We start from the raw sequence: 144,179 nt of genomic DNA, 5'->3' as shown, positions 1-144,179 counted from the left end.
AAAATTCCTTGCAATATTCTGCACTCATACAGAAGAAGTTAAAGTTCATGGTCACAGAAGAAAGAGCCTGCAGGCATCAGGATATGGTAGACTAACTATTACTATAAATTGAAATGCAGCCTACTTCAAAATATTCTTTTCATGGTAATATGCAAGTATGGCAATATAAGTAAAGAAGAGCACACACCCTGATTGTTGTGTTTCCTGGATTTATGCAGGACTGGTGGCAGGATTTAAAAATACTGATAAACTGTAGAAAACCACTGCCATGAATAAAATCACCCAAATGAGCTTCAATTTGAGAAGCAGTTTAGAAATCAGTTGATTTCAGAGTCAAAACTCTACATAAAATTGATAAGATAATAAGTTCCACTGGACTGTAGCATTTTCTATTGCTTGCAAATGCTTTGAAGTTTTTAGATAAAGCTTGATCTGTAAGATCTTAAAACATAAGTAAGCCACAACATGAAGTTTGCATATTGAGAGCATTTCAAGTTAGATATGGGTAAAACAATTTTTACTGAACTTTTAATGGTGAGAAACTGATGAGTCAGTTCTATGGAATCTTCCACTTAGTATGTCTTCCCTAACAGTAATAAGTCATCATCTTGAAAAGATTAGTGGAATATTTCAAGAATTAGACATAACTGTGACATAACTACCACAGCCCCCTGTAATAATTTTTAGGAAAATTATTAAATTTATGGTAGTTTTCTAATAATTTAGATTTCAGAACAGAACACTTATTTTTGAATCTTCTTTGTTGCGTGGCTAAAAATTCTGCTTTTTACCCAGTTCTGTTTCAAAATAGGAAGGCTGAAACTTTCAGACTGCCTGCTCAGAGAGAGCCATGTGCTGCATTGTGTAGCTGACTGGTGTGTACATAAATAACAGGGCAGGATAAAGTGGATTTGTGAATGGACCTAATCGTGTGCACATGCACACCAAGAACAGTGGCCTTTTATACTGCTGTTTGTGCAACACAAGTCACGGATATGAGAAGCACAAATGTGCTTCTGCCTTTGGTCTGCTGAGTAGCTATGGCACAACAATTGGTCTCAAATTAAATGGCTTCAAAGACACAAAATAAGCATGTCATTCACCTGCCATCTCTTCCTTTATCACGCCTGACGCTGTCCTGCCGCTGTCTTCCACTGTTTGCAGCACTGCTGGTTTGTCCCTGGCTGCAGCAATACCCCTCTGAGATTTCTTTCAGCAAAACTGCTTTTATTTGGCAGCATCATGACATCTATCACAAGAGTCAAGAGCAAGTCCTTTTTGCTGCTTTGCCAGGATCTTGAAACTCACCTCCTTGTGCAGTGAGCAATTCTGCCCTGAGCTGATGCGATTCTTGACCTGTCTAAGAACACTGAGAATCAAACCACTGTCTCTTGGAAGAGGCAGATTTAGCAAAATAATCTCAAACTCATTGAATCACCATGGCAGCAGAAAGAGAGACAGAGTTCTACTGAGTGAGAAGATTTACAGATTGGAGGCAAGGACACAGAGAAAAAGACACTCTTTCCTCCTTTCCTCCATCAGTACTTCAGAAAGAAGTTCTAGAAAATAACTTGGGGATGGAAAGTTTTATCACTGTGGTTGGGGTGAGTGAGGGCCATTGAACAAAAGCCTGGAGGGAGCCCAAGGGAGGTTAATCAGTGTGTCTGTGCACACATGCAGGATGTGGCTGGAGAGTATTCATGTAGCAACTCATTGCCTGTGATCCCTGTCCCTGATGTTAGCTCAGGTATGTTGGAGAGCACCTAAAACATCTCAACGGGTTTGGCCCACTAATTATTCAGAGCAAGGTTTTGGCACCCTCATTAACACATTTAAATCAAGTGGCTACTGAGAAAATAAGCTGCACAGCAAAGTAAACAGTGAAAGTGTTTGGGCTGTTATCAGCTTTCCTCATATGCAATGAAGTATTAATTGATGGAAAAGCTACACTCTGGTAAACTTTAAAAACAGACTTGCTGTTCCCTTCATAAACAATCAAAAAGGAACATAATTACCCAGAAGTAAGGCAAGAAAAAAGATAAGGAATTGATGTGGTCCTCTCTCCTTAGCTGCTGCTCTCCTGTGAGATCTGGGATGGAGGGCTGGGGTCCAGCTGCCTGACCCTGGTATCAGGTCTGCACAGGAGCCACCACACAACCTGCATCTCATCCATCCCACTGCAAACCTGCTTCTTGCTGCACACCCAGAATCAGTATTCATGCATTCCTTCAAAATCCACAGGGAATAAGATAATAACCTAAAGAGAGGACTGGCAGTTCTGGTGCTTGAACTGATGCACAGGAAGGACAGAAATCATTCAGGGAGCACTGTTTCCCTCCTAATTTGCAATGAGATGTCAGTGAGGCTCGCAGTCCCCCAAACTCCCTGGAACACAAGAGGGTTTCAGCTCACTGCTGGGCTGGTTGTGTCAGGGAGCAGAAGGAGGGCACAGCTCACAGAGGAAGGAGCACATTGCAGTTTTGTGTGGCGAGCATTTCATTTTAATTGCTGGGGAACAATGCTACTCCACACCACCCACGGCTGGGGCCTGCGGCTTAGTGGCACAGCCTGTCCCTACACATGCAATATGGCTTGCTTGTTTTTTATTTTTTTTTAACATTGACTTTACAATGAGCAATTTAACAGTTTCCTTGCCTGTGTTGGAGTGACACTTGCACATTGCTTTCACTGTAGCTTTTTGTAATTTGAGGACTGTGTTTCTCTCACCCATGACTCTTGCCAGTTTGGGAAGGAAACTGCAGAGGAGTTTTTGATGCCCTGAGCTACTACCTGCAAGCAGCTGCCCACTCTGCCTCTTCAGACAGTCCAACACTAATGTGGGCTTAAAAAGCAGCCTTTATGCATTGGGACACATTTATAATAAATCTGTGCTATTTTTAAATAATCACAATGAAAACCAATGTCAAATTTTCCCTGGTGCTGGCATACAACTGAACCTTACATAGGGTTCCCCTTCTTGGAACAATTTTTTACTAATCTTGATTTGTTTAAACTGCTTTGGTGCATGATTTGATGGAATGTGTGGAGCAGAAGGAAACTTTGGATTGAATGCCAGATGCCTGCTTCATTCCTCTAACCTACAGTGTTATTAAAATATTACCAACTGGTTCTCAAGATCTATCCACTGCAACAACTTAAAAATAATTTGGATATCAGTTTTTTTGCTTACTGTTGTGTTGTGATTGTTGTCTCTGTTGTCACAAGTATGAATATCAGGTAATGGGTACCATTCATTTTTGTAGTTAGTAGTTTTCCTGGGGTGCTAGTGACAGGAGAAATGTATGCATTAAAACAAGCGTGATGGAAAGCAGCTCTCTTTATAATTTCAGCCCAGCTGCTGTATTGATGGATACAATCTTTACCACATGCTCCAGGTGGCTTCTAATGCCTGACTCCCTGCAGAAACCTCTATTTACACATCTTAAACCACTTATTGGATTTGAACAGGATTTTTCAGCCTGAGTGCAGTAACAGTGTTCACTTATGTAATATTTGTAAATCCTGGCTTTACATTTCACTCACCAGACTATCTTCAGAGGTATTCAACAGGGCCTTTATGTGCTCTGATTCTTGCTTTTTAGTGAGATCCCGTCAACATGTATGGCTACAAAACGCATTGCTAAATTTATTTTCCATCATTGTCAGGGGTGTACAATGAAGTGTAAATCAATTAATCAGCCCTTGCTGAATAGTGCTTTTCTTTGTCACTAGATTTCATATAAAATTCATCTGAAAGCTTTGTATTCAAAGTTCACAAAGGTTAACCTTTATTCAGGGCATGCATCTCCAAAGGCTCTAATCAACTTGTCTACTGTTGTTTAAAACTTCACTTACTACTGTACCAGTTGCTTTGAATTATTGTGTTTGAGACCTTTATTTGGTGCCTGAGTGACTGAACAGACACACTGAAGGCTGAGAAATAAAGGGCTTTTATAATTATGGATGGGTAGAGCACTTACTAAAGGATATATATTCCATCTTGTCTTATGCTTTACAACTGTCCACCACCCAGATATTTACTGTATGCTTTGTAGCTGTGCAATAAAACTTCCAGTGTTCTCATTCCCCCAGTAATTCTGTGCACAGCCCAGATCTTGTATAATGTTTAAGGGACTTAATAATAAGTTAGTGTACTAATTAGTGGAGACAACAGCAGACACCCATGATTTATAGCAAATGCCCAACAGATGATTACACTGCTGAACCACAAGTAAATCCTTTCAGCAGTGAGCCTTTACAATTAATTGCACATCAGTATACTTATTTTGCTCCTTTATATTAAAGAAAAAGGAAAAAGATGAAAATGTTCCCTTTGAAAGGTGGACCTTATGTTGGCTGCAGGTGTTTCTGCTGATAGAAGGCATTGGTATGCAGACACAGAACCATTTTCAGATAGGATAAACTTCTATTCCTGTCCTTCTTTGTTTAGTATGAAATATTATTCTCCACTTGAGTGATGTTTGCATTCCTTTCTAACACAGTTGGTTTGATTTGTGACCTGAATACAGTGACATACATACCAATGATCCATTACATGAACTAACATATTTGGGATTCTTGACGGTGGGAATGCAAGGGGACAGCAATCTGACTGCATGATTTTTTTGAATTTCAGTGTAAATTTCCCATCAGCACTCTTAACCTTTCTTCTATTAGTTTTTTTGGGGCTTTTTCCCCCCATAATTTTAGCTGTAATGTTCCAAATCTTATTTAAGGCAAACTGAAAGATAAGAAAATCTGAGGGAGGGGACAACACAAAGAATTTCAAAAGGTAAAAATAATGGAAAGTTTCTAACAGCTTACTTTTTGCAAAAAATAGATTTCCTCTTTAGAGAAATAGGTTTCTCCATTGATATAATAGAAAATTGAAGACTATCCACAGAAACCATTTTTCAAGAAGCACTACTATATTCACAAGGCTGCTAATGACATGCTGCATGGCTTCAGGGCAAATCAATTAATCTGAACATCAATATCTCCATCTGTGAAATGAATATAATAATTCTTCCCTTTTTCTTAATTAATTTGCCATATTTTCTCTCCTTACTTGCCAAGTGCCCATAACATTCATTGTGGAGGTCTAATTCTCAGGAGCCAGAGGGGCTGACCAGCAGAGAGGTCAAGAACTCAAGTTCTGGTCCAAAGTGCTCCTAGGTGGTCTTTGTTCTGTTTCTGTGGGGTCCAGGGGTGAGACTTCTTGCTGTGACATCCAGGGAGCCCACTCTGCCCCTGTGCTTTGGTCACTGGCCAGTGCTGCCCATCTTTGGATAGGAGTGTTTGTGGATGAGGCTGTACCTAGACTCAGCTCCCTTGGCACAGTGCAACGCTGAACAGATACCAAAATATTTATTCAGGATAAGTCTAAGGCTGCCAGAAGTACAGCAATAAACTGCCTTGGTCTCTCATGAGGTACTGACTAAAAACTCTCCAAAGTTGATGGGCAGTGCTGTCACTACAAATGGGGTCCACAGCACTTCAAAATGATTAGAGCCAATTTTCCTTGGGAGCCGTCTCTTCCAAGAGTTACCTATCAGTCACTCTGCTGGCACGTCGCAGTCACACTGCTATTACAGCCTAGTCACAGCCCCATTACATGACAGTTGCTTTAGAGCACAGAGCAATCCCATGGCACTTACTTTATATTGACAGTTGTACGATGCCACTGTCATATCACAGATATTTCCTTGTCATAACTTAGCGACACTGTAGTCACACGGCAGATACTTTCTAAGAGCATGCCGAGCCTTTTGCATGGAAAACTCTGATAATGGCAGTCACTGCTTGGTTATCTCTTACCTGTGGTTATGTCAAAAGCATTTCCTGGTGGTCATTTCCACTTGGAGCTTTGACTGTCACGCAAAGGACTGTGGAAAAGTTGGCATTGCTGACTACAGACCAAGTTCTGGTTCCTTAGAACCACTTCAATGTCAAATTACATTGGAGCTAATTATCTTTACAGACAGTTTTTATATTTGATAGATGCTGTTTAATCTTGCTGTTGAAACACTGTAGGCATTTCCTCTGAGTTTTGAATTGCTGCTCTTATTAAAGCTATATGAATAATTAACCATATAATTCTGTTTGCATGTTTTCACAAAAGAAAAGAACCATCTTTTTCCAAAGCATTCATCATATAATTTCTCTTTTCAATTTTTTTCACCATTGTGTTGCATGTATTTAATAAGCAGCATGTGAGTTGAGTATTAAGAGTATTCAAATGGCATAACCCTGCTCACTCATTGAGGATTCCAAGGAGAAGCCATCACTGCTGCTAATATTCCTTCAGGTTTTTTGAACAAAATGCTACAATAGAAACTGAAAGAGATTTTAAAAGACATTCCTCCATGTGTCTTTGAAAAATAATCTTTTCCAGCTATTATATGACAAGAATATTTAAAGAGGAAAAGAAGTAATATATGGTCTAGGTGAGAGAGTTTAAAATCTCCATTTCTGTCAATGGAGATTTTGCAGTATTGCCTTATATGAATATTGCAAAATCTTCTTTTCCCTAAATCTTCATCCCAACGTACCACCAAAGAAATTATGTCCTAATTCGATTAATCATCAAAATTAATGAGCTTGAAGTTATTTCACTCCAGTCCCTCCTCTAGTTGCATAAAACTTCCCAGCACAGAAGAAATAATAATAATAATAATAATAATAATAATAATAATAATAATAATAATAATAATAATAATAATACCCTCCTCCAAATTATTATCTTTGTCTGCCTTTGATACTGTAATGAATTATTGATTCCATGAGTAAGTGTCCAAGTATCCTATCCAAATAATCTTGGGACTCATTATTTGGAGACTGGCCTTTGTCTCATGTTCCCAGCCCTATGGCTGGACTTCATTACTAATCCTACACATTGCAAGAGTTCCTGCTTCCCTTCAAGCACTGAGCTGGATATAGCAGAACAATTTTTTCTTAGCTGTAAGCAATGTCTGCTGAAGACAATATTATCTTTATTTTTTAATTGTAAAATGTAAAGAAAAAATAATTTTTGGTATTTTAATTATTTTCTTATAAATCATAGCTTTCATTCTATTTAAATTTTGGGGGTTTTTTTTCTATTTTTTCCACCCTTGATTTCCCAAAAAGCTGTTTGCTTGCTTTAATTTATCTCAAAGATGTGTGTTGTTCCTCCTCAGGGGTTGTTTCCATATACTCAAAGAAACATCTCTACTACATCTATTACAGTAGATGCCATACCATGGCATGCCCATTCTGGAAGGGGGACTGGTTTTTGATACATGCTGATACATTGATTTGCTTTCCTGTATGTTGCATTTTGGCATTATCTTCTAATTCTTCATCTGATGTGTTTGAGATGTGCCTCTAAGTTCTTTTCCTATATGTCTTGTTTTCAAATGTTCTTCTTCACAAAATTAAAAACATGCTACAATTTGCATCAAAGTTTTATAAAATTCAAAGACAGAGACTTCCCTTGGAAATTCTATCACTAATATCAGTGGTGGCAATATTATAAATGATTTAAGTACATGGTGTTCCAATGCAAAATCACATTAAGCAAGAAGCCTGATGTTCTGATGATGATCTAACATTTACTCAAGTTGATACCCTTAACACTTACACTCATTTTTAGCACTGCATTTTTAAGTCTCTTGAAATAAAATTGAAAATTAAATAATTTTAGTGCAAAGACAAATTAGAAAAGAAGAAATAAGTATTAACATTTCAAGAAATAAGCGGGGGAAAATGAGAAAATTATCCCATAAAAAAGAGATGATATTAATACAAATGAAAAAGAAGCTAATCAAAAAGAGGAACCAGAACACCCACAAAGGAGTTTGAAAGCTCTCCTACATTTATTTTATTCTTATGAATAAGATAATATCTGATGACAAATGAACACCAAAAACCAAACCCTACTTGTACTGCTATATGAATAGAATCATAAGCAGCTGTATTATGTCAACCTGCCAAGTGAAGGCTTCTAGTCATTTCCCTCTTCAGAGCACATTACATTCTTACACCCCAGATGTACTCAGCATGGAGCAGATCTGCATCTGCAGCCGTTCAGTGGCCTCCAGCTTCAAGATTTCTCCCAGAAAGCAACATGCAACAGATGTACATGCAGTCTTGTCTGGAGGCTTTACATTGTGGGGCAGATTTTGCACCAAAATTCCTATGATTTTTAGGCATCAAGAACTCACCTCCAAAATTCAGACCTGAACCCATGAACTGCAACGTGGTCTATGCCAGTTTCCAAGAAATTGCTCGGGAAGTAGACAATCTTCAGAATACTCCATCCCTATATACAATTTTCCTAGCACCTCAAAACAAACATATATTTTTTCTCACTTTGGAGGAAAATTGGTTGAAAGCATCTGTTTTTCATGCCTCCACACTTTTTTAATTTAAAGAGCAAGCCCAGAAATATATAGCGGAACTAATATGGGCTACAGTCTTTTTACACTCATATGTACTATCTGTAACTGAAGCAATAAAACTTTCAAATACAAACGACCTTTTTTATGTCCACTTTTATTTGTCTACCATTCAAATAATAAAGAAAGTCTATAAAATAGTTCCACTCTGTAACTTGTGAAGTTAAATACAACTCACCAAAATAATGAAGGAGCAACGTTCTTTTAAATATAGATCCGGTTGTAGCTTAATTAAAGAAGTTAAATACATTCCATTGCTATGAGGCACTTCACAGCAATACACAATTTATTATCCGGAATTAGTCACTGGGTGAAAAAAAAAAATGTAGTTCAATGCTTGCTGTTTTGGATTAAGGTAGTAGAAATGTAGGATGCTACCAATTTATTTTGTTGGTTTTTTTAAAAATATGTTAGCAATTAGTTTCAAGAAGTTATCAGCAAAGACAAGGAGTGGATTCTTGGATTCTTTTTGTTCATGCAGATAATTTAATTGTACTCCTATATATTTCAAAATATAAAAATAAGATAAAAATTTTCAAGTAAGTATGCTTTAATTTTTAAAATACTTATGAGTAGGCTCATTTGTGCATTGAAAATACCTTGTATTTTGGGTTGTTATGAGCAGTATTCTGCTTGCCACTTGACTCGTGTGTGTAGTGTTTATTGTATATTACTCAGGTTAAAAGTCCATGTACAGGGCCAGTATAAATGTCATATAACCTACAGCAAGGGAATCCTGGGCTGGAGAGCTGGTCTGCCTCTCTGGTTGCACAGACACTAACTGGGTGACTGGCCAGCACACCAGGGAAATGTCTATACCAAGGGGCCTCAGACCTGCCATGGCTGAGGTCATTGCTCAGCCAAGCTCTGCCCAGGCCAGAGCACACATGCTGCAGGACTAGCTGGCCAAAAAAGATGATTTCACAGGTCATGTGCAATGCAGACCTCATTTAACTCATTTAATAAAAAAATTAGCTGTTCTGGAGTGGATACCACAGATCATGTTGATGGTTTCCTGAGTTTAAAAAAAAAATAATTCTGACTAAATCTGATCACACTTCCAGCAAAAAAAACCCCAATACTTGCTTTACACAGAAGGAGCATTAGAGGGTTTTGTCCAGAAAGTTAACTTAAAAATTGGAAATCATGCTCCATTTGTATTATAATGATACCACGACTATGCAGAAGGTTCCTTAGTTATGTCCACAAACTTGCCCAAAGAAGCCCAAAGTTTGAAGAAGATAATACACAATGATTTGTTATTTGATTTTTCATCAACTAGAGAACAGACATGGGGTGGATCAGAAAATTCCAGTGCGATTTTTTAAAATAGTTTTAAGTAAACTGGGAAATAGCAAGACATCTGGAGTTCAGAGGTACAAGTACAAGAGAGAATATGCCAAAAAACAAGTAGGAGTTACAATGCAAATTTAAAAGTCATGTTGGAACTCTGGGTACTAACAAACAATTGTGAGCCAAGAGGAAATAAAATGTTACTGAGGAACATGTGACAAGACAGAAAAAATGAAACCAGAAATGTTATGCAATAACTCAATGCAGAAATTATTTTGTGCCTGAAAAGGGCACTTCATGAACTATCACAGAATGCCACAAATACAGAATGGTTGAGGTTGGATGGTACTTCTGGAGGTGGTCATCTAATCTATCCTGCCAGCTCAGGTAGAAAGATAAGCTGCAGAATATGTGCACCTAAAAACCAAAAAGGAAAAAGGACAGAACCCTTATTGCACAGGAAATCATTACATGAAGATCTCACGAAATAACACAAGCGTGACAAATTACATGGCAAAAGTTCAAAATCAGTAATGACTGGTGCATAAAGATGATGTGTCATAATGGTTTTTGCCTAAAGAGAAGGGCTTCCTTTTGCCAACACGCACCTTCCAACTTCAGCAAAAAAGTCACTGCACTGCAGCAGTACGTGATTGGATTGCATAAAGGTCACGATCACCTGCTGAGCCAAATGGGAAATGCAGATGAGACACCAGTTTCCTTTGATGAGCCATCCAATAACGTCATTGAAGAAATAGGCACAAAATCCGTCATCATCAAAACTTTGGGGAATGAAAAAATGTGCGTTACAGTAATGCTGGCAGTGCTAGCAGATGGTATAAAATTGCCACCGTATGTGATCTTGAAGCGGAAAACAATGCTGAAGGACCAGCTGCCTACTGGAATAATTGTTAGGTGTCAAAACCAAGGATGGATGTCTACAGACTTAATGAAGGATTGGCTGAACATCGTTTGGAACAGGAGACCAGGTGTGCTGGTGCACAAAAGGAGACTGCTCGTCCTAGGTACACTCAGAGGGTACCGAACACCAGTGATGAAGAATATAATTGGAGGAAAGAATGCAGCCCTTGCATTCTACAGTAGCAATGTCACAAGTGTAGGTGCCTGATGTAGCAGAGAGCAAGCCCTTTGAAGAATGCTTGTAGCCTTTATGGCTCTTGGCATGGGATCCTGCTGTAACTCCTAGAGGGAAGGTGAAGTCCTAGTACAGCACAGCTTTGTCATTGGATCAAGACAGCGTGGGATCAGATAAATCCAGAAGTTGTCACTGAATTGTTTAGGAAAGACTGTATTTCAAATTCCATGAGAGTTGTCAATGATGATTTGAGTTCAAAGAGGAAGATGAGAGTGATGAAGACACTAAATGTGGGAAAGAATTTGAAGGTGGTGAAGAGAATGACAGTGATGGAAATGATTGTGGTAGATGGAAAATTAAAACTACAATAGTAATAACCATTAAAGATAAAAATATACTAAATTCGGGCAAATAATTAATGAAATTAATAATCTATCCTAGTTGTATGCTGGTTACAGATATGTAATAAACTTCTTTGTTTATAACCTTTTTATTTAGGGATGTCATTTTCAATTCAGCATCCTTGTCCCTGGGTAGTATGAGATATTGTCTATAACTTAAAAATGCTAGGGAAAACTTTTAATAGACAGTATTCTGAGAAAAGCAGTATTAGATGGAGAAATATGAGAACCTAACAAAAGCAATTTGTCTCCAAACTATTTACCAATCTGTTATGTAAATAGAACATTTGTCAAATTATTAAAAAAAAAAGCCAACAGCAAACAAACCACTTTTCAGCTAGTACTGCTATTGGACTGGATGATAAATTCCCCCATTTTTGGGGAAGACAAGGAGAAGGATTTTTGTGAATAAGGGTTCAAAGCCTTGTCCATTGTTTTTGTTTCAGTGTTGACATTCATCAAAACTCAAGGAAATAACCTGAGTATTGCTTTGGCGACCTGTAAAGTGTGACACAAAAAGACCATCCTGGTTCTCCTCACTCAAACCAAAACCAGTAGAGCTGCCAGTGCACACCTTCATCTCTGAAGATCTGAAGATCTGGAGAGTTCACAAATCAAGGTGCTTCAGAGACAGTTGAAGAGGGAAGTTGTCTCCAAGACTTTGATCCTTACTGAAGCCTTGCCAGAAGAGATCTGGCTCTTGCTTTTTCACTTTTTGCAAAGAGGCTGCTGTCTACATACAGCAGCTCTAGAAGGTTAGAGCTGAAAGCCATGAAATTCTGACCCTGGAAATCAATAGCCCATCAGATGCCAAAGCTGTGCTGTAGAACAGTTTAAAAAGTCAGAGTCCAACTTGAAACTCACCATGTGTCTGTGCTGGGAATGGCCTTGTGAGGCAGCCTCCTGCAGCAAAGGGCACCATCAGGTGCCTGTGCTGGAGACAGTGAGAGGCAGAGACACCAGCAACAAGGTCAGGAAGAGACAGGCGTGAGCCAACAAAATCTTTCCACTGACTTCAGTGGGGTTTGGACCAGGTCCCTTGCAAATACTTTCTAACTCAAAGGTCAGCAGTGGAAAATTTGAATGTTTAATATTAGTCTCTTTTTTATAACAAAATATTTTCAGCCTAAAAATTTCCAGGTGTGCAGCATTTTCATGTTATTATGTGGAGGAGATCAATGGTTTTTGCTGTGAAATACACTTGCATTATAACTGGTTCCCCAGTACATTTATTTCTTCAGATATATATTGCCTTATTTAGCCATTCCTATTAGCTTTCCATCTGTTTTTTTTTTTTTTTTCCTAAACATTGGTGCTGGATATAGAGAAGCCAAGAAAATTCAAGGCAAGGTCCAAAGCAGACCATTTTGTCTTTCTTTTTTAATGAAGACTGCAAACCAGCACTGATGATTTTAAAATTTATGTCTGCAGTTTATAAGCACATTGACCTCCCTGCCATTCTGTGATGGAGCCTTAGAAATCACACAATGCCTGTCACTATTTTTCAGATATTTAATAAATCTGGCTCAATGATTTTCTGACAATTCTCTACCAAAACTATTCAGGCAGTCTGCGACCCTCTTTGAAGAAAAAAAAAAAAAAAAAAAAAAAAAAAAAAGTCAAAACCACTGCTGTATGGATTCAATTTTGAGTCAATAAATTGTTGATTAATCTGGCTCATGGTGTGTATAAACTCAGGTTTAGCTCTATTGGTAATCATCTCCAGAGTGCCATACAGCTGCATGCTTTCATTTCACACCAAGGGAGCAAGGATTAAATCCCTAATGGAGAAGACATATAAACAGGTTTAGTCTCTGCAGCAAGCACAGTCCCCATGGCAGCATATTTTTGTATACAGCATGTGAACGTGTGGAGAAGAAGGAGAGACTAGTTAAAAAAAAGGGGGAAAAAAATGTAGGTGAAGGTTGTCAACAGAAGGGAGAGGGAGAAATCCAAGTGGAATGGACAGTAAGTTTAGCAGGGTGCATTGCTGTTTGCTAGGCACCTCCACCAGCCACACTCAGGTGGCATAGCATGAAATATCTCTCCTGCTCTGAGTGACAACATATGTAGGGTGACAGTCTGAGACTCTGAGCTGTTGTGTGCAGGCTGCTGATAGCTGTAAACTCCCAACAGCTCCATGAGCTCATTAGTATGCCTCCCTGACCATTAGGCCTTCTGCAAAATGTGGTTTTACCCAGACCCGTGCTTTCCATCATATAATCTTCACAAAGCTGTCCCAAGATCTCTAATGTAGCAGTGTTAAACAGAATGTATCTGTAAGGCTTTCTTTTTTCTCAGAGAATTTTAATCCCATTTATTGGTAACTAGCTTTTAAAATGACATTTTTCCTTGCTGCATTTAGCTCAGTCCAAGGGGAAAAAAAAAAAAAAAAAAAAAAAAAAAAAAGATGCCAGATGTCACGGGGCCAATAAGCAGGTGGGCCGAAGCTTCTGTACCAATTCAAACTGGCACTGCATCAAACCTGGTGGGTATAACCTTTAATTCAGTGCTTCCCTGGCACCAGATCTAGTGCCATCTGCTTAGCTTTGCTAAGCTGTGCTTGTTTCTGTGCAGGGACGATGCCAACAATGCAAACTGTCTCCTACATGTGCAGGGAATCATCGGTGCAACTAGTTTTTCAAGACCCATATGGTGGCATCTGCAAATGTACACTGTCAGCATTGCTACTTGTACCACCCTTCGTGTTTAAGAATGGAAGGAGAGAGCCCTGCTTTGCAATTCACATCAAGCTGAAAGGATATTTTTTCCCTCTGCACTCCTGCTTTTAAGGGCAACCCTGGGACAAAGGGAACATGTAGCTTTAAAAGAGGAAGCAGTGTAGAAATCAGGCTTGGGAACTGGGGAAAATCAAGAAACAGTTGGCAAAAAAAATTATTTTATAGAAACCCTCTTAAATCATTGCCTGAAAGCTTCCCAGTGCAAAGGAAAACAAAAGCACTGTATCTTGACTCTTGGGGCTATTAAGTGGGTTAGGTTCCAAGTCACCCCAAGACATGAACACTTCCACTTGTTGGGAATGGATGTCATCCTATCACCTCTTCTCCATGAGGTGGTACCATGAGAGGGACAGAGTAGGCAGAGTCTGGCTCCAGCACAGCTCCTTTGGTGCTCATTCCAGGCATTAAGAAGAATGGTAGTCAAACAGACTGGGGAATGAAATAAGCTTATGCACAAAGATGAGCAAACCAGAGCTATTAAAACTCATTTCAAGCTCTCCAATTTAAATTTCTCTTATTTAAGAGAGCAGCAAAGCTCCCCTCCAGCTGCAAGGATGGCAGGGGGTCTGTGGCCATGGCCAGCTGGTGCCTGCTCCTGTCCTGTTGTCTCCTCTCCTGCTGCCACACACCTCGAGAGCACAGGCTTTGCCAGACTTTGCAGAGCCAGCAGGTGTGTGTGTGGTTGGAGGGGAAGGGCAGAGAGGCACCATCCTCCTCACACCTCTGAGCATGGCTTGGCATTTTCCACCCCATGATTTGGCCACTCAGACATTGCCACTGGCTCTGATATGTTCCCACCTATCACTCATGTCAGTGAGCAAGTTCCTGACACGCTGCTCTGCCAGCCATCATCAGAACACCTCTCTGCAGTCAGGAAAAGTACGTGTTGACCACAAAGAGCAGCTCTCCTTACTGCAAAATGATTAACTGCTCTCACAGAAGGCCAGAAAAACTGGCACTGAGGGGTTTGAACAAAGACCCTCCCTTTGGATTGCAGATGCTGTGGTGGAGTGGTTAAATACAAATAGAAGACTTTTTTTTTTTTTTTTCAGTGGAATAATATTCCATTTTTGATTTCATGGAAATTTTCTAGCAGTCTTCAAAAAATGACATTGATATAGAACATAATTCAACCTGACAGTGGCTTTAAAGCAAATCCTTCTTCCCTTGCTCCATGTTCCTCTGATTCCCAAACAGTTCTGTAACAGTTTTAAGTAAGGAAAAGGTTGGCACTGCAGTTGGGGAAGTATGAAGCCTGCTACCATTTTCCTTTGAAACCTCAAGCAAGTCTCTATTCCTGCAACAATATGGGCTTCCCTCTCCTTCCCCCTAAGGGTCATTGCACTGCACTCCCACTGCATCAGCAGTATTTCCCTCTCTGGGTCAAATTCTGCTTGTACGTCAAAGATGAGGCAAAAATTATTCTTAATTTGCCTGAAAGTTATGAACCTTCAGTAATTCATTGCTTTGTTTCAAGATGTTTGGATTGAACATGCCACAAACTACGCCAGCATTACTTTTTTATTTTTATTTCTATCAGCTGGGTTGCCTTTCCTTTATTTAGTGCAAAATAACTGATCAGCACCAAACACAGCTGCAAGCCATGTCATTGGTAATGAATGAGGACTTTTTTGTTGCTGTTTTGAACTTGCAGATAGCTTTAAACTGTGACCTTTAAATCACACTAGTCCAAAACTGCCATTTTTTATTTTTACACTCCATATGTTCCTTTCCTTGACATTCTCTCCCCTGAAAAAGTTGTAATTAAAGATTATAACTAATAGAAATTGAAACTTCCTTTATGGAAGGACCAGTCTCTCTTAGGCAGAAAGACACAAGTAAAAGAAAGATTAATTTATTACTTTGATACATTAACAAAGAATTTATGCCACAGTAATCTGGCTCTGAGTGTAAGACAGTCAGAGAATTTCTTCCTCTAAAAATGTTCATGATGGTTGGTATACAACCTGCATGAAGTTTCTGAAGGTCTCATCATGCATACTTCTACAGACAGACAAGAAAAATTTGCACTTGTTGCAAGTTTGATTTGGATGCTGTTAGAGCATTGCAGAAAACAGTTAATGGCCCAAACCCACTGCTTGCACTGCTAAGCAGCATTTTTGTTTTTACAAGGAAAGATTACTTGCAAATACTCCCTCTTGTGATCAAAGCTAGAAAACAAACGGAATCATTTCCCACTGGTTCAAATCTTTCTGATTGACATTGTTCAGGTGATACAAATAGACTGCATGCAGGATTTTTAAGCTCTTCCATTATTTGATCTTGTAAAAGTGAGGGTAGGCTTTCAAAGACATTAAAAAGAGGCTCATTCATATCCTGATGAGGCATTGCATATGCTGAGCTTCTTTAATTTCATTACTCATGTGAAGAGGCCATATTTGAAAGGATGTATTTTCTTCTCCTTTCCCAGTTGATAAGACAATATTTTAAAATTGCACTGGTTGGTGAGTCTTCAAGGAAATAAAGGAGTGTTTAAAACAAAACATCAAAGATCATTTTGTTCATCTTAGTGTCTTTGTTGAGATAGAAAAATATATTTATTCTGTCATAAATATCTTCACCCTTGAATTTCACCCTTTGACCCAGAGTAGCCACTGGACATTATGAGATTCAAAATACCTGCCTCAGACTTTCCAGAAGAGTCATTAAAATGCATGCAAAGATCTAAAAACCAAAATGAAAATACATAACCCTTTAAAGAGCTCTTAAACTGCCTTTTTCTGCTTAGTCCAAATGAAATGCTGGTCTTAGAAAATTCCTTTTAATCCCATGGAATGACATCTGTGTTCCCACTCAGAAAGCTCAAGTTTGCAAAAATCCAATTGTATCTCTTAACTAATTTTTATTTTTCACAAAAATATTAATTAGGCCCCTAATTGTGCCTTGTGCAGATTTAAGTCTTAAGTTTAGTGTCATTGAGAGTTTGCATTAGTGATGCTCTTTGTTTACCTCACAGGTCACTAGAGGAGTGCCACCATTGGTTTTGTTCCAGTCACCTTGGAAGAGGAATGACACTTCACAAATGAAGTCATAGGAATGGTTTGATAATGAGAATCTTGTTTTGTTTTGATTTGATTTGTTTTGTTTTGATGATGAGAAAATGTTAGTTAAAGACAAAAATTTGCTAGGGAAATCAGAAATTAAATACCCAGACTTTGATCCATTTATGCAATTTCACCAAGCTCTAGTTGCCCTTTCCAGCTACCCAAGGTAAATTAAAAGGAACCATGATCACTCATGCTTTTCTAAGTGGAGACCAAAACTCTGAATGCACCTGGGTTTGCTTGTCTTTCTAAAAATTGCACTATGGAATGTACACTATTGTATATTGTATATTGTATATTGTACATTGTATATTGTATATTGTACATTGTACATTGTATATTGTGTACTGTGTATGTGCACTATTGCACAGTCAGTGGAGAGCCTCCATCCTGAGCCACAGCTGACCATGTCTTTGGAGGATCCCAGCTCCAAGTCACTCTCCTTTCCTTGCATTTCTTGCAGAGCTTTACCTGGCTTTTGTTCCATTGGGTTTGCTCCTGAATGTTTTTCTGTATGCTCTTACAAATGCCACCAATCAATAAAAAGCTTTTTCACACTGTTTTACTGCTACATATTCTATGCCACCTACATTCTCTATCTAAACCTATAAAATATCACTCATGCCTTGCCCAGTTTTCTTCCAGGGTCCTCAAGGCTCAGCAACAGAGTGCCACATTCTCCAGAGTAAGAAATGATCAATAGAATGTGCCTCCAGTATTTTTGTTCATCTCACTTGTTTGTGTCAAAACATTCATATCAAATTATTTATTTCCTTTCTGTAAGCAACAGCTAACCTTGCTTTGTGTTAGCTTCTAAATGAAAAATGCACAAATAACCAAGGAGAATAGAGCAGACAAGGCACAGCCCCTCAGCCCAAATTTTGCTAGAGCACCAGACTTGCATTTCACAGGAAACAATGCTCAGTGTTTTTCACACTCCACTTAATGCTGTTCTAGTGCATTTTCTTCAGGGGTGTTAACAAGCACACAGAAGAAATTACAGTTTCTGGGTTTTGGAAGTTCAGAGGACAGCAAGGCTGGCTCTCTGCAAGCAGGGCTGACCTTTCTAAAGCATTTTTTCTGGCATTCCAGGGTCTGAATAATCTGAGACACAGACATAAAGTGCATATAAATAAATTAATCACACAGAGGAACATGAAAATTCCCATGCAGGATATGCCTTTTGCAACAGGTTAACCCTTTCTGCTGAGAATTTATGGACAAAGATGTTGTGTTGATAGCTCCAGTCATCTGTGCTAACTCTGCCATAACTTCATCCATGTGGAGTGAGCTATGGCTTCAGCAATGTCTGGAATGTTCCCACATCTGCTTAATTTGTTTCAGAAATGCCAGCAGTGTCACAAAAATGTTCATCTACATAGGCTTGTACAGGGTCTCAAGCTCTAATAAATACTACTACTTATTAATCAGTGACATTATTTTTGTATATTTAAACCGATTAAACACAATGAACAACAACAGAGACAAGAAAAGTATAATCCCCACTGCCATTACATTCCCATTTAAACAGATGTTTCCTTTCCTTGTTTTATAGACTGGAAGGAGTAAATTAGTTGCAGAGTTTGACAACACATTTTTTACAGCAGCTTACAAACTATTTAAAATCACTAAGCAGGAGTATTAGCATTGCATTTTCTCTAAGGCTACTACGGTGGTGAAATAGGTTTAAAGGCACTTCCTAAAGCCTATGAATGATTCAAACCCACTTAATATGTAAAATCACATATACATGTCCTCTCTCAGATATTACATGCTATACCTAGCTGAGAAGGAATAGCCACCAGCATTTAAGTATAGTCTTTATTTTTATTGAGGAGAATTCCAGCTCTGAATGGCTCAACTTGCCACTGTAGAAACATATTATCTCTATTCACAAAGAATTTTTACTAGGATTGTAAATCAAAAGGCAAAAGGAAGATTGAGTCAATGAACAAGAATGTGAGAAAACCAGGAGAGGCTGTAGCATCCTAGAATGCTGAGATGCTTAACACTCTCAAGATTCAGAGATTCTCAAGACAGCCAGTATATATTGATCTTGTCAGAGCGTGTGATTATACTGTTATGTTGTTCCTGGTTGGTAAAAAACCATCCTGGGAACAAAATATTATTATATTATTTGCTGTAAGGAATTCCTGCAAAGAAAAAAAAAAAAAATTTTTGAGGTGAAGTTGCACTACCAAACTGTTATAGACAAACATTGAAAAGCATAGGCTGAAAAGCTGAACATATTTTTATAGAAGGTTGTCCTGGTTCTTGCCAGGACAGGGTTAATTTTTGCACAGGGGCATGGCTAGGACCTGGAGGTTATTTTATACCACCTAACTTTCTGGGGATGGCTAAGGGCTCCCTTCTGTGTAGGGGTAGGGTGGTGGTGGCTCCCTGTGGTGAGAATTTGCATATGAACCCCTCACATCTCTTAAACCCCTTTGTTATTAAATATAGTTGCTGTTACTGTTAGTTTTCTTACCTAATTGCTGTAAATTGTTCGTATATCAACCTGTGATTTTTACCTTTTGTGCCTCCAGTTCTCCTCTCCAGCCTCATGCAGGGGAAGGGGAGGAGTGAGGAAGGGAGGAGTAAAAAACTGGTGAGGGGTTTAGAGTGGTTTCAGTGGGAGAACACCATTCCTAAAACACATCAAAGGTAGATTCCCATACTGCCAAATGCACGTGCTTCAAAGAATAAACAAAACCTTGCATTAAATTCTTGGCCTCACAGGCAGCACATGTTGGGTTAGGTCATGCAGGAAACATTAAAGGTGTAGGCACGTGAGTAAATATCCAAAGGTCAGGTCAATGAGCAGAAGGAGTTTGCTCAGAGGTAAAGTACCAATTTCAGGTATGCATGAACAGGGGAAGATTTGGGCTGAGAAAACACTGAAATACAGTTCTTTTAGAGATGGCTGAAGTATAGTGGCAAATTAACACTTTCTTTTCCTGAGAGCTGTCTCATGACCTTTGGTGAAGGAAGAGAAAGGAAACTCTGTCCTGCTAGAGCTTCAAACCTCTGCTGCATGGGAGTAACACTTGCATGGTGCCATGGTGTAACATGGTGTGACAGCCTCCACACCCCTGAGATGCCAATATGCTCCTAGTTCCAAATCATCAGATGGAATCAAAGATTAATAACATTCAGTGTGCACCCATCCTGAAGCATGGAGATGAGATAACCCATGGCAGTGGAGATGGAGCAGACCAGATTATGGAATTGGAATCAATAATTCTTTGTTTTCTTAAATCAGAAGTTTGCTACAATGAACAAGTAATGCTTCTCTTAATGGCTTCTGTCTTTCTCAACTTTGCAGCTTCAGCTTAGTCTCAAAGAAAACACAGACAAGGAAAAAAATCTCTGAAGTGATGTAACAGCTTGTTCAATGCAAGGGGGAGAGACACTGTGGAATCAAGAGGACAACAATGTCTCAGAGAAGTCTCCAGAGGATGAGAAAACTCAAGTAGATAAAACCTGTTGGCAAGCACACTCTCTTATCTACTTCTGCAACTGAACTGCTTGACCCATTAGAGGAATTATGTTAAAACAGCCTTCTGGCCTAGCTACCTACCTGGCATTAACCCTATGACAATGTGGTATGAGGAAGATGCAGGAGACAAAATATCTGTTCTTCACAACAGAGGATTCATGTCAGAGACAGCACAACCATATGACTGAGCAGACGGAAAGTTTGGGGCACAAGATACATAAGCAAAACTTCAAAACCATTTAAGACAATCTGAAGTCTCTGGAGCAGAAACTCAGAAGACACATGCAAGAGAAGAAAAAGCAAAGCATATTTGAAGTCACAGCAAGAATACAAGGACAGAAAAGTACTGGCACAGCTAATGCAAACTGTTACATTGATATGTCTGTTTTGATCTATAATAACTCTGGATTTGAACTTTTTATACATTTAAAAGAAAGGCAAAGTACAAATAGCATTAAAATGGTTTAAATGAAAAAAAAAATAAAAAACACTTAGGAAATGAGAATTGAAATCTGACTAAGAAAACCAACAGTCCCACAGAAGAATAAATGTAGATGACATACATGCAATTTAAATTGCAATGCCCAAAGTGACTCTAGCAGTGCTGTCATGGGGTCTAAGAAATCTACAATGCAGCTAGGTGCTCTGTACATCTCCCACAGCTCTGCAGATTTTTATGCTAAGAGAAGGAACAATAAGAGAAAGTTGAAATACACTGTGGGTTTAGTTCCAAGAAAGGACCAATCACCTGTAAATGATTTGGAAAACAAAAAAACAAACAAACAAAAACCAAAATAAAAAAAAAAAATAAAACCAAACTCCCACAGCAATGATGATGACAAAACAGGAAAAGAAATTGAAAAGCAGTTAAGTGGTGCACTCTGAAATGTCTCCGCTGAATTATGATAAGTATGTATTAGCTGCAGTATGTTTATCTATGTCCACAAGAGAGGATTAGCTGCAAACATTCTTCTGAGATAAACCAGAACTATTTGGTGCTGGCACTGTTAAATTTTTGTGATATGCAGGTGTTTGAAGTATGTGTGCAGCTTCCTCATTGGTTTTGATCCAGGTATTTCACTGAGAGCATTTTTACACACTGGATGTGACGAGGTACATAGAACAATGGCAAACACTCTGTGCAAATAGCAAAAATAGCTTTATTCACATTGAAGCTAAAAATAGTTTTGTGTGCTAAATGCAATGAATGTAAATACTCCCTTTGTCAGAAAAACTTGGGGTCAGTGAGTTTCACCCACTTCCAGCTGGCAGGCATCCCCGCAGGCTGCTCAGTGCTCCTTACAAATGGACAGCTGCCCATTTCTGGTGCAAAGAGGGCATGGTGTGAGCAGGGATTTAGGGGCTCTGGGTAGAAGGGTGGGTGAAAACAGCCCTCCACAGTGCCTGGTATCTCTGCAATGCACCTGTGCTGCACCAGAGCTCTTCACCCAGCCCCCTGCAATTTCTGTCCTGCTCCAAATGGCTCCACACAAAGTCAAGGTCTGCAGTGTCTCACCTCCCACCTCTTCCTGTTCCCAAAGCCCTTCAGTTCAGCTATGCTCCAAGGGTCCAATTTTCCTAATCCTCTTGAGGTAACAGGCCTGGAAGATTTCTCCAGTGACTTTGAAAGTCACCTGCCTTTTCTCTGTTTGGTGTCTTTTCTGATGTCTTCTGCATCCTTATTGCCCTAAATGGACTAGCTATCATTTAGCAGTAATTTAGGTATTTATTTCAGAAGTGATGCTCTATGTGACACACAAAATCTAGGCACAATTCTGATGATGTTTACATGTAGTTTCCAGTGTGTTGGATGGTTTAATTTTTTTAAATCTTCACTTGTTAGTGTTCCAGTTTCTGAAACATTTTGTTCTAGGGTGCAATGAGACCTTGAAGTCTCCAACTATTTATCTACATGCACCCTTCTGCACTGCACCTGTCTTTCATCACAGGTGATTCCCACTGGAACCTTGAATTATCTATGAGATCACATTGGTATTTCATGGCTAGTAACTATAACATGTGTTTCATTCTTGTTTACTTAAAATCTCACATTTAACTTCTCATTGAGTCTTGCAACTTTCATATAAAGCCATCAAGTATATTTGGCACTAACCTTAAGATGAAAGAGGTGTATTTCCAAACATTAAAGATTACAAGTTACTGATAGGTTGCAATGGACTGTGGATCTACTCCTGTGTCTCCTGAGTTAATGGGATTTTTACTTCTGGTCACAGCTGGGACTCCATCTGGCTTTCATTAACTGTAATGCTAGAAGCATTAAAAATTCAGAACAATTTCCATTAAGTAATACACCTAAAGTGGACAAAGGTTTACCTGCACTAATTATAGGGCAAGAATATATATACACACATATATATCTATATATATACACATATATATCGATATATGTACATATATAGATATACAAATATATGTATATGTATATGTATATGTATATGTATATGTATATGTATATGTATATGTATATGTATATGTATATGTATATGTATATGTGTATGTATATCAACTTGAAGATAAATTTTTTACTTCATCTGCTTATAATTAAAAGAACAGATTTATTAGTGCTGCTAGAAGTTGAGAATAACTATGTTCTAATGGAACTTGTGGACTTGTATCTTCCTAGCTTTTATTCTGAGTTCTGTAAACAACAACAAAAAATTATTTCAAATGCCTCACATAACAATACAGCATTAAAATATTCTGCTATGCATCTTAAAATGACAGAACAGAACTAACTTGCCACAAAACTTAGTTAAACAAAACTAAAATATCAGTCCAGAAGTCTCTGTGGTCTTAATTCTGCAAACTATTTCAGCACGTCCTTTAGCCCTTCCATACTAAGCACAGCACTGTAGCACAGAACAAACTATTGCCAAGAATGTCAGTAATAGAACTGGATATCAGGGTTGAGATCCAACATACCAGAACATAAAAAAAAAAAATATCAGCAGATATGCACTCTGCTCAAGACTTTGGAACTACCAACCTGAACCATATTCTCATCTTCTTTTCCTCTGTAAGTCTGCAGGGCACTTGTCAAGTCTTACCAACAGCTGAGACTGAAAGTCACATTGTACAAAGTGATTTTTAGGTCTCTAAACAGTAAAAAAACCTACAACTTTTAAAAATAATTTTTTTTTTTTTTTTTTTTTTTTTATTCCTATATTTTACTCAAGGATTCATGTTCCATGAAATTTCAAGACTTCATTCTGAAATAAACAGGCAACTGTTCATTCTCAGTTCTACATTGATGTATAGTCTGGTCTGCTTATAACTACTGCTTTTAATCAGTTTTGTCATATTTTCAAATATACCTTCCACTTCCTGTTTTTTTATTCCCCTGCTGGACAACAACATGTTCCTTCTCAATTCTTTTTCCTATGAGGCAAACACACCAAGATGCTCTAATCTCTTCTCATAAAAGCAATCCATCATTCCTCCCAACAACCATTATTCCAGTTTGAATTTAGCTGTCTTAATATGGGTGCTCAGAAACTGCAAAAAGCTTCTCAGTATGCTCATAATAAGTCTTTAGGGTGAGACATGAGGTTCAGCTGATTTATCCAAGGGCAGAGCCTGCCACCTTCTTGGAGGCGTCTCTTGGATTTCTCAGACACATCCTGAAACCAATGAAGGTATCTTGCTCCCTCCCTGCCATTTCCTGCCATTGAGCTGATCAGAGAATTCCTCCTAGTTGGCCCTCTAAGTGACTGCCCTTGCACATTTTGCTATTGAATTACAGCTCTTTTCTGCTATTCCAGTCCTCCAGGTAACACAGATCTTCCTGCATTATGCTTCGATCTTCTTCATATTGACAAAACCTCCAATTTTGTCTCATTACCACACTGCCACTTTTTATGCCTTTGTCATTACTAAAGCTATTAAGGAAAGGTATGAGGAGGGGAAATTGTTACCAGAGGGAAAACCTGAACACATAATTTACTGTGCAGCAACTGCCCACATGCATCCAACTACCTGTAGTGAAAGAGAGGAGCTGTCTCCTATTTATCACAGCCTACTGAGGGGCAAGTGTCTTGAGAGAAATAGGCACTGTGCTTAACTGCAACTCACACTCTTGCCCATGATGGCCATGACAATTGATTAGCTATCCTTAATCAGTCCTTAATGATCCCTCAAGAGTCCACAGTACCTCCTTCCAGCCTGATGATCCCCTTCAAGCAAGAGCCACTGCATGATTATGTTGTCCTCATTCAGCTCTTTACCTTTTTTCTGAATTCCCTGCTAATCCCCATGCTCCCTGTTGCAATTAGTAAATTCCAGTGGAGCACTATGTGAGATGCCCTACTGAAGTCCAAGCAGATTTAACCTACCCTACTTCCTAGATAAGTCAGTCAGTGAAAGCAGACAAACTTGTAATTGCCCAGATCACAATTTTTCCTTTCTTAATATAGGCTTATACTTCCTGCACTGCATTCATGCTCTCCACCTTCCAATTTATAAAAATAACAGCTATCAAACTCTTATTGTTTCATGTGTCATTGAAAATTAAGCTCGTGTTTACTCCTGATGCATGATAAAATTAAAACTTTCCAGATTCTGATTTTATCTCAACTGTGGAGATTTCATATTCTCCTCTTTTTCCCTTGTGTACCATGATTATTATTGAATATTGAAATATTTGTTATTGCTGAACAATGATTCAATAACTAGCTATTATTGAATAATTATTCACCTTTGTCCTTGGCCAAAACTGGGAAAACCCCAAAAAATTTGGGTTTGATCCATAGCTGAATCTTAACCTCACCCCCTGCAAAGAAGGATGGCTTTTCTTTTCTGTTCTTTTGTTAGCTTTACTACCACTAGCTTTCTGCTGCTTCATAGAATCATAGAATACTGTCATCTGGTCCACACTTTCTTGGCAAAAGCATGGTTTAGACAACATGGCCCAGCATCCTGTCCAGCTGAATATCAGAAGTGTCCAAAGTTGGGGAACCCATCATTTCCTTAGGGAGATTACTCCAGTGGCTGAGTGCTCTCATGGTGAAATATTTCCCCTTTTGTGTCCATCTAGAATCTCTGCACAATTAGAATCATAGAATGGTTTGGGTTGGAAAGGACCTGAAATATCATCTCATTCCACTCCCCATGGGCAGGGACACCTTCCACCAGACCAGGTTGCTCAGAGCTCCATCCAGCCTGGCCTTGAACACTTCCAGGATGGAGCATCCACAGCTTCCCTGGGCAATCTCTTCCAGTGTCTCACCACCCTCACAGTAAATAATTTCTTCTAATATCCAAATTAAACTTACTCTCTTTCATTCCCCCTTGTCCTCTCGCTACATCCCCTTGAAAAGTCCTTTTACAGGTTTCTTATAGATCCCTTCAGGCACTGGAAGGCTGCAATAAGGTCTCCCCAGAGCCTTCTCTTCTCCAGGTTGAACAGACCCTGCTCTCTCAGGCTGTCTTGTTATAAGCCTTTTTTTGCTTTCAATGTATTTGTACCTGATGTATTTTCTACATTTTCTCCTTCAAATTTTTAGAGAGATTTTGCAGTTTTGACTTTAACATATCCCAGGGCTCATCCATATTCAAGACACTGAATTTTTAAATCCAGCACGCTCTGCTAATTGGGTTCTAATGTCTTAAACAGTAAATAAACCTTACTTAAGCACCTATTTTTATTTAGATTACATTCAATTCAAAAAGAAATCACTGCTGATCAGAATAGAATAATATTTTCTGAGACCATAATTTTGTAATGCTCTCACTACTCACACCAATTCATAAATTCTTGTTGGCCCAGCTATTTTGTGGCAATAGGGCAGCCACCATGTCCAGAAAGAACAGCACCAGGCAAACCTCTCATGCTAGGCTGGCTCCTTCAGCTGTGGCTGAAGTCTCTTTTAATGGCACAGCCCTACAGTTCCTGGCAACACTCCCTCTATTCAAGAAGCTCCTTGTCCATTCTGAATCTAAGTGTGCTGATTACCACTATTACTGCCATGTGGAAAATAAGGTGCTCATTAGCCATCTCAAAAACAAGTTTTTTCCAAATGTGTTATTTCGTGTGCTGTATTCTTTTTGAAAGTTTTTTATACCATTAGCATTTAAAGTCTTGCACTAACTTTTTTTAAAAATTTATTTTCTTTGAGCATTTTTCCATTCTCTCCTATGGATTGCCACACTCCAAGCTCAGGTTCTTTTTGATCAGGGTTCACATAAAACGTTTCAGGTTTCATGTTTTTGGGTGAGTAAGAAGTCCAGGAGTGCCAGTGTGGGGGGCATCAGGCACAGCATCACAGCTGGGCAAGGGAGGGGATTGTCCTGCTCTGCTCTGAGCTGGGGCACTCACCTCGAGTGCTGGGGTCAGTTTTGGTGACCACAACACAAAAATGACATGAAACTATTAGAGAGTGTCCAAAGGAAGGCAGTAAAGATGGTGAAGGGCCTTGAGGGGAAGCTGTGTGAGGAGTGGCTGAGGCTCGTTCAGCCTGGGGAAGGGAGTGAGAGGAGACCTCATTGCTGTCCTCAGCACCCTCACAGGGGAAGAGCAGGGGCAGGCACTGATCTCTTCACTCTCATGACCAGTGCCAGGACTTGAGGGAACAGCCTGAATTTGTGTCAGGGGAGGTTTAGGCTGGATATCAGGGAAAAGCTCTTCACCCAGAGGGTGGCTGGGCACTGGCTCCCCAGGGCAGTGGTCACAGCACCGAGCCTGACAAAGCTCCAGAAGTGTTTGCACAACACCTTCAGGCACCTGGTGAGATTCCTGGGGTGCTCTGCACTGAGCCACGAGTTGTACTTGATACTCCTTGTGGGTCCCTTTCCACTCAGGATATTCTGTGATTGTAGGTTTCCCTTTTCTCTGGATTGTCTGCTTTCACAATCTGTATCAAGAAAATGTATTTATCAATTTATGGTCAAATACTTATTTCTCATAAAAGGCACACATTTTCCTAGTCAGACAGACAATACACTGTATCCCTCCAGATACTTAATCTGCTTAAGTGCTCCTTTTCTTCTTAGTGTCCATTCTCCCACAACCTGCTATTTCCTTATCTATGAGTTCAAGAGACCTATATGCACATGAGAAGAGCTTTTATTTCTGAATTGTAGAAATGGCAGGAAGCTGTTGGGATTTTTTTTCCTAGTTGGTGTTGATCCATCAGCAAAATGGTTTTCTCATGTAACCATTCATCAAAGTATTTGCTGAATGACTTTTGGTTTTGAATAAATGACTGCAGTCCAATTTATTGTAAAACATCTCCACTTTTGATACTCATATCCATAGTCTGAAAAACAAATTCCTGTGATCAGAAGCTTTTTCTCCAAAGCCAGAATTTGTTTTCCTCAGATGAATTAGTTATTTGTCATTAGTATTGCCAGCAAACTAAATACATTAAAACAGCAGCTGAGCATACACAAGAAACAGAGCTTTAGTTAAAAAATTAAAATACTCAAAATATTTACAAAAGCATTTTCTCAGATCTGATTTTTTGTATTTATCTCTTTTTGATCCAGCTGACATCCAGGACACACTGACACTCAGAAAGAGTAATAAGAAAAAAACCATCAGTAGCTAAAAATCCCAAGCTTCTAGTCACTTCAGGAGGAATGGTATTTTGAAGAAAAAGGCTGGAGTTAGAAATTATATTCTGTTTATTTTCTCTAAATGAATTGGACACATTTATAATAAAATAATTCATTTTTTTATCTGTTAAATTAATTTGGGTAAATTAATTATAAATCAATTATCTGAGGTTTTTATGTCATGCAGGAAGTGTCATTTATATGCCAGTTGTATGCAAAGAGAGAAAAGGTTGCCCTCTTAATTTATTTTAATGCATGCAACAATGAAACAAGATTTAATTGAAACAAAAGACAAGAGGATGAAAAGAATTTTTTTCTTTTTTTTTCCCCCAGAAAAATCCAAAGCATTTGCATTCAAGGCCTTGAAGCATTTCCACATTATAAATTATATATTTATATGTAAATGGACTTCTGGCTTCTGTTCAGAATATTTGGCAAATTGAATGCTAGATTCTGCTGTCTTTATCTCCATTGAGTTGTGAACTATTCCCTGAATATTCCTATAGATTTCTAAAGCTTTGCATAACTTAAGCTGCCATATGTAAGCTACATGTGAAGAGTTTTATGACAAAATGTGTGCATCTGTGAGCTTTCTCCTCCCCATTTGAAAAAATAGTGTCTCATACCTGCAAAGCTGAAGCAGTTGAACCTTGGGATCAAAACAAAAGATTTGGACTCTTCTTTTAACGTTAGAAAAAATCTCTCCATTGGCATCTCCTCCCTTCCATGTTGGCATGAGTTCATGATAGCTTAAAATCAGTGGTTTTGAGGAAGAAATGGCAAAGGAGAATAAAAGAAAAATCCTGATGTACTTACAATAGTCCAGGGATTGACAAGAAATACCCTAACCACTGAGCAAAATTGTGATCCCTCATATGAAGGAGACACAAGTGCAGGAGGGAAGGAAACTAATTCAGAGCATCCCACAAGGTCTTTGTTTTGCTCAGAAATCCCAGACTGAATCCAAGAAACCTTTTCTGAAGAAATCACTTCATATCTTCACAACTTGAAGGTCAAATAATTGTCTCCTGGAAAAATGATTTTGTCAGTGCAGTTCCTGAGCAGTTCCTAACTGTGAGCTTTATTTCATGACCTTCCATAATGATCATACTACTGGAAGGACAACAGGTTTAAATGACTCAATTCTGACTCCACAAATTGACTTATCAAGTTAAAGGTGACTCACTAATAAGAGCTATAACTTCAATATCAAGCAAGTGTAGGAAGACATAGAGCAGAACACACTTTACCAGTATATATTATATCAGTAATATATTACTGAATCTTTTATTGTTAGTGGAAAAGAAGTCTGAGAAAATGACAATAATGTGTCATTATGAACAATAATGAACCTGGTTGCCATTTTGAAGAACTTACCTTTCCTAACTATTTCTTACCACAAATAATTAATAAAATATTTATTTTGGTGATAATTGGCATATATTTTCCTTATACTACTTCTCATTACATTTTGTGGTTGTTTGAAAAAAAAACCAAAACAAAACAAAGAGAAAAAGAAGGATTTTTCCTTTGTTTAGAAACTGCGGATCTCCACCTAGAGATCTCAAGTTTCAAAGGAAAAGCATTCCAGGGGAATGTTTGAACACAAACCCTCTACCCTGAGGCCTTTTTAAAGAAAACAATTCAGTGGTTTTCTCTGGAAGACATTTTAAGTACTGCAGCCAGAGACCTCATGCTGCCATTTGTCTGGGCTGGATTTTCTATCACTGCATTTGTCTCCACCACACTACTGATAAAATACCAAGAATATATTGTAGGATAGCATAGAAATATCCAAGTAAGTTTACACTGGAGTTAATTAAGCTTTATATCATCTATCATGTACAGGATAGAGTCCCACACTCTTTCTGGAGCCCGGGCCACTCAGTTTTTTTGTAGAGTCCATTGTGAGAGTCCATCCAAGCACCAAGTCCATAAGAGCAGAAGAGATGGAGGTACCAGGACATCATCTCCACCTAACAAGTCCTGATGTATGCCAAAAGTGGAAGTTTTCCACTCCAAAGAAAAGAGATCTCCAGAAAAATTGTTATATCACAATTTGTTGATATAGATACAAAAATCTGACACTAAATGATAGAGCTGATACTGCAACAATGACACAAGAAACAGGAAAAATGTTAGTTTGCTGTCACATAGAACTATTAAAAACAATATTTCACAAATACAAATCTGATAGAAAGTCTGTTGGTTTCCATATGTAGATTTCAGAACACTACTTCATAAAAAGCTTTGTTCCAAAAAGCTATAAAACAAGCATTCTTGGTTGGAGTCCCATAATATAATTTTACAGCAAAATTTAAGACAGTAGCTCTGCTTGTCAAAAGCTCCAAGGGAAAGGTAGATGGTATTGATTGCTTAAGATGAAAAATAAATTCTGATTTTAAACTAACACTTTCTATTTTGGAACATGCACTTGCATAAAAAAATGGGGTTTGTCTCATTTGAACAAAAAGCCTTTGCCTTGCAATAGGGAACAGGGGGTGGGCTGTGCCATGAAGCTCAGACACAGTAAATCTGGAGCCATATTTTAGTACTGGGCTACCCACGAGCTCAGAGACACAGCTGATCTCCTTCAATCTGGAGTCCCTCCTGGAGTGTTAGTAAATAACTAACTGTTCCACTCAGGCAGGTGCTGTTACAAGGCAGATCATAATTACATCTACTCTGCGGCTGCAAAAAGAAAAACACAGTGCCTTGAAACCTCAAAATTAGAATGACTTCAGGTTCAACCAACTCTCTTTAAAAAGTGAGCTGCAGCAAAACTAGAAAGCCCAATAAAATAAAGTATCACAGCCACCTAGTATAATTAAAGTGAGTCATCCAAAAGATTTAGTGGTTAACTGGTGTAATTCCCCCAGGATGGGAATGCGCTGCTACAAACACTGTGCCTCTCTCTGGAGTCCAAAAATAAATATTTCTGTTGCATTTTGGGGGTTACAATCTCCTGCAGGGCAGCAGGTCAGTGCCCTCTTCAGTGTGACACTAAACAGAGAAGGTGCAACAGTGTCAATGAGAGTTTTGCTATTGACTTAATTCCAAGTGTTTCGCCCACTCTTAAGTTTTAATAATGCTTATCTATCCTAAGAAATTTAAATGGCAAAACAACATCTGACATGCATGTAAATCTAGGAGCTTGGAAGTTCTCAAAAATTGGTTCCACACTCACTGAGATATGCTCAGCCTGCTAAGGGAATCTCCAATGTCAGTGCTTGATCCTGCCTTTCCCCAAGTCAAGGGCAATGTCTCTTCAAATTTCTGCAGGAGAATGTGGTAACAGGCACAAAAAATGAGTGAACTCTGCCTTTTTGTGCTATCCCTCATAAATCACCTTTGTTTGCATAAGGCCCAAGGCAAAGTCTATTGAAATCAGTATCAGCCTTTTTCTTTTGGATCAAGTCCATTATCTGTGTTTCTCCTGCTTCTTTTCCTTTTGGCTGAAATGTCACGTCTCACTTAAGCATGGAAGGGTGGCCAACAGAAGAGATGGAGCCAGCTACAGGAGTGTCATGAGAATACAAGAATGAGATATGTATATTCATAGAAAAATTCATTTTAAAACAGAGTAGTAGAGCGAAGACACATCAGTTGCTCTTGCACACTGATAATTTACACATTTTACACATTATTACTTTGCTGTTCTACAGCAAAAATGTAGTTACTATAGCAACTGGTTTGTCATATGACCAGGATTCTATTTTTAATATCACTCAAAGGTACATATTAACATGCATAATATAAGGACTACTTATGAGGGCTGAAAACATATATATTAACATTTTAAACCTTTAAAGAGAAAATCCTTGCTAATTTATTTTACTATCTGCAGTTTTTTATTAGGTTACCTATCTAAAGACTCACAAAGGCTGACAGAATAAAACTCATTACAGCTCCTAGTGAACTCATGCAGTTTTCTCCTTTGTGGCACAGGAGACCAGAGGTATCTACAAGGTTCAGAGCTCCTGAGAGTTCCAGGGCACTGCCAAGGTCCAGATGGATGTTTCCAAGAGCTTTGGCTCCTGTGTATCTTTATCACCAGCTATTGCCTTCTTTTTCTCCCTCTTTGTACCATGCTCCTGAGCAAGCTTATTTTTTGGATGACTTATGTTGAATGAATCAAGAAGACATCTTCAAGCATCAGTTTCTTTTCTCAGTCTAACATATAAATTGTTTCTGTGAAGGTGTCATCCATCTGCAACAGACCCAAATAAACCATCTCCCAGTGTCAGAGAGCTCCTGGAGTCCCTTGCACGAGGCAGCTGATATGACACCCTTCTTGTTGCTGTTAAACAGGATTTATCAAATCGTGGATTTTCAGTCCAGTGGTGAGAATGAGTGTAGAAGGGAAAAAATAATTTCAGAAAAGGGGTGGGAGTGGGTTGTGCACTTTTTCCACTTGTCTCATTTGACTTTGACAAATTTTTGGTGGTGGGGTGTGGGGAGGACTCTTACTGAATGTGAAACTCCCATTCTGAGACCAGAATAGCCACACAATCATTTACTGCAGCAGCCAGGGAATACACTCACAGCAGAGCTTCTCAGGTTGCACCACTTTACAGTGTGTTTTGGAGGCCAGTGCAAAGCACTCCTATTGCTCTACTGAGCCTTAAACTACTTAAGATTGTAACTGGTTAGGGAGGGGGAGGGCTCCCAATTCAAATTATTTCAACCTTTTTACTCCCTGTGGAGACTTAACATGCTGTCAAGCCCCCTCTGACTTCAGCTGACGGCAAACTTAGATGGTTTCTACTCCAATATAGAGTTTTAACCTCACAGATCCCTTAACACAGAGCTCCATCTATACCATGCCCTACAGCCTTCAGCAAAGTTGTCCACGTTGCAATTCTGAACTCTCAAAGGTAACCTTGAAGTGTAAGTCAGGTTCTCTCATGCTATGGGAGGCTTACAGGGATCAGTCTGCATGTCACTGACTTATGGGTAGCAGAGAGAGGCAACAGATGCAGAGCTGCCAGCAGTCAGGAAGGAGGGCTGGTGGTACTGCTCCTGCATGTCTGAGCCCAGAGACCCAGGTCAGTTCTCAACATCCTGCAGGAAAAAAGTGCATCTGTCTCTCAGCATGCTCGTGTCATCCATGGAGCCTTCAGTCTGGGCTGATGCTGCAGCTGACGCTCACTGCCTGGTGTGGCTGTGCTGCTGGCTGTCTGGTGTGGCTAAAATTATTCTCACATTGACCCAAACTTGAGAACCAAAGGAAAGTGTCTCTCTCCTGGTGTCATACTGCTGCAGCAAGAGATTTCTAGGGTGCCCACCAGTTTTTTCACATGAAAAGACATGCAAACAGCCTATGCAAAGAGCCCAAATTAAATTTATCTCCTTACCTGAATAAAAAGAAATGGTCCAAAAGCCAGCATCCCAAAAGGTTTGGGATCACAAGGGATCCTATTCAGTGACTAAATGGTTTTGACAAGTGAAAAAGACCTTGCATTAGATGGTGGCTCTGATATCTTGGCATGAGGAATTTGTATGCAATTATTTGTGCAGGAGGAGAGAATCATGAAGAATGCTTTATATACATCCCAGTAAATAAATCAAAACTGCTATCACATGAAGCTCTGTTTCCATTACTTTGCTATTATCATGGTATACAACAGAAAGCTTCATTATCTATTTACATCAACACTCTCACAGGCCAGAATGCTTTTTTGCTTTCTGCTGCCATTATGTTGTATTATGTGTGGCAATGCCATAGCAACCCAAGATAACACAAGTAGTGTAGGGCAACAGTGTAATATTTTCTGGCTTTTGTTTTGAATGAGACAGAACACAGCTACCCACTCCGTGCAAGCTGTACACAAATACCAAAGATTTAGCACAATAAGCAGCAATTAGCAAACCAACAGTACTTATTGCAAGCCAGCATTTGTCTCCCTTGCATTCTAAAGGATTAAAATCACTGAAGGGTACCACTACAGCATCTCAAAGGACCGAGCAACACACATAGCAGTGTAGTTCATAGGTTTGGTGTATGCCACCAACCACTGATACATGTTTGATCTTATTGAACATACATATGAGATGTCTGGGCATCCATGTTGCATCTGTCCCTTCTGAACTGGGTCAGGTCTTGAGTTAATAGGCTAAAGGCTGAGGATACCTTAGGATATATTTATTTGGCAACCACCACAGCAGTGCTATTTGTAGTAGAATTTGTTGAGAATAACTAATCAATATGTGCAGGCAGAGTGAAATGACATTTTTAGTCACCTGAGACAATGAGTTCAGAGTGCCTCTCTGAAACATGCACTGATTACCATGCCATGACCTTGTGTGAATAATGTATTTGGGCAATCAGGCACAGGAAAGTTTAGAGAGTACAATCAGCCAAAGTACCAAACTTCCCTTCTGCTTGTTTATCTTGTGCCCTGAACTCTCTCTGATACCCTGGGGATGATATAATCTGCCAGAGCTCAGCTTTGCAACATATTGGGATATTCACCATAGATTGTCCATTGCTAGTGGTTTGGATTTGTGTCTTCTATCTAAAAATTACATACAAGCCAGTTCTCACAGGCAATATGCACTCTTGTAGTAGTTAATTTGACTGCTTTTAGAGGGTTTTTTCCTGTGCTGAACAAACTTAGTTACATTAGATGGGGATCAGATGACAACCATTTTGCCAACTCTGACCTGTAGATGCTATGCACAGAAACTAGACATCTAAAAACATTTAAATATGCTTTTATAAGCACCAATAAACATGGTCTTACCTGCTAATGAACAAAGTTAAAACTAACATACCAGTAGAGTCAGTATTAAGCATTGTTAAGGTTGACTTAGGTAGCTGCTGAGATGATGTTCAGATGTTTGGGTGGAAGCAAGAAGCATATTTGGGCAAACAGGTAACAACTGAAACAGCTTCTTAACCCAAAATACAGAAGTATGCAAATGCCCTCAGGAATCTAACTTACATGGATGCCAAAGCTTTACTGTCCTCTCTGTGTAGGAGTGGAAGAGGATGAAAGAGAAAGAGATGTTCTTGGAGGCAGATGAGGCAGATTTGGTTAGTGCCAGAATTAGGATTGCAGTAAGCCTCAGTGGAAAAGCCCATCTGGAACAAAGGGGATTGTCTTGGATAGGCTTAAAGATAAGAAAAGACATAGTAAAGCCCCTAAGCAATCTGGAATAATTTGATATTCCTGTGTCCATGGAACAGAATATTGATATTTGCTGCAAGCATAAGTAAATGTATACATCTGACTAATATGACTTCTTTTTCCTTAACTGGTGTCATCTGTAAAATGTTCAAACTACTGGATAGTTTCTTGGGTTAAGAATGGAAATACACTGTCACAAAATTATTTCACAACCTTTTAAAAACTGCTCATTTTCATAGTGCAGATGAAGCACTGAGTTAATTAGCACTAGTCACTGGAGAGAGCAGTAACTCACCTAATTTTTTTTTTTGCTTTTGCTAAATGGATTGCAATTACTCCCCCAGTAATACTGTGATAACAAAGTTTAATACGTAGAAAAAGTATTAACAGCATCAACAATGCATCATGGGAGAGTAGTAACTAAAGGATAAACTGAGTTAAGCTTTTTTTTTCAAATCTGGAAAAAAAAATAATCCTAATAAAGACAGGTACTTACAACATGGTTTTCATGGTTTTTGTTCAACCCCATGGTTTTGTTGAACCCTGCAAAGATTAAAAACCAGAAATCTTAGATAAGCATGAAATACTTTTATAATTACATACATCTGCATTATTTTATACAGATGTTTACAATTGGGAAGGCAACATTAGAACAATCAAAGGTCTTTTCTATGTATAAGCAAGCAGGGCCACATGTTCAGGAAACTGAATAAAACTTATTTATTGTCCCTGCAGGTTTGAGGTTTGGGGATTTTTTCCCTGTTGTTTTGCATTTTAATTCTGGTATTTTACCTTAATACAGTTTGCTAGCAGAGGTTAAAATATCCTAGTTCCATTCCATCAAGTCTTAATAATACTGTTAAAGAATCAGGTATCAAACATTGCTGATGAAATCCCAGTAGTCATGGGAATGGCTAAATCATTCCATAGCAGTATGGACACTGCAAGTACAAGGCTGTACAAAATCCAGGGTTTTCATTACTGTCCCTAGAAAACAGTGAGCAGTGCCACTACTGTCGTCTGGATCAAGCAGGAAAATGAAAAGAGTCCTGCAGTTCACTCATCATTAAATTTTAAGATGTCATGAAAAGATAGGTTGCTCTATTTTAGCTCAAAGTGCAGAACAAGTCTCTCAAAAACCCTGCTGTAGGTAAAAGTTGAAGTCTGCAGGGTACAAAATTCTTTAGATTTGTAACTATTTTGCAATATATAGCATTTTGTTTCCAAAGGATTATGTTAGAGAGACATGCTGTAAAAATTCAGAGATGCTGCCAGCAATTAGGCATTTGGGTGAAATCCTCTCCATTAAACTTGTGTTTGCTTGCCAGTTCTTCATGTTCTGTCCTGAAAGACTGTTTTGTTTTTGTTTACACAGCTCCTATAGGCAGAATGAATAAACCTTTTTTCCCTACATTTTCCAGGTTTCACTGATACAGTATTGCCTTCTCCATTTAGAGGCTTTGGATGGGCATTTCAAAATATTTGATTTGACCAGAAATCAATTTTTATGTCACCTAAAAGAAAATATCTCTTTAGAAAGTATTTGGATATATCAGTCAGCTAAAATTACCAATGAAGTTTACATGTGGTTTAGAAAAAGAGATCTAGATGTAAACCTTAGTTAATCTAAGTCAGGATCAGTAGGACACCTGCCAAAAGGAAATTCCCTGTGGGAAAAAAAAAAACCTTACCCAAAAATATCCCTGATTTCCCATCTCCCTCCTTCCTTCTACCACTACCTTTTCACTGTAGGTGTTATGTCTGTTCTGCTGAGATGTTTATAATCTCCCCATTCAAAGCCCTCCTTTGGGGGTCTCAGGCTGAGCAAGGAAACAAGGAAATAGGAGCTCTCAAAGGAGAAGCAATTTTATTTGCTGCCTGAAATATTTTGGCAGAGACTCATTAAGCATGCATGGGAAGAGCTTAGGCAACTGCCTGAGATATTTGTGATAGCTCCTGCTTGAACTGTCCAAGTATGTGGTCGTCACTGAAGACAGCAGCCTAAAAGTCAATAATTTATCTTGCTTCTTGGAATAGAAGAGATTAAAATTGTACATTTTTGACACATGGAACACTTTTTCATTTGTCTTTGTCTAAAGTGAAAAGAAAAAAAGAGGAAATAGTTATGGGGTTTATTTCTAATTTTCAGAATAACTATTATCCTTTGGGGGGAATCTAATCACAGTGTGTCTAGAGTAAGGGGAGAAAGTTTCAGAAACTTATAAATTCCAAACAAATATTTTAAAAATACATTTATTTGTCTCTCAATCAATAGATATTAAAGCAACTGTAAAAAGAAATACTTACTAAAAGTAGAGATATAAATATAGCAGAGGAAATATAAACAATTATAAAAATCAGAACTCATATAGCCAATTTCAATTCAAGATTCTCAAAATATATTAAGGATTAAAAAGCTTAAGAGTTCAGTTGCAGCATGTTCTTACACTGAATATTCAGAAACTTTAAAATAAAGGTTCTACTATTTAGAATAATATGCACCATAAAAAGTAATGTGACGCTGCTGCAGAAATGTTAACACTTCCATTACCAGAAACTTGTAATTTAACATATTCTGCTAAAGAGTAAGATTTTATAGGCACCTGGAGCAATCACCAGAATTACCAGAAGAATCAGAACAGGTTTTTTCACATTAGGTTTTGCATTTCATATCACTTCTCATAGACACTGTCCACCACTCGACATTTTTAGACATTTTCAGCTCCTGTTTCAAAATGCTCTGAACTTCATTCTCTGCTGTGAAAATTTCTGCAAGATTGAGAAAAAATGAAAATAAGCTATTTCACATTTTCAAAGTTGAATCAATTTTATTTTGTAGCAGATTAAAATTAAATACTCTAAAGATAGTCCTTAGTTTGCCACAAACAACCTACATGACTATATTCAAGCCACTGAGTCTATTTTTCTGTCTTACTATAGATAGCAAAAGATACTTCTATACTTGCCAACTGCAATGCTTTGTGCATATACTTAGCTATCATCTCACAGTTCTTCTGAAATCTATGAAAACCTGGAAAGACACTGAATGCATAAATGCTAACTATCCATCTCCTTTTGCATCCATTTTCAGAATGCACACAATCCATATCCAAAAAACTTTAGGCTGGAAACAGGACATGCATGTAAGAAGCAGAAGCCTGCAAACATCAGGCAAACACTTGCTCAGTTTAAGACCAAAATAATTTTTTAATTTCCAAGTGTAATCTTTCATGCTGCTGTGTGTACCAGCAAGAGACATGAGTGAAACCCCTGTGCCCAGCAAAACAGTGTGAGGCTTCCCTCACACTGCAGTCATCCATCCATCCATCCATCCACCCACCCATCCATCCCCCATCCATCCATCCATCCATCCATCCATCCCCCATCCATCCATCCATCATCCATCCATCCATCCCCCATCCATCCATCCATCCGTCCATCCATCATCCATCCATCCATCCATCCATCCATCCATCCACCCATCCAGCCACCCCTTCCTACCAGCAGGGCCCAACCTGTGCAAGCTGCCTTCTTCCACACAAGGGATGTGCTCTGCTTTGAAGCAGTTCATCACCTGGATAAATAATGTGGCTGTTTGTTTTGACAGCTAAAAAAACTATCACTGTATCACTGACATGCCACTGAAGATGTCAGAAGCCAGGCCATTTCACTCTGCTGAAGTGCTTTTCCTTTTATTGCCAGGCCTATAACAAGATTATTGAAATGATTCTACAATAGTCAAGCTGGAGCTATAGATACTTGTTGAAAGTAAATAATAAAAGCATTTTATCAGAATTGCTGTCATTTTCCTGTTGAGGGATACATCTGCTTCATAAGTACATTTTTATGTGTGCCTGCCTTATGTGAACCTGCTCTAATTTAGTTACACTGATAGGTACAGTTGTAGCTTTCTTTCTAACAATATTAACAGATGAATAGGGCAGTCATTTTCAGACAGTGATTTGCCATGGCTACAGTCAAAGTGGATTGGATTGAGATTGCAGCCTAGCAAGAACTAGGATTTCATTATTATTATTATTGTTGCTGTTACTTGGCTGTTGTGTTGGCTTTTTTCTCTTTTTTCTTGTTTTTCTTTTTTTTTTTTTTTTTTTTTTTTTTTGTTTCTTTCTTTTTAAGCAGGCTACTTGTTTGGTATGCATTAATCTTAGACAAAAATCCATTGCAAGGAAAACTACATGGGGGTCAAAAATATTGTTCTGAGAAAACCAGTGGTAAAGTGCAGCCTACAGATAGGAAAAGTTACAGACAACATCACCTTTCTTAGTCCTGAATAATGTCCAGAAATGCAAATCCTGATCACTCAATGCAGCTGTCCCACAGACATGCAAACAGTCAGGGACATTCTTAGCAGGTGACAGCTAAGGAGACTAACTGCAAAGCAACTGGATGCAACATTGCATTCTGAGGAGAGGAATCTGTACCTCTGCTTGCTGCAGTTTTGAAAAGAAAGTGCTTTTGTACTCAGATCCAAACCTCTAAGCTATCCTCTTGATAAGTCTAGATGCTATTTTTCAAAATAGCAATCCACAAACTCTGCCCAAGCATCTAAATGTAACTAACCTCCTACCCAGAAGCACTTGTCCACCTTTGCTGCCAAGAATCAACTTGACCACTTTCACCCAGTTTTAACTGGCAATGGTCTGAAACACATGAAGTTCCACCCAGAAGTCAGAGACTTTACAGGGGAGAGATATCTGAACCAACATCCCCTTCCTAAAGAAGTGGGGCTCAAGGCCATAGGTTCATTCCCCTTTCTGCTTGACTTCCTGGCTGACACTGCCAAGGGTCCTGGGCACCATCCAGGATCTCTTACCTCCACTTTTCACATCCTTTAAACATTGAACCTGTGATCTGCAAATATGAAGATAACTCTAATTCCATGTTTATGTACTACAGGTTTTCAGACCTCTCCCTTCCAGGGGTGCAAGTAGGGAAATGCCTTTTCTTTGAACACTCACAAGGAAAGCCCCATGGAGCTTTTCTCCCAGTGCTTTCCCCACAGTAAGCTTGTCAGGAAAGATGTTTCACTGAAGTCTTCACCAACACACTTTATTCCATCATGCACTGTTGCACCAGACAGCAGCATCCACCTTGATCCATTTGCAGTGGTTAACAACTGAAGGCAATGAGTGATGAGGAGCAGCTCCAGGAGATCACCTGCATCTCCTCCTCAGTGAAGGAGTGGTGACAGTGACACCCCTGCCCCACCACCACACCCCTCCTGTGTGGTGAGGCACAAGGAGAAAGATGGGTATAAAGAAAACTTTAAACAAGAAAAACTTTAAAAAGAAAACTTGTGAAACAATTACTTCTTCCTGGGTTCAGAGGCTCTAAGGGCTAAATTTATTGGAAATTAAAATGAGCAAATAAACAGTAAGATAAAACAAACACTGAATTAACAGCTTTTCAGTGTACAATTTCCACTGCTATGAGTTTACAGTGAGTTTACAGACATCAGTGTTTAACTTAGCTTACTTCTGTCTAATTTTCTAGGTGCCTGTTCTTAGCTAGCAAAATCTGTGTAGTGGGGAATTCTGTTGAAGCCCTCTTTCCTTTAATTTGCAAGGAAAGAAGAACAAGAGCCCAGTCAGCCTCCAGAGACAGCAGATTCTGAACAATATTGCAACTTGGCAATAATGAAATCCTTTCATCCTCTTTAATGTTTGCACCTGACAGTTAAATTCAGAAACTCTCAATTACTGGAACCTAGAAATATCAAAGTGTGCTTCAACATTGATTGCCACCACTCCTCCAAGAATATCTACTGGAAGAAATGTGGGCAGAGGCTGCCCATCTCCTCCTCTGCTCCCGAGACATACAGGGCAGTAAAACCTTAGAGGGTGAAGGAAATTGCATCATTGTAAAGTCAGCTTGGTCTGTGTCAGAAATGCTTTTTAATAAACTTTTATTTTTCAATACCCTTCATTTTGCTTAGAAAAATACTGCTCTCCCTCACATTTATCTCCATCCTCTTCTCCTTTTAAATAATTTCAGAAGGAGAAGGTTAAGCAATCAACCCTGAGGGAGCACCTAAGCCAAAGGTTAACTTCAGGGGTATTTTCCTTAAATTTATTTCTATAAAATATGCAATGGAAACAAGCTATCTATTCCACAACAGAGAGGAAGGGCGAGCTGCAGCTGCATGAGCTCAGAGACCTGGCATGACACAGGCTCTAGAGGAAACCCCCCCACAAACCCCCCTCCAGAGCAGGGAGGAAGAAATGAGCTCCTCCCTGCTCCTGGGAGTCCTGCCTCTGCCTGACTTCACAGGAGCTGGCAGGAGCACTGATGGGAGCTTCCACAGAGCCAGAACTTCTCCCCAGGATATGAGATTCAGCACAGCGCTGTTAAGCACATCCTGAAAATCTGCCACGTCTCATGAAAAAAAAGAATTGGAGGTGGTTTCCCCTCCTCTGCAGAGAGGGAAGCTCCTCACACTGTTTGTATTACATCCAAATATCTTCTTCAAACAAAATATTTCCCTTGTGAAGCAGCGCAGCCAAAAACCTGGAGGAAACCTTGGTACAACTTTTCCTCTGAGATGACAGTCCTTACTGGGAAAAATAAGAGCATAATTCTGTGACTGGGGATGACATTGACATCAGCAATGTGGGGTGTTAGATTAAGACAGGGAAAATATAGTTGAAGTGCCATTTATTATTTCTAAAATAAAATCAGATCTCTTTGCTTGTTGTCCTTTTTTAAAGGACTGAAGACACGCTCAAATTTTTATGTATACAATGCATAGATAAATAGTTGATTTATACAAATGTACCATGTTTGTTAGGCACAACAAACATATTATATATGTTAGGCATTAAAAGCCTAACTAATTGTGGAAGTTTTTTTATTTTACCCAGAAAAGATAGTTAAAGATCCTTGAAGGTAAAGTATTTTTCTTCTCAGTAGTATAAAGATCAGCACAAGGAATCCTGGATAATACCAGAGGTTCCTGGGCAGCACAGTTGCATAGAAGGTCAGTTACCTTTCTTGTCCCATTGCATAATTTGCTACCACTTGTGTTGATAAAGATACACCCATCTTTATCTTCCTAGTTACTTCTCAAAGCTTTGCTGTTCTTGCACTTAAAAAGAAAATTTCAGTAAACAAATAAAGATAATTTGCTGTGCTTTAGAAACCCAGCTTAATTGGGCTCTCTGTTTACAGTTGTTGTACAGACAGCTGCTTGTTGTCCTTTTCTAACTAAAGTGATCACACTGAAAAGACAAATTTTGAAGCTTTCTACCCCTCTTCCAAGTCATCTGGCCTGTGAGCTGCAGAACCAGCAAAGTCTCTTGTCCCAAACATTACCTCCCAGCAACCCACACTCACATTCACATCCACCACAGATCTTCCCACAATACCTTCAGTTCCTCCTTCAAGTCCTCCCACTGGCTGGGTCTCATCCCCATCAGATGGACAAATCAGTAGTAGCTTGTGTGGTGGCTTTTTGTGGAGCAGGCACCAGCAGTGTTGAGGAAAGCACATCTGTTCCTGCACTGCTGCAGCTACACAGCACACAGCTGCTGGCCTCATGCTGCAGACACACTCTCAGTTGAGGAATTAATTCTGGCCATCCTCTTCTATCCACTTAGTAAATTTTCATTGATTTGGTACATTTGTATCTTTGAAGTTAGTTTTGGTAGAAAGTGGTAAATGGGCTCACAAAGATAGGGGAGATGAGAGGACTAAGATTTTGTGATTGCTTAAATCTTTTCACATCAAGTTAAAAATGCCTACTCTCAAAAAAGTCTTTTGAAATATATTTTATCCACCAAATATTCCGTGCAAGTGGTTAATGTGCCACAAGGAACAGAAAATCTGGAAAAAAGATGTTTTCAGACTACTTTTCTTGGGCCCAGCGTCTATTTTTTCATTTCCACATTAAACAAAAAAGCCAGTCATATGTAGGTTAATAAAGTGAACACAAGGGAGATGTACCTCTAAATTGGAGCCAGACGGTGAATAACAGAGCAGGAATGTACTTAAACCTCGGTACCAGCTCGTGACAAGGTCTGCTCTCTGTCTCAGCCCGTGGATTTTGGAAAAAAGCTTCAGGAGCTCAGAGAAAAACTTTCAAGCTGACAAATACTCCTTGGCTGGAAAAGGCTCCTGTTTTAATTCAGCACAGATGTGACTTTTAATGAAAGCATTATGGCTTTGCAGCTGCATGGATGATACAAAGCTTTTTAAAGGAATAAATGACTCAAAATGTTTTATTTTCACCGCACTGTTATGCTTGACCTTTGCTGGGGTGCAATCCTAAAACCAGCTAGAATGCTGTTTATGCTTACCTGTCTTTTATCCAGTCTAATCTCGGGAGAAATGGGGCAGCCTGACTCCTGCTAGATGAGAAAAGAGAACAGCCCTGCCTCCCGTGTGGGACGTAACACTTTGCAGGGTTACGTGCCTGGTGACTATAGACACCAATGGTAAACAAAAAGGAAAAAATCTAAATGCACCAGACAGGGAACTGCAAAGAAATACTGGGTCACATTAGCACAGAGTCACTAGATAACTGAAAACTAGGTCAATGTGAGGAACACTGGGAGCTTTTGCTACAGCAGCCATTCTCCAGAAATTAAGCTGGATCTAAGGGCTGGCGATTTGGCTCACATTCAGACACCTGCTTCACACAGGCACAGGGGTAAATTGTAAACCTCATTTCTTCCCTTTGTTTCATGTCTTAATTCTGCTGGGCAAGAGACAAGACAGACGCCTGTGTAATAAACTTTTGTTTTTTCTATTTAGTCAGGTAGCATCTTCTTTATCTCACCTAGCTTCTGTGTGATTAGAGTCCAGTAGTTTCCTTCCATGCAGAGCATCTCTGGGGGTAATTAACCACACATGCCTTACAACAGGATAAATCAGCTCCTAGAGAGAGGCTGTCTCTTTCCACCTATAGAAGCTCAGACCAGACAGCTTTCAGATAGCCATTAAGGTGCAGCAAATCCCACCCTTATTATATACAACCCCAGTGAGTAATTAAAAAAAATAATACTGAAGATCAGGCATATCTTTTCCATCTCACAGAACAAGCACTGTTGCTCTGTACATACAACCTGAAGTTAATTTTAGGTAAAACTTTTCAGTCCATCTTCTTTCCTGCTAATGTTTCTGTATATTTATTTTAGATTTGTTCCCCTACAAAGAAGAAGAAATCAACCCCCTGTGGTCAACATTTTCTTTCACCCAAAATTCTCTGTATTGACACTGCACTAGTCTGGCCCTGATTCAGCAGAGCACTTATCAATTTATTTAAAGACTGCTGAATCAAGGCCAGAGGTACCATCCTGTGCTCAGCAGTGAACTAATAAGCCAAATATTGTGGAGTCAAGTTCAACGTGCCGACAAATTCACGTTTATCAACTTGGATTCCTGGAAGTCTCCACATTTCTGCAAAAAATCTGGACTTCCACTGATTATACTCTCTGCACTGGAGGTGCAATATAATTGACCCATAAAATGTGTATTAAATGCAGAGCATATGGAAATAAAGAAAGCATTGTAAGAGACCAGTTCATTTCCTAGGGTACCTAGAAAAGGAAATAAGGAAACCCTGGACAGCTGATGAGAGAGCCTAAACAATTCTCTTTAAAGGGAGAAAGTTTAAAGTTTTTATTCTTTAGCAAATCATCCTGAATGAATTTCATCATTCTTGATTCAAATGTGGTTTTTTGACACTTTAATTATAAAGAAACCATTCCTGAACCATACAATATGAACAGAGATGCCATAAGTTTAAGTAAAATGCTATTACCAGCTCATTTTGCAAAATTCACAGCCTCATTCAAATTAAACAGCATTTCCCTACAACAGACGAAATGAATATTACAAAAATGAAATTGTATGCATGGCTTCAGGAATATTTTAATTATTTTATGCTTCCTATACATATTTATGCATGTGTGTGTGTGTGTGTGTGTGTGTGTGTGTGTGTGTGTGTATGTGACTGTCAAGAATGGCATGCTGGCAACCTGCAGTTTAATAAGTATATTTTTTTTCCCCACAGTAAGATACCCTCTTATGTTCTTGGAAATGAGAAACATTCACTACAGCAGTATAATGAAGCAATGTTCATTAAAACAGGAGATGTAGGTAACACATTTCTATTACCACATTACAGCATCCACTTAAATAAAATACAGATGACTGTGAATTCACCTAATTTTTTTGCTTGCATTCTCCTGCTCCTCATTTATGATTGAGCTACCACATTTATAACACATTTGGACAAGTTTGCTCCAGAATAAAGCACAACCAATCTGCAATGTTTACCTCTCACCCTTGTCTTTTTTTTCCCTTCCTTTTTCTAGTCACAAATCATTTTCACAAGCTCTGACTGATTAGTTGTCAGTTTCCTCCCCATTTTAAATTTAACAAAAAACCAAACTTGAGCTCAATCTGTTTTTCTTTAATAAATACATGCTTCTGAATAATGCAGGGTGAGCAGTCACTTCAGGTATTACATAATACTCTAGCTCAATTGATAATATTTTCAGCCCATAAATCAGTTTTTTAAATTTGCATGACAAGCACAGTTTATATGACATTTAAGCTAGTGACTTGCTTTACTAATTTATGGACTCTCCTCTTCTTAAAATGCTAGAAAAACAGGAAGCTTTAGTGCTAAAGTATTTTGATTCCAAAATGTTGCAAACTCTATTTCACATTTATGGGATCTGTGTTCCTCTGCCATGCAGTAAATATTCAGGCAGCACCAGGGCACTGCAGAGGGTACAAAACATAAAAAGAGACAGACTGTAAGAAGCCCTTTTCAACACCAGCCAGAAGTGAAGTCCTTTGCTCTACCATATATAAAAGAAAACAAAACAAACATAAAGAAACAAAAAACATAAAGAAAACAAAAACAAAAGCAAAAACCTTTAAAAAAATCTTTCCTTAAAGAAGAAAGCAGACATTTGTAGAACTTCTTCTCTTATAAGGTGGCCTCAACTCAATATCAGCTGAGGGAGAAAAGCAAGATGATAGTTGCAAACAGAAGCAAAAGCACAGCAACAAACCTGATGTCCCATATCACCTCACTTCTCCATTTTCATATTCAGGGCAGACAAACATGCAAATTTTAAAATAATTGTCTGGTTACACTGAAGGTAAATACAGTGATATTTTTGTCCCACTGGCATCAAAGCAGCTTAGGCTTTCCCTGAGTTCCTCAGTTCCTTACTGTACCTCCTTTGTCCAGCTCTATTAAAATACAGCACATGCAGAAGCATATTAATTCAAATTGCACAGTTGTACACACACAGGCTGACCTGATTTATAAGAACAGTCTTCAATAAGTACTTAACACCTTGAATCTCCAGCTCAGCTGCACTCAAATGACTCACATTGGACTCAATTCTCACCTCAGCTTGCTCAAATACAAAACTCCCTGTGGTTTGGGGGGCTGGTGGCTAATCAAATGCCAACCAATTAATGAAAAATAAGAGGTAAGACACCAGCTACACTGAAAACCACCAGCCAGCACAACAGGAAACAAGGCTGAGTGAAATTATAATTTCAGAATGCTATTAATTATTTGCAACAGAAGAAGGAAAACCAGTCTTGTGGTTAAGAACCTGTAATAGGACTTGGGACCAGACAAGTGATCTGCTTCTTGGCTGTGTTGAAGTTTCCCTGAATAACTTTGTGCTGGCCAATTTCTCTTCCATATAATTTTCCTATATATGACATTATAAACCTTCCTATTTCTCTGTCCTCTTTCCTCACCTTCACCCACAGAAACACTGGCATGGGAGTGTTTCTCTCCTAAATGCCTGTTACATTTTTTTTTCCTTTTCATGAAAAAGTACCCCATGGGGTTTAGGTTAAAGGAATCTGAAATGCAAAATTTTACAGTAATATTGTTTTTTTAAAAAAAAAACGGTTAGAATTGCCAGAGAAAAATGCTGAGGACTCAGTGAAACTATATCTATATCCTATTAATAAAACACAGATTTTATGCATATTAAGATATTACATATTTCAACAGTCTTCAACCTTACCATACCACAAGCCCTAAGCTTGACTATAGAAATACTATTTTTTCAGTAATATTGAACTGCACAAAACCTTCTGCAAAATAAATAGAATCAGCAATGAATTAAACATTATTCAATCTTAAATAAGTCTGCATATATAATTTTACTATAAAATCAATAATATTTTCCATTTTCTTATTAAACAATATAGTCAGCATTTTTCTCTAAGCAGGACTGTCTTTTGGTGAGGTTCCAGGGCTTATATTATGCAAAACATCAAAGTACAGGGCCCACTTCATGAATATATATACCTTTTCTTCCAGCAACCTCAGCAATTATAAAACTTGCCTAATTTTTTTTTTTTTTTTTTGCTCTGCACTAAAATACATTAATTGAATGGAAAATATGCATGCTTGTTAGACCACAAGGGGCTGAGTGACCAGATAAAAGCCTTTTTTACCCTTATCAGTAGGCTATACCAACTGAAAGACTGAAAGACTTCGTTATCTTCACACATATATAATCAATGAAGTTTAAATTTAATATTATGTAAGACAATAATGCAGAAATGCTAGAGTACACAGGAAAAATAAAAGCTTTTAAAATAGTTTTCCTCTTTTTTAGCAGTCTGTACAGCATGACATATCCCAACACATTGACTACATTAATATATGTATGCTTTAATAGATCAATACCCAGAACACACTTGCTCATAATGCATTACAGATGGTTCTTTGCTAATTATTTACATTTTGCTATATGGGGGCTATGCTGCTTACTGCTTTGATGATACTTTGAGTTACTGTTTTGATGACTCTGAATAACTTTGAAGACTTTGAAGGTGATGCTGTGTTCCACTTACAAGTCTTCTCTTGTTCCTATGTATGTGCTTAGCATGCAAATTGGAAGATTTCTATTTACAGGCCAGACACTAAGAGAAAAACAATCTGTATCAGATAATCTAAAGAATACAGTAACCTATGCTTCTTATTCATTGCTTATATACTTGACCAGTCAACAATTCAAAATCTAAAAATTATTTCTCTGCTTGCAATGTTTATGTTGCCTTCTTAAGTCTTTGTGAATAATTATGTTCAATACATATTCCAACTTTTTAAGGAATAAATCTCACACACTGATCTACCTTATTAGGTATCACCCTCTGTCAATTAGTTTTCTTCATCCAAAATCTTAATTTTTTTTATAATGAAAGATACTTTTGTGGAAGAAAATTATATTATTTAATGTAATCGAAAAGTGGAATGCTATATTAATCAGTAATAATATCATTAACTGATTCATCATTCCAAGCATATACATTTTTAATATACCATTTCCATTTGTTTAGATAGAACTATGAAGTTAATTTAGATTTACATTCTCTTTTCTGATCTTCCTGAAGGAAGAATTATATAAATCAGAAGAACAAAATGCTTCAGAAGTGATCTTGTAGGAGTGGAAGAGAAGACATTTTATAGTTTAAAGGTGGAAGAAGGCTTCTGCAAAAACTTCCAAATTACTTTGTTCCTCTGAGTCACTTTAATCCCTTGCAGAGAATATCTTCTGGAGTGACCTCCTTGAACCTTTGTGACCAAGGCAATAAAACACCAAAAGACCTAGAGATTAGAAGAGAGAGTCTTGAAACTAAAAAGTGTTCCTCAGGGCTATAAGTTACACCAACAGAGTGAGAATGAATCCCAGTGGGAAGGGCAGATCCTGTATCCCTACCATTAATTATCTGCTTCGTAATCTACTCCCATTATAATTGCAATACTTTCCAAATGCTGCTCTCCTTTCTCATGCCTGCAGCAATGCACATTGTTCCCTGTCTGACAAAACCAGTCTTTGTTTGGGAATCACAAGCTATGTAAACTGCATAGAAGTCTTTAAGAAAAGAATCAGATCTTTGTTGTGTTTACACCACACATTTCTCTTCAGTGTTTTATACAAATGATTTGCCCAAAGAACCCCATGAATATTCCAATAGCATAATTTAAGAAATACTGATCTACATGTCTAAATGCTGTTTTATTCCTTACACAGCTTTACTCACCCCATGTGTCTTCATTATTAGCTTGTTCTTCTCTATTATGCTTGTTCTTTCCTGTTATTTAAAAATAAAGAAAACCAATTTTATTCTGGGGTGCAACTGAGGACATCTCCCCCCAACATGGTCCTGGCCCTTGAGAAATACAGGACAGGAAGTTTTCAGAACATTTCAGACATGAAATGCACATGTGCAATTTCACAACAATGTAAAATTTAATTCTATGCCAATATTCTATATGGCCATGTATAATGTAGACAAATTTTAGAGGCTTTCATAATTTTTTGCTCATTATTTTTTTTTTTTTCCAAAGAGTGCAACGTTACTGGAACTCTCACACTCCCTCAGTTGGCAATGCTATTTTTGCTAAAGCCTAACTCCTGATTATATCAAGTATAATTCAGCAATGGCTCAGCTGTTAATGAAATATAAGAAAGAGCATTAAAAAAAGAACGAGGCCTATGGTTTATGAAAGGATTTGTGGGAATTGGGGAACAATTATGATTCACTAAGACACTTGCTTTGCCAGCTGCATACATATATTCTATCTCCATGAAGACCCCTAATCCACAAAGCTGAAACAGTCTTTCAGGAAAGGCAATTGTTTTGAAGGGTTCATTGTTACAAAGGCAAGCAAGATAATCAAGAACTGACCATTTATAATTGTGTCTTTTAGTAATAGATATTCTGGTTTGAATCTAGTATGTTTCTAAATTATTTTTTTAGCTATTCAACATCGTTTTTGCTTCTTTTCTTTGCTTTTTTTTAATAACTTGGAACATATTTTATCTTAAAGTTTGCTGTTTAATTTTCTAATACTTTTAAAACACAGGAGATAGATGGCAATAAAGTAATCATTTTACATTAAGCATCAGCAGAGGAGTAATGAAGTGGAATCACAGCGTTCAAGTCCTTCATTTACAAAACACTCTTTTATCCCAAACACCTGCATCTTTCCCCAGGCTAAGGGAGCATTTTGACTCAGAATGTTAGAAGCTCCAGTGCATTATCACTTCAGATCACCTACAGCCAACAGATTCTGGGTGCCAATTAATGTTATTACCACCTAATCAAATGCTACTTAATGCAAACTGTGGGCTATACCCTTGGCTTTGTATACAGCCTGAGGTTCACAGCTGAAGAGAAGAAACCATTTGCAAAGGGCAGTTTACAACAACTGCAAATATTGCACTAGTTTCCAAGCCAAGATAGAGAATTAAAAAGAATTATATGTATTTCAAGAGGGAGATCTTATTATAATTACTTTCAAGGTATTATATGCAAAGGTCATAGAGTATCACAGGTTTAGAGGTTTCAAAAGCATAAAGCTAAGTAGGGCTCACTCCCTGTTCTGTAGGAATATTCCCAAAACTGGAGTGGGGAAGGGTGGAATAGGTAATCTCCAGAGGCACCTTCCAACCTGAGCTGTTCTATGATTCTCTAATAATTCTCCTTCCAGGTGGTGGGGATGTAACTGTGACACACACCAGCTATGTTGTGTGCACTCCTGCCCTCTCACAGCCACGTGAACAGCTGCTCACACACCAAATCCCAGGTGTCTTCCTCTTCACCTTCACCTTCCTGAGAAAACACCTTCATCAGCAGCTTGTAATCCAAGATGGCATCTTCTGAATTTCTCCTATCTTCTCTGTAGATGTTACTACAGTATCAATGATAAATGAACAGACACAGCAAGCTTGGGCTTCCTGTGCTCAGTAGAAAGCCCAAACACAAAAGGATTAGCTGCAGCTTTGCTACACTCATGTTATCATATGAAACACTGAAACATGCACTGCTATTTGTTTTGGAACTCAGGAAATTTAGTATTTCTTTCCTGGGTGATGCCAGAACCACTGAACCTCCTTGTTTTTTTGTCCCAGGAGCTGCCAACAGCTCGCCTCCAGATCCCATAAGGTCTTCAGACACTTGCAGCTGTCTCCTGGAGTTTGCTGGTAGAGTGTCATATCCCTGCAAATGAACAAAGAGGAAGCTAAACCTAAGACCATCTTCCCTTGCAGTTTTCTCCAACTCCTGACATTCTGAGTAAAGAAAACAGCACCAACTCTCCTCACAAGCATGAGCACTGCTCAGCATGAGCTTTCCCACCAGACTGAAGTTCACTAAACAGAAAATGCACAAGCCTCCCACTGTAAATTCTGATGGGGCAAACATGCAGCAGTCATAGGATAAAAAGAGCTAATCAAGTTTTCCAAATACAAATTCATGCAAAAATTCTGACAAAACTTTCTGACAGTTTTAATGCCTTTGTCCTACTCTTTGTCGTGACAAGGAACGACATAAAAACATGAGGTCTAATCCCTAGTGCAGGGTTTGGCTAATTTATCAGAAATGCTCACATACTCATTTTTGATCCAGATCCAATGTGGACTTAACAGACCCAATAGTGCACTGTGCAGCCACCACCTTCCTGCAAAGGGGAGTAAGTGCTTCTCACACTCCCAGCAAAGACCATCCTATCAACGTGCTTTAGGATTTTGTGTGTCAGAGCAAACAGTACACTTTTCCACCTCTGACTCATCAGGAAATCTTGCACACAGATTGAAATTTCTGATATCTTCCTGGAATGCCATTCAATTTGCATGGGAGCTGGGCTTCAGTACCTGGGTCTGTATAATGTGTTGGGTTAGTTGCAATCCATTCACAGAATATGTGATCACTATCTGATACATTATTTGAAACCCTGCCAAAACATACTCGAGAAATAAGTTATCTCACAAATTATTTCTGAAGAATTTCTTTTCTATTATAATTAAAAGCCCACTTTATACACACTAGGCATCTTATTTCCTTAATTATTATCAAACAGTTCCTGAATGGTTTATGTATTCATTCCCAAACACCCCAGCCCGTTATTCCCCACTGGAATATAACATATGCTGAATAATAATTATATGAATATCTAAATGACAAATATTCTTTTCCAATGTCTGTTTGCTGACCAAACTTTCCATTATCAATTAGGCAAGGCTAGAGAAGTTGCCCATTACAAGCAGAAAAGAGCAGTGTCATGCCAGCCTCGAGCACGGCACACTTTGGACAATCCATCTGCATCTGTGCTGATTTACACTGCCAGGGGTTCTCCAGCTGGAAGGGCAAAATCCACCAGTTGACCATACTGGGTCCCCAGGCCTTGCAGAATCCATTCTTCAAGCTGTGTTTGATTCAAGTTCATCATACCAACACCTTAACTGCTGACACCTTCTTAGTCTATGGGGTCTTCTTTGCTTGCCTTTCAGACCCACCCTGATAAATTTCTGAGAGTTGATCACACCTGAGTTTTGATGCTTACTGCTTTTATTCTCCTCTTTAGTACTATTTTCTAGTGAAATATAGACAAAACCATATGCATTCAAACAAAATGCAAAATCTTCATTATTCTCTTTTGACAAAGTGCCAAAAAACTTTAAAATTAATGGCATTCAATCCCTTAATAACACCTTTCTGCAAACTTGAATGTGGCAAAGAAACACTCTGAGTTTTCTGTTTTAACTTTTTAGATTTTATTGCTGTATCGCACAGGACAACAACCCTAACAAACCAGGAAAACAATATTTTATTATATATTAATTTTGTTTATTAAAAATTAAATTATTTTTGGTAAAGCTTCATGTATCTATCAGAAATCTTAAGATATGCTTGAAATTGCATAGAAATATGGGAAACATAGTTTCAACAAAAGAGAAAGGCAATAAAAGTCTGGGGATTCTGTGTGCTTCAAACTCAAATCTAATTCTCAATCTAATTGCATGAGGTCAGTGCCTTGATTCTAATATTCAAAGAAGATAACAGGTAAAGTCATTGCCATATTAATAGCTGTTTCAACCCAAAAACCATCAAGGCAGCTGCAACTCCACGTGCTAAAGTTTACTGTAAATGGTTGCAACCATAATGAAGGCCATTGAAATTTGGAAGTAGAATATTTGAAGAGGTGGAAGCTGTGAAACTAACTCCTAGAAACAGGTCAAAAAAATGCAAATTGCAACTATTTTGGAATTTGATTCCATATTCAAGGTCCTTTTGACTTGAACCTGCTTTTGCTGCAATGCTTCCCAATAATTTAAGAGGTATAACTCTAAAATATTTTTACCAGAAAAACACAGTCAAACTGAGAAATGTGAAAGAGTAAAAAAGGGGTTTCATCTTGCCAGTTTTTGAACAAACATAAAATTAGTAATGCAAACTGAAGACTAAAGTTTAAAGATTTCTGAAGTTTTGGGTTTTGGTTGTGGGGGCTTTTTTTTTGTTTTGTTTGTTTCTTATTGAATTTCTTTTAAGACTCTTGTTCTAGCTTATTAAGGAAGTGTGGTCTTGCTGTAATTACAAATGAAATTTTAACTCTCACTTCGAAGAAAGAGCACAGCCAGCTCTTTTTGAAGTGATATAAAAAACAAGTCCATGTAAAATAAGGGACTCATATTTTGATGTAAGAAAAATGTTGGCTACAGAGTTTCTTCAGAGGATGCTCAAAAGCAAACAAAAGCCACTTGGGAGTTAGATTAATTTTAATGAGCTTCCAGGAATATTTATGACATATCTACCCCAGTGACCACAGGTGGATATCCCTGCTGGGTAACACTTGGCTGCTCCTGAATAAAACAGCAGAGAGCAAACAAACAGAAGAGACAAAAGGAAAAAAAGGAAGATATTTATGTCAGGGTACACTTAATGAACACCTGCACTTCACAGGCATGGGTAACTATTTACCACCTTCTTCCCTCCAGATAAATATCTACTAAGAAATTAGTCCTCTTTCTGTATCAGTGACAAATTAAATGAAACCCTTGAAGAGTGCTTGGAGGCAAACTACACATAGGTTAATTTTCCTTTTGTGTATGTCAGGAAAATAATCATCACAGGAACACCTAATTAAAAAGGACTCAACCCTTTGTGCACAGTCATGCTTCTTGCTTCATAACAGAATGACTATTGATCTGGACATGGAGAATGCAGTCAAACAGAGCTCCCAACTGCAGTGGTCTGGCTGCTTGGCATCAGAGCACCCTAACAGGTATCCATCAGAAAATCACCTGTGTAAAACTAGCCACAGTAAGAGAAACTATGAGGCATTATTACACATGGGATAAAGGTCTCAACATCCTTTGCATGGCTGCTAGTTTAGGAACTTGGCCCATTTGTCCAGGTCTGCCTTCCTTTCTCCCATTTGCAAAGGTGATTGATGCATGGGGGGACTGGGCTTGTGCAAGATATTCATGAGCCCCAGACAAGTTACCCAAACAGGGTGGCAGCCTGAATGCAAGCTCTGTATGCAGTCCATGTGCCACAGCTAACAGGGAAAACAGCCAACAAACAGCAAGAGTGCCCAAAAGCTAATTTCACAGATAGTATAGAAGGGCAGCAAAATAAGCACTCCCTTCTAGATACTGCTAAATAAAAGTCCTGATCAGAGCATGGGAAACAACCACTGTCCACTGCACACTGCAAGTAAACTAGTGGCAATTCCATGAGGGGAGGCCATAAGTTCCTCCAGAGCTGCCCAGAGCAGAAGCTGAAATTCTGGCATGTCCAGCCCACTATTGTTCACAGGCTACATCTGTCCCCAGCAGCATCTGCCATCCTGCCCATCAGAAGTGTCTAAAACACCAGTGTCCCTGTGGTATTGGCAAATGTGTATGCCAATACAGGATCATGTGGTTTTCAAAGATGCTCAAGGACTGACAGGAATCTGGAATAACTGAAAAGTTAATTTGAAGGGCTAGATGTAGAAGTCATCTTAATGAAATTTACTTTGGTGTCCAATACAAATTAGCCACATGAGCATATCCAGGAATTTTGTTCCCACTTAATTAGAAATCCTGACCACTGGTTGGATGTCAGCTCCTCTGGAAAGGACTGTTCATGTTCAGTGAGCATAAAGGGAAATGAAACATTAGTCTGGAATGGCCATGGAGGGTCAGATGGTTTAGACTTGTTCTAGATTAAGACACTTGCATTTAAGTACTCAAGTATGCATGTCTTAATGTAAGACTGAACACTGCCCTGAACTTCTAGCCTAGTCTAGGAAAATATTGTCTTCATGGGTTGAAGAAAAGGCACACCTGTAATAATCTTCCCCAAGGTCTGTAATCAAGCAGAAGTCTGTGCAGGAGTTTTTGGCTCCTGACTAATCCAAATGGGTCATTTTCAGACTTTCAACCTTATGAGCAAACAGCAACTCACAGCAAAATCATAGAGCAGCTCTTCCTCAGGTATTAATCCCTTATTATTTTTGTTTTGCCTTTAAAATATTCCCGAGGAAATAATTTAATTCAAGTAATATTAGTGCTATTTCCTTCTATTCATCTCAGTCCCCTCTTTACTTTCTGCTACACCATAAATGACAGCATTTTTGCTTTGCCTTCTCTCTCTTCTTGTTTCATGGCCCCAAATTATTCTTTTTAGAAGTGGTTACACAATCTTCTGCTGCACTGACCTGGATCTGAAGAAAACAGGCCTTCTATTCTATATTTTAAATGCTAAACAAAGAGAAAAAAGATGAAAGTTCCATTGGCAAAAGATTTTTCACTCAGATTCTGTATTGTGTCTACTGAACATGAGGCTTTTGCATTCAAAAATTTTGGATCCACAGTAAGAGAACAATACTTAGAGAAAGTAGCAGTACTGGTATTATTGCACTAATGTCAAAACAAATGTTCCACACTCTGATGGCAAGCAAGTCAATCATCACCAAGGGTCAATTGCTTTTGCTAAAGGTGGCTTAGTTGTCATTAAAACAAATACACTTGTACATGTTGTGACAAAGGCATCATAGGAATTATGCTCTGTGCCCCTTACAAAAGGAGCCTTGACATCCTACAACAAAACTGGACCTTTGGTACAAAAGGCCAAAAGCTTCAAATACTCTGTGTATGACAGAAGAGAACAGGAGAGGTCAAAGTGCACCTCCTGGTGTCTTGTGTTCTCATAATAGCCGCTAGTGAAAAAATGGATTTTCCTAGGAAATTGGCCATATTCCACCAAGGCAGAGAAAGTACTCTCAGTGTTCTCTACCAGCCTGTCAAGGGAAAGCCTGACCTCAAGTCCTCAGTGATTGAACAGCCAGGCACCCAAACTGCTTCCCAATCAACCTGGGATACCCTGTGCCTTGCCCAACATCCCAATCCTGACTGTGGCCAAACTCCAGTGAAACTGGGAAACATATTACAGAATTTGAGATTCTGCCTCGTTTGGGAAGCGTGGATTTGCAGATTCTTTCAAAAATATTGCAAGATGTATATCTCACATTGTGCTGATACCAGAAAGATCCCTGCTACTCTGTAGTCTTCATAAACAAAACAATATATTGCCTCAAACTAAAATAAGACAGTAATTCAATACAGGAATTTATAGACAACACGCGACAATTGAATTAATTTTAAAGACTTCACTTACAGTCCCCCTTGGGTTAAAGCTTTTCTAACACATCAGGAGAATCAAGCAAACAAAGTCTATGTTTCTGCATAGAGTATTTTATATTCAATACTTCAATATTTATGTGTGGCATTATTTACCCTACTCAAAAATATAGCTTTGTGCTTTTCATTTATTCAACACTTTAGAATTGCTAATACCCACGGGTATATTACACCCACAGGTTTATTCCTCTGACAATACTTACCTCAGGAAAATGAAATTTTGCATTTTAAATTAAAAGTAGCTCTAATTTGCAATCGTAATGCACTGTAAGAGATTATTATACAGTATATGTGCCAAAGGAGCTACCTTATGCTGGTAAGGTATGCCATGGTAAGGATTCGTGTGAATGAATGTGACAAACAAGAATGAGAGAAAAGATCCATCAAGTAGCTCCAGCTTCTGACTACAACGACTCCATGCTGCTAAAGTAATTTTAGACGTGGCTGATAATCTGCCAGAACCCACCAATCTCTCCAGCCTGGCAAAGAAACATCACTCACACACTACTCACCTGCAAAAACAAACCATGTCTTTGTAACTATGCAGAAAAAGTGATGTCCCCAGGGTATCTCCCTTTTTGAATGACCTCGGCATTAACTCTTCTGTTGTTGAACATTTTATCAAGAAATCTTTCTGATTATATTGAGTAAATAGAAAATTCTCAGTGCACCAGCTACATTCATATTCCTACTTAGGCAAGATCTATGCTAGGTGTCCATGTCAATGATCCCTTCTCAAATAAGCCATTCTAAAACAAAGTTGCTGATGATCTTCCCAGACCATTAACAACTGAAATGCTAGCCTGCTAAACTGGCATTATTTAATTGTCCTCCCACACCAGGGAAGCTCCTGGTTCATCACAATCCTCTTTCTTCATAGCTAGGAGCAAGATACCAGTAAAGAAAGCTTGGCTGTACTATCTCCTGTACACACATACTGCAAGAGGTGTAAAAAGGCAAGGTTCACTCAGGATGATGCTGTACTGTCTTATGCTGAGTTGCCTAATATATATCAAGCCTAAATTGCTCCCTGAATCCCAAACACACTCCCACAACCCTGCTACAGCACACAGTAGTTAATAAATCCTCAGAGTGCTACCATTTCTCAAGGTGCAGTTTGCTGTCCTTAATGCAGCAGGAATAACAGAGTTCATGTTCCTTGACAGCCTTAAGTGTCCTGCAGGAAGACACTGCCCATCCCTCATAAACAACCCCAAGGGTTCATAGGATTTGTGGTCTGAAACGGGCCAGATGCTCCCACAGAGCACTTCAGAGGTCAGAGGCAGCGGTGCCAAGAGTCCTCATGTGCATTGGCTGCTCTTGTGTTAGAAGAGTGTCTTAAAAAGCCTGTGTGAAAATAGACCCCTTTGCCTTCGGGCATTGTTTGCTGCAAGTGATTGCAGCATCAGAGTTAACTCTCCCTGATGTGGTCTATCGAGGATTTCCTGCTTAAAACTAATAAGCTGTGAGAGTGTTATTTGTTCCCCCACCTCCCACTTTTTCTAATTTTCACTGCAAACACAGCTTATTTACACTCTGTCTCTTTTAAAAATCAAGTGTCAACCAAGTGCTAAACTGCTGCTATTTGCCAACGTTTCATTAACACCTTATTAACTTCCAACAGATGAAGGTGACTGGACCCTCACCTCTGTTTATTTCCTCAAAGTAACAGTTAACTCAAGCATCAGGATAGAGGCACCCCTGTAAATATGTCTGAAAACAAATATGCATGCAGAATATAATCAAGCACAACTTCAGCCAGATTTGCTAACTGACACATCTAGTTAATTTTATGCACAGTCACATACTATCAAGTTTGGAGCTCAGATTTTTATTAGAGACCATAATAAAGATGTCTGCTTTTTCCCCATAGTCCATATCAGAAACTGGCTAAAACAAAAATCCAAACCTTGTCCAAATTAGACCACCAGTAGTTTGCTATTTCGGTTCAAATACCAGGTACAAAGGTGTGATCCTCTTGTCATGTAAATCAGCACAGCTCCACCGATTCCCATAAAAAACTGCAGTGGTTTACACAGCTGAGCCTCCCCCACGTGTATATACATTCTTCTATACTGAATTCCAGTCCATGCAGACATAACTGTAAAAGAAAGGAGAGAAAAAAAAATACAAAAAACAAAAAGGCAAGCCCCAAGAAATAGGACTCCCAGAACAGGAGGAAAGGAAACATCCTCCTTCAGAGGTATCTCTGAATAAAAGGAATTAAAACTATTCTTCAGCTTTCCCCTATTCCCCTGCCCTAACCTCCCTCTCCTACCACCCACTTCTGTGTTCTTATTTAATTTGAAAGGAAAGGGACAGGAGAGCTTAGATATATATATTTGCTATATGGCTCTCTCTTTTTCAAATCACAAAAAATCTTTCCCGCTGTTTTGTTTGGTTTTTTTAATCCCACCCTTCTAGACTATCATTTCACATATCTGGAAAAAGTGAGTGATTTGGTAGAAAGAAATACAGAGATTTTTGTTCCTCTACCTAAATATGCAGGGTTTTTGAGCTCCAGTAATGCTGGAGGAGCTGGAGCTGTTAGGGTTGTTCTCCAGTCCATACTTTTATTTTTGAATGGCATATTGGTTTCTACAATTGCATCATGTGTGTATTAACTCTGGGAGCTCAGCTGTCAGAGTGCTAGTTACAAATTTCATTGTCCAAACAGGAAGAATTCAGATGTTTCCAATAAACTAAAGTGGGGGATGTCTCTTCTATGAATAAGCATTCAAGAACTTGAACTAATCAACAGTAAAACTTTCATGCAAATATTTTAAAAAAATATCACTTTTTGAAATAATCTCTGGAAAAGCTGGTAAATCACAAAGCAGTTAAGGTGGGAAGAGTAAAAGGAAATTAATTGGCAGGTATTTAGTCAGAAGTCTAAAGTCCTGAAATACAAAAAATCATGTGGGTGATTAATAAAACATGGATAAAATAAATGGGATGCTGGTGCCACCAACGAAATTAGTGTAGCAAGTGTGGAACCTTGAATTATAGTCCTCATCTCAAAATATTGTGCTACACTAGAACGTTTAAAAATATTTGCAAGCTCATAATCTGAAAATTAATGTATCTTATCTGATTAGCTTATCCACTTTTTTTTTTTTTTTTTTTTTTTTTTTTTTTTTTTGGCATCTAACAAGGAACAAAACAAGGTTTTGCTGGTTTTGGTATGAGCTAGCAGATAACTTTTAATCCTTTATTCTCTTAGTGTTCACTCTGTTTATGCTTATTGTTACACAGAGACTTGTGTTCAAGGATTTAAAGAAGTCTGCAGGGTGGTATATTTTACTTGAGGGTTGAAATGAATGCTTTGCTCTCAGATCTCTGCAAGTACATTGGACCAAATTTTGGTCTCATTATCACCAATTTAAATCTGGAATAGTTCCACAGCTCTCTGTAATGTTACTCCCAATACATGCTGATTTAACTGAGTTCACAAGCTGGTCCATTGACCTAAGTGGTGTCAGTGGGAATGTACTGTGAAGAAAATTTGATCTACTAAATTCAAATCCTCGAGGTGTTGTTCTAGCAGCCAAGTTGTTTAGAAAGAAAACACTGAACTTGAATGTTGACCCTCCATCCCAGCTGGATCTCCATGTAAACTGTGCTCCTGCTGTAGCCTTTTAAATAGATCAGCAATTTACATTTTAAATAGATCAGCAATTCAAATTAGTGAAATGCCAGAATGTAGGTAGTGTGTAGTGGGGAAATTTAGCACCACCTGAAATTTCATCAGTGTTCAGCAGCATAACTCTCCATACGTTTTCTGAGAGCAGGGACTGGGTGGGCTCTATGGATTTGGCTACTGCATGTCTGTACCCAGGGATGGCAGAGGTGGCTGCTGGATAAAGGACAAGCAGAGATGGACATAGTGTCCCAGATTGTCACCAGACCTTGGCTGGAGATAGCAGGTGGGCTGAAGCATGAATCTACTGGGGACAAACATGCTGAAAGAGCATTTTGGACAACTACAGGAGGCACAATCATGTTCTGGCCTGGCAAGGTTTGCTTATGGGGATGTGTCCCACAGGTATTCAGAGTGTGGGGAATGGAGCATATGGAGCAGGGATGTGACAAGATGATGGCTCTGTGTTCCAGTTTGTACTCTTTTAAATGCCCAAATGTTTCCAAGAATAGGAGGCATTTGCTCCTGGGAATTCTGGGATCTCCTAAAATGGATGTGGGTGCCTCTAGGCTTAAATCACTGTGGCCTGTGTCATATTCTTGAATTTTAGTGCCGTAGTAGGTAGTCCAAATCTCACTGAAGATAAATTACTGGCAGTGAGAGCAATGTGTTAACACAGGAAAACATAAATGGAAAAGCCAGTGTAGAAGTGTACAACTGTGTGGTGTTTTCTTCTGAAGGCCCCAGCCCAGGTAAGCCTGTGTCATACAGGGGCTCAACAGGTCCTGCTGGACAGAAATCTGTCCTTCTGCCTTCCCACAGAGCCACACACACAGCAACAGTCCATGAGTTCTTGAGGTCCATGGACAAGTGTCCATGAGGCCCAGCACATGCTCTGTGCAATAAACCTGTGGGATTACATGTAAGGTAGATCCAGCCAGTTCTTCTGAATTAGTGGTGGGAAAAAATACAACTGAGACAGAATGAGATTTTAATGAGAAGTTTTGTTTGTTTGCTGCTTTTTGTGGTGCTTTCAGATTTATTTGTCCCTCCCTTCACATATTTAACCATTGCTGCTGAGCAATGAAAAGACTTTGAGCTACATTAACTGCCCCTTTGACCTTCAGCACTAATCTTACTGAGATTGGGGCAGATGATTTTGGAGTGATAAAATGCTGCTGCAATTCTCAAGCCCAAATAATTTTCCCCTCAAAGAAATGGTGAAGCTTTGGTACTTATGCTCATCTGCATCCCTTCCTTCACATGCACAAAGAGCCTTTAATTGCTGCCACCAATTAAAGGTGTGTGGTGCAGGCATGCCCCCTCAGCTGAGCCCCCACTGTGTCTGTCTGTCCTTTACCCCTTTTTATACCCATTTTACCTGCCTCCATCACAGCCCGACACTCAGTGCAGAGCAGTGTCACACACCTCAGCGTCTGCCTTAAAAAGCATCTGCCCCATCACAACACAATTATTCTTAATCCCTCCAGCTCTGGCATTTGTTCAGTTCACTCCAGGAGGAAGAAGAGGGGGCAGTGGCCTGGGATAAAGAGGGATGGCAGTGGGAGATGCTCTCAGGAGCTGTCAGCGAGGCCATTTGCCTCAGTGACAGCCCCTGCCGGCTCGGCTGCTCCCCAAGAGCAGTGGCAGCGGTTCAGCTCTCCAGGGTGTGATGGATGGGGCTGTCCATCCCTACCTGTCAGCCCATTGCACTGACAGCAGCGAGACCCCAGGGGAGACAGCCTCCCACAGCACAGCCCACCCTCTGTCCTGCTCAGTGAGACCCTGCTGCCCCTCTGCAGAGCTCCTGGCAGGTGGCAATCCGCACAAGGGCAAATGAAGAGCTGGGAGCAGAGCTTTGCTGGCAAGGGCAGTGACACCTGTGTCAGAAGTACCTGGAGAGGCTGGAGCAGGGCTGCCAGAGCAGCTGAGCAGGCTGGCTGCTGCAGAGCGCTGGTTCAGCCCGGGGTTAGGACAGATCCTGCTGCTGCAGCTGCAGCTGAGGGCACGTCACCGGGAGGAACCCGTGGGATGCTGGCACCACTCCATGGCTTCGCATGAGCAGCATTAAACACGTGCAGAGGGTTTGCAGAATGTGCTCCTGAGCCCAAGGGATGACAGAGGTGATATAAGCATTTACCCCTGCCTGGAGGAATCCCCCACAGATGCCCACGGCAGAGCTGGCACTCGTAGGTGTGAATTCCTCACCCCGCAGGAGCCAGGCTCAATGTCATCTGACTGCTCCTCTGCTTTTGCATCCAACTACGCAGAAGAGGCTGGCCACAAAAGTAATTCACCCCAGGAACCAGGAGCTTTTTTTCTGTTTTGTGTTTGACAGCAGGAGGGTTAAGGCTATTTTTTCAACACTGAAGTTTAAAGAGGATCTTTTCATCCACCAAAACCTTAGACCATTCAGCCAGTGTTAACAGGAACAAAGCAGTAGCAAGAAAATCCAGCTGCCTTTCAGCTGTCCATTCCCTTTCTGGCTTTCCCCTTCTCTCCCCCACCCTCTGCCCCTCCAAACCAGCAGTGGTTAACCTTCCAGCGTTGACCTGCCTCTCCCTGCACCTGGCTCAAATCAGCACTGATGCTCCCGGGCCAGGAAACCCCAGCGGGGCCATCCAAAGCCCAGTGAAGTCAGTGCAAATACTCCCACTGGCTTCAGGGGAGGCTGCATCAAGCCCAGTTTGAAGCAGAGCCATCTCTCCTTTGAAACTTTTGCTGTACAGTTCAAGCCTGCAATGTCTATGCATTAATACTTTTGGGTGCTGGCTGGGGTGCCTGCAAGGCAAGCACTGATGTCACAGCTGGATGGCTCCTTTCAGCTGGTGCCTGGATAACAGTCTCACAGCTTCCCTTTCCCCTCTAAATCAAAGGCAGCGGCTGCAGCTGCACAGACCAGCCAGTCTGTTTAGTTTCTGTGGGCCAACAGCCACCAGCTGTAGAGGCTGCTGTGCTTTTTGCTGGATGGGAGCTTTTAATTCCAATAGACAATGTGTACAAATATTTCCCATACCAAAATTGTTCCATATCTTCCTAAGTTAATTAAATGCTAATTTTCTAATGAGGTGACAACAATGGCAACAACCTGTTATCAACATGCTAGCTAGTGCCCGTAACCAACTGGTGAACACAGAGCCCTTGTGCTGTTATTAAACTGCATTCCTATATTAATTAATTACTTTTGCAGCTGTATTATTCTGAAGCTGGACACAAATGTGGATAGTAATTAAATGAAAAAAAAACATTTACATCATTTTAGATTCCAGAGTTGCTTTGTGGAATTTATTATTTCGCAGTGTTGTTATAGAAACCCCTCATGCGTTTTCATGTCTGCTGTATGCTAGTTTAGCAAGAAATGGTGAAAGGAAAACTCAGGATGAAAATGCTATTTGTTGTGGTCTAACCCCAGCCAGCAGCCAAGTCCCACACAGCTGCTAGCTCACTCCCCCACCAGCAGGATCAGGGAGAGAATCCAAGCACAAAAGGTAGAAAACCCATGGATTGAGATAAAGGCAGTGTAACAGGGAAAGCAAAAGCCATGAACATAACTAAAGTAAAGCAAGGAATTAATTCACTGCTTCCCATGGGCAGGCAGGTGTTCAGGATCTCCAGAAGTGCAGACCCCCATCACACATAATAGTTACTTGGGAAGACAAATACCATCAATCCAAACATCCCCCCTTCCTCCTTCTTTGCACTATTTTATACACTGAGCATGATGCCACATGGTCTGGAATATCCCTCTGGTCATTTGGGGTCACCTGTCCCAGCTCTGTGTCCTCCCAACCTCCCACACAACCACAACTTCCATCGTGGCAGTATGAGAGCAGAAAAGGCTTTGGTTCTGGGAGAGCCCTGCTCAGCAAAAACTAAAACATCTCTCTGTGATCAGCCCTGTGTTCAGCACAAATCCAAAACACAGCTCCATACTGTGAAGAACATTAACTCTACCCCAGCCAAAACCAGGACACTCTTCAATACGGATTCAGCATAAATTAAGGTTTAAAAGTTTCCTGAGTTGTGCAGTAAGAATGAAATCTTGGAGTTCAGATGGGAGGGTGTGCATATATCTGTCATGGCTTTATACTCAGAAGAGGACTTAGATGCTTAAAATGTGGCAGAGGTGGAATTTATGCACTTACATCCAAAAGAGAGATTCTGTTGTCTGTATCAGGAGGTTTCCAAACTCTAAGCTCAGCTGCCAGTATAAAAGCTTCCCAGGCCTCTTGAATTTGGGTCACACCCAAAAGCTCTTTGGTGTTAAAAAGGTCAAGTTGCCCAGCATCCACTTCAGGCACCACCTTAGTTCAGAAGCAAAAATATGTTCCTCTCTTTATCTTCCCCCAGGGCTGGTTTGAGCACTCCAAGAATTTCTACCAAAGAGCTCTGAAATTGGATTTTCCATAAAACACAATGGCAGCTATTGATTTCTTTTGAATTATGGCTGCTGGAGTCCTCCCCTGGTCTAAGCTACTGTAGTATTTGAATGGGATATGAGAGATGCAGCTCAGTGCCTTACTATGCCCAGTCAGAGTTCACAGAAACAGTATCCTGAGTTGAAAGTGACCCACAAGGATCATCCAGTCCAGCTCCTGGTCCTGCACAACTAATTCCCAAGACCATCCCCAAGAGTCACACTAGCTGCTTGACAGCATTGTCCAAACAATTGAACTCTGGCAGGACTGGTGCTGTGACCACTTCCCTGGGGAGCCTGGGAACACAACCACTCTCTGGGTGAAGAACTTTTTCCAACCTGAACCTCCCCTGACACAAATTCTCTCAGGTCCTGTCACTGGTCACCAGAGAGAGGAGATCAGTGCCCTTCTCTTCTCCTCATGAGGGAGTTGTAGCTGCAGTGAGGTCTCCCCTCAGTCTCCTCCAGGCTGAACAGACCAAGTGCCCTCAGCTGCTCCTTATGCAGCTTCCCCTGTAGGCCCTTCACCATCCTTGTTGCCCTCCTTTGGACACTCTCTAATAGTTTATTATCTTTGTTATATTGTGGCACCCCAAACTGCCCCCAGCACTCAAGGTGAGTGCCCCAGTGCAGTGCAGGGCAGAGCAGGACAATCCTCTCCCTTGCCCAGCTGGGAATGGTATGACTGATGTCCCCCAGGACAGGGCTGGCTCTCCTGGCTGCCAGGGCACTGCTGATTCACATTCAACTTTCCAATGACCAGGACCCTCCTCTTGTGATATCCTCTAATCAGAAGATTTCATCTCCCTGAAAGTCCTTGTGAGATTTTCTCACCCCTTCTCATAGAAAAGGAATGGTAATTTCCATCAGGACCATGATTAAGAGATCCAACAGGTGCTCCACTTTGGACAGAGCTGGCACCTACTGCCATCAAGAGAGCATTCAGATGGTGGGGAAATGGATAAGTCTTCTTCTTCAATGGGATTGAAATTAAAAAGCCTGTTAAAAAGCCATTCCAAAGTGGGGAAGGGCATGGGATTTCAGACAGGCTCCTGACCTCCACATCTCCGTGTCTTGTCATCATGTATGCTCCACCCTCCAGCACCTCCATGTGCCTTTCATGGACCCTGGGCACCCAACCAAGGGTCAGGGACTGAGAAATTGCATACATCAGTGCCAGAGTGTTGTGATGGGTGAGACCTGCACTGGTTCTGAATCCTCCTCAATCCTGGGATTTGTATTGGGGAAACTCCAAATATTTTTCTCCCAGTGGCTAGCACACTTCAGAAGCACAAGGGACAAACTTTTCCCCACTACTGGAGAATAGTCTATGTTTATAATGACTAACAGATTTTATTAGGAACAAATTTTATGCACTATGTTTAGATAATGAGGTAAAGCACATCCACATAGAACATTTTACAGCCATGCTCTTAATGGTATGAATTTCATCCCAATGAACAGCAGGTAAGATGCACCTGTAAAACATTTCCTTGAGGGCTTCACAGAACCAGTGTAATGACATCCTACAAAGGAATAACAAAGTCTGCAAAGAAAATTAAGGCAAAATGTAAAATTCATGTTAAATCTGTTTAAAACAACTTGTTTACTGAACTCAGACAAACACCTCTGAACTGTTTTCATTACGTTTACTACTACCTGAGTGAAGTAAAAAAATACAAAGCTGATAGTAAACTAAGAGTCCATTCACACTAACAAATAGGTAGACAATTACCTCTGCTGTATTCCTGTGTGCTTCTTTCCACTCCTAATGTGGATGGAAAAATTCTTAGTATTCACCCCTAGCAGTTGATGACAATTACAGTAATAACAATGGTGATGATCATGATGATAATACTAGAATAATTTACATTTAAATAAAATGTTTCCATTAAATAATTCTACAAACTTTGTAAAATGATGCAGTGGGACCACTTCACTTAGTTACTGAAATGCAGCCACCTGAATGAATCACAACATCTGCTCAAATATGGGTAAGGTTACAATAGATTGGCTAAGGTTATGATAGATTAGGATCAGGAGAAGGAATAAGTACTAATATGTAATAATGAAAGAGAAAGTATTTGAGTTCAGGTTTGTAGGAAAACAACAGCTAAACCCCCTTTGCTTCAGACAAAAGTCCTACATGGTGTTTAGTAATTATAAGGTTTTTGAGTTTTGCTTCAGCCTAATGTCAAAACTTTAAGCTGTGCAGTGATCCCAACACTGTACTGGAGAAAGAAAAAAACCTGGCTGTGACCAAAAAACCCCAGCACTGTAACTTCCCAATGGCTGTAAAACATATCCTGAGGAGGTTTCAGGAGGAAGCCTGTTGGCATCATGCACTGAATGAAGTAAACCACTTTTTAAGATGACTCTTTACATCCCAACCTATCATTTTCATCTTAATGAATTTGGTATTATTCAGCACAGTGGATTTAATTAAAGATATTTAAAGTATTTAAATTATTAATGATTTAATAATTAGAAATAAGTATTTTAATCAGCGACTAAATAATGAATATTATTAAATTCATTTTTTTGCAAATAATGGTCTAGGTTTAGTCTTTTTCCTGTATTTTCAGTTCAGCACTGTTCAGAAGATGCAACTCTGTTATACTGGCTTGTTGAAAAATGTAGTGAGTGCAAAGTATCTTATTTAATGCAACTCAAGAAAACACACATGCATGTGGGAGAAAGAAAGTGACACTGTCTTCCAGGGCTCTGCTAAAATCTCAGTGGTGATTAGATACAGTGATGTGAAAAATACTGGAAAAAAAACATATCACAAGTCATAAACAAAAAGGTTGTAATTATGCCAGAGAAAATTTACAATTTTTATACCACTAGAGATAGGACAACAGGTAATGGCATTAAATTGGAAATGGATAGGTTTTGATATTAGGAAAAAAGTCTTTACTGTGAAAGTGGCACTGTGAGCCATTGGAACAGGCTGCCCAGAGAAGCTGTGGATGTCTCATCCCTGGAGGTGTTCCAGGCCAGGCTGGATGGGGCTCTGAGCAACCTGGTCTAGTGGAAGGTGTCCCTGCTGATGGCAGAGGGATGTGAACTAGATGATCTTTAAGGTCCATTCCAGCCCAAACCATCCTATGCTTCTATGCATGTGCCCACAGAGTCTTGCTTGGCTCAATATGATGCATAATCATGTGTATTTGTCCCTCACACAGGCAACAAACCTGGGCTAGCCTGGGAGCAGCTGCAGACAGACCTCCAGAGACCACACAGCCAAGGACACCCACCAGTAGATTTAATATTGCCATGGCATGCAGTGGGTCAGTGCATTGCCAGACACACTGCTGCAAAGGTCACCTGTGGTTCCACTGTGGACTGGGAGCAGAACTGCTGGTGGGTGCTGGCCCTTTGGTGGCAAAATCTCACATCTGCAACTCCAGACTGCCTTCTGCTTACAGAGACTCCTGGTGTGCCCAGCTGCTCACTGTACATTGAGGTTCAGTTGAGAATCAGCCCTAAACCAAACCAGCCTCTATATTCCCTTCACATCTGACCAGAGTTGGATTTAGACACCAGCCTCCTGACAATCCAGCAAATCTATTCTCTGTGTCCCCTGTGGTTCTGCTCATCCTGCCGTGTGCATTCCTGACTTGGTTTTGTCTCCATGGTGTTGCTTGCTCAGGCCCACTGCAGAGATCAGCCCTGTCAATACTAAAGCTGCTGGAAGGCTGATGCAGCAGGGAGCACATCAGCTGCTCTGGCCCTGCAGGGACTCTCAGAGCAGGCAATACCAGTGGGAGAAGTGTGTCATGATGGTGTAACCATGACCAGACTGCCCTGCTCCAAAACAAGCTGCCCTGCCAGAGACACTGCACCCATCTCTGTGCCAGCCACAGTGAATCAAGCCACTGCCTGCGTAGGCTTTTTTCCCTTTAATGCAGCTGCCAGATATCCAAAAAACAGTCATTAGGAACATAGCAGTATTAGTCAAATCAACTTTTTTTTTTAAGAGGGATGAAAAGCAGTGATACAGTTCACAAGTAGGGTGTGTCAGTGGGTGGGAGTATTACGTAGTTTTCCAAGCTCTTTTCTTGCATGTGAGTAAATTTACTTTCTTGCAGAGACCTCCTGCATCATTGCTGCTGAAGGTCACACAACATTTGTTTTTTCCCAAGCTCCAGGCAGAGTGAACTGGCCAAAGGCTTGTGATTCAGATGGAGAGGAGTGCAGCTCCTCCAGGCCATGGCATTGCTGTGGATCTGAGGTTCTGGAAGAAGAGCCTGCTCTGCTTGCTGCTTGCTTCCTTCATTTCAGTACCATCTATTCAGCCTTCCACATCACTTATTATTCCTACAATGGGACATAGACAGCCCAAAGCTTTTTCCACTGTGCTTTTCAAAGAGGAACAACAGTGTCTTTCCTGAAATACTTTATCCAGTTCCACCTCCAAAGACAGATGTGATATCTGGCTCCAAATAATTAAGACTAGCATAAGTAGAGGTTTTTACAGACTATCCTCTTTCTCCTCCTCATTAGCCTGCCAACTTCATCTCTCAGCCCATGCTAAGGTCAAGAAACACCTTGTGAGAGGACAAACATAATACAAAATCTTTCACAGAGTCTCAATTCCTCAAGACTTCTGAGACATGGGAGAACATGACAGAGCATTGCTGGTGGATCTGTTTTTGATATTTGGCTGTGAGGGATGTACTAGTGGGGTATCTATATAAGCTGTAGTCTAATGACCTGAAGCTTTATTTCTGCAGTTAAGTAGCCTGGTGTTTTGTAATCCTGTTTTACTTAATTAAAGTATTCCTGTTGGCTGGGTAGAAAGATGTGTTACCCTGTGACTGCCACATGATGAAAAAAGACATTACCAGTGTACATGACTCCTTCCTCAGACTCCATCAGAGCCAGGGCCTCTGTAGTTCCTCTGGAAGAGAATTAGCATACCTCTTATTGAAATGGTTTTGGGGTTTGGGATTTAATTTTTTTTTTTTTTTTTTTTTTTTTTTGGTGATGTGTGTTTTTTTTTCTTTCATTTCCAGCTGCATCAATTTCCTGACTACAAGAATTGAATTGTTTAGTAATGTGCATAGACTTCTGTGAAGCTTTACAAAGGAACCTTTGCTGTTAGGCTAGGAATGGTTTATTGCAGCACCTGCAGCTCCTATAATCCTGAGCTGTTAATGAACTGAACAACTTTTCCTCCTTCTTAGCATGAGAAACACTTCTCATGATCTTACTCATGAAAAGATTGCATTGGGGTCCTCTCATAAGTTTTCTTGGGTTTCTGCCATTGGAGTAGGGAGTCCATAAGCAGCAGCATCTGGCAGAACATCTGCATCAAGTCCCTGCTGACATCCTGAGATCTGTCTGCCCAGGCTCACTCCTCCCTTCATAGAGAAGTTGACACATCATGTAGCCCACTGCCAGACAGCATCAGCAAATATTTCTCTCTCTGAGGGAGGTTGTGTCAGTTTTTCAGTGTTTTCATCTTGTGTTACCTCATTGCTCACCTGATGGAAGACTATTCAGACTCTTTTCAAAGTGCTTACGCTCTCTGGAAGGAACCTGATGAAGAACCTTGATCTGAGCAAGCTGGAAAACCTGATCTAGGTGCAAAGATCAAATCCAGCCTGCTCCGGACCAATGACCAAGGAGTTTTAATTTTTTACAAATGACTGGAAAATGAAGTCACTAAGATAAAAGTCAATGAGTGGATGTGACAGATCTGTTCCTCAAGGCTTTGCAAGGAAGCAGCAAGAAAGTGCTGAAGGTCCCTAGGCCAGCTCTGTAGCTGTTTGGTTGAAATCCAGTTATATATTTTGTTTCCGTTATTCTGCATCACTTTGACTTATACATTATTGTAAATATCCTCTGGTAAAACCTTTCAAAACAATTGAGTAACTCAATGTTTAACAAAAATACACTAATTTTCTTGTTTAAGTTCTGAGAAATACAAGATCATTTTTCATTCTGAGCTGGCAATGATGTGCCTTAAACTAGTGGTGAAAGATCTTTGTGGAAATTATTCTAGAGATCTGTACTGTAAGGAATGGTGGATCAAGGAAATCTTCCTTTCTGTATTTGTATTATCTTTTAAATTAAATTAATTAAACATGTTTGATGCCTATGCACAACTCCCATGCCACAGGAATGAGTCTTATTTCCAAATGCCCTTGCTCATAAAGAACAGTTCTTCCTTTTTTCTGTCTGTAATGATGTATAAAACAGAATCTTTTTCTGTAGATAGGAATTAATTTAGTAATATGTCTCTTCTGTAGGAGCCTAAGAAAGTGTAGAAGAAACACTTGCCACTATGGGTTTGAGGGTGCTACATCCACAAGCAAAGTGGGCTGTCTCAGATGTGCTGCCTCTCCACCACCCCATAACACTGACACAGCCACGTGTACATGAGAGGTTGAATAATGCATGGGAACAGTCTCTTGAGCACTCCTTTAATTTGTTCTTCAGGCATTTCCCACTTCATTCTGATATCAAAAAACTGAACATTTCCAAAGACAGAAGGTAAAGCCAGCTGACAAGGAAAAATTTTCAAAACCATTGCTCTTGTTGGAGTCATATATTTGATATTTCTGTTTAGAATTTACCAAATTTCATCATCCCAAGTCTTCAGAAAAAGTCATACATATTGCAAGTAATTCTTATTTTGAGGTAATCCTTAACCAAAGGGATGTAATTATAATTCTGTAACATTTCAGATGAGAAGCTGTATTTGACCAAACTGTATCACTGAAAAATAAAGGCCACTCTTCTATTCATTAAAGGCAGCTGATGATCAGTTTATGAGAAAATAAAAAATTCAGATGTATTCTCATGAATAACAGAGTCGTGTTTATAACACTGAGAAGCCTGCATGTGTAAGTGCAGGACTGTCAAATATAATTCACAAGAACAGGCTGCTCTTCAAAATAAACATCTATACAGTGCACTGGGAGAATGCTCCCACATATATTGCCTAACTTTAAATTAATTTGTGGCTTTGGTAATGATCTAAAAGAGCCACTCTACTCTCTTTCCTGTTTAGTGCATCCTGTTATTACTGCAGCAGCAGAGAGAGAGTGGTTCAAAGGCAGAGTACTGCCTGAGAAGAGCAGCTCAAGAGAGGCTATGATTAATGAACAGATAAACAAAAACATGGTCACCTGCAGTCATGAGCTCTTTAGGGCAGCAAAACCACATGACACTGGTGTTACAACAGCCCTGCCTTAAGCAAACAGAGTACCTTAGGTCATCTTAAGTTGAAGGAAGTAATCAAAAAGGAAGCAGGGAAAAACCTGAGCTCTTGGAGTTTCACCATGCTTGTGGCTCTAAAGGTTCCTCAGGCAGGAAAGGCTAAATAAAGCTGTCCTGAATTCACAATTTGCTGTCCTCACCAAAACACAAGTTTGACTGCATTACACAGTACAGTGACTTGAGGCCTCTCCAGCTTCAGCCAGGTGAGAGCAGGCGAGAAGGCAGGTCACTCCCCAGCCCCTCCCTGCAAAAGGAAAAGGCAGCAGGTCTCATATCACCAAAGAGCAGTAGGCATGTGTGGCATTCTTCAGCTGGACAGGAGTCCCACAGACAGTAAGCAAAACAACCATGCAGAACAGCTTCAAAAGGACAACAAAAGAATTTTTCTGGCACTGTCTTAAGAACCTAATAAATAAAAGTGAAAATGCTGAATGTCTTAGCTTCTATTTACTTGTGATAACAAATCAGGCACCAGTAATGGTAGGAGACTCACCCCGTAGGTTAAGCTCTGCTCTTTTCTTTTTGTAGCCTGTCCAAAGCAATCCAGGACTGCAGTCCTACTCTAAACACCAGCAGCTCCCCACTGTGCAGGGGAGATGCTTTAGGAGTGCAGAATCAGCAAAAGGGCTCCCTTGCCATTTCCCTCCACATCCCTCCTCTCTGCTAACAGGAGAAGGTGCCTCTAGAGAAATGTGGACATTGCCAGTATCAGAACATTTACATTTCACTCTGTAACAGACACACAAAGCTACTCTAGCTTGGCATGACATGACTTTTTTAGACATAAAGGCAGCAGCAACTACTCTGACTTATGCTTTGTGTAAATCCCCAAACCCTGTTTCTTTTGTACTTAAATAAATGATAGAGGTGCTCCAGACACCTTTATCTCCATGTGGCCCTTCTATTGTTCTGTGAAAAAGAAGAAGTTGTGGTAGCTCTGACTTGATATCAGACTTAGTTCTTCTTGAGCAACATGTTGAGTTGTGAGGTGGTTGGCTTCTGGAAGAACTGGCCATTTCACTTCCATTTTCTTCCAGCCTTGTTTCTGGAGGAAGTGTGATAGAAAAATGACATCTGTTTGTCACCAATCTCCAAACTCCATACTCACCTCCTGTGGCTGCACTATTTTAAATTTCTACAATATCTCTGTGAAATGGCAGAAAGAGTACTAAAGATCTTCATGTTGCTCCATTTTTCCACAGCTCTTTGTACCTCGTATTTGTAACTAACATGGACATACACCTTTCAGGGAGAGTTTGGGCAAGGCATGAACTGTGGTCTAGGGTGGACAGCTTTTCTATGCTATATGTAGCTATGGAGAATAAGACAACAGAATCAAGCCTATTGATTGACTAGTCAAGAATTTATTTGTTTTTAACATGCAAAACCAGTACAACAATCATGGAAGCTAAAAAAAATGTAGCACTGAAAAAAGTATACATGCAGAATGAGTATTGTACTTGAACTATCCTCCACAATCATCAGTTAGTCTGTCCCAATATTTATAGTTCATCATTACAACTGCCAAAACTGGCAACCACCAGGATTGTTGTCTCAATTAAGGACAGTAAACAGATTGTCCCATTTTTTTAATGAAAAAATCTAAAATGTAATACTTCACAGTTTAACATGTTTATTCATTTAAACGAGCTAAAAAATAGTGGTGTGACATCTGCTTGAGAGACACTGGTACCTAACATTTTGGCTGTCTCCCCACTAATTTGATTGTGATTAAGGGGGGATAAAAGGATGAGTAGAGGATTCTGTCAATTAAATGAATGGATGAACTGCAAAAATTTTTTTCACTCTTGGAAATGTGTAGAAAGAAATACATCTACAAAAATGCATTACAGCAAACTAAGAGGATGATGGGGAAAAGTATTGCAAAGTATCTCTGCTGGCTTTCAGGGAAAATATCGTAAGCATAAGATCACAGATAAACTTTGCCAATTTATTCATCTCATGGCTTCACTTCCCAAAGTGCAGGCATAATCCACTGTAAAATCTTTTAGGATGCAGTTCCAACATCACATTTCTGCTGTCTTATTGATGTGCCATATTGTTATTTTCTTAGTCATAAGCACTAATTACTATGCTACTGTAAGTAGGACTTGAAATGTGATCAAGATCTGTAGTATCATTTTTGTTGGCACTCCAACTTGCCTACTCTGCTTTTCAAGTACAGTTCTCTACAGAGAATCATCCTGAATGCATTTGACCTTCACCAACTGGCTCAGCTGTGCCTTACAGGGACCATCCCTTATCAACCATCACTCTACTGGGAGCTCCTAGCAGCATTTTCCTTCTGTAAATGGCAGCATTCAAAACTTGGCCCTAAGTCAGCAGATGAGCTGGTAGCAACTTTCATGGAAGAGGCATGAACAGTTTTGTAGGGCTTTCACTGCTTTTTCCTTTAGCAGATTTTCAAACAAAGCTTTTAGGTCAGCTGCTCTAGAGGACACCTAGGTGAACAGATGAGTTTGCTCATCCTGTAGCTGCCTGCAGTTACAGCAGGTAATGATGCTGCAGCACAATCTCCCAGTCTACAGGTCCTGCTACAGACCTGCTACAGCTGCTCTGATGCATGGAAGGAGCTGATTCTGAATTATATGATGTCTATATGATATGCAACAGTGAACTTTAATTACAGCATTTTTCAAGAAAAGTTAAAATGTATCTCTAGGGTCTATTAGGGAAATGCTTAACATGCCTCTCAAGCTTCCAGTAAAATATGTTTATGGACTCTAGGTAGTAGAACTAGAGCCTTTCCTTGGCAATGTTCACTAGAAGCACTAGCAAAAATACTAGACTGAGGTTTCTGTCCTGAGATGGTCTACATGCTGGTTCTGCTTTAAGGATGAAAGAGGAAAGGAAAATCACCTAGGAAGATTTACTGAGCAAAATCACTGCTAGAAGACTGTTATGTCTTCCTAGTCAGAGATTCTTGCAGACAGGACATCTGCTCCCACCCACAGCACAAGGACTCAGTATATGCATCTTCTCCACAACCTCTGCTGGAAAGAAAATCAGTTTATTCCAGTAGATGGCAACTACCAATGTCTACCCTTTCCTTCAGGTGAATATATTTGAAAAAATTCATAAAGCCAGGTTTGCCATATAAATTATTTGAACAGCAATCCTTCTTTGAAATAAGCACACAGAATTATTAATTCTATAATACAAAAAGTCTTGTATGACTGAAGTGATAGAACTGCATGGATCAACTCCAGAAAGGGATCTGATTTATTAGTATTGGGTAGGATGCCAAAGGAAGTTCTCTACATTGTCTTTTAAGTATTCATAGGCCACATTTAGTTTTAGTGTGAGTTTAGTGGCTAGAACTGCCTAAAGGTAATCCAGATATTCTAAAACAGATACCAAGGCTTACTTTTGCACATTGTGCTGTTTAGATTGCTTCAATGTCCTTTCAAATGTATACATAATTCAGTGTTTTCAACATAAATAAAAGAACCGAAATAAAAAAAAACAAACATTTATTGATAAAATAGACACTGAGGAACTCATACAAGGACAGATAGTCCAAAATCCAAAATGCATATTTCAAATCTCAGATATAATTAAGGAAAAAATAAACCACATGTCCCATTAAGAATTATTGTACTGATAAGTAGTGTATTTGCTGCAATATTTACCATGTATTTCTACATACACTGAACAGAAATCTACCCAGTCTAAGCAAAAAGAAACTTTCCTGTTACATGAGAATATCCTTTTAGTAGCTGAAGGGAGCCTACAAAAAAGATGGACTTTATACAAGAGCATGTAATGACAGCACAAAAGGGAGTTGATTCATACCAAAAGGGAGTAAGTTTACATTAGACAGCAAGAAAACATTCTTTATTCTGAGGGTGGTGAGGCAGTGAAACAGGCTGCCCAGGGAAGCTGGGGATGCCCCATCCCTGCAGGTGTTTGAGCCCAGGACAGGGTTTTGTACAGTGTGCTCTAATAGAAGGTGTCTCTGCTCATGGCAGAGAGGTTTTGAAACTAGATAATCTTTTACATCCATTCTAACCCAAAATTATTTCATAATTCTATGATCTTTCATGCAAATGAAAAGACCTATTCCAAACAAAGCCAAGAGACAAACTGCAAACTGTGGGCAATATGGACTCATAAGCCACACATCAGGGAAGCTGACAGAATCACATATATATGCATTTCAGATTTGGTCTGATTCATAGTTATGGGAAATCAAATATTCCTGTCCAGGAACTTCATGTTCACGAATTTGACAGTAAGAATTTGTTGCTTTTTAATGCAACCAATTGAGAGAGCAGGTTATGAGATGACATGCATGAAGGGAGCAACTACACATCTTTCTCAGACCAGACATGACCCAGAGAGCTACATGCTGACATTAAGGAAGCAATCCTTCCAGTATGTCATAGAACATGAAAACTAATAATGTAAAATAATAGGAGAGGTCTGCAGCTTCTGTGACATGTGGTTGAGTGCTGATGAAGTAAAAGGCATATCACATCCAAGGAGACAGCTTCTGATAGGCTTTTCCCTCCATGGGAAGTTGGGCCATGTGTCAGATAATGCTTCACCATAAATTCAACACATTGAGAGGTGTTTGGTCATGTGCACGACTAGTAGTGGACTACAAGTCATATGCATGCATAAATGTTAGGATTTGTCTGTAACAGTCATAATTAGAACATAAGATATATTTGCATATATATGTTTCTCTTTCATATATTTTTGGAAGACTGTTGTACTCTGAATTTCTAGAGTTGTTGTTTCGCATGGCATGAAGTGAATGAAGATTATGACACATATGAAGTGCATCCTTAGAGACCCATAATGTATATGGTCATGGTTACTGTATGTTTTAAAAATTAACTGTATTGATCCAAGTTTCTTAAGTGGTGATAATGGGACTGTGTCAACTTAAAAGAAATATATTTCCCATTATAATATTTGCTGTGATTTGTATCCCTTTGTCTTCAATATCACTGTAAGAAATCTCATCAGGCATCTCAGTAACAAGGCAGTAAATACCTCAGTTGCAATTAAACCTAACATTCAGCTCTGAAATTTATGTCAAAGGCAAAAAAACCAAGCTAGTTCACTAACTTCAGAATTACAAAACCTTTTCTGCCACTTTCAGTGCCAATGGCTCTGCGTCTTCTTGATATCAAACTGAATCAGAACTGAATCTCAGTCAGAGAAGGACTGACCACATTTTTAAGATCAAAACTGAGTCTCTCCATCCACAAGCTCAGTTATATGCCAAACTCAAAGCAGAACAGGGTAAAGCCAGAATTTTAAAGCTCCCTGCAGCTGCTCTGACACACCAAATTCTTCAAGTGGCTTTTGGCTATCAAAAAGAACAAGAATGCTATCTACAGTGCCTAATTTGAAAGGCACTTTGCAAGAACTGAAGGATGTAACAGAGCCAAGATTTACCAGTTATTAGTATGCCAAGAAAAAAAAAGTGTTTTCTTATTACTTACTGCCTCTCACATTAGTTTGATGATTAAAATGACTGTATAGCTCAAAAGGAATGTTTTTATACAACATGCCCCTAACAGGTAGAGCAAGTTGATACCAAAACCATCAGGATGAGCATAATTAAAATACAATTTTGACTTTATATTAATAGTAGACCAATACACTAATTAAAACCAACATTGACTAAACTTTCTATTTACACTAGTTTAGACAGCACAGGAGGCAAAGAACTGTGTTTCAGAAGCATATGTGAATGTTAGAGCTTCTGTCATCCAGGTGCCATTTCTAACAGAACACATGTGTGCTGAACAGTTGGCAAAAGAATGAAAAAGATTACTGCAGATATATGGGCACACAGAATCTGGAATGACAGAAAATTAAGTCCATATAGAAGGTGACAGACTGCTTGTAAGAAGATATTTTTTCCTACAATCTCTTCCATCTTCATGCATGTGCACACATGCATAGGAAGGATTAAAAGGGAGAGAAAGGATGAGGGGGTTTTGATAGATTTTAAACACAAATGAAGAAAAGATGTTTTATTTGGTATTTCTGCTTTCTTGTCAGAAAGGAACAGGAAACTAATTTGGTTATTAGGAAGCTCTGATTCCTAAATTTGGTCAAGGCAGATGCTCCTCCTGTGAAATCAGCATCAATACCAATAATAAGAGTAGCACCTGTCTTTTGACATCAAAGTTCCTTGCCTGAGACAAAAATAACATAAACAATAAACTTCATGTATTGTACTGTTCCTCCTGGCTTTGGTGTTAAACAAACACACTTGGCCAGGCATAAGTGTCCTTATTTTGAAGACTGGAATGTGGCTGATGTATTGCAAGTCTTCCTTATGAATTCAGACTGCAAGAAATGGCATTGTTTACTGTCCTAGAGTGAAGGGACTGTGTAGTGAAGTTCCTATGTAGCCTTGTTGAAGCTGAAGAGATCTTGATGATAAATTCATTGCATCTGCTAGTTTTCATCTGGATCCAGATCAAGGTCAACTTCATTGGAAACATTAAGATAAAAAAAAGCATAGAAAGCCAACAAAAATACCAATATAGCTGCAAGGACAAGGGCAACTTCCTGTAGAAATAAAAGAAAACAAAAACCTGTTAGAATTAATACTATATTTTCAGATTAATCAGGAGTAAATATTTTTTGCCTTCTACAATGAACATCAAAATAACACCAGACCTATATAATTGCATAAGGCATTGATGCTTTAAGGAGTTCTCTGTTGTAGTCACCATTTCAAATATTGTAGAATCCATTCACTAAATAAATATTTTGGTGAGTCTGGTATACCATCAGAAAGAGGATATTTAGCTTAAAAATCTTTAGATGTACCTAGAAATAGGAGCCTTAAACCTTTTTATTATCCTATCCTTTTTTTTTTTTTTTTTTTAAAGGAAAAGACATCATTCACAAACCACAGTTTTGAACACAAATTTAAGTTATGAATTTACACTGTGAATTTTGATGTTTTCTAGCAATATGTTACTGCTTTTTGCCAACAAATTTGTAATTTTTTAATGAAGCAAACACAGTATGGTGGAAGCCAATGAAAATTGCTACCTCTACCTCCCAACCTCCTGGCATGCAGTACAATATGGAACTACAAACTCCTTCAGAATTGGATTAAACTTTTCTTTCTCGTGCTCTGCAATGAGGCAAAAAGCACAACAATTTGCACTTGCCTCTCTTCCCATAAAATATTGCAACTTGCTGCATCTTCCTTAATTAACATAAAAGAGAATTCCAAAGCATAGACGATTTATGGCAACTTTCAGAAGCAGAAAAATGGTTTTATATTACATATTATACTCATTATGTGACTGCCTATCATATTAAGGCTGGACTTTGTAAAAATTTAATTATAGTACAATCATCCCCTTTATTTTTCTTTTATTTCCTATATTTCTTTCATTTTTATTACTTTCAAAGAAACGGTATTTCACATTTTAAAGTGTTTATTTTTCTGTAAGGCACAGCACAATTCCAATAGTGTTGACTCTCATTTTGCTAGACAATGAAAGAAGAAAGATAAATTTGTGAAAAATCCTTATGTCCCTTCAGCTCACAGAAAGTATGACTCTGTAGCTAACAACATCTACTGCTTGACTCCTGATCATCATGATGAATTTTTAAAATTGTGCACTCGAGATTCTCCAAAGGTTAGTTAGCACCTCCAAACCCCACTATCCTTGTAAGGAGAGAAGCAAAACTTCCCCTCCAATTCTCAGCTTCACATTAAGCTATAAAACAATCACATCAGAACAATCCCAATGTGCATTTGAAATGGGAGAAGAAAAAAAGTTCAGCGATTTTATAACAACTGATCTGAATTGGTACAGAAGACATCACATTGAACCTACTGTGTCAGTGGGACTGAAAGGAGATGCCTACACTGAACTAAGACAACAAGACACCCTTTACTGTCCAAGGACAGAGTCTGTCTGCCTTTGGTGCAAGATTCATTGTGTCCTCTAAGAAAGGCCAGGAATTCTTCCCAAAAACGACCATTTCTCCCCTTAGAGTAGAAGGGAGTGCAAATGGCACCTCTTGTGTGCACTGTGGGATTAATCCTACCCAGCACCTCTAGGCTGGTGACCAGCATTGTGTCCACTGACATGAAGGAGTTAAAACTGTGCATTTCAGTTTTTAAAGTCTAGCCCATAATCTGGCATTCTTCTATAGAACAGCATTTAATTTGCATTTACATGAATGCATTATATAGTTTATCAGAATGTTGGATCAATAATTCAACATATGCCATCTAATAAATTTTGAAATACTACTGCCTAGTTGGCATATGTTCTATAGGAGCATATTCTTTATTCTATAGAAACCTTTGCTTTATATTTTATATGAATGGTTGAGATATACTTTAGATTTGTTTTACCACATTAAAATTGCTCCTGCAAATTTTCTGAGGCTGTTGGCTACAGATTTCAACTGCATTTTCCTCTTAGAATTGTACCATGCTCTGAACTTCATCCTCCCAATTTCATGATTTGATTTTTTCAAAAAGTACATCTAATTCACTCATATATTAAAGGAAAGTGATTTTTGCTTTGTTGCAGTTGCAACATGTCAGTATCTCACAAAAGGGCACGGCAGCATCAGACAGGTTTCATTTATTTCCTTGTATCCACAGCTGTGCTCCCAGACCCATCTGGCCACACAGCTACTAATCTTAAGAGGATGTAATAAACAAGTGACATACAACTGCAGGCTCCATCTGCTCAGGAGAGTGGACAACAAATCCGTACAATGCAGGCCCCGTTCACACTTGACACAGAGAGCAAATTCATTCCAGTATTAAAAAGTTTTTCTCTTGTTTGGGTGCCACACTTCCCACGCTTTCTGTTTCACAATAGGTTTACCTTTCCCCTCCCTTCTCCCCAGTCTCTCTTATGAAATGCTGTGGGTAGCAGCAGCAAACTTTTCAGAAACCTCTGCATTAAAGATTTGTGTCAAAGGAAGTGGAATGGGGAAAATCTTGAGTTTCATTCTCAGGCTGCCCAGTAACTACTTGTCAGAAGTTCTTTAACTCCTCTGCCTAAATTTCACAATGAGTAACACTGATAACAATACTACTTTCCTTGCACAGCCACTAGGAACTGTGTGGGTGGATCAGTATTTATTATGCCTGGGAAAGAAAAGTCTCTAAAACTCCAGGTTTGAGAATTATGCAAGAAACTTAGATCTGAGTTACTGAAAAAGGCAGAGTAACAAAAATCTAAAATAAATGGCCTTACAAAGGACATCTGGCTCTCAGCAAGGGATATGCAGTCTCTTAAGAATTGCATCCAGTTTATGAACTTTTATAAACATAAATTTTGCAAGGTAAATAGCAAATGAGATGCTACACCGCTGTACTCCATTTGCAACAACAGATATATATTGTCATTTTAATTTGTTTTATACTTTCCAGGCTTTGCTGTTTGTATTTTCAGCCATGCATAGAAATGAAATGTTAAAATACTCCCCGCTTGGCATATATAGCTCCCTTTCTCTTGCACTTTATGGATCATCCCCATCATCCCCTGCAAAACCCATTTACTCAAAGGATTTCACCATGAATAATTAAAGAGTAGAGAAAAAGTCCTATAGAAATAAACTTAAAATGATCAGAGGGTTTTTTCTCTTTTTTTTTTTTTTTCCTTTTATGTCATGGTACAGAACACAAGGAAACAACATCCCTACTCTGAAATCCCAAAGTACAGTCATAGAAGCCTTTAAAAAGTAACAGATTTTTCTATTTTATCCTCTTACATGTAGAATAACATATGTAGAACCTTACTGATTTCAGTTTGGTAAGTTTTCCAGAAACTTTTCATAAAGGAAATGCATACCATTACAGCATAATGAAGATTTAATTCTCCTATCATTTTTTGGTCAGTTTTTTGTCTCTCATGCCAAAATAATTGGATTATGTCCTCAAATTCACCCTGACCGAGCAAGTGGCAGAGCTGGGATCTAAACTAGATTAATCAGGAGAAGGGATGAGGAAAAAATGTTAGCTATGATAAGACAAATCTGGACACTGTGTATGGCAGCATCATATCCTACACATTTAGAGAAATATCATACTTCCAGGAAATGTCGAGGCGGGGGGGTTACATGTTTTTTAACTGTCCTTCAAAGAGATTCACACCTTTTTTACCTGTAACCTGCTTAAAACTAAGTGAAAGAGTACCACAAATTGCTCCCTTTGAAATGCTAAACTCTCCCTAGCTCTTTCTGGAAAGAGACTAAAAGAAAATCATGCTGATCAAGGATAGCTGTAAAAATAAATATATAGGAACTGACAATCTTTTTATCTCATATAGTTCTTAACTGAAGACTTTAGGTGGATATTCACTGTGATCGTGTTTTAGAGTTTCAACAAAATCATATTTATAAATGAATGTTTACTTCCTTAATGCAGGACATTCTACAGCTAACAGAAGGCAACAGAAGTAATTTATGAACTTTTATCTACACTTTTTAGGCTCTAATTTTTTACTGTGAAAATTTCAGATGGAAGAAAGATCACTGTTGTCTCAAATAATGAGAACAAGGTGCTATTAGAGAGTCATTGAAATCACCTGGCTATATGCCTACAAAGCAAAAGGATTCATTTTAAAACAGCTAAACACAAAATAATATATACAGGTATCAAAGATGCAGACAGTACTTATAAAGGGTACTCTGCCTTGAAAAACTGTGACTCTTAGAAGGTCTTTGGATTTCCTGGGTAACTCAGTGTGATTTCTGGATGTACAAAGGTGGAGAGATTTCCAGCAGGGAGATGACCAGTATTTATTTTATCATAGAGAAGAATGAGAGGTAGCTTGGTTACAGCATGTAATTATATACACCTGTATATAAGTAAAGCATTTCACAGTGTGGGGTCCTTTTATCCTGTTTACAACAAACTTTCAAGGCCCAGCTGCAGTTAGACAAGTTCAGTCTTGAAGTAAGATGCCATTTTCTAGGAGCAAGAATGATTGAACATTCTTCAGGAAAATATGGACTTCCACACATGTCAGTCTTTTATCATCTGATCTCTCTTAAAATATACATTTTTAATTAGCAATTACAAAGAATAATTCAACTTGGACTTGTGTGAAAAGGAGGACCTGGCTGCCAGGAGTTGGCAAATTCAGCTCTCATCACTGCTCCTCTCCTTCAGGGCCCTAGGAAAACTCAGAAAACTTCCATGGTCAGCTCTACATTCTGAACCCCTGAAAAATCAGGTTATCAAAAGTATTAGAACCCTATGTTTAACTGATCAGACTTTTTTATATAGCATCAGAAGTCCTCTGATGTTGACATTTTCCTCCAATTGTATTGGAGAAATTAATTTCTAGGTTTTATGGTTTTGCTGTTGTTGATTATTCTTTGAACTGCTACAGACTGGTCCTAAGTAGAGACATAAGGAGGCTTGAGTAGCTTGGGCTACTGCTCCAAGCTGATACAGAAAATCCTCTGAAGATTTTGCTTGGTGCATCTTCTTCACATGTCAAACCACCATGATTACGACACTTAGGTGTTCAGGTGAGGCAAGGGTCTGATTTTGTTCTTCTCTTTGTATGTGTTGTTTCCTTTCCCTCTCATTTCAAAGTCTGACTACAGGGATAACTGGGAATATCACACTTTATTCACTGGTGACACATTAAGCTGCTCTGCATATTGTGAGATACATAAGTTTGAAGACACAGTATTTTGGCCATTACAAAGTGCTTAGACTTTGCAGAAAGTATTTGGATGAAATTTTATGATCTGTAACATACAGATGTGCAGATCAAATGATCTAATAGTCTCTTGTGGCCTTAATTTCTACAAAGCTATGAAACTGCATCTTGGCAAATGTAGTAGACCAACTTAGTAGATTATGAACAATATGAAACTGGAGAATATTCTTGGCTAAAATACATGAGAAATGTCTTGTTATCTATTCCTATCTAACTTGTTCCAGATGAGATAAAATCTCCATAGTGAGGTATCTCACTACACAACAGATTAAGCAGATATGCAAAAGAATGACAGACATTCTATTTAAGCAAGTTCTCACTTTGTTTAGGAAACATTTTTTCCTTGGCTGAATCAATGTATTGTGTTGCTGCTAATTCTCTGTGGAGTGATATTCTCCAGTTAATAATGTCTTTGCAAGTACTTTGCAAACACTACTGTTAAGATTTGTGCCTACATTTAGAGAAGAGAAAAAAAATCATCATGTTTTGCATGGACCACTGATTTGTTCTTGCAGCCTGTGAAAAAAAAATCTCTCCCCAAGAACTCCCATAACTTTCAATCTCTGCATACCAAACTCCAGCTATCTGGGGTGCAACCTTCCACACCTTCTCAAACCATTTTCTGCTTGTCACTCTCCTGCTGGCATGTTTTCCTCATCCAACGAGAGCAGAGCTAGCAGCAGTGGTGGAAAGGCTTTCCTGCTCTACTTGGTCAGGATGAACAGCTGGGCTTCCACCAGCACAAGCCCCACGTGGGGGCCAACAAAATGACCCAGAGAAAGTTCAGAGGCTCCCTTTTTGGTACTGCTACAAAGAATTTTGTCTTATCCAAACACCAGGAGACATATAGCACACTGCTTTCTCTTGGAGCTGTTTCTCAAGGCAGGGTCCTGCTTTTCCAAGACACAATATATTTTGGCACTGTCTACATTAGTGTCACATAGACAAACAGAGCCAGTACAATAGCTCTGCTACAATATTTAATCTTTAAACATGTTTAAAGAGCAAATATGACACACCAAGTACTAGCATGGTCACCCTTCTTGAACTAACTTTGGATAGTTATTAGTGCTCAGCTGCTTCTCTGACATTATCAACACAGATAAAAATCCCTCATTGGGGAAATTAAAAAGTACTAAATGCCAGGGACTGAGAGAAACTTTGTTACTTTAAACCTTGCATTAAAATGACAAGGCAATCAAAGTTTGACAAGACAAGCTAATTAGTATGCCAGCAATGAAATGTGAAGAATCTCTAGAGGATTGGTTCTGAAAAGTTTTATGTCATTTATAGGGCCTTTTTTAAGCTAATGTTGTCAGCTCTCATGTGAAATACACAATTGAATTTCATTATCCCCGTAGAAATTAAGGAATAAAATCCCTTCACTATATTCTAGCCCTCTTTTTTCCTGCCCTAAATACTACACTAAGTCTTAGTTTACATGTAAATTCTTCAGGACACTAATGCAAAACAACCCTAGAGTTATCAATGACATAAAAAAGCCTATTGTTTTAAGTGGCTGTATGGTGCTTATTGCATTAGTTTGTTGTGAGTTTGTGTTTCACAGAACTACAAATACAAAATTACTACAAAAATACTACAAAATTACTCCCTTTCCCAGAGATCTTATACTTTTCTATTTATCTTTCCTCTACAATATTTTTATTAGCTTCAACTTAACTTTTTATAATAAAAGGTTAATTTATTTTTAAATGCTGCATACTGCATCATGTACTGAACAGATATGTATATACACAAATAAAATACATTCCAAACCATGTATGTGTCTGGTTTCTTCTGAAAGATTTACAAGAACTTTGGACATTTCTATTTAAAGTGCCTACTTACTACACTGCATTATAGTTATATCACTTTTTTTTCCTTTCAACACAGATTGAAGTTAATCAACTGCTACAGCACAGAATTAGGGCCTACATAACAAAAAAAGACTAAAATCCATTTGGAAACCTTTGGAAGGTGAATCATTTTGTTTATCACCATTACTCATTCCAGGGAAAAGGAGGAACTCTTAAGAGATAGTGGGGAGTGGAAATGGTTTTCTGCATGGGGTGGCAGGTGAATTCCCTCCTGACCTACCTCACCTCTCCAGGAGCCCTTAAACAGCAGATACGAGGCCCTGGAATCTGAGAACAAGGGAAATGAGAAAGTGGATGAAGATCCATCCAGGCTGGAGGGGCCTAGGGCAGGGCAATCTACCGCCCCCATCCCCATCAAAACCTCCTCAATTAATAAAATAAGAAGGGTAGTTGTCATTGGTGACTCCCCTTTGAGAGGAAAGGAGGGCCCAACATGCCAGCTGGACCCAGCCCATAGGGACTGTGCTAGCCTTGGGGAAATCACCAAGAAACTTCCCAGCTTGGCACTGCCCACTGACTATTGCCCACTGGTTTTCCAAGTGGACACATACAAAGTCCCAACAAGACCAAGGATGGTCAAGTGGGACCTCAGGGTCTTGGGACAACTGGTCAAGGGATCTGAAGAACAAACTGTTCTCTGCTGTCCTGCCAGTTGCCATCATTCCAAACATAAGTTATCAAGAATTACTTCAAAAACTATCCAGAAGACAACAGAGGAGTATTTAGGATAGATGTGGAGATAGCACTTGGACAGCTGGACTGAGCAAAACAAGCCATGCTTGAGGGAGGGGTGCAGGTTATGGGGCTTCACAAGCAAGCAGCCTCTCCAGGGGTATGGAAGGAGATTTCCCAGGAGCTACTGCTGCCCATGGTGAAGTTCTGCTGCTGGAGGGACTGAGCAGGGTGAAGAGCTGTCACTGCAGGGTGGGAAGAGGCGCATTTCTGTCAGCAGAAACGCAGACTCTACAGAAACTGCCCATGTTCTGCTAGAAGTAATGTAACATTTAGTAAGCCTGAGGTTGTTGGTATTAAGCAGGCTCAGTGAGAAAGATGCAGTCAAAAGTTCTGCCTTCCTTCCCCCACAGAAAATCCCTGAAGGAAAGGTGCCCAACTTACCTTCTTTTTGCTTCAGCTCTGTCAGCTTTTCTCAGCAATTTGGAAGTAAAACTAATTACTGTGATATGTTTGGGGATGATCCAGGTTTGCTTTTTTTTTTAAGGTCCAGAAGCACAAAAATGTATTACAGCCAGATTTTTTTTTTTTTTTTTTTTAAGGCAGAAGCAGAATTGTAGACCTGAGACATCACACAGTGCAACTAGGAGAATCCCAGAAACACCCCCACTCAGGACCTGAAGAGCACATGTGCACCTTGATGGCAAAAGTCCTTTATTCACTAATACTTAAATCTTCATTACATATATGACTACACATATGCTTTCCCATTCACCCTCATTTTTAGGGAAGAATTACTTAAGAAAATAAAGAAATGAAACAGGTTTTGAAGGACCAAATCTCATACTCTTCTCACTTGTGAAAGACATGCAAAAATGTGTACATTTTAAAAGAATTAGGCTGCACACTAAGTCTCCAAGTAGAACATCACTTTTAAAAGGTCACGTCATTGAAAGAAAAATGGAAAGAAAAAGGAAATTTAATAAGAAATGAAGGAAAGGGAACTCAAAAGGTTAATAATCTATCTCTTAAACAAAAAAGGCAATCCACTTTTTCTCATTAAAACCTGACACACAGCACTAACTGAGGAGATTATGTTGTGAAAACATACTGCATGGCACGGTAATGCTTGATCGAGATCAGCAATCAGGAGCAAAAAGAAAGCACTGTTTCGTGATTATAATAGCAAATTCTGGAAGACAACCAAATACATCATCTGGCAGCCTAACAGCTGTTACAGCTTGGTAGTAATACCTTGGCATTTGCTATAAGCTATAACTTGAAAAAATTGATTTCTCATCTGCCAGAAACAAGAAAATGTTCTCCTTCTAACATTTCTGAAGTTTCTTTTACTAGAATATCCAGTTAATGGATCCACTTTTTTATTTTCCTCAGGTTTCACCCTTCTGTTAATAGTGTACCAGTTAGATTAAAAATTAAGTTTGAGGAAAAAATAGTGGAGACAACATAAATAATGTGCGTTCAGACATATCCCATTTTGATGGCACACTGGATAGTAGATAACAGAAAATATTTCTAATTCTCCTCCCTGCTTATATTCCCAACTGTGATCAAAATTGTTATACTTCATACCTGCCTGAAATGGGAACATTTTCAAAATAAAGTTTAGTACCTTTCCATATGTTTTGCTGTTAGTTAAGCCTTCCTTTTCCAAGTGAGAGGCAGTACACAAGGATGCAGACTGAGACAATAATACTGAGAATTAACAATACTTAACAAATCCAGTCTTTAAATTACTACTAGTATAGGATGAGAAGAGGAACATGGGAAGTGTTTACTGCAATTTGTCTAGCTATATGAAATAGTTAAAGAATTTGTTCTGTGTGTAGACAGGCTCCCTAATACCATCAATTTTCTAAGCACACAGTACTTTAAACCTTAAAGTAAGCATGCATCATAACAAGGACATAGACTACATAAAATCTTTCAGCACTTCAAATATTCAAGCCATTTTAGGGTTAAGTAAAAGCAGTTAATCATAAATATTTTAGATTCTAGCATTCTACTTGGATTTTGAAGTGTCATAAACAATTTCTCTCAGAAATCAATATTCACACAGTACATCTATGGGGAAAAGAAACAAACACAAAGGTGGTTTGAGCTATCAAAGAGGTTCTCTACCTTTACGCCTAGTGCAGTTTTCTTGGCCTCTGCTTTTAATCTTGTAGCTCTTAACATAGGCCTGGTTTTCTTATAATCTTGTTTCCCTAGAGTAAAAAAGCATATTCAATGAAAACAATGCAAAAATAATATAAAGAACGTGAACATTTATTTCAGTTGAAAAGTCAGATTTAACATATTAAAAACATCCCACAGTCCAGTATTTTAAACAACAGCTACTGTGTAACACAGGGATTCTATCTGTGAACAACCATGCTTAACATTGACAGTGACAGAAAAAAGACCCAACAAATCAGTGTAGAACCTGTTACTCCAAAGTGACATCAAAATATATGTATGGATAGATATCCACCAGTACAATGTTTAATAAATTGCTCCATAGGAATTAGTCAGCAAATAAATAGATTAAAGGTAGATTATGGTTTTTCTCTCTCCTTGAAATCAAAACAAAAATTTTCATTAGAATTTTTCTTGGTTAGTCATCTCTAATGCACATATAAATGTGCAATACAAGACATTCTGATGAATGTAAATGTTCATAATTCTGAACTGGAACATTATTTGCAGGCATCAGAACTCAGAGATATGGAGATCAATCTAAGTAAATGCTAATAAAACCATTACTTGACATCATCTGCTTGTAGAAATACATTACACAAAATCTTCTAGATTAACTTTTTACAAGTTACAGGGACTATCTCCTGCAGACACAAAGAGTGCAGCCCAGGGCTTGATTACTATGAATCTTTATGAACTGAGTTCAGAGGGGGACGTGTAAGTATTCAGAAATTGTAGAAATAGTATAAATCATTTATCTCAATAATGAAGCATAAAACACTTGGTATCTTTCAGGGATAGTTGTGTGTCTGAAAGGCCTGTTAGTGTTGTATTATGAACTATTAACCACAGCTTCTTTAAGGTAACATAAGTCAAGGTACAGACACAGTCACAAAAGAAAAAGAATCTGTGAAGAAACTTTTCAGAGGGTCAGAGCCTCAGTACAACTGCTTTGGCCTTTTAAAAAAGTCGTTGTCATCTTTTCCCCTCCTAATGCATACATACTTTTTTGTTCTTTATGCCTAATTCCAAAGCTAAACTATAATGCTTAAAGCAGAGTGTCTGTCCTTTTTCAAATCACTAAATTTACGTATTTGTACATTGCTTTCATTACTGCTACAGTCAAATAGTTTAGCCTCTCCTCTTAAACTTTGTCCGGTGGTTCTGCTTACAAAAATCCCATTTTTTCACACAGATGTGATTTTACAGTCATGATCAATAATGCAAATTTCTCATTTTATGGCTACCTTGAAAACTGGGATATTATAGTGTAGTGATGAAATTCTGAAATGTGATTGTCTTCTTAAAGTGATACACTGGATTCATGGAAATACACTTCTGACTTTGTCTACTCCTTGTATCACCCTGTTCATACTCAATACAGAGATCATCTGTGTAGCATACCATGAATGCTGAACTTGCATTACAAATTTGCTTTCATTGTATAATCTCTCCTCAGCCCTATGGATTATATATTGTGAAAGTATCCATGCTATTCTTTGGTCAGACATTATTCATAGAAGACTTGAAATAACTTAAATGCACTCAATAACAAATGGAAAAATAACTGAAACCATACGTATTAGGAATAAAAAAAAGGCAGCATATATCCAAAGAAACTTACAAAACAGAGTGAAGAAGGGATGACAGAAAGATGATTTATATCAGATGCTCCAATATATTCATCCAGTCAATACATCCTACTAGAAGGACATGACCACTGCAGCATTATTTTTCAGAAGTCAGTAATACATGGTAATAGGATGCATCAGGAGTACAGTAATTTTTTAGAACAGCTGGGGAAAGACTTCCAGAAACCACAAAAATGGCTAAGTCATGAGATGAATCCAGCCAGAGAGAGAATGTGTTTCTTCTCCCTAAAGTCCCACACTCATACTTTCACCATGAAATAGTTAAAAAGATCTTTCAGAATTTCCATTACAAATGTCAGGAGATTATTACTTATAAAAATACACCCCAGCCTTGAATTTTTTTGTTTGTTTGTTGGGAGCCAACTTTCCTAAGTGATGCAACTGTTCTTACTTGTGAACAAACGATAGAAATGTATCAATCTGAAATTTTTTAAGCATTAAAAATATCTTTGTTTAGAACTATATAACTGACAAGTGCTAAACTCAATCTCAGTTCTCATAATTCAGGTCTGCTACTCTTCCATCAGGGGCAAATGAAACAAGACAGTCAGAAATTTCCCTTCCAGTGATGCAACAACATTAGATAATGAAAACTAGAAAGCTTGGTAAGGTCCAGAAGGAAATGGAACACAAGACAGCCAGTAAATCCCACCTCCCTTTCCTCCCATTGCCATTCCCCCTCCTCTACTCCACAGCTCAAGTGTGGAGGTCACACAAGCTGGGGCAAATATTGCATGGAAGACCCAGTCTGTGAAATACATGTATGGGCAGATTCATGTTTATCCATCCAAATGAGAAAGCTTATTGGTGCTTTTTGCCTTGGTTTCTGGCATCCTGCTACTCTTTATTCCAGTATCATGGCTACAGCTAAGACTGGATTCTACTTACCTAGAGAATACTTCCAGATTTATATTAAGTTTGGTATGAACAACTAACTCTCCTATAACAAACAGGCTATTTCAGTGATGACTCTAGAACTGGTAGTTCTCCAAATCCAAGCACCTGCCATTAATTTACCACTCTCCTTGCTAAATGTAATAGCCAAAAGGAAAAAGTACAGTAGGGAAACAGTCTGAGTTCCCCAAGTGTAAAAGTTTAAAAAGGGCATCTGTGGACTTCTTTGTAATGAAAACCAGACTCAGCAATCATACTAAAAGACTCTTAAAACATGTGAACTTTCTGAGGCCTTGGGAAAGACATCTGCATTACAGGACTATAAAGAACAATGAAATGCAAAGCTCCTGCCACGTGAATACTGATCATTACCAGCTGGAAAACAAGCAGAAAAAAGTAAAACAGGCTCCCTACAGCCTCCCTTCTTTTGGGCTTGCAAATTCAACCAGTTGGGATAAGTATATTCACACTCTCAATGTCTTCTAGTTTTATCTTACTTATCCTGCAAGCTGTCCTGTACATTTATCTGCCAGAGTCATCATTTGAAGCCATTTCTTCTTCTCAGGAAATGATCATCAAAGCCAGTTGAGACAGACTCATCATACAAAGCCCCATTTGTCTCCTTTATCCAATGCCCATCTGAGACACCAAGCTTTCATGATGGAATATATGAAGGCATGAAGAAGCCAAAAAGATACAACTGGAATATTTCCAGACCAAATCTTGCTTTTCTTATTACTTAAACAAAATCCTTGCCTCTTTGACTAGTCATTATTGTTACCAATTTGTCATCTCTCAAACTCTAAACTCTAGCACCAGCTTCCCTTAACTATTTTTATAACTACTGCTATTTATTTATTTATTTATTTATTTATTTATTTATTTATTTTTAAACAAATGCACCACTTCTTTCCTTTTTCAGGTCCATCACTTCCTTTCTTAAGGCCAGAGAAGTACTCCATGATAAGGCAACTGTTTTTACTGAGTACAGCTCTCTGCTTGTCCTGCTTCCTGACAGTGCCTCCAAAAATCATCCACCTTCCCATTCAGTGCTTGAAGGAGCCTCTGCCTTTCAGAAGCTCCACAGAGCTCACTTTGCACCTTGTCCCTTCCTTCCATCCTTCTTTTCCACTCCTTTGGTGGCAAAGTGACCTCAGCAGCACCTGAACTGAGCTATGCCATGTTTACAGGTCCTGTTTGGAAAACTTTCCACAGGTAGAAATGAAGACTAGCTTACAAACTGTAACAATACAAACTGTATTTTACAAACTGTAGTATGAGAAAAGTGTGAAGATAAGGGAGCTTTTTTGCTAGCAAAACAACTATGTTGTGACAAATGACAAAGGGTGCCTCCTTCAGAGTGGATATTAGGGATTCATACAATATGCAAAGAGAGTTTGTCTTCATGTTACTAGGAATAAAAATCTATGGATTTTGCAAGATTTATTTAACTCTGCTTACAAGGGAAATTGAGATCCCATAAATCTTCTATTCTATTCAATAATTTTAATAACATATTAGAGATGACCTGACCTTGTATATTCAGTACTCTTTTTAATTAAACCTCCAATGACATGATGATAAATGCAAAAAACCTAAATAATATGTGTAAGCTAGACAAGTTCATTTAAGTTCTGGGTTAATTTTTTTTAGTCTACAGAAATGCTGTGACACTACCAGGTAGTTATGCATAACACTGTACTTCTGCATACATACCAAGCTCCTTTATACATGAAACTGGGAATGCAGCATGCTGAGCACTGTATTTCAGAAAACTGACTACATTTAGGATTGTGTTTAAAGATGCTGCTGTTTAAGACACTACATGAAAAAATCTACAGAATAACTTCACAAGGAAAAAAAATTATTTCCAACCCTTCTAGATATTTACTCTTTCATTCTAACAATAGCTCATTACTGGAATTGAATAACAGACTAAAGACTGCCTCTCTGCTTTTCAATTCATCAAGCTTAAGCAGAAACAGGACTGCATCTTTGGCCTTTGTTGATGCTGCTGTCCAAGCTTATTATCATATGAATATCTAGTTATTGTTTTATAAATGTTCACATTTCAGGAGCTCCCTGCTTTCTTTTCTCTCAGCAGACTTTACAATATCCACCTTCATTATCATCATGTGGCAGCATTGCTCTTCGCCTGCATTTGCTACTTTAAAAATTAATGCACTGCTATTTTCTGAATACTGTACTGCATAAGCTGCTTATGAGTACATTATGCTATCAAGCAAGCACATGCAGAAAAGCTTCCTAAACTGTTATTCTTTCAATGAAAATACAGCTGGTTCTGCTTCAAAGGCACTTCTTTTCACCTGCAAATGGACTTGCTTCTACACTTATTCCTCAATTCATTGTCTTTTATTTGTGTCTGCAAATCTTTAATTGCCTTTAATTAGAAAGAAGTAAATTCAGTGCTTTAATCTTGCAAATACATTCAATCATAATTCTGTCTGGGATGAATACCAAGTTCTATTCACTGACTGATCTTTATAACAAAGGTATATAAATTTATTGTCCGTTTATATAGACCACACCAATTAAGCCACAATGGAAAACCAAATAGATAAGAGTCAAAATATTTGAAATGAGAAATGTGCAATCTAAATTTAATTACTCAGACAAATAATTTGAAGATGAGTTATTTACCGCATGCCAAAAAACCTGCCAGATAGTTAAATTTTTTAATCAATGCTACAGATTTAAAATTCCTTTCAACTCTTTCACTATAATTTGTAACAACCAAGAAACTGCTGTCCTGAATCTTTCTGTGTTGGCATTACAGTCATACTCAAAACATTAGTAAGATGTTTTCCATACATTAGCAATCCATTTCATATATTAAAGTACTGCTTAAGAATCAATAAAACTACAACTAGAGGGTAAATTTCACTCACCAGTAGTAGTTTAACTAAAGCACCTTACTGTAACTGATACTGAAAACCATACTAAAATATATGCATATCTAATTAGAAACTAGAGACAGATTGTGGCAAGATTTACTGATAAAATGCAAGTGTGAAACCACACACCTAGTTAAACTGAAATCAATTGGTTTATTATGATTATTGATATGAATTAATGAAGGTCCCAGGAACCCTCCACAAAACCTCACAGAACAAACAGAACAAGAAAATGGACTTGTGGTCTTTTCAAGGTTTGCACAACCTGACTTAGAGCATCCCATCCTTTTCGCTGCAGTAACAGGGGTAAGGGAGAATTAGATCTCATTAGCAGGGACAAAGGCCCAAGAGGAGGAAGGTTCAGCCATGCCATCCTTCACAACCTCCTTTTATGCAAGACACACAAGGTCACAGCCATTACACCTGATTTCAGTTTTAGGTGAATGCTAGTTTAAGTCTCTCTTTACTTCCCATAGAGAGACTTCTCCAAAGAGTGAGTGATACCAGCCTAGCACAGCCTAAAGAGCTCCCTGGTGCTGCCAGTTTTACTGTCAATAACAACTAGAGTTGTTCAGAACTCAAGTCAGGTGGATTGGCTTCAACTCTAAGGTTAAGCAGAAGGAATATGAACTAAGAAAATAGCTCTAAGGGACAAACAGAGCAGAAGAACCTGCTCCTACATGACTTTATCTTGATTCAAGACATTTACAGACATGGCCGAATTACCTTTGAAGTAATTATCTTGGGTATTACTATTCTTATAGAGAGAAAATCACAGAGCCATGAAGGGACTGTAAATTGCATTGAAAATCACAGCCTGAATTCCACCCCTGCTCAGCTTTGACGTGGTGGTTCCCAAGCCAGTTCCCATGCCAGTGCTACAGAGCCACAATCAGCAAAATGCTTCTTCAGAACTGCTCTGATGTACCAGCTATGGTCCTGCTTTAAGCTACAGTCTCAGGGGACAGGTTAGGTTAGAAGATATTCCTGGGGTCCTGTGATCCATCCACTGGCTCAGAACAGAGCCAGGTATTCAACCAGAAATTCAGCTCCAGTGAGTCTGGAAGCAGGTCTGTCTGAGCTTATCCAGCTGAGTTTTTAGTATTTCCAAAGGTAGAGGTTCTCAACCTCCCTAAGAAACTCTTCAAACATTTGGCTATCCCTCTGGTAAGAATATTTTTCACCTAACTACAGAGAATATTCATGTTCTAACTTGCCTTTTGTGCTTTGACAAAAGTTTAGCTTCACCCTGCCTGTAGCCTCCTATTAAGTACTTGTAGACAGATCTCAGCTGAGCTTTCTCAAAGCTGACCAGACAGCTCTCCCAGCCTCCTCTTGCACATCCTGTGCTCCAGATGGACATCCTGACCCTTCACTGGACTCACTCTAGTATGTCCATGTCCTTCTGCACATGCATGGCACTTGCCCTTTACAACTGTCAGGGAACCACTTCCATGGAACCAGCTAAATGGCTGACAGCTGAGAGAGAATTTAGTCACAAAATCACATTGCCTGAAGTACCTTAGTGTCACCATTGCAATGGAACTAAAGTGCACCAGAGGAATTCAGTAGGGTCTGCAAACAGCAAGTCAATGGACTAAAAGGTTCAAATCAGTTTGCACCACCACCAACTCCCTAACCTTAGAGTAGCTTGTTTTAGTAAGAGGAAAGACAAACATTTATTTTCTTACATGCCTTGGGATGTAAGAAGAACTGAGTATGAGCTCAAAACTGAGCTCTATCATCTCATACATAGCAGTACAACCTTTGTTTAAGTGCCTTTCTAAATGCCAACAAGTTAGGAGCTGGCATGGGGAAAGAAGTGTTTTCTGAAGTGCTTTGTAACACCATTGAAAACCACAGAAGTACCTACACACCTGCCTCTGCAAGAGCACAAACAAGTATTTCATTCTGTGATCTTTGAGAGATTTTAAATCAGTCATTGTATATTCACTGAGAAACAGAGTTTACCTCAATCCAGTGAAACTCTGTGAAACCCTGCTCTCACAGAACACATCTTCAACATGCCTGCTTCTTTCTACATAAGGATTTATTCAGAATGCTGAGGAACCCCAGAAAAGCAAAATTCCATGAGAATTTCAGGCCTAACTTCAGTAAAAATCAGTTGGCAAACCACATAGCATTAGCAGTTTTATAACCTGAGAATTGGCAACACAGCCCTAGCTCACATCTGTGGAAAAAAGATCAAGCTCTCAAGTATTTATTATTGTGTTTTGGGTTATTAGTGTCACACAGATAAATGCAATGACCATTCTTTTCCTGAGAAGAAGTGAGATTTTCTTATTTTTAATTGCTGTGATTCCAAAGGGAGTTTTTGAAGTCTTAGGTTAACAGAAAGATTTTTATATGTCTTATACCTACACAAGAGTGTGTCTGTACTCAGAAAAGGCATGAAAACCCCCCACAGCCTCTCTATTTTATTCAGGTTTAATGGCAGCTCAAATCACTGACCATTTTTCAATCTTGAGAGACGGAACAGCTTGACACTAATAATACATTTGCAAAGGACACATCATCATTTAACACAACATTAAGTGCTCAGGGACAACTTTTTACTGTAGACACAATGTGCTCTGAGCTCAGGGTTGACATTTAATGCTGCAAAGATAATCCAACCAGTCATTCATGAGGGGTAAATTAATTTTCAAGCAACTATATTTCAGCTTTAAGCCAACAAGAAGGATGCATTAAAATGAATAACTTCATTTTACGCTGCATGCAAGATTTAAAACCCCAAAAATATAATGCATTCTTAAGTACACCAAAATATACCCATTTAATTATTGCTATCTTTCCCTGATTCCAAACCAGAAGTCTGGCAATATTTGTTAAATATAATATTCTGACTGGAAGCAGAAAATCCCTCAAATTTTCAGAGTTGCCATAAAAACCAGCATTTCATTAAAAGAAAGGCTTAAATTAAAAATTTGTGTTTGACATACTTTGATTGTAACAAGTAACAAGAACATATTTAAATTAGCACCTTTTCTGATATTTAAAGAATATTTTATAAATCTATAAAAGCATTTAAGAAAATAAAATCAGGAAACCAACTATCAATAATGTACAGAACAACAAATAAAAACAATACTTAAAATCAGCTAATTATTTAGGCAATTTGTTTTCAATACCTGTAGAATATACTCAATTAACTGCCAGACTATAATGAAAGATCTGAAGAACAGCATTAAAATATTGATGCTTACTTATACCATTTGATAGGCAGTCCTTTTTCATGCCTTTCAGTGCTAAACTATCTGTTGCAATACTGTGCCTAAGTCCAACAGGTACATGCCTACAGCCATTGAAAAGTACTGGCTCCATGTAAAGGGAGCTTCCACACACATGATAGCAGCTCTTCAATTAACTTTTCCAACAACCTCCTTAACATTTCCTACTCAAACAGACAACTATGAAAAGATTAAATACCTTTCTTAAAAATAAATTAACACAATTAATTCAAAACAGATCACTGGGTGGATATTTTGCTTCTTTCTTCTCCACCTACATAATATAAATACATGACTTTGTACATGTTGTTTTGAGTACATTTGTAATACTTTGCTATGGAACAACTGCTCACAGTTACACTTTCATATAAACAACCATATTTTAGTACAAATTCTGAAAATGAAAAAAGCAAACCAAAACTACTACTGCAGAGACTATTTACAAGAGCACATAGCAACAGGTCAAGAGAGAACGGCCCCAAATTGAAAGGGAGGAGATTTAGATTGGATCTTAGAAAACAAAATTCTCTGCTGTGAGGTTGGTGAGGCACTGGAAGAGGTTGCTCAGAGAAGCTGTGGATGCCCATTAAGGTTGGATGAAACACTGAGTAACCTCATCTGGTGGGAGGTGTCTCTGCCCAAAGCAGGGGTTGGAATGAGATGTAGCCCCTTCCAACACAAACCATTCTATGATTCTATGAAGTACTCACTATCAATGCAATTAAGAGCTATATTTTTATCAACCATTTGATGAGATGACTTTTTGGCAACAGAAACTATCATACTATTTCTTTGATGATAAGATGTGTGAAAAAGGCAGCATAAGGTGTGGTAAGAGAGATAGAACACAATGAGTCTGTCTCTGATTCAGGCTGAACTCAGCTGCAATTTGGCTTACATTGATTTTATTAATGGTTGGTTGGCTGAAAATAGAGGAAATGTGATATATCCCCCCCAAAAGTGGAAACAGATCTTATTGGTATCTTTTATGTATGGACTTACACACTCAATCAGTCTGCCTGTGTCTCTATTTACTCTCTGTTACAAACCCCTTCTCCAAGATGATTGCATAAGCATTTCTTACACTTACTCAGTTTGTAGGTTGAATATTTAGGCCATAATTAAGAAACTTGCCCCTTTTCTGTTGCATTGTATTCTACTTTTCCAAGCCATTTCACTGATTTCTTAAACTGAATCTGCCTCTCATACTGGTACTCATAATTTGCAGTCTAAATTCATCATCCCACTGGAGGCAATTACAATAGTGGGTCCAGGACAGGCCATTGTGGTTCCACTAGTAGCTACTGAGAACAGTTTGGTACCTATCTTGCAGTAGCTTCATATTCATGTATCTCTAGTTTGTTAACCAGAATACATTGACAAGGCCAAGATGAATGGCACCTCTTCCTCTTCCCCATCAAATGGTAAGTTTGCCACCCTGTCAGAGGAGAAAATTGAACTGCTTTGACAAAACACATTGGCTGCTGCTGATCTCCTTGTTGGACTGTGGTTCCTCACAAGAAACCTATCCTGAAGAACTTACTGTGAAGGATGAGGAAGCTGCATTCAATAATTTATGAATATTATATATTCCATCTGTCTGTTTATTACTGTGATGTTGGCTTTATAATTACCAGAGGTTAGCTCCAGTAAACCCTGGCCTGTGCTTAGGCAGGAAGGTAGAAAATAGTACTAATAGCTCTCTATTGAGAACACTTAAAGATGACAAAGGAAAATATAGAGACTGATGACCAGGTCATGCCATTCAGTTGCCCACAATAAAGCATATCCATGTAACAGATGTTCCACAAAATATCTTCTCTGCTCTTCTTATCTCTTCAACTACAGTCAGAAATTTCTACCATTGTCTCATATTAATTAGTGTCTTTTGACCTTGAACAGACCAGGAGCAACCAAAATCACTAAATCAATAAATGAAAAGTCAGATACCCACTGGATTATGTTTTTAGGAAAAAATTCAACATACTTGTATATGATTCTAGCACCAGGATCAAAAGGATCTTGGTCAAAAGGATGCCACCCTCCTTCTTTCCTCACTGAGGAAAATCTGTACAGCAGCCCTAGACCATCAAGAAATTCTTCCAGATCACATCTCTGACAATTAGCAGGACCAAAACACTGCCTGAAAAATGTCTTCATTATCAGTAATTTTAAATTTATTCCTAATTACTCTGGTGTGTATCATGCTACTGCCAGACAACACTACTAACTCATTCCCAAAAATGGTTGCTTCAATAAGCACCATATCACCGGGTACTGTAGCAACACTATTAAACCTTCAGGATAAAGAGTCACTGGTGTTTCAGGAGAGGAGGATGTGTCTCTGCTGTAGCTGACACCACACTAGCAGGCATATCCAACCTTATTAGGTGACTGGGGCCAGTCCCTGGAAAGTGACACAGTGGCATCACAGGAACCTGGAGTCATCCCTACTCCCATGTCTAATGCTTCTCCACAAGTACCCTTCAAGGAGCCACAGATATCCCCAACAATACCTCACCAACCTTTCTGCTGTGGGGTTTTGCTTAAAGCAGAGATAGTGACAACTAGTCTAAGAGGGGAATGACACAATCTGTCACTCACACCTTCTTCTTCCCCAGCAGGAACAGAGAGGCCTTGGAGGTGGCATGGAAAACACGAGCAGATAAGGCCATAAGAAACACAGCACAGGACTTTCACCACAAATACCACATCGCATCTGTTTCTATCAGCTTCAGTCTTCGTTCTCACACACAACAGGATGGCACTATTTGAACAGTATTAAAGCATGTATCTGATTTTATGAAAAAACAAACAAAGCCTTGCAGTAAACAAAGACCAACAAAGTTGCATGATGAACCAGGGACAGAGCATCAGAGACAGAACAGCTCAGGAGAAGCTAGGGTCACTTCTCTGTGACATCTGCTTTGTTGAGCAGAAACCTCTTTTAATGTCAACCTGAGAGTTTGCTGCCAAGTTTACGTAAATTCACCACTGGTCACAACTTTCTAAAGAAAAGCTCCCCAGGTCTGAACCAAACACGGACAGGAGCTAGAACTTGTGGGGAACACACATGGCTTTAGTACAATTATGGGATTCATGTTGTTCACCTAGGAGCAGAAGACCTTCAAGAGCTCAGGGGGATATCCTATGGATAATCATAACCATGTTTGGAAAGTGAAAGGAAGAAAATGTCTGAGTGACAAAAAGTCAGGCACTGTAAGAATGGCACAAATGCCTAAACTTCTGATCCAGTGTCTTATCCAGTGGATAATGCTTTTCTCAGAATTGAAAATAAATAGAATGCTGTCTTCCAAGATGCAGTAATTTCACACTGGTAAGCCATATCATTCTGGACCAGCTGTATATAACAAGGCCATCCAAAAATACAAGTTGTAATTTATTAATTCTGCCTAAGTAAAAGGTTTCCAGTAGTACTGACAGCATTTGCAGTTCTCACTTCAACGAGGCACATTGCAAAGGATGCTCTGTCAGACCTACATGTCACTGTCACTCCAGAAGTCAATGCACTGGCAGTCACAGCAGAGGGGGATGCTACAGGATACTGCTACAGTGATTATGTAAGATAGAAATGCAGATTTTTGGAGTCTCACTCCAGCAATACAGAAATCAGAAGCTTTTAATGGAATTAGCCAAGATGGGAACATCTCCTGTACACATCACCATTATCCCTTGGGATCCTAAAATTACTTGTGAGGAATAATCTCTCCAACTCACTCATAATTTCAGCATGCCTAAGAACTACATATCTTCAGTTCACCCATAATTTAAACTTCTTTCCTTCAACAGAAACACCACCTGACAGGTCTTAACTAAAAGTGAATGACAGCAATAGCAGCTTACTTAAAAGTGTAAAGGAAATGCATATTTATGAGCACCCAGAGTAATGGTTTATGGACCTGAGAACTAAAGGTGTAATAATGTCTTGATGGCATATTAGGAGACAGAATTTTACCTTCAACAGCCAAACTGGGCTCCTGTCAGTGATGAGATGGGTGTTAAGATAATAGGATAGAGGAGCCTGGCTAACTTCTAAATTTAATTTTTCATACCTTCAACTCCATCTTTTTCCCTTTCTGAAGGCTCACAGAAAATGAACTACACATGTGTGTACAGTAAACTAATGGCATTTTGCTCCTAACTTTGGAACTGGACTTACTGCCTGACAGGTGAATGTCTGGAATCCCTCACAAATACTGCAATCTAAAATACACAGTGAAGAACAACTAAGCTTTACTTCAAATCTTCTCTTTAGAAATACAAATTTTTCAAATAACTTGTATGTTGCATTTTTTCCAATAACTGACATCAGAGCAATGGTAATAGTTTTATCAGCGACCCTTTGATTTTATTTCACCATTTTCATCAGGATCACTGCTCTGTTGATATTTTAATGAATAAAATCAGCTGGTTTATAATAGCCTTACTTTGAACATCACTATATTATAAATGATTTGAATAGTGAAAGGCATGTATTAGGGCAATCTATTTAAAGAATCAAGGGTTGCTCCCAGTACCCTTTTTTCCTAATCTTTATTCCACAGGATGATCTTTTAAGTATGATGTTTCTTGTACAAAACATACAAAAGACAGAAAGACTGTTAAGAAAAAATTCTACCATCTGGAAAACTATTTGATTAGATCAGATAAGGCATAGAGGAGTCTTCTATTCCTGAATCTTCCACAAAATTACCGTATGACCTTGGGAAATCTCTTTTCCTTGCAAGACTTTGGTACTCACAAAAACTCTTGAGATGCTAGTCTAATGGTATAATAGAAGTAAAAAACACTCATGAATGTTATCTATTAGAGATGATTCTCTGATGGCCTATATTAATTTATTTTTAAAGATTTTAAAATTACATTTACAAATATAATGAGAAATAATTAAACAAGTACCTGAAAAAGTAACTGAATCTGCAACTGACCCTTAAATTCAATTTCTTATTCATTAAAAATGTGTGTTAAATATTTATAAACCTACGGACAAAGCAATTTCAGTTTCTGGAATTAAAAGCATACAAAATGAAAGAGAATTAAGCAGAAAACTGAATTTTAGCTGTGCTTTGTTCCTCAGAAACTGTATGTAGACATTGCTCTGATCACAAAGGTCCCACATGCCACCCGCAGCCTTCCCTCTGCCTAGTCACCTAATGTGGTCCAGCATGTGACAGAAGACAGAACATCAGCCATGCACATTCAGTGGCAGTGACTTGGCCTCTGCTCAACTCCCCCTCCTGTGAGAGAGTCCTGATGCAAACCAGCACAGAGAGCCCCCATCCCCATCTCCAGGTGGGCTCCCAGCAGACAGGACAGGCATTGATCTGTGCAGATGAGGGTTTATTTGTAAACTCTCTGAATGGTCCTCTACTGACATTCCTCAATCTGGCTGATTGTTCTTTAAAAACACCAGAAAGGACACTTCCATTACACATAACATGCAGAGTAAAAAACAGTCAATGCATTTCTTTTTCACAGTAATTTTTCACTTCCTCGCAACCTAGAGGTTTTGTCTCACATTTGGAAGGAAATGTTTTTCTGAATGTCTCATTTTGCAGATAGATGGATAGATAGACAGACTAGATAGATAGATAGATAGATAGACAGACAGATAGATAGATAAATAGATAGATAGATAGATAGATAGATAGAAAGGTATAAGAATACAGAACAACAAAAAAAGCCACACCCCCTCCCTATCGCCCATTTTTCAACAGCTCAGAAGAGACACAGCATCACTTTCAGTAACAACATGGTTCTTGTGATAGACATGCTTTTCCTAGAGCCAAAAAAGCCAGTGAACCTCACCATGCCAAGTTCTAATGATTTAGCAAAGGGCTTTTGCAAATGCAGAATAGACAACACTAAATTATTACAACAGTATTACTACAACATTTGAGCTCAAACACTGTTCAAATGGAAGCCCCAGAGGACACACCAGTGTGATATGTTAGTGACCAACAGTCCACAGACATACAAATGCCTTCATCACTTTCCACTCCAGGTCTTTACTCTGCTACAACCCACTCCAGCCAATATCTCAACCTATTCCAAGATTTACTGAGAACAGAGATCTTCCAATGTTCCCCATACCTGTGTACACACTTCTAAGATCTGAGCAATTCTGTGGGGAAGATTTCAGTAATGCTGAAATGGATGCATGGATTTCTTTCAGAATGTGATAAACTAAGTTGAAATAATACTTGGCAAATGACTGATTTTGCATATGCTGTGTAATAAAGAAATAGGTGGAGAAAGGAAACTCCACTTGAAGAAAGCACCTCAGTCAGTGATGCATGCAGTGTAGACAGAACATATTACCATGCCCTTATGCCACCACCTTTGGCATCTGCTGTAAACTGTTTGAAAATCTTCCTTTTCACTTACTAAATAAAATATGTTCCCAGGTTCCTTGTCAACCTACAGACTATGTGCTTTTCTGTCACTCCCTGGAGATGAGCTAATTGCTAGAAGTATGTGGTATAAACTCCTTCTAGTTTCCCATTGAGGTTTTTTGATGAAGAAATGCCTGTGTCACATCCTACCATTAGGACATGCTGTAGCAGCTAGGGTAACAATGGATAACATAGGAAAGTTCTGTCTAAGATGTACAACTGGGGATCCTCTGATAAATTGCACAATAGACTTACTACTAGACTGTTAAGTACTGCACTTCTGTAATACAAAGAACAAGAAATGCAGCAACACCAAATGTATACTCAATAATTTATTAAGAAGTCCCCAAAACAAACAGAAAAAAAATGATGCTGTGGAAATATTGTGATAGCTTCACCACACTGTGTTGAGTGCACAGGGACTAAAAAACAAAATTAGGTTATGATCAAAATGTGTCCCTTTTCCCTCATCTCTCTTTCCTTTCAGTATGAATTTCATGTTCTCTCAGGAAAAAAAAAAAAAAAAAAAAAAAAGGAAAAAGCCTGTGAAATTCAAGATTATGTTGTCAGTTCTCTTGAGATCTTAATTTTGGTAAAAATATTCAGTATTAATTTTTCCACAAGTACAACTTCAGTCAGAAAGTTATGGAAATCCTTCCAAATGCATTCTCTAGCTATAAATATCTCAGAAAGCTGCTCCACTTCACAGTGAAACTTTGTCCATATGGAACATATGACTAGGAAGGACTTGGTGAACTACTGAAATCCAGTGCTTTGCTAGAGAAGGCACATGTTTTCTTTAAAACTGATCATAGAAAATGATCAGTTGGAAAACAAGCTAGAGCTTTCAGTTTGGGGTTTTTTTTGGTTGGTTTGTTTTGGTATTTTTTTTTTCTTTAGCCTACCAATATGACATTACCCAAGAAGCTGAATCTCCTATTGGTAAGAAACTGCCTTCTGTTTCCTGTTGTGTTTCTTTATGGACAATTTATACAGTTACAGACTGGATATATATGGACTGTGGTTTTCCCATGTCTTTACTTGGGAAGTTCCAAAAGGAACCATATTTGTCTTAATTTGTGTTCAGCTGTGCTAAACAAGCCTCTTCTTGGTCTTCCCTAGTAGTTCTCTCAGCATTTCTTTCACTTTCAATTCATCTTTCTTAAACACAGATGAGATAAACAGTACTCAGTACTTCAAACTCACTGTCCCCAGTACCCTACTTAATGGCTTTAATATTTTTTATCATTACTTTAAATACAAGGATAAATTACTTTTAATACTTTAAATACAAGGATAAAGTACACTTTTTTCATGACCATGAATAATCACTAGGAACAAGAGAACCTTTCCACTAAGATTTCCAGCCAATTAATTGATATCACTGGCTGTGAATTAGGCTGGTCATCAATGTGCACAGTTCTTTGATACTGCTTTGGCCATAAACAACAAATGGTGAAGGAACATAATTAGCTTTTCCAGCACTGAAATATTATTCATTTTATCTTCACACTCATGGATTGGATTTTGCTTCCAGTTACAAGGATAAGCATCTGAAGTAACTGCTAAATTCAGTAGTGTGATACCTGTCCCAAATTTCCACCACAAGAAAATCCAACTTTCCTACTCATGGTCTCTTGACTGTAGGAAGTGTTTATCTTCAGACTAAAAATTACCTGAAAGGTAGCTGAATAAACCAAAAAACTCAACACTAAACTGTGCTTTTAAATTCTTTTTTTTCATCTGTGACAGAAATAGGATGAGGAAGACAACCCTCTGTGGGATACATTTTTTCTGCTTTTGTAAGAGCCAAAATGTTCTACTCTCCCTCTCTGAGGAATACATGAAAGCATTTCCCTCTTTGTCCTTTTCACAATGATTGCTCATTAGAATTTGATCATTTTCTCTACACAAACATGAGTTATATTTCTTTCTTCCATTAAACCATTTGGATAGAAGCTCTTTCATGGAGTATATATGCTATGAGGTCTGTGGTTTTCCAAGCTGCCTATCAAGACACACAGAGCCTCCTGTATTACAGACATGAGTCTGACTTTCTTGTAACTCTCCCAATCTTTTCCATCTGGTATTGTACTTAACAGGTGGATTTTCTGAGACACTTCACACTATGAAGTATGTTAAGGATTGTACCTTCAGTTCTATTTGATTTGCAATTTATTCAATGTTTCTCTCTGTGCATTCTAGTTTGCACAGTCCTCATTTATTCCAGAAAAGACAGAGAGGACTGCAGCCGATCTTTTCTGTAGAAGTATTTCCTCAGAGACAACCCCACCAGTCATTTCACTCCACTTCTTTCCACTGCTCAGTAGGCAAAACACCACTGTACTACACCTGAACATCATGGAAAAGGCTGTGCCAAAAACAGGACTGCATTCAGGTTTTGGTATGCCTTCCACACATATGAAAGGCAATATCATTTCTCACTGAAGACAGTGTAAAATACCTCTAAAAATACATGGATTTAAATTACTGTAGTGATTATTCATAAAGTAACACAGCCTGCAGGCCTGATCTGACCTACAGAGGCCACTGGATTGAAATCAAAACTAATTCTGAGAAGCTGAAGGAAACTTCCACAGGGCACGGATACTTCTCATGCTTCCTAATCTGCTCAATCTGCATGTCTCATGGAATCAACTATTCCTAAACTCAGTTGATGTGTGGCTTGGCTTGCAAAGTGCTCAGCAGCAATACTGGCTTATGGCACTTGCTGTCCTGAGTTTTGCCACACACTTCAGTTCCTGCAGTGTGCTGTCCTGGCTTTGGTTGGTATTAGCTTAGTTTGTGCATGTAGTCAGATGATGAAGCAGATCAGGGAGTTCACTTAACTCACAAAGTTCTCAGCACATGCTTTACTTCAAGCTGGATCAAAATGACACACAAACAGCTCTGCCATCCCAGAGGATGTTATACCATACATTGTGACATGGTGGCAGGAACAAGGAGAGAAAAGTAGGTGTTGCTAAAGGTCACTTTGCAATGTTGAACTGTACCCTCTGAATATCTGGTTGCAGGTGCACCAGTGTATTAGACAATGTGAACAGGAACTGAAATTAAAGGGTATGCTCACTCCAGTTGTTACAACAGTCCCTGACACGTGTGCCCACTATTGTTCTCTCCAAAGTAATTCCTACATATGGCTCAAGAAGGAACTGATAACTGCCTGGAGCAATTTGCCATAAGCAGTGTGCCAGCAGCCACTCTGTTTTAGGGATAAAGGAGTTTAACAGTACCATCAGGGTTATTTGACCTCTGTGCCAAAAGCAGTACAATACTCCCTTAACCTACAAGTACAGACATGAATCATCAGCCCAAACTTTCACCCTTCACCTGTTAGAACAGAAGCCTGCAGAGATTATTCTTACACATCTCCACTCAGTGCCTGCAAAAGACCCCATTTACATTCTACTTCAAGTTAAAACTTTTCCCTGCTCTTTGGTTCACAGTGACCACAGGTCCCTCAGGCCAGGTCTAAAGTGGCAGCTGCAGACTCATTCTGCCTGGATGGGAACAGGTAAGGTGCAAGCAGGAGATGCACTGCCACAGTACACAGCATCATGGCCAAGTTAATTGGTGCTGACAAGAGACAGGCCAACACAAGCACTGAGCTCCAGAGGCCCAAAGCTAAAGGGTTTAACACAGTGTGAGCTCAGACTTACTCAAAACAGCTTTGGTAAATCTGGGCTGTGCTCTTACCACTACACTGTAACCTTGAGCTGAAGGGACCATGCCTAGTGCTGAGACACTGTCTCACTCCATATGCTAGTTCATTATCCAGCTCCTCTCTGTTTTGACTGCCAACAAATAACGATGTTTTTCAACACTTCTCCACTAGGAACTGAATGCACAAACATCGCATCATAAATGCCACCCAACATCTGCCAGGCAGTTCCCATCTTCCCATGACTATCACCCAGGCTGAACCTGAGCAAGTGATTTACTGACAATCTGTGTCACATCCTCTTACCTATCCTTACCCTGGATCATCCAAACACCAGTGCCCACAGGTATTCGGTTAAAATACCACAAGAAAATTATTTCTAACAAAAAACCCCCCATGCATTCTGAAATTATTGTTACTTAGTCAATGAAAAATCAAATACTGCAACTGAGGATATCAGTTTTGAAACAAATCTTACAGCATCAATGCAAATACACTGATAATGATAAGATATTCACAGAAAATAAATTAAGGAAAAGCCAGGCTTTTACACTTTGCCTAACAGGCAGACAAAATCCTTGAAAATACTATTGTTTACTCTATGAGTTATTCTAGAACAATATCAGTAGCTTAGCTGAGCAAAATTCCTTCACTTGGACCCATAATGAATAGGGTATCTATGTAACTGAGATAATGACAAGGACCAGATTTCAAGTAAAGTATTTAAAAAATTAAGTAATAATGCCTTAAATTATCTGTAAATTTATTAACTGAAACCAGAGTGCTCATCAGGGCAAATTGTTTTCCCATATTCCACTTATTGTAGAGCTCTTTGTTAACTTCATGGTGCTTTTCTGTACTGATTCAACTACTACACAAATGAAATATCTCAAAATAACTTTGAATGTGTGAATACTTTCGATAGAGCTTATTTTAATCAGCCTTTACCATCAAATAGAAGCTAGTCACATGATGTTTTGAGATTTCTGTAACTGTAATTCACATCAAGCAAATGCCTTTTCTTATTTTCATTCTAGCAGTTTGAGACTCCTAAGACCATTCTCATTCTGTCCTGTAAGTGCTTTTCTTATCCAATTCTTTAAGCCTGAAAGCAATATGCAAAGCCAAGCAGACAATCCCATAAACTAAAAGTTCAAGATCTTGAAAAGGACAACATAGCCAGTTCCTAACTTTCTCCCAAAATAAGGCATAATATAAACAAAAGCTTCCACTGAAAAGAAAAGTATTTTTAATCTAATCCAGTTACAGAAATCCATGACAACATACAATTAATGGACTGCATGATAGCAATCACCAATGTGATTCATTACACTCAATTAATTGCAAAAGCCAGATGACTATTCTGTGGTCAGGCCTTCCATGAACATGGACATCTAACATGCCCTTTTAAGGCCATAAACAGGTGCAATACCTGATGAACTACATACATTCCTGCTAGCCCAGACAGGGGAGGAGCAGCAGAGGTTTAACAGACCACCACTTTCCATGGTAGGACAATGACTGGACAAAACTTAACTGCACCCAAAAAATCCAGAGCTACTTCTCACAGCATTGTAGCTAAAGAAATAAAGTTATAACTATGAATTATGTTCACCCTAAACATCTATCAAGCACATCTAGAAAGATGCATCTGTGCTGGGCATTTCATTCTTATGCCTGCTCCACTGCTTTGTTATGATGAAATGAGAGGAAATCTGATTTGTAGCTCACTGCCCAACTCTCCTTGCATTTATATTAATGCAAGAGTACCTACAAATTTAAGCACATGCACCACACATAGAGAATGTGTATATATGAACACTGTACACACTGAAAAATTATGTCTGAGATTTTTTAGGATTGGGTGTCTAAAATTAGATTTACATATTCACACTGAGATGAGAGTACTTTGAAGTCCAGCTTTCACACATGAGCCAAGATTTCCAAAGCCTGGTGAAAGAATTTCTAAAAATGTTAAACTGTTCTGCCTCTGAATGTGTCTACAGTGAAAATTGTATGTATTTTGTAAAGGACTAAAAGTGTTTTTTCTCAGTTGACTTTAACTACAGGAAAGAATTCATTGAAGAATTGAATGAAGCTGAGAGTAAGTACAAACACAAATATGTAACATTGCAACAGCCCTGTAGACACTGGATAACTTACAGGAATTGTAAGTGCCTGAAATAACACCATGTTGAAAGCCAGTTCAGCAACTGGAAACATGTCAAATTTCACTCTCATTTACACCTATAACAAATTTGTAGCAACTCCACTGAGTGAAATAGTGATTTTGTTGATAAGATTAAAATAAAAGCAGACTATGAGCTTCCATCTGTATAAGAGTACTAAACAAGTGTAGTATGAACATATAGTAAAAGCAATATAATCAAACAAGCTAAAAAGAACTTTTGCTTTCAAGAAGGGATGGGATCCAAGGGTTCAGATACACAACCTTTCTCCTTAGCTTCTCTTCAAGGCAGGTGAACACATTCCCAGAGTCCTCTGGATCTGCAGCCACCCCTCCCATTCTTGCTCATGTCTGCCCAACAAATTAAAACTAAATAATATCCCCACAAATGTAAGTATATATCCAGACCTACCATCACCTTTTATGCTCCCAGCCAAGGCAATAAAACATAGCTCTGCTGCTTTGGACTTACAAAATATGTGATCACAAGCTGCATGTGCTTAAAATCCATCATCAGTCTCCACAGACCATATTTAAAAACATCCCAATCATTACAAAATGTGGATTAAATTAGTATAGCCAGACTAGGCTTTGCTTCACAACAGTGTTTTCCTCAGCTGCTCCAACTTTAGTTTCCAGAAAGTGATTCCACTGGCATAAAATTAAAATCAAAACAGCTAACTAACTGACCAAAGGATGTAGTTCTTTTTTGTGACAACATTCTTCATAAAACCTCGTCCCAAAAAAAGGAACTATACATGGCATCAGTGGCCTATCACTGTGACATATGAAACTCAGATTCCAAAACTTGCCAGCAATCATAAATAGCAAAAGGAGGGCTTTTTTCCTACTTCTCTTTATTATATGCTTAGTAATAGATTTTTATTAGAAAAATTCAAGAGAGCAAATGTAATGTTCCATATGCAAAAAAAAAAGAGTACACCAGAACTGCCTATTTTTATTGGGATTTTTTTTTTCACTATAAATAAACAGTAGAAGACTTTCTGAGTAGTTAGTATTTTCTTTCTCTGCTTTTCTCCTCCTTTCCTTTCCCACAGTAAATAGGTGACTGACATTAAAATAGGGGGAAAAATATGACTAGTTAAAAAAACAGCCTGGAGAATTTTTACTCCATTGACATCTGTCCTGCTACATGTTTGCCTATGACAGAGGAGAGCAATCTCAATGATGTAGATGTTGCCTTCTGCTTCCATGCCTTTTCTTAACAGACAAAAGATAGAGGAATTGCTGTTTTGTGACAAATGGAATAGTTTTGAAATTTTCAGCATAGATTCAGTCCAAACATTTATTGCTGCTGCTGTTGCTGCTATTTCAGAAATTATATATAACATTTTCATGCTGCTAACAAGCATTTCCTGATCCAAAACAAAAAAAACCCCACATTTCAGGTCAAAGTATGCAACATATTTCAAACAGAACTATCAAAATGTACCATTTTCCCTCTTTTTAAGCTGGTAATGAAGGCTGATAGTGGCCAAGTTCTTTTTGAGTATGCAATGGCACTACTCAGGACAGGGAGATAGAGGCACAGTAACTGAATAAAAACACAGAAAAGGTAAACAGTAACAGAAAACATAGCAAAGGTGAGGTGGTAGAGAGTAAAGACAACCCTTTTAGCAGTAGGGCAGGTGGAAATGGCATTCTTCCACAAGAAGGGCTTCTCTCTGGAGACAAGAAGGTAACTAACAGGTCCATGCTCCAGCTGGTGGCTGGAGGTGGGAAACCCAGAGATGTTTGTGCTGCCACTAGTCCCCAAGCTCTTCTCCATCTCAGGACTACAGTGAGAGCACATCCTTGGCCCTAGGATGAGCCACCTTTCTTCTGGACAAGTCACCAGTCTCCACACCCAGGAATTTTTTAAAAACCCAGTTTTACACAGAGTTTTATCTGTCAGTTCAGGGGGGCACCACTCTCTCCACTCCTGTGCTGCCACAGCAGGACTCAGGACTCCCACCCAGTCCCCTTCCCTGCCCTACTGCTCCACATGTGTGATGCCAATGGACACCACCTCCACCACCAAGCCACCATGCTCACTCTACCAAAGTGAGCAGCTCTGTGCTTTCCAAAAGAGAATGTATTTTCATTCATAACTTTGACTCCTTCCCAGGGGATGTGAGGAGCCTTATTTGCTCCAAAGAACCCCTGGGCTATGCCTGTATAAGCTCCAGTCCCTAAAAGATCAAGCTGGCAAGTCAGGAGATAAGAGCAGACAACAGGTAGACCTTTGAGCCTACACACTGAAGGTTGAATGATTGGCAAACCACCTCTCCCTATGAAAAATTATGCTACAGCAACACAACAGTAATGGGAGCCAAAAGTATGTCTATTCCTGATTTGTAGACCAGGTTTTAGTTATGCTATAATCCTCTCAGTATGCCTGCTTAGGATCCCACAATCACACAAGTCATGAACACTACCCACAAATCCTGCGGCTTCCATGCCGAGCAAGCGACACACCAGATGAAGAAGGATGGAAAATATACATGTGGAATTGTTCTGGGAACTTAAAGCACACATAACAGTAAACAAAGCAAATATGGTACAAAACCTGTTGCTATTTTCACAGCATTTGTGGAGCAAAGCTGCATAAATGTAGAAGGATGCATACTGCCTCACACCTTTCCTCAGATTCCAGCAAATTAAGCACAGCAGCACAAACAGCAGCAGGGAGAAGGAAATGCTCTGCAGAAGAAGAGCTTTCCTGTTTGCTGCTGCACTACAGGTATATATTTGGGTATGTGAGAGAGAGATGAATAAGAAGTGTTAAAATTACTTTTCCTCATTTCTTCTACAGCCTTGGCAGCTCATGGAGATTTGAACAGGAAGAGATCCCTTGGTGCCACCCTCCCTCCTCCAGGCACAGCTGAAGCCAGCTAGAAAAGATTGCTGTGGTTGTCCCCTGTCCACCTGGGGACAGGCTTCACAAAGCCAGTTTGGTGTGATAACTAAAAGACTGCCTCTGCTCCCCACTGAGAATCAGTGCCACTGTCAGATACTGGAGCACTAGCTTAAGTGGCACTAGAGACAAATTTTGGCTGGTGGCAGGAGAGATGGCTGAAAGCCAGCTGACAGGGAAGAGCAGTATCAATCTCTGTGCTGGGGGAATCCTCTGAAAATGCTACTGAAGCAAACAGCAACCGCTAGTGGCACAGAGGCAAACGAGACAGGAGTGATCCTGCTCTCACGGAGAAAAGGCAAACGGCTGAACGGAATCGTCAACATGAACTCGAACCATGGCACAGGGCAAACATGTGGCACGCCGTATGGAAACTCAGAACAAACAGAAAGCTTGGAACTAAATGAAATTAAAAATCTGCTTCTATTTCAAATTACTCCACTAAACATCTAACTGAAAATTGTGTTGGAAGTCGATATGACTTTGTGACATGTTGTTCCTTGAAGGCTGCCATTTTCCATGAAAAAAAAGGTATGAAAAACGTTTCAATCTGGTTACCTTCTATCCAGCAAGGCTAGAAAACATTAAATTGTAAGCTAAAAAAATAACATCATACCATTAGTCAGCAGGAGATAGCTGTTCAGCCAGCATCTATCATAATGTTTTCAACAATCCATAGATATCAGATGCCTGGAAAAGAGGGCTAGTAATCACTCCAACTATGGATTTTGAGCTTTAAATGTGTTTGATAAATTAATTTTTTTAAAGACAGGCCCTGTGCACCCTCACTTTGTTTACTGTTACTCAGAAAGGGTGACCAAATGTCCACGTCCAAAATAAATAAGCCTGGAGCATCAGGGCATTTTGTGTTCTGAGGGATCATCTGCTGAACAGCTTCTCACTAAAACATCCCTGCAAAAGTACTTAAGATATCAAATCAAAGTCTTAAAGTATGACTGATTAAAAAAAAAATACTTTCTGTATAATTTCTAATAAGTACCTGAATGAAATCAGACCAAGAAGAATCAAGGGAAGTTAAAATGAAGAATCTAGAGCACCTCTCCTATGAGGAAAGACTGAGAGATCTGAGAGTATTTAACTAGGAGAAAAATAGTAGGCTCAAGGAGGAATTAATCAGTGTATATAAATACTTGAAGGGAGGGTGCAAAGAGGACAGAGCCAGGCTCTTCTCCATGGTGCCACAGGACTAGAAGCAATGGGCACACACAGAAACATATAAGAAAAAAGCCTTCTTCTTTGAGGATAGACAAACACAGGAAGAGAGGCTGTGGAGTTCCTATCCTTGGAGATATTTAAAAGCCATCTAAACACTGTTCTGGGCAACCAGCTCTAGGTGGCTGTGCTTGAGCAGGGCAGATGATGAGATGACCTCCATTGGTCCCTGTCAACCTTAACCATCCTGTGACAAACAGATGACTTATGAGTAAGAACATAAAAATCAGGAAGTGATGACAAAAGAAACCTAAACAACAACACCACTTTTATATCCATTAGGGCAATATTGGATGGTATTTGTCAATAATACACCTATTTGTCCTATAATACATCTAAAGACATAATGAGACTAGAGGGCTCACTCCACCAAGCTCAGCTACCAGGCCTAAAGACAGCCCAAAATGGTTACACATAAAACTCACACAGTTGCAAAACTTAAGTGTAAAATCATATCCATGAATTTTCAAACTTCCCCTCTTACATGCATTAAGTTCAGAGAACTGATTTCCACTGGCAAACTCTATAGCAGTGTCAGTGAATGACCAGAGTGGGAGCTGAAAAAACCATCATCAGAGCAAAAGGCAGAGTGCAGTCTACTCATGCTCTCTGTCCTCTAAGGAGAACCACAACCACAGAAACACCTCCTAGGTTATGTAGCTTATTTGCCTGCCAGCATGAGATTCTTCCCTACAGTAACTTTTAACACTTGCTTTTGCCAAGTTAAGAGCAGTGTGTTGCACCTAAAGAAAATTAGTTTACAATGAACCCCCACCCCCCATATTTTGCAGTGCCTAGTGCTGCAGTGTATAATAGGGAAGATGCCAAATTGCTCAGACAACAGAGCAAGCCAAAACAACCAAGTCAGCAACATAACAGCACCTCTGAGTGCTGGACCCCATGCCAATACTCCTAGTGCCTTCCTACAGCACAGCATCCTCTTCCCTGCTCAAGGCACAGCTGGTCAGTCCTGGCATCTCACAGCTTTGAGAAGTCCAACTGTGCCACACAGTAGTGATGTGCAAGAAACAGCACAAGCTGTGAAAGAGTGGGAGGTAATTGTTTGAGCCTCCTACTTAAATAAAGCTTTACACCTGCCCTGGTTTCTCAAGGGATCCTGTTTATCACCACACTTCCACCCTGCAGAGGATTTCAAAAGACAACTCCAACCATGGTCATCTGAAAGGGTTCACAAAAATCCAAGAAGAGCACCCCTAAAGGTGGTGGTTGAAAAACAAGTGACCATGATGAAAAACAAGTGGAGAAAATGCCCAAAAGCTGATACAATCATCCTCTATCCAAGCACCCAGTTACAAAGGATGAGTTGTCTCAAAAGCAAGCTGCACAGCTCCCATTTGTCACCAAACAAACTTGGGTGAAACATTTGTGGTGTCATCTTCTACTGGACAACAATTTCCCTGCAAGGTTTTCTACACAAAATCTAAAAAACCCAAAAGCAGAGAGTTCATATTTTTAAGCATTTTTCTATTGTATCTGCTTCTCATCCAAAAAGGCACTCACAAGCTTTCAGCTATGTTTCTCATAGAATGAGACCAGGAAATCAGCCATACAAACTGCCCAAGATTAGGAAACAGACCACTCCATACCTATCTAAAACAGATAAAATACATAATAATCCGTACTTACAACTTGATGAGAAGTTGAAAAGACCACTAAAAGTTTTATATTAAAACAATCAGGCAGTACTAAAAAAATTAAGGGGATAAAGATGACTGCTCATATAACCCTAGCTCTTTCACCCTGAGAATGCACATTGTAAAAAACTTTTTTTTCCCAGACACTTGTTGTTTTCTGCATATTTAAACAGATGTGTGTGCTTAGCAACTGTAAAACAGTGTCAGTTACTTAATAACTGAGTACAGATTAAGGTACTTTGTTTTATATATAAACTTTCAAAATACTGTGACTCTTTGATATTATTTACCATAATACAGAATCTTCATATATGGATTTCAAAAATAACTCACTTTTGTATTTAAGCAAAGAAAGAGGGATTTGCATTTGCTGTGTATCTATGGGGAGGTACATGTGTGCATGTACATACTTTGTACACGTATCACCTACATATGTACTTGGTAAGGACAGAAAAAGTCCTAAGGAAAAAAATTAACTTGTTTAAAATATCCATTAGCGTGAAAATAAATACAGTTATACAATGCAAAGATCTGTAACATTCAGTGTATCAAAAAAATGTTATGAATGAGGAAAATATCTTGTCAGAAATGCCCATATATGAAATTAGAGACAAACAAGAAAATCAGAAAAGTCCCAACAGTTCAAAAACATTGTAAAGCCACTTCACTGCAGTATTTCACACAGCATATACTTTATCTGAAGCCACTCAAAATACTGTCTTCATAAAGCTTTACTTAACAGCATATGCAAAGTGAAGTTTTGAAAAGGAATGGTATGTTTTGTTACATAGAATAGGCCTTGCTGGAAAAAAAAAAAAAAAAAAAAAAAAAAAAAGTTTTGTTTTTATTTTAAGCATACAAACTTTTCTTTCAAAGCCTTACCTATTTGTTTCCTGTACTGGTCAACAGGAGTCCTTGATGTAGAGGCATCTTTTCTACCCATTGTTTTCAATCCAAAAATCACTGTCAGTATCACAAAACAAAAGAAAAGAAAAAACCACAATATTATTCCTAAATAAATTACTAACAAAATCAGTCGCTTATAACATCAGAAAAATGGTAACAAGCAATATTTACATGATTATACACAAAGACATAAGCCTTCCCAGAGTACAGGGAGACACTGGAGTTAATCATCACTATTCTGAAGACTATTAGATACATTCTAAACATACCTTTTTCTCCACTGCATGGATTATTAACATTACAGAATGCCTGTTAGTTTGAATGAAAATAAAGAAAAAAGAAAGGATTTAAACTGATTGCACTGTAATTCAGCATTTTTACCACTGAATTACATTCCCATATAATTTACTTCTTTAGTAAACCAGGGAATGAATGTAGTATTGTGAGAAATATTTCCATTATTGAAAATAAATTTACACCAACACAGGAGCTGGAGTTGCTCAGGAAACCCACCTGCAGACACAGCCTCCCAGCCACCTTGAGAAAAGAAAGGAGCAGATACCTAGAGCACAGCAACCCCGCACTCTCCTATCTTCCTGCCATGGGCTCTGGATATCTGTGAATGAAAAGAAGTGGAGAACAAAAACTGAGAGCCAGGGCTGTATGCATTTTACACCTCTCAGGCATGGTACTGATAGTTTAAATCACCTTCATTGCATTTAAGTTACAACCATGCTGATCTTGAATGGGATTCTCATGTTGCACAGTCATGCTGCACTCGGATTGCACAAGGAACTGCATAATCATTAGGATAAAGATGTTCTTTCTGGTATATTGGTGCTTCCACACCATTCAGGTAACTGAACAAGCATCATCCAAACAGCGCTCTAGCAAATTCCTGACGTATCTTTTAACATGCAAAACCTTATGGTTTCATATGCATCCCTCACAGGGCTGCCACTCAAGTGGCAAACACGCTCATTTCACCTCTTTTCCCCTGGTTAAGAAATAACTGGCTGCTACAGTCATGCTTATTGCTCAAAACACTGGGATGGAACCATTTTGGCTGGGCTGAAGACATTACTCACCATGGTGGTGATAAGCCCCACCATCTGACTGCCTCTGCAACACAGGAGTCCCCACATCAACACCCACACTCATGAGAGGACTGACGTTTTCCAGAAGTGTCAGATTTACAGCTCAAGCACAGAAGACCCCCAGCAGCCAACCTCTGCCTTTTCCCAACTGGCCCTGGCGAGCACCATGCCAAGGGCAAACTCTGCCTGAATCATCCTGGGCAGCCACAAACCGTGTGCAGATTGTGCACATATGGCCCTGCAGTATCTGAGAGTTGTACTTTTCTGTTAGGCACAACCAGCTGTGCTACAGCAAGATGAGCATCCCTGGTCGCCGCCAAGGCACGCTTCCTGGGAAGTGCAGCCCTGGAATCACGACCCAAAAAGCATGCCATGGCACTGCTGAACACCACTGCCAGCATCCCAAATTTAAAGCATTCACCGTTATTCTCTCCACAGCTTCAAACATGATTTAAAATATAGATGTAGGAATTATGCCCACTAGTTATTTGCGCATTCTAGAAGCACGAAGTTTATTATTTTATATTCATCTGTTCCATAGGAATTACTGTCATTTAGTGCCATGTGACAAATCCAGGCTCCTTAATATCATTTGTGGGACACATGGCATGAAATGAATCTGGATGCTCCAAAGTCAGTAACCTTTTTAAAAACGTACTCAGGAATAATAGCAAGGTAGAGAAGAGTGCCACTAATTTTTAATCCGAACTGAAAATTCAATTATAGTGTTCTAATTTTTCCATACATTACTTTGGTTGAATTCTGAGAATACTCCCTGTTTTATGTAAAACAGGTAAGCAGGGAACCATAATTCACTGGGGTTGTGTTTCTTTCCCCCTCTATTATGCTTCACAGAAATTCTCTAGACCGGGTTGTACCTTGTAACATTCACATCATAATAATTAGAATGGGGAAAAAAAAAGTACTGTTTGAACTTTCTAATTGAGGAGGTAACAGATACATTTTTACACTGCAAAACTAGTTCTTGGCTTTTTTATGCCACTGTTAAGAGACTGTTTTGACTTCCCTTTTGCAATTTCAATAGTCTACTAATGGTTTATAACAAAACATCAGCTGTGAAAGATTTTTGCATTTTTAGCTATGCCAACAAAACAGACTAAGAAAACACAGGCAAAAATTATTTCCTGACTTGAAATGAGCCACAGAGATACTCTTGTTTGCCTGCGTGGCTCAGTGTCACCGACTCTTGCATCTAGAACCTCAAGTCCTCTTTGTTCTTCAAAGGGATGCAGTAATCATCATTCATTTCCACTGCTTTGATGGTTACATAGCTAATGCCTGAGAAACCCACGGAGACACTGGCACACAGAGCCCAGTGCCTAATAAGACAGATATTTGCATAGAAGATCAGCCAATTTAGAATGAGTTGTGATAGATGTGGAAGGGGAATAACAGATCTATATTAGCATGTACGAAACCCAGATTGTTTTCACAATTTAATTCCTTGGAGACTACAGCTCATCACCTTCTCTTGTAAAGAATCCCACGTTCCCCAAGGAGGCAACTTGCCATAAGCTAGACTTAAACTAAAATATGGATTAATAAGAGGTAATATTTATTATTTATGAACCTTGCTGTAGGAGTGGTTTTCAATGCAACTTTCTAACCATTTCTTGATAAAAAAAACTGGAAACCTTTGTGAGTTACAAAACTAATTCTCCCCATTTAAAATGGCAGTGGTCATCCCACAATAACTGGTCAACTTTACAGTAAAAGAAATATACACTCAGGACTGTGGCCCTTTTGCTGCTTCTGACATCAGCAAATGGAGGATCTGGCTTCTCCTGTATTTCTTTGCCAGACCAAAGGGATAGGCAGCACACTGTGCTGAATGCAGCCCAGGCAGCCTTCAAGTCCCTAAAGTTTTAATGACTATATAACCATTAAAAAAAAAAACATAAAGGAGCTTCTCACTGCTCCTTTTCCTGGCTACTGAAAATACTTGAAAAGTAATTTCCAGATAATATGAAAGCAATGTGAGCTATCTTCAACTTTCAAGCTTTTATAAAAGACGGTTTTAAGAAAACAAAGCAAGGCCCCATTGAATGATGATTTTTGTTTATTTCTGCTTCAGAGATACTATAAGATTAAAAGACATCTTTGTTTTTGTGATACTCTTCATTTTTTTCACCCCCTTCAGCTTCCCCTCTAGTAATTCACCTTTGAAAGTTACACACTCAGAAAAACACATCACTTTGTTTTTCTCTTCTCTTACTCCTAAGCAGTTGCTGACAATAATGAAAACATATAATAAATTGCTTATTATCACCTCTAACGCTCAACAGCATTTTGTGAGATTAAAACCAGTCCATTTCAGATCTGGCTACACTTTAAATCTTGATGTATATATAGCATTTTCTAAACCCATAAAAAAAAAAAAAAAAAGCAATTACTTTAATGAAATAGAAACTTACTATGAATTACTTTAGAAATGCTAATAAAAATAAGAATAGGATCTATATATACAGAGATTGCACTTTATTGGTGCAATATATATGATTAGTAACAGTGATAAGCCTTAAAATGTAAATCAGTAAACACTCAAAAGACATGCATATCTATCATATTTGATAGCATGTCTGCAGTCTTGAACAGTAGGTTGCCTAAATATTAACAGTGGGCACATTAAAGAAATAATCAATGAATGACTGGTTTTGTAGCTGAAATGTAGTTAGCTGAGAGAAAAGTAAGTAAAAGTTCAGTACAGAAAAGAACCACTACAGAATGTAAAGCTACTGGACCAAGTCTTTGGCATCTATATATATGCAGAGGTTCCCCATCTTGAACTGCAAATAGATATCTATCTTAAACATAACTCCTTTTTTGTTTATTTTGTTGGAAGTAATGCAGGTTGATCATCTGAACTCATAAACTGAGTAGTTTTTAACATAATTCAAAGATGCTACGAAAACTTACTGGTATCATTGAAGTAACTGGTCTTCTTCCAGTTAACTCCACAACTGATAGTTTAATAACTAATGGATATTAAAATATTTGCAAGCTGCAAGAGAGCATACATAGCCTTTTATTCACCTCAGGTAAAATTCAAGGAGCACATCAGATCATCTGCAAAGTTACCAAGTTATCCCAAAGAACTGACAGCACTACATTTAAAAGTGGGAAGCCACCTGCATGTAGGTATTTTGGAAATTGCTGCTGCTGGTTACCACAATTGGCTTTTTTTTTTGGCTATACTCCTGGAGAAACTAAGGCCTGTCTACACAGCAGTGGAAGCAGCTTGCAATAATTAATCTTATTAATTAATTAATCTTATTTCACCATACTATACCTAAGAATTTAAAAATCTTTACTATTATTACTGCCTTAAAAAAAAACTTCTACAAGATATATTCATGTTCTTTTGGTAAGTCTTACAGTAGTCTTCCATTCCTCTCAAAGAATGAGACTATTATTTCAAAGGAAAGAATTCCCTGCCCATGGTGCTTCTTGCAGAATCTATCTCTGCTTTACCTAGGGATTTATTTGTTTTTCTGTTAATAAAAGGAATGTAATACCTCTTTACTTAATTTAACCTTGAAGGCAGCAGAGGTGATTTAAATTTAATTAAATTTAGAAAAATTAATCAAAAACACAGGATCCATAACTCTAGTCAGAACAGATATTAAAATAATTTCAACGTTCTACACAAGGACAAAAAGCATTGTACTACATCCCAAGATTTAAACCATATAGGAACTACAACTTTTACTCAGACATACATCAGGCTGCTTCATAACTTCATGCAAGCACTAGGAACAAAACACACATTGTTACTTCCAACTAGTACCCCCTGCACTCTAGGGAAAGGAGCTGCTCTGTTGTTTTTTATCTAGACAGTACCTATGAACTGCATGAAATTAGCATTTATTTAACAAAAGTAATAAACAGGTAATAGTTCATAGCAATTTTCAGAATATTCTCATGAATGTTTCAAAATCTTAAGGCAATATATTGTGAAAAACTAACTTCATCAACACCCCAGATCAGTTTCACTAAATTTCAGGAACGTAACTGAGACACACAAGCTACACAGGAGCCCATCTCCACTCCCTTTGCAATGGGGTAAGAAAGAAAAGTAATGGTAAGGAATCCAAATCACCTCTAGCAATCTTGTTTTCCTGTTATGCTCCTAAATCTCCCCAGAGTACCTAAAATTTGGTGGGATTATTAACACCCAAGTATTTGCAGTTTCTCATCTAGTGAAGAGTCTACATGCTTTTGCTAAACATAAAATGTTTTTAAACATCTGAAGAGTTGACAAGATTATCCTCAAATGTACTCACAGCTAGGAAAACTGATTATTTCAAGGGTAGCAAAACCTGAATACGACTTTTAAAAGGACTTAATATTTATGTAAAATTGCTTTCTTAAGCAAAAATAGGTTACTAAAAATGTTGAAAGGTTCCTTCCACTCTCAGAAGAGTACAGTTTGTCTCTGCTTCTACAGGATGAAAATGTAGTAGGCCAAAACAGTTATTAAAAAATACAATTTACAAAAGCACTGGTTACACAGTTACACAGAAGAGATCTATTTAGCAATTGGTGTTATTCTTGTTATAAAAAATAGGAAATATTTCAGAAGAATATTCCTAAGTGTAGTGATTCTATGCCCCTTACATTTTAAGGATGTTATGCCTTCAGAGAAAGATTCCCTACTTACTTGAGAGATGAGCAGAGGTACATGTGTGAAACATATACTCAATTTAATATGAAGACAGACCTTCATCTAAACACATTTAAAATTCCAAATGTTCAAAGAGAAAATTTTCCCCCCATTTTTATGAATCTATGATGGCACTGATGTGTCAAGAAAATATCCTTAAAGAAGTTCATGAAGGAAAAAGAGCATACACGTGGTTAATCCCTGCCTTACCAGACAGTTCAAAATGCAACACTTCTCAGAGGGAAGAGTAACCTCTGCTGAAAGAAAATTACACAATAAATGGCACCATATGCAGTATTTCAGAATAACATTCTTCAAAATAAGAGAGTCTGTCTAAACACTTTTGGGGGGATTGGGAAGGACATGGAACTACAGCAGAAATCAGAGTTAGAAATGGTAAAGAACAGACACTGAGACCACCCCACTGCCCAGAGTCAGAGCCGCCAGGATGGATACAGCTTTCGTGGGAGAGCTGCAGATGCTCACAGGTGCAGGGGGACATCACCATCACCACCACACAAACACACTGAAGCACAGCTCTCTGCCTCAGGAGCTCATCGAGTCAAGAGCAACAATGAGAAACAATTATTTGCTCTGTCTCAGTAACTTCTGAGGTTCAGTTAAAGCCCAGCAATTTTACTCCCTCTTTGATCCCTACCACATACCCATTCAGCACTCATTTCCTTTGATAAAGTAGGGACTAATTTAAGTAACAAGTATAAAACTAGAGGTCAAAGACCTTAAATTTCAAAATCATCTAAGTCTGCCTAAGCACTTCACTTCCAATAAGTTAGGAAGTTGCCATCCTTAAATTCAATAGAGTCATATACGGTTTTACAAAAAAAAAAAAAAAAAAAAAAAAAAAAAAAAGTCCTGTATGGTTTTACTTCAAAATCTCATAGACTGTTTTGCCCTCCTAGGTCTTACAGGAAGGGAAGAGTGACTTCTTTTCCTCCTTTAAATGAGAAATTAAGCCCTCTATTCTCCCATCTTTAGTTCTGGGAACTGACAAAACTTCTCTTTTTCCTAAATGCTACTTCTTTCCTGGGACTGCCACTTGCTGTAAGTCTGAATGCTTTAATTATATACACTTGTTAATTTCTCATTTGTAGATTTTTAAGCTTAGGCTCATTTTTGATGGAAATGAAATTCTGATTTCTTCCTCAAGTGAGAAGTATTTAGGGATTATACTTCCCTTCAGTATATCCATTTAAAACTACAGTTCTTAGCCATCCAGAGAACAGTGTTTCACAAAGTTTTCAACACTGCAAAATGAGATAATGACCTTTATTGAAAATCAATCTTGTAACTTCTAGAGTTATTCACACACACACAAAAATTGGAACAGGGAGCAATTTCATAATTATCATGCTTTTGTTTTTATGGTGCCTTTCTTTTCACTTGCCTTACCTTAAGACCACTAAAAATACAAGATCTCAGAGTAAATTATTTAAAAACAAATAGGTTTTTTTTAAGAAATAAATCAAAACAAGATAGTTTGAAACTGCTGGAATTTTTCCGTTCTTTTCATTCTCTCACACTGCTTATAAAAAAAACCAAATAAAATATGTGTGGCTAAGTCTCAGCTTGATTTTTCTCCATTAATTCTAATATTGATATCCACTTTCCTTGAATATGTTTATCATTCAAGCAGAAGACCAACTCTCGGCAAATAAAATTATCTTAATAAATGAAAACCAGAAGAGAAAACAGCCACAAATATGCCATGCAGGCACAAAGCTGGGAGGCAGACAAATGTGCCCTTCTGTAACATATTTCACTGTAATATAACACAGTGTTCCATCACACAACTTCAAGTTGTAGTAATTGCCAAAACTGGTCACCGTATTTATAGACTAATGATTGCTTCCCTTCTTACCCTGAGCAAGCTTCCAGAGGTTGAAAGCACTCTACAAATGACAGCAGCAAATAATACTTCAGTCCACATAAACCTAATCGTAACACTTCAGCAAAACTGAATTATTAGTTCCATTACTAAACCTGGTGTTCAAAAGAACTTAAAGTGCAATCTCTCCATCTAGCATTCAGAACAAATGCACATTTTTTTCCTTTCTCTGAAGCTACTGCAGCTCAGTAAGTATTAAATAGGCTGAGCTATGAATGAAGAAAAATAGTTTTATGCCGTTTTTTGTTTGTTTGTTTCACATGCCATATCAGGCATTCAGGAAAGCAACTCAGCTTTTAAAATCACCTAGTCTCATCACCAGGCAAAAGAAACGTGAAGTGTAAGATCTAATTTGGTGGGTTTTGTATTTGTGCGTTTCTCCATTATTCAAGAGCTAACTAAAGATAGAGTAATCACAGAATTGGTCAGATTGGAAGAGACCACACTGGGTCATTTGGTCCAACACCCCTGATCAAGCAGGGTCTTCCCAGAACACATGGCACAGGTCTGCATCCAGATACAGATCCATAAAGATCAGAACATAAAGCTGGCATGCATTTCATCAGCCTTAACACAATATATCTCTTTTGTACTTTCTTAAAAACTGAAACAAAAACCTGTAGATAACTAGTAGCTAACAATGTTAACAGATAAAATGTAAAGTTCAGCCCCACAACAGTAAATAATGAGTTTAATAGTCAGGCTTAGTGAACACAGACCCAGAGATGTTAACAGCAGCATTTCCAAAACTAAGTCCTACTTGGTTTTGAAGGATTAGGCCATAACTGGGTGAAAAGTTTAATATGGAGTAAATAACATCAGCTCAGTAGTTTCCAAAGCAGTTCAAAACAACAGGCCATCTCTGCAGATTTTATCTAAATTGCTCAAGACTTGGCTCTCCTGAAAACTACCTAGAGATCCCATTAAAGGCAATGATTTTTAAGATAAAGAATAAAGTAATAGCTTACATGATACCATCTCTTTGGAAGCTTTATGCTGTATTTGGGCAAAAAGGGGAGCATAAGATCATTGATATCTATCTACAATCTGAACCTTGAACAAAGATTAAATTAAATGAATGGATCAAAATCAGGCTAAAACCCTTATATGCACCAAATGAAAAAATAAGCTTTGATAACCATCAGAAAATCTGGTACACTTTCCTTGCCTCATTTTAAGGCAGAAAAAATTGTGGCGTGCAGCTGAGAAGAAAGGCAGCAAAATGAAAAATCATCAACCAGCAGAAAAGTATCAGCTGAAATAGAACATCATGTGAACAGCTGAAGATTTTGGATGAAACCATTTGTGCAAATGCCTGTTTGGGCTCTTTTCATGGCTCTTCCTACTAATGGGAATAGGGTGGGATGAGACTGCATCCCCATCTCTTCCCTCTGCTCCTGAATAGCGTGCAGATGGGTGTCATAAGGAAGAGATTTTGCTTCAGGGTTCATCGTCCAAAAGAATGCCAAAAGAAAGGATGACACTAAGACAAACAAGTTTTTTAAAAAAAAGTATTTCTTTTCTTTTGAGTCATTCAGTATGAGTGAAATTCTATTTACCATAAAAATACTAGTGAAATACAAAATTGAACACATTTTGATGGGTGGCAGCTTTAGGAGATGGCACATTTTTTTAAGATCCTGGATTCTGATGTGTTAAAGGTTGGCCTTTTCTGGCCCAAAAGATACCTCTGGTGAATGATTCCTATACCACAAACCACTTACAAATATAATAGCTGTAAGACTTCTAGAAGACATAATTTGAAAAGCAGTTTGCAAGTATTTCTTAAGGAACCTAGCCTGAGATAAAATAGCAGATGACAATCCACTTCATTTGCTAAAATTTCCTGAGTGCATCTCTCTAAGCACTACGGGTGTTCTGGAGTGACAAACCAGGACAAGGGGTTTGCACATGCCCTTGGCTAGAGTCAAAGCAGAATGTGTGCTTCTGCCATAAAGTTTTATTAGGAGAAGTGATTGCACTCTCTGAAATCTAGCCTTGTAGAGTCCTTTCCGAGCATACAGTAAAATGAGTTCAGGTTGGTTTTCTTAATAACACACCAACACCACAAGAAACAGCAGGTCTGTTCTCTTCCTGATACAACTGCAGTCTGGCCACTACTGCACCAACAGCTGTACAGCTCTGTAACTAAGTTTAAGGAAAGCTGGGTCAACTCTGATAATGAAGATGCCTCTTCTGTTACCTTTCAGAAGACTATATCCCACACACTCAGCTTTACAGCTGTCCCAGCTGTTCCCACACTGATCTATAAATTTATTTTAATAAGGTAAGTAAATAAAAACATATAACAGTATAGTACAGGGCAAACACCCTTCCAGCTCTTCACTATTTCCAGTAATGACAGTGCATAAATGTGAAGGCTCAAAACCAGAAAAGAGACACGTTTGTCAGAGTCACCCTGAGCTTTATCCTACACATTACTCCATCCTCTTCAAGGTCCCCCCAAGGTAGAGTACATATTCTATAGTGCCCTTCTATGGTCAGGATACAGAATTGAACCAAGCCTATACAATATACATTACTTGTGTGCAATAAATGACAGAATACAAATGCTTTGAATTCTTTACTCTGCATATATGGCTATGTTTTAGTACAGCATCCACATTTACATCATAATTTCCACGGGTCTATATAAACATGCATGAAGATAAACAGGCACTCCTCCCAAGGAGAACTGGAAAAATTCACCCAGAAGCTTTGCTGTGTAAATTATTTCAGATATATTTTAATGAAGCCATAAAAGATATTAGCAAGTGTTCTTGGAACTTTAGTTTTAAATTATTATGATCTGTTACTCTAACAGAAGTTATTAGTATTATTTAACCCCACTGGTATACTTAAAATGAAAATAACTTCAAGTATTTTTCAATAGGTTTTGTCTCTATAATATTTTTTCCAGAATACTCTTCCTGTTTAGCCTGTTGGTCTCTAGCTCTGTATACACAAAAAGATAGCAAAATAACCCAGGCTTTCAAATTATTCTATCTTTCAGAAAAAAAAGCAAGCATAAATCTAAGAATGCTTTATTTACCGTTTCACTCCAAATTACAGAAAGATTCATTCATAAACTAAGTACCATGTCAAAAAATTCCAAGGAGAGCAACATCCACCTTTGCTCTTACCATTTTATGATTTCAGAATAAAAAACACAAAACATTAAACTATTAGTTGCTGCAATTCTTAGCAGTTCCATTAAAATAACACTCAAATATTCTTGAAAGCTTCCCATGCGGCATATACATACAATAAAACAGAAACAATACTTTTCATGTCCTCTGCAAAGGAAAGAAATGACAAATTCAGACAGATTCAGCCTAGCCTTGCCTAGGACACTAAACAGTATGCATGCAGGAGGGCCTCTGCAGCAACCAGGTGGGAGGGAGAGCTAACAGAGCTGGTGGAGGTAAGAGATGTGTGGTCAGAAACACCACAGCAAGCGTGAACCCAAGCTCAAACCCACCTCCCAAGGGCAGTTGTACTAATAGAAGTCTGCGTCTTTCAGGACCTTCATCATGCTTACCAACCTTTCAGGACATGTTTTCCATAGAAACAAAACTAGATGCAACACTCTTGCACTGGTTTTATTATTTAAACCATGCTCCTACCTCGCCTGCCCTTGGCAGCACCAGCCCTTCTTGACGCTGCCCTGCCCTCGAATTCCCTTTTGTCTACAGGACCTTGCTCACAAACCTCTAAGTCTTCCCTCAGCCACAGCTTTAGATAAACATAAAAATTTTCCATGCTGCACACACATCCAGCATTCCTTGTTACTCATCACGTGCAAACAAACTACATTCTAACAGACTCATGTTACCATGATCTCAGCCATGCTTTAAACTTCATCCTTTCTTCATCAATCCAGCTATCACTGAACTAATTCCCCATTTGCCACTATTGATTGTATATTTACACACAGACAACTGACCAAATCAGCAAGCACATCACACCTTATGCACATGCTGGGAGAAGTCCCTACAAGTTCTCAACCATTGCCAGTGGCTCCCAGCTGTGCTGGCAGCTTACCAGCTCTTTATCCACTTTATTGTTACTGTACAGCTCTAATTTTAAAATTAATTTTAGTTGACTAACAGTAAATCAGGACCTAAGTAAATTTAAATATTAGCTATATAAATAGAGTGCTTTCAGTTTGACAGCCAAGACACAAAAACAAAACAAGTAATCCACTGCTTCAGGTTAACAATTTCCTTTTGGCAAAAGCGTAATACAAAACTGGTCTAGCAGTAAAATAAGTGATGCAATCTTAATTGGAAGCAGTGGAACCATCTCCTCACACAATGGGAGCAACACACTGCCTACTGAACAGTTTCTACAGTATACATATTACACGAAAGAAAGATCTATGGTTTTTAATATATGCTTTTAGGCATGATCACTTTTAAAAGCAAACAAGAGTTTAAGCAGAGATGGTGATATGTAAAGCCAGTTAAAGCCAATCTTGGAAATGTCTTCCACACTGACTTGGTACAGTGACAAATTGAAAACATAGGTAATTTTTAAAAGTTTTAAACATGTTCAACTTAACTACAGAGGAGTCTCATCAACAAGCTCTGGGTGTGTGAGAGGCTTTACACACCTAGTTGCTAGGTGTGGCTAGTTGCTGACACAGGTGCTTAATCTCCTGCCGGAGGCTGTAAGAAAAGTCAACAAAAGGAGATTTGTTCTGTGCCCAGGACCCAGGATCTCATTCCCAGCCTCCACATGAGCACACAGCACCCTAGAAGAAATGAGAGTTCAGGTGAGGGAAGTGAACTGAGGTGCAGGCATTGCCAGCTCCTCCATACACACTGCAATCTGAGGGGTGGGGAGAAGCGACCAGCTGGCACCATCTTAAACTACAGCGTTTAAGGCTTCTAGAGTACATCTGTCAGAGCCATTTGTGAATAAATTTCAGCACAGGAGTTTGTAGAATTGAGAACTTCATATGTAAAGATTACAATGAAAACACAATAGATAAAAGCAAAAAAAGCAACAAAGGCTGATTGATAATGTAAATGTGAGAGGGAATTACCATGGGTAAACTTAACCTTTTCTTCATTTCCACCACACAGCACAGCCAGGGAGAAATCAATTGAGACTTCGAAATCTACTGCATTTTCAACCCAATCTGTTCCCCCAATATAAAAAAAAAAAAAAAAAACCAACAAAAAACAAAAAAAAAACAAAAAAAAAACAAAAAAAAAAAACAAACCAACTGTTAATGACAGAAAAGGTTATTATTTTGTTGCACAGTTTATTTCAATAGAAATACATGAGGATTAATTTAGCTTTCTGGCAAACAGCAATCAACTACAGACAATGCAACCCCATTTCTAATTTGTTGTTTTACCCAAGACTAGAAATAACAGCATTAATAAGTGACAACAAACTTATGTAGAAAATGGTGTGCTTCTTCAGTTTGTCCTCTGGATTGTAACTTTCCAACTACAATTCCCAACACCAACCTACTGCCAGCATTAACTGTTTTCCCCTCTCACATTTGTCCTTTCTGCTGTGGCTTCTTCACTATAAATTTATGCTGTCAGAACAGTTTATTCGTTTTACCAGCTCAACATCTAACCCTGGATTTCTACCGCACCCTTCCTTTCCTACCTCCAATCCTTCCTTACATACATTTCTGGGTTTACTTTGTCTAATGCATCAGCCTTTCTTCCCAATTCTGCCTCTTTTTTGATTGTAAAGCATACTGAGTGAAGGATAATGACAAGAACAATCATTACACATGAATGAACAATATTTTGATGATGTATGAACTATATTTAAAACTGCAATCTTGGGACACAATAAACTGTATTGTGCAAAGCTCCACTGTATTACTGCAGTGTGTGTTTAGAAGGGCAAAATCAAACTTCAAAAATCACTAATGCTGATTTTTAGCCCTGTGGCTAAAAAAAAGCAAAAGAAATAAGAAACAAAGGAATTAGCACAGTCCATGTCAGGAATGCCTCAAGTATTTGCTCAAGTCACTGATTACAGGGGTATCTGTGCACAGCTAGTGATAAAAGAGCATCTGGGATTCCATAACATTTTCCCATGACCTTCAAACATAATTCTGAATAAAAATGTATCAGGAATCATAGGCTGTTGCAGATAATTCTGCAATATTAAAGTTGCATTAATGCAAGTTTTATTTGAAAACACACACACAAGAATTTTTTATTCTTCACAGCCATACCAGTGACCCATCTATGTTTGTCATCACATGATGACACAGCTCCTTCCTCTACAGCAAACACCACAGTTTTTCTGGAACTCTCTTTCCTTCCTATTTTCTTTTCAAAAGGAAAAAAACAACAGTGACCTGCTTATTTTGTGTGTCAAAAACACTTCAGTAAAAAACCTGACTATTAAAGACTTATAAGAGACACTGTTCATCTCCTCTACCAACCATACCTCAAGGTTTATGTTGTACATAATACTACAGTGATATATGGGATCATCATGTTTGTTAACTAAAAGCAGTTTCACTGTGCCTGTGATTGATAAACTACGGGACTATTAAAACATTAAAAATGTTAATCTTTGTAATAATCTCCTGAAAAATTTTTATATTAATTTATACCATGGATCATTTTAATATTTAATCATTGCAGACTTCACTTGGAATGAGGATAGCCATTCACTGAAAAGCACTTCATTTTTTACTTTGAAAAATGATCAGCTAGTATTTATTCAGTAAATCTCTTCACATTTTCTCCTCAAGCCAAATAAACCTGCAAGCAAATGAAAAAATCCACAAGAGCAGAAAAATTTAAAGTAGAGTTTGGGTCAGAAAACATTGACTTTCACACTCCTGTTTCCCAGGAGTAATTGCATTACAACAGTAGTACTGTACGAGAGTTGGAGGATTGGGGAGACTTCTACTGCAAATGGAAATCACTGGCTTCTTTGTCTGTATCTTACAATCATCTATGTTGCATCCTCTTCACGTATCTCACAACATGTAAACATAATAATTCACTTATTCTTCACAAGTACTTAACGGACTGAGTCGGCTTCCCACAATGAGATTAAACCAGTTTAGGTTTTTTAATGGGCAACCCGATTTTGTACCATTAGCCCAACTCCCATCCTCTCCTACAATTCACAGCTTGCCTTGCTTAATGCAGAATTTAGATTAATATGGAAATATCTCAAAGAAAAAACTCAACAACTTCCTAGTTATGAGAAAAATCTCACAGAAACTCTAACTGGGATTAAGGATTAACAGTAATTAGTCTCAATGGTGTCAATTCATTTTGAAAGGTATTTAAAATTATCTAACCAAAACAAATTCATGGTCTAGAGAAACAAATCTCATAGAAAAATGCAAGGATAATATCTTCACTCCACTACAAAAATATAAACCAAAGAAAACAATCCTTGTTTTCTTTGTAGGGTCTACTAAAACTGGATGTTTCCTGGAGTTACTGCCATGAAGTACTGGCCTTCAGATGTCCTTTAGACTGGGCTGCAGTAATTTGGCTGAATTATTTTAATTAAGTAAATCCTAAAGATATCCTGGGTGGTACCACAGGTTAATATCTTAGTTTACATGACTAGAACTCCATTCTGTATTTTTGACCAAGTGAGGTAGAATATTTTCAAACTGGCACACAAACTGGCTTTGTATCTGAAGAGGCTGCAGAGTCTAACAGCAAGTGCTACGAAATCTAGAACCAGCAGGAGCGAGCACAGCATCCTTCAGTGCATGTAAACTTTGAATAGCTCAAATTCATGGGAAAAAACCACAACCAACCTAACAAAAAGCAGCAATAAAGGTACTGCCTTTACCCCCAATTTTACAAATTATCTCCTTGCATATTACCTTTCTCTAAAGTATGTTCTTAAGGAAAGACACATGGAAAATCCTGATCATTCAGTGTGATGCAGTAATAAACTCTGGAATTTGGTTGCTTGTATCTGAAATGGAAGGTGCAGTCCTGTTTATAGGTCTTTATAAAAGCCACATATGTGTCTTCGTAGGAAGCTCAACATAAGACTTAAAGCTAAATACATCAGGAATTTTGCCACTGTTAACAGGCATCTCTGCTTTAGTAATCTGATTTGAAGTAATCTTTCAAAACCTAGATGTCTGAAGAGCTCCCACATTTGTATTGAAAAAGTATTTTCTGTATTGCTTTTGCAGGTACACAATACTATTTTAAGCACAATAAGAAGTCAGTTGTAGAACACTGTGGTACTCTCTTCTTGGCTACATTAATCAAATTCACAGAATTCCCAAGATTGCTGATGAACCACTTGAGGTCATCTACTTGTGCCTTCAATTCCTGGTCAACCAGCGTTAGCTAGAAGATTATACAAAAATTGTATCTGAAGTAGACTTAACGTGTTTCCAACTTGCACAATGGCAGAAAAGAAGTCCTAGAGGGTAAATTGTATTAATGCATCATGAAATATAATAATGTCAACAAAAAACTGGCCGAATTTTTCTTTAGGCAAGCAGACAAACTATTTTTTGAACGATGCTTTGTCCGACACACCAAACAGCAGTACTTAGGAAACAGTTCCATTTTCCCCGGATTCATAGAAATTTGTGTAGCTTTTAAACATGACTTTACATAGTTGTCTACTATAGAAATCATGTATCACTAGCAAAGGCTGCATTAGAACTCTGTATCTTTAATACCAGGTACCCTTCCATTCTGATTAGCTCTTTATGAATGAGCCTGGGCCCCAACATGTCAAAATCTGTGACATGCAATTGAATTACTGAGTGTGAAGGTATGTTCTGCATATACAGCCCAATTACACCATAAGCTCTTTCAGAGACGGTTTCTGATACTAAGATGTGTCCTTGTAACTGTGTGGGCTGCTGGAAGGTGGAGCAGCTTGAGAGCCTCACGAACAGGGCAGCAGAGAATCCCCTGCCAACACTTCACATTTAGAAGTTTTTGCAGCTCACATATTCTCACATATTTCTGTCCAGGATTTTCTGAGCACAGGCACGACCAGAACTCTGCAGAGAGCACAAAGGAGTCCAATGTACCCGGAACACATCACACCCGTAAGGCAAACACAGGCAGCTCAACACTCCGGGCTGGATCAGATTTACTGCACGCCCACAGCTGGCCGTACACACCAAGCAGCGCCACACGGCCCGGTGCCGCTGCACGTGGGGGGCCAGCACACACAGAGCAGCGGATTGTCCGGCTCCAGACACCCGAACACCTCACACAGGACGGAGTTTCACACAAATAGCCAACCACACCGCACGGGCGGGCAGCATGTGAGCAGCCGTGCTCACGAAGGAGAGCCGTGAGCCATTCCCCCATGGACAGATGGAAGCTTCGGCTTCGGCCAGGCCTCGAACACGGCCTCGCCGACGAGACCTTGCTGAGGGGTTTGTTTCCCTCCAGTTTTGCTGCTTGGTGAGGCTCGTACTTCGAGCACGGAAAAGCAGCCCGGGCAGTCGAGAAATCCGTACGGTGAAAGAGAGCACCAAAACCAACCGCAGGACAGCAGTGACTGCGGCCCACGCCCAAAATGGCGGCAGCACCGCCGACCCTCTCCCACCCCAGCCCCTCCTGCCCGCGGCAGGGGCGGGGCCGCCCGGATTGACAGCGCGCTCCGGCCAATGGCGACGCGGCGCGCTGCCCGCCGGCCAATGGCAGCGCGGTCCCGCGGCGGTCAGCGGGCCGGCCGCGCGCCGCCAGCGCCGGTGCTGCCGCCCGCGGCCAATGGCGGCGGCCCCGCGGCGGGGTCAGCGCCGCTCGGGCCCGGCGGCCGCGGCCCATCGCCCACCCCGGGACGCGGCGCGGTACCTCGGGCCGAGCGGACAGCTCCGCCTCCTCCCTCCTCCCTCGCCGCGGCGACTTCCTGCGCTAGCGGGGCTCCCGCACCTCCTGCCCGCGCGTCCCCGCCTCCCGGTCCCGCCCGCCGTGCCCCGGCCCTCAGCGCGGGCTGCCTGCGGCTCGTCCCTGGCGCCCGGGATGCTGTGGGGTTTTCCGGGGGAGATGCTCTGGGGCAGGCTGAAAGCTCAGCCACGGAGTGCTGCAGCATACCCCGATCACATCCTCCGCTCGCTTTTTACCGCTTATTTCTTGTCTGTGCCAGACTTGTAGAGTGAAAAGCAATTAGCCGCTTTGACATTGTAGAATCACAGGGTGGTTTGAGTTGGAAAGGACCGTAAAAATCACCTAGTACCAGCACCCCATCATCTTCCTTCATCACAAGCCAAACGGGAACTTAGTAAAAAAAAAAAAAAAAGTAAAAACACATGGAAAATTATGAACTCTAACAGGTAATTCTTTGAGCTACCTTGATATGGTGATGGGCCTTCTGCAACAGATAATTCTTTTGTGCAAGAAGCAAGCCACTGACTCTCAGAACAGTTAACTAATAAGTATTGCAAGTGCGTGCCTTGGTTCCAGAAAAATGGCACTTGATAACCAAGTGTAGCTCTCCCCTGTAAAGAAAGATACACAGGGGAAAAATTGCATTTGTTTGCCTCTGCAATTCTGTAAGTGAAAGCCATATCCAGCTGAACTTTCCCATCTTTCTAGATGACATGCATACAGAGTGGAGCATGAGCCTGCAGAAAAGTTGATTACTCAGTTTGTGTCTGGCATGCATACCAAACCACAATTTTCTCCAGTCTTTTCTATAGCAAGCTTAATAGATGCTTTAAATGATACAGCTTTCTTAGAAGGATAGTCTGTCCCAATTTTAGTGATGAGATAAAGTACTATTTTTGTACCCTTTTATTTTGTTAAGAAATCTCAGACTAAGAGTGTTTAGCTGCTTTGAATGTGGCAGATAACTTGACACTGCCTCACGTTTTCTTCTCAAGAAATCTTGTGCCCCTCTGGAGTTGCTGGGACTGGAGTTGCCACAACCACTGTTTACATCTTCTCTGATTTTTCTAACTTCTGTGTTCAAAATTTTTAACGATAATTTAATTTCATCCTTACTCCTAATGGTAGGGCAAGACACCACGTATATGTAAAATATTTTAATTCTTCATTTTGGTTCCTTAATTGCTTTAATATTATTCACTTAAACCCAAGTCATGATTATGTTAATGGTTATTTGAATATAGTATTATATAAAAAACAGCAATCACTTTCAAATAGATATTACACATGATTTTTAACTGTAGACTCATAACCAAAAAAATTCCATGAAGAAATATCAGGATCAGTGTTCTTGGCTGCATTATTTTGTATTATCTGAACCACTGCTGAGGACTTTGTCCATGTGAGTTCTAGTAGCAAAATACATCTGGTTCTAGTTCAGTTTCACCTAATTTGACCTAATCACAATATTCATTTCACTACTGCATTGTTCTTCTAAGTAATAAATCAGTGTATGCCCAGCAGCCTCAATACTTAATATGTAAAGAAGCCATAAGGAATTATGACTTCATGAAAAAGAGCTTTATGGGCACTGAGATGTTTTCACCATTTTAGTTTCACTCTTTCATGTCTTCATTCTTAATCCTCATTTTATGGGAAAATTGTTTGTTTCCCACTGTGATTTTTTTCTACAAGAAGTGATTCACACTGGTCAGAGTGGAAAAGTCAGAAGGGAAGTTGACTTTTGCACAATGAAGTGCTACTGACAAGCTTGCTGTGTTTTGTGGGATTAGAAGCAGCCTGGGTGGAATATATGTGTCCTAGGATATTTTTAATTTGTTTCTTACTGTAGTTATAGAAGAAGGATACTATTACTGTTTTGTGACTATAAATGAAATGTATGTCAGAGGGATTTTTGTTGATCTTGCCACACCCATCAATTTGCTGTCATATCCCTGGCCCACATTAGTGTAAAATTCTAAATGTATTTTTAAATGACATAGTTTTATTTCACAACTTTTTAAAGGAAATTTATCAGCCATTGTTTTCAGTGACTGTCTTTTCCTGGTTTTTCTCTCATTTTCATTAATTCACAAGATCTTCAGCTTTTTCTGACAATTTGATAAGAATCTGTCCCCTTTTGTTCTAATCATTTGCAATAATTTTTGAGTTTATGATTTGTGAGGGTTTTTTTTAACAGAAGTGTAGTTAAGCCCATTGAAAATAAGTTTCCTTTTTTATTTATCTTTTGCAAATCTCTGAGAAGCCATTCCTGAGCTTTTAGAGTTTAGTTAGTTTAGGTAAAAGGTTGGGAAATGATACTCAACATCTTTGTTCCAAGTTGACAACACAGATTAAGTCAACATACAGAAAACTATCTCCCCAAAGTGAAACAACTTGTCTACTGTCTAACATGATGCCTCCTAATGTATGTCTAAATACCAAGTTAAGCTCAAAGATGTGAAACAATGTTCTTAATTATTTTTGTTATATTAATTTTGCTATCACAAAGAGTTTTGTCTCATTTTTTATCCTGAACTGTAGGCAATATTGCCAATAAAAGAGCTATTTGATTTGGGCTACTATTCAGGCTAATATTGAAGCTTTCAGATAATACCTTACTTCACAACTTCTAAAAAGTACAGTATTCCCCATCTAACCACAAAGCTAAAGCTCTCTTCATGCTCCTATCGTTTCCTAACAATGTAATTTCTGGTGGCTTTGACAGATACAGTCTTGTTCTTCTCATATCCAACCAGAACTGCTAACTGAAAGAAATAATCACCTTAGCTCATCCCATTATCCATGTAATTCCTCACCCTGCATCTGTTCTATGTCGCCCTATGCTGGCTATATACACGCTTTCCCTTCACTTTCAAATAATTTCTTCCTATCCTGTCTGGTATTCACTTAGCTTTTATATGTCATTTCTGGTCTCTGCCTAGTAAAGAAGTCTGATTCCACTACTTCTTGTGTTGTTTGTTTTTTGGTTTTTTTTTTTGGTTTATTTGTTTTTTGGGGTTTTTGTTGTGTTTTTTTTTTTGGTTTTTTTTTTTGGGTTTTTCTTTGTTGTTGTTGTTTTTGTTTTTGTTTGTTTTTGTTTTTGTTTTTGTTTTAACAAGCCCTATTTTGTTTTCCCCACGTGTGACTGTTTCTCTCAAATCCATCCAAAAGAGAGCTACTGTAACTTCATGCTGCTGGTGTACTGTGCCTACTCCTATCATGCTTCTCCCATACTTAATATTTCTTCCTGTTAGTTCATGTCTGGTCTTATATTTCAGTTCCAGTTTCTTCAGCACAGATACCTTCCTCTTGCTGTATATTAGTTTAGTGTTTGACACCACTATCCCTAAAATCAGGCGTTCCTAAAATCCCTGCAGCATAGTCCCAGACAACTGTCCTTACCCATGCTTCCTGCAGGGACAGGAGGGTTGTGGAGCCCATCCTCTCTCCTTGCAGCCTTCCAGCTGAAAATCTCAACATGATGTCAGTCATGGTAGATGGTGCATTTTGTGACACAGCCAGCCTGCCATTAGGACAAACCCTTTCCCTGAACCATCTGATGGTAATGACTCAGTGACAGGCTGACCTAGGCTGGCTCAAGTCAGTGTGCTGGAGGTGAAAGGCTCCATATTCCATTACCAGGATTCAGAGCCATCAAGTCTGCTCCATGCCACCCCTACTTAATCTGTATTGATAGACTTGGTAGCGTTTTCCTAAATGCCATCATCCATACAGATGTCTGCCGTTGTTTTGTTGGTGCGGTCAGTCAATACTGCATTAAATGGTACCTCCAGTTTACCCTTAATTGTCTAAAGTAGATGTGATATTTTCATTATTTATGCAACTATGCCATTAAATTATGCATTCTAGATTAAAAGAATAAAATACTTGTTTACATTGTTGTTATTGCTCCGGCATCAACTTTTGGATTTCTGTGTAAAGAAATTAATCTCCTGTCGGAGGGGGAAATGGGGACTGACAAGCTCTAGCTCCTGTTGCCTCTGGGACGTAATTATGCTTGCAAATACAAAACCAGAAAAAATCATAAGCTTAACACAGTAGACACTCTTGAAAGTTTCATCTCAGCATGAGGCTATGTTTTAATTATTATTTTTTGTCTGCATTGTTCAGATCAACAGTGCACCAACTATAGTAAGTGCTTATCCTAGTTAATTCTTCATGAGACTTATGTCACTGGAAGATGCATTTAATTTATTTCCTTTTGCTTTCCTTAAGCTGGCACGGACTAAGTGGTTATCTATAAACATTCCACAAATGTTTTACTACTTTAGGGCCAGATCTAAAGCCTGTTGAGTCAATTGGAAGCATCAGAGGTCTTTGGAACAGGCCCTATTACAAGACAGACGTAAGCCCTGATTTGTTTGGGAACCTTGAAAACTAAAAAAGGAAAAACTCCTTATTTATATTCTACGACATTAACAGATCTCCTATATGATAGAGATTTTCCATTTTTATGAAGCAAATTTGGACACTATATGTATTTTTATATATATCCCCACATATCAATATGTGTATGTCTTGATTCCAGCTGAAGATTGATAGCATTATAATAAATTCTTTTTCTGCTGCAATTTCTGCTTGCAGAAGTTATTCTATGTAACACATAGAATTACCAGCACATAGTTGTTATACCTGAACAAGTGTCATCTCTGTTGCAGAATAAGATTTCCTTATTTACTGATTTAATTAGGTAATTACAATTATGTATTTCATATTGGGGAAATAGCATATTTGGAAAACTACTGTGACAATAGTTTAGTTCATTTTATTTAGAAAAGCTAACCTGCTAAGTATCAACATAATAGTTATCTATTACAGGATCAAATAAAAAGCTCAGCTTCCAAGAATAAATGTGGGTCTTGTAATGACAAAATTAACCTAAGAGATGCACTGCCTCCAAATATTAATGTCATAATCTAGTAAACAAAAACCTATTTACAATTTCTAAAATATACTTTGAGATCCATACTCTCCAAATTGCATTATAGTCGCAAATTACTAGATTGATACAGTTAAGGTTGTTTGGAAATATTTCTTCTCATTTAAAGTTTGTTTAATGTGAACAGTGTTAAACTTTTATATAATAAATAAATTTTATGGAGAGTTGACAAAATGATTCAATTAAATGGTTGCATGATACAGACCAAAGTATGGCTCCTACAGAGTTTTATCTCACTCCTCCTGACATGTATTTCAGAGAAAGTTTAGTTTGTCAGAGACAGCTGTATAATGGTGTCTACATTCCCCAGATTCATGGTTTACATCAGAAGTGAATGTTAGATCATTTGATCAGATCTGTAGGTGCTGTGTTATGAAAACTTGTCGATTCACTGCTATACTGTGTTTTGCTGGGCATGGGTCAAGTCTGAACAAAATGTGTTGTACAATTTCCAAAGGAGCTGTGGAAATCCAGAGATGGAGAATTAGAAGCTTGTCTGCTGTGGTTTGTTCCTATGGTTAATCTCATTTGTAATTAAGATAAAAAAACCCGTAAATAATAGCCAAAAAAAGCTGGTCCTAATATCTTATCTGAATCTGTTTTATTCCCTCTTTCAGCCATTGGCTCTTCTTCTTTCTTTATCTATCAGAGATGTTTTCAGCATCTTTTCACTGGGAAGGTGCTTACATACTGTAATAGACCACAGACTAACTCTGCTTTTAATGAACTGAGATTTGGGAAGTTTTGTTAAGATTTCTTACCACTAGACATTTACTTCAGCTCTCACATAATTTTTACAGCTGTCTGCTGCAGTCTGCTTAATTTATCAAAATGCTTTCCAAAATACAGATGATAGGAGTGGATGATTTATTAAAAAAATGATCCCATCAGTGACAAATTCAGAATTAAAGCATGTCATTAACCCTGGAAGTTACTTTATTATCCAACAAGTAAGCATGTGCTTTGTCAAAGCTTTTCTTTGGCAAACTGCATTGAATCATTTGGAAGCAGTGACCATAATAGTTTCAAAACATTCATTTTCAGAATAAAGCTTTCCACCTTTCTAAGTATCGCTTGTAATTCTTTGTTTGGCTTCTTTTAAAAATGGTTTAATGATTCCAGACCAGCTTCTTACCACTTCTTACCAGATTCTTACCACTCTTTTAATTACATCCTCAATGTTACTTGCTATTGGCCAACCTTTTTGTTCTCATTATTTTATCAAAAATGAGTTTATATTCCTAACTGGAGCTATAACAAAAACCTTAAAACATCTGTGGCTCTCTCTCATACCCAGAAAAACCTTATTAAAGTGTATCTTCAACATAGCTATTATTTGGGTTCACTGTCTGTTCCTTAATATCTTTAATGTGTGCTTTTTTGATTTGTTACTAGGAAAGTCACCCTTCATCATTTCTTCCCAAAAACACGAGTGTACTGCCAAAATTCCCTAATAAGTGTAATAACAAATTCACTGTTAGAGAGCAGGTCTTCAGCTTGACAGCCTCTGCCTACTTATGGCACGAGCTGTGACTGCAGGGCACTGGAGTATGAGAGCAAGTGAGGACTGTCCCCTTGGCCATGACTGCTGCTGGTCCTTTTCCACTGTTGGGAGGGATGACAGCAGAACTGTGGCAAGTGCTCTGCAGCCACACAGGCACCAGCTCACTCGCTGTGTGTCTGGCATGCTGTTCCTGGCAAGGCTGCCCATCCCAACACCTTTTCCCTTTGGTAATGATTGACACAAGACAGAAGGATCCTTCCTAGAAAGATCCTGGCATCACCTGTGAGGAAAAACAGATGGGATTTTTACACAGCCTGAATTCAAGAATAATGTGGATGCTTTTTCTGTCAGCACTTCAAACCACTAAAGTAGTACAGACATAACCCGTGTTTCCTGGCTGGCCACGAGTCCAAAGATGTAAGGTAGTTAGGTCCTGAATTCCCCTTTACTGAGATGCAGCTTTGTGGGTTTCATCCTCCCCTGTGTCTAAATGTATCAAACCCAGAGTTCAGACACTGAGTCTTAGCAGCATAGTGGTAGACAGCATTCATGGAGTACATCCCTGTTCTTCTTGTTTTACAGTGGTAGAATAAGATTAGAGCAGTAAGAAGCTGGAACTTCTCAAACCTTGCAAATAATTGCCAAGCACTGTTCCAGTTAACTGAGAAAATACTGAACCAAAATGATGCAGCTTTGTACTGCAATTTTTTATCCTATCTGCTGTATATTGAGACTCTTCTTGATGCTGTCTAGCTGTAATGGCTCCATGGATTTAGTTCTTTTTAAAAAATGAGATTTATATCAGAATGTTCTAAATATAAGCTAAAATTACTTTGAAAGGATATTCAAGATTAGTACAGGCAAAGTGAGCCATCTTTTCAATATCTTTATTCAAATAAAACATGTACTGAAATGAAGGGCAGCCAGATTTGACTGGAATTGCTTCAACACATTTTCTAAATATATTGTTATTAATACTGATGGTACTAATGATATGTTGAACTATGCATTATATAAATATATAGCAAGAAAGATATTCTTTGCCTGAAAATGTCTGAAAATGAGCTTGTGTGACACTATGAGCTAGTGTCCAACAACTAAAAAGTGAACACAGTTTCAAAGAGGGTCCTTAACTTCCAAGGAGTTGTTAAAAGATGTCAACTGTAGCGTAGGATAAAAGATGAAAAAATGCCCCATTACATAATGAGAAGCTATTTCTTAAACATCAGATGTAAAAAAAAAGTCTTGAATAGCACAAAATAACTGGAAAATTCGTGGTTCAAACCCAATCTTTATTTATAAATAAAAAACTGGTTTCTCAAAAGATTAGGAATTAGGATTAACTTTCTACTGCAAAATCTTTTCCAGGATAATTGAATTCTGTAGCGACAAAGAGAAAGTAGATGCAAATAATTAATTAGAAATAATCAGCACGGAGAATTAATACTTAATCTGCATAATAAGGTAAAAGGTAGTATAGCTAAAAACACTATTATTCTTAGTTATGAATATTTTTCTGCATATTATTCTTTCATCCAGTATCTTATATCTTCTTTCTTATTGAAATATTATTAATTCCTGAATTATATGTAAAAATTCTCATCCACAACCTTTTATGTATATGCTTTATATTATACAATCAAGGGCTAAGTTAAGAAAAGTTCTAGCTTCCAGGGACTTCAGTTTTCAAACACTTCTTTTAAAAATCAGCCTAAAATAAGAACAGGTTTTCCTTCTAAACAGACTGAACATTTTCATGTTAACAGAATAAATGATAAATTAATGTGACAGAAGGTAGGAAAAGTATGAAGGCTGAAATGCTGCATTTACAGCTCTAACATATTTTGAGAAAAATCTGATCAAATGCATTTTATGAACAGAAATTTTCTATTTCCCTTTTGGGGTAAATTGTCTTTACTGTGGAAAGAGGAGTGCCACTGGGAGCAGATAATCTTTTTTTGAAATCTGTTTTTCTAGAATGAGTGCTTTAGTTTTTCAGATTCATAGCCGTTAGTCTTTTTCTGGCACTAATCATGCAAGTGATGTCATAAAAAGTAACTTTGTATATAAGTTTTACTCGCATATATTTCAAATCTCAAGTAGGCTGTTCAGACAAAACACTGTTTAGAAGACCCTATTATACCATGCAGTACTGTGTGATGAGGAGATGCTACATTTATTTTAGGAGAGAAAGAAATCTGTATTTCATTTGTTACACTGCTAACTTCACTTTAGGTAATTGCATTCAGCTTTATTATTGCCCAGAGCAATAACTGATTGTTAGTTATTGAAGTCTGAAATGATTTTTCTCATTTCCCAGGGGAATCTGGAGATTTACATGGTGCACAGCAGTAACTAATAGATATAATCTGGTCATAATGTAGCCCTATAATGTGTTATTTACTTGTTGAGAACATGGATGTTGAACATTTTAACATTTCCTCAAGAAGTGTTGCAGATTTTACTCATGATATGAGAGCTTTAAATGTGTACTACTCTTATTTTCACAATGGTTGCAATGCTAGCAACCATTAGAAGGTATATAAAACACTGGGATCACACACCTGTGCTTACCCAGCTGCACAGGAACTTGAACACATTTTATAATTTCTAAAATTTAAGCATGTGAGTTAAAAAAAACCCATGATGGGTAAATTTCATCAACAAAAGGCACTCATGAGTTTGACTTGGAGTACTGTGGAAAGGTGATTAGATTGGGACAGAGAAAGGTTTTTATGGAGCAGAGCTTGCTTTTCTTGCCCTCCTTGGAATTATTTGTATCTATTTTGGTACCAGTGTATGTGCAACCTGGAGTATTTTAAGTATCTGTGTGCATTGTTTTATGAATGTTTTGTGTTACTCTGTAGCCAAAGGACATTGAGGGTGTGCAGTCACAAGCAAAATGTCCCTGGATGTATTCTGGAAGCATCAAATGTTTTCAAGATGGGATTAAGATGCCTGAACTGAGGCATCTAATGCTATTTTGCATTCTGTGATGTATTAAGAGCCTGCTCCCTAGGATCATCATATGAGGCTCAGAGCCTGTAGGATTTTTGCCTTTGGAAGCAGCCAAGTGAAGCACCTCAGGGCACATCAGGTGTCTTGTGACACACCTTTGTAGTCAACAAACCAACCCTCTGAAAATCTCCTGCATTTATTCAGTGCCCAGAACAATGGACCCCAAACTATCTCCTACTTTCTTTAAGGCTCTCAAATAAACCTTAAACAGCAATTGCCTCGAACTCATCAGTTCTGTGTCTGCCTTTGAACCACATTCAGAAAACAGGGTCTTAGAGAAAGAAGCTGTTCTGTAAACTTGGGTTCATTCTGCCTTTCTTAGTTAAAATGCTCCGTTTTGAGGTTACAGTGAAATGAACTGTTGATGTTAGATAAACAAACCAATAATATGAAGTAAAGCAATCTTAGCCTGATAATATATAATAACAATGCAAGTATGTTATACATTATACTCAAGTAAATAAAATACCAACTGCTGATTGTATAATAGTGGTAAGCATGTTTTATTAAAGTAGGTTTTCCTTTCCATCAAATATGAATGTTTTATGAAGGTTTCAAAGTATTCCTCGTGGAAACATTAAGGAATCTGTTCTTCTCTCAGTCCTTGGGGGATTTGTGACTGTTATTCACATTAAATCTAATGAGAATTACTGACATAAATACCTGGTGCATCAAGAGGCATCCAGGCTCTTAATCCTTAGCATCTTCATCATCCTTTCTGCACAATCTCCACCTCTTCCCAAGCTGCTGCTGCTTCCATTCCTAGTGCTCATTTCCTCATACAAAAACATTCCTGCTCATGTGGGAGAAAGCACTTTCTTTAGTGAGGAAGATTGCTTGAGGAAAATCCCCCTCCTTGACTAATTGTAGTTTATACCTTCTTTTTTGCTAGAGACAGACCCTATTCCACACAGCAAAGATCTGGATGCCATTTTAAAGTTTTATTGGGATCTGTATTGGATGGGGAGGGAATCAGAGCTG

The 144,179-nt window shown here is 38.7% G+C and overlaps 1 protein-coding gene across 1 annotated transcript; it reads right to left on the bottom strand.

Moving 5' to 3' along the window:
* Positions 1-73,363: 73,363 nt before the first annotated feature.
* TRIQK (triple QxxK/R motif containing) lies at positions 73,364-133,769 on the bottom strand. Its single transcript, XM_056485425.1, has 5 exons — positions 133,681-133,769; positions 116,704-116,806; positions 116,167-116,247; positions 88,425-88,510; positions 73,364-78,574 (listed from the first exon to the last, which is right to left on the bottom strand). Exons 3-5 carry the CDS (start codon positions 116,225-116,227, stop codon positions 78,461-78,463), a joined length of 261 nt encoding a protein of 86 aa, XP_056341400.1. The 5' UTR covers positions 116,228-116,247; positions 116,704-116,806; positions 133,681-133,769; the 3' UTR covers positions 73,364-78,460.
* Between the last annotated feature and the right edge of the window lie 10,410 nt (positions 133,770-144,179).

The sequence above is a fragment of the Oenanthe melanoleuca genome, chromosome 2, assembly GCF_029582105.1.
Source record: "Oenanthe melanoleuca isolate GR-GAL-2019-014 chromosome 2, OMel1.0, whole genome shotgun sequence".
In the NCBI taxonomy this organism is placed as follows: Eukaryota; Metazoa; Chordata; class Aves; order Passeriformes; family Muscicapidae; genus Oenanthe; species Oenanthe melanoleuca.
The sequence above is the reverse complement of the archived record's forward strand: the minus strand, read 5'-3'. Positions and strand labels throughout refer to the sequence as shown.

What these genes read in the sequence shown, in the direction of transcription:
- TRIQK (XM_056485425.1), bottom strand. Translation starts at nt 116,227, where the DNA reads ATGGGTAGAAAAGATGCCTCTACATCAAGGACTCCTGTTGACCAGTAC. An exon ending in CCAGTACAGGAAACAAATAG is followed by an intron (nt 88,511 to 116,166) that starts GTAAGGCTTTGA and finishes TTTTTACTCTAG; the next exon opens with GGAAACAAGATTATAAGAAA. An exon ending in AAACTGCACTAGGCGTAAAG is followed by an intron (nt 78,575 to 88,424) that starts GTAGAGAACCTC and finishes TTATTTCTACAG; the next exon opens with GAAGTTGCCCTTGTCCTTGC.